This window comes from Eptesicus fuscus, chromosome 15 (assembly GCF_027574615.1).
Source record: "Eptesicus fuscus isolate TK198812 chromosome 15, DD_ASM_mEF_20220401, whole genome shotgun sequence".
NCBI classification, from domain to species: Eukaryota; Metazoa; Chordata; class Mammalia; order Chiroptera; family Vespertilionidae; genus Eptesicus; species Eptesicus fuscus.
This window is the reverse complement of record NC_072487.1, coordinates 44,046,261-44,190,439: the sequence shown is the minus strand read 5'-3', so window position 1 is coordinate 44,190,439 and position 144,179 is coordinate 44,046,261. Positions and strand designations below refer to the sequence as shown.

Genomic DNA, 144,179 nt, shown 5'->3' with positions numbered 1-144,179 from the left:
TCTGTGAAGAAAACAAAGGCCGCCTGTTTTAAGTGCTTCTCAGATAGCATGTGGGCTCTCTTCAATACATGGCTCTGCTTTCAGCAAAATTGTTAATTATAGATCATAATAAGCTGTTAGCAGCAAAACACACACATAATTTGAAAGTGAAATGAGGCACAGTACACAGATAAAGCAATTGTTTGTTTAAGAGGTGATTAGCAGCAGCAAAACAAGCAAACTGATCCTTGAACCTGCAAGAAATTTACACCCATTTGGAATTGTTACACTCTTTGGTTATTTGTGCACTGCAGCCTAATGTAAAGGTACAAGCCTGTCTCTGTCAGTTTTGTTTTTCTTCTGCGTGTGATGCAGGGAAAGGTGAGTCTATGCCATCTTAGAACTAAGATGATATTAAAAGAATAGCCTGTCAGAAGGAATAAAGAAAGGGAAGTGTCTCAGTTTCTCAAAGGAGCACAACTGAGATTTAAATTGTTCTGAGCTATGATAAATTATACGGCTTTAAAACCACTGTAATCACTGAATGAACAAAACAGTTTGCCTTGGGTAATTATGCCTTTTTGGTCTCCTTCACTTTCAAGTTATTTTCCCCTTGTAAATGTTACACTCTGGCACCATGTGCGGTGGCAGAGAGCGTTCATCTCAGCTGGGGTTGTCTTTAAAGGTAAGTGAGCCCAGAAATATTCACAGTTCAGACCAAGTTAGATGAAAATACCATATCACTTGAATGTGACATTTGGTGACAATGGTTCTAAATTCCAATTCCACCTGGAGTGGGCTGGGGTTGGGTAAGGTTGGGGCTTTATCCACCAATTTCCCACCCGAGTTTTACTTGAGTGAGCAATCTTGTGGGTCCAGCCCCGGAACTGGAAATTCCCAGGATGGTAACTTCATGTGGAATAGATGCCAGTTAATGAATAAGGGCGCACAGGCTGTGGATAAATAACCATGTTATTAGGGTCGATTGCAGTGCTCAAGATGGGAGGTTTAATAAGCAACTGAGGGTAACAGGAAATACTTAGCTTTTTGTTGCTTAAAATGCATCCAGATTTTGCAGCCTGCTGCTTGCTAACGCTGAGAAAGGGTGTAATTGGTACTTACCCCGGCACGAGGGTTTAGAGCCCAGGTTTCAGTCCCAGCACCATATCTGATTCCATGGTTGGCAGCACAGTGTCAGGCTGCTCTGTGTGCCTCATCTGGTATTGTTGTCTCTGGAAAGTTCCAACCAGAAAGCCTCTGCTGTCTTGAGTGAGGAAGTGGAGGTAACAGGCATTTGTGGTGCCACCATGTTTTTGGGTTGCCGGGGCTATCTGGCTAAATGTTCATTCCTTTTAGGGGCAGAGCCTGCAACTTCTAGTTCCTTTGGAGATAATAAAGTCAAGGTGATCAGGCGCTTAGAGAAGGCATATTAGTGATAAGAGCTAATGTTCTGAGCAATTACTTTGTGCCAGGCATCATTCTGTGCAGTTCACATAACCCTGACAAGTGTCCTATGAAGCAAGGACAAGTGTCTTATGAAGCAAGCAGTTTTATTCTCTCCATTTTACAAAGGAGAAAGAGGAGACAGGGAGTGGTTGGCAAATTTGCCCAAGGACACAGAGAATGGAGCTGAATTGGAACCAGGCAATCTGACTTAAGAGCTCTCAGAATGAACCTCTAAGTATATGGCTTCAAAGACACAAATTCTGTCTCTGTGCTTCCCAAACTCCTTGGGGCAGCCTTCAGGCCTGGTTCACCCACCTGCCCTACCTCTCATCCTAGCTTTCTCACCTTCCCAGGACTGGCAGCAGATAATCAGACAGTACTGCATAATGTCCCCTCTGCCCCCTGGAAAAGGTGCCCAAGTCCTGGTTTCAGAATGATCATCTTTATCAGACCTTGTGCCTTTCTAGAGTCTGGTTCATAAAATGCTGGGATTTGTGAAATTGTTCTGGAGTGGTGACTTCAGGGAGACCGTACATGGCCTGCATCGTAACTTCCCTAGATGATGTCATAATGCATCCCCTCCACAGGACCATGCATGAGCCTCCTGCTAGTTGTAAACAATATGGCAGACCAGGGTATTCTAAAATCCAAGCGAGATTGCAGCTGGGGCTGCAAACATATAACCCAAAAGGCAGGGTGATGAAATGAAGTCTGATAGAGCTGCATGAAGGTTTTAGAGATGCCAATAATCCTATAAATGTAAATTGAACTTTTGATTTAGTTGTGGCAATGGACTTACCAGCCTGCATATTTGATGCAGCCTAACTGAACAGATTCAGGACAACGTGTAAGATGGCTCCTTGCAAGATTGATAAGTCTGGGCTGTTAATTTTGAACCAAACCTTTCCAGGTTTGCTCCTTGACGTAGACGGCTGCTGAGAGAGCTTGTTCTTCTTGCTGTCCCACTGAAGGAACTAGTCTCATGCCTGAATGTGATACAGTCTGGTTTGCATGGAAGACCAGCTCCTGCCTCACATTCACCATCACAGGCTTTCAAAATATCCCCTCCTTTAAGCCTCCCACTGTAGCTTGTTTTGAATCTACATCTACTTCTTCCCACTTCCTCCCGTTACTAATGAGCCACTCTGGGTGAGAGACTGACACCTAAGTGCCTCCGGGAACAGCAGAAAAACTGTAGGTCTGTCCACAGAGGAGTCCCATGGCACTGACCATTTATCTGGTGGCCATGCGGGCCCGATAAACAAAGCAAATCTGTCCGTCTCTCCCTCCCTCTGTGGCTTTTGGGCCTGTATGTCTGCATTTCCCAGGACAGTTGCAGGAGACACCAAAACTTGTCTTCATTATGGCTCTGACTCATAACCCAATTAATGGTGTCAAGAAGTGAAATATGGTCCCCAGGCCCAGCTGCCTTTTGAAAGCAAGTCCCAGCCTGTTCAGAGCAGTAATGAATGGTGCTCTGGAGAGGGAAGCTCAGGATCTGTTCTACTCCCCTAAAGCAAAGGGGCGTTTCAGAAAGGTCATGGCGCTGTCAGTTCTCAGTTTTGGGGTATGAATGCATTTGGTCTCAACCCTGAGTGAGAGGGCAGGTGGGAGCATGAGAGGGGAATGAGAGTGTTCGATGCTTCCCTGGACTTCTAGCAGATGTTGCCTTTTCTTGTGTCCCTGGACTTCTCAAGTTTAAGCAGGCAGCCCTGCCCCCTACTGTCTGAGTTTCTTTATGGAGAATCTGCCCATTGACATTGACCAGATGCTCATCTTTCTCCACCCAGGCCTGTGTACAGGGTGTTTATCATGTGATTTTTCTTTCATCACTGCCACCGGTTTGTGGGTGAATGGCCAGCACCACATGACCATCTTCCTACTTCCACAGAGATAATTTTGTAAACTCAGACATGTTAATTTTTGTGCTTGGAAGTGCTCTCAGCCAGATCAGGGCATGCCGTTCCTTCAAAAACTGGACTGAATGTACCTAGTTTTTAAGACATACTCACTGACTGTCTAATAGTGCTCCTTTCTAGGAAGCCATTTAGTTCTTCCTAAAACAAATAAGTAAAGAAATAAATCAGGCCTTTTAAATGCAGAACACTAATGAGAGCTGTCATGTAGCACCACTGATTGTCAGACACAGTTGCAACAACGTCCTGTTTGTATTTCCCTTGGTCCTCACAACAACCCAGTGGGGAAACTGTTCCAGTTTCTCAAGTGAGCACCGTTTTTCATTTGGAAGGAAGGCAGGTGAGAGAAGAACATGGGTGTGCTTCACCTCCAAAGGGAGCCAGCAGGGAGCTCCTGCAAGTTGCCTCGGGATTTTTATTATCCCAAGTGGTCTGAACCTTACTTCATGTCTCTGTGAGAGAAGGCAGAATCTCTAGGAGGGCGAATCTCCCATGGAGAGGTTCAGAGAGAAGAGAGAGACCCCCTAGGCATCACCCCAAACACCTGCGGCAGTTGATGTCTCCCTGGGTGGTTCCCCCTGGCGGGGGACTGAACCCAGCTTTGCCTGCTTTATGAGCTCCTGACAAGATGACAGCCTGTGGTGATGAGGGAGTCAGTTGAATACACAGCCTCCGACTTTCCCCGGGGATCTCTTTCTTCTGTTTCAGCCAAATGCTGCTCAGTTGAGAGTTCAGGGAAACAAAACAGTCTTTGTTGCTTAAACTGAAATCATTCCCATGGCTGATTGTCCCAGTGGCCCTGTTGCTAACAATACTTCCTCCTCCTCCCCAACCCCTCCTCCTCCTTCTGTCTCCCCTCCCCCACCTCCTTTGCTGTCTCTGCCCCTCCCACTCCCTTGCCCTCTATGATTCTTAATCATTACGAGTCTGAAACAAGACAAACCTAACAGAATCTTGCCAAAGTGTGAGGCCCTAGGGAGTTAGACAAAAACTAAAACAAGAGCCAACCTCGTTTGGAAAAGTTAGGGTTTCATGGGAATGGTTTGGCATAGTGATCAGGGAAGGGGGAGGCTGCCTACCTAGCTCATTGTCTCTGGCATGTTTGCTCAGGGAATGGAGCCATAAACTGGTTGAGTGATTGTTCACCAATTTTAGATCATGGGTGTCTCTGAGAGTCTGAGGAACATGCACGTCAACATGAGGTTTGGGCTCAGGTGTAAAGATAATTTTGGGGAAATTCTGGTGTCAGAATTTCACTAGTCACCTTGCATATCTCGAAGAATCAGGAACCACAAATATTGAAGACAGTCCAATTTTCTGAGTGCTCAGACCAAGGGCTAATGCTCTGTACATTTCTGACTTCCTCCTGGTGGCTTTATCTATCTTAGTTAGAAACCCAGTGACACACATCCTTAGGAGATGTGACCATGGCATTTACTGTCTTCACTGCAACACTTCAGTGAGTGACAGAGGCACTGCTAGTAACCTTACAGGGATAGCATACATCATCCAAGATCATCCCAGGCAAATTGGGCAAAAGTGCCAACCTGCTCTTGTTATGAGGGGTGGTGGCAAGATCCATGACCAGGAAATGGGTTCTCCCATAAACTACTTAGAATCTCTGGGTAATTCTCAGCTTATGTGACTGTAAAAATCAAAGAATTGGACTAAGTCTTTATTGTCTTTTTGGGTGCTGGTGCTTTGAATCCTTCTGTCATTTACTTGAAGGGGAGAAAAAGAATTCTGGGTGACTCATTTTGCCTCCTACTAATTGGTTAAATCAATGTGTTCTCTTAAATATAGGCAGAAAAAAAATAGTTGGACATCTGAGAATAGTGCAGTGCAAAAGATCTGGGAACCACTGTATATGAGATTCTTTCCTTTTCTGAAAGAACAGGGCAATACTCTTATGAAACATTTCCTCCTAGCTCTAAGTAACTGACCAAGGTATCAAATACTAATTTATTCAGGGAGTACCCACACTTTATTCAGGGCATCAGCAGGAACATCTAATAAGGGTGGTATTCCCTGTCTCAAGGGCCTAGCCTCTCAATTATATGGAAAAACAAGTCTGCATTTAAAAATACACTAGCTGGCCCTGGCCAGTAGCTTAGTTGGTTAGAGTATCATCCGGGTACACCAAGGTTAAGGGTTCCATCTCTGGTCAGGGCACACACAAGAATCAACCAATTAATGAATAAATAAGTGGAATATCAAACTGATCTCTCTCTCTCCCTCTCTCTCTCTCTCTCTCTCTCTCTCTCTCTCTCTCTCTCTCCAATTAAAAAATACACCAGCTGGGAAGGTATTGAAATCGCAGAGCTCCTTAGGGCACAGGTATAGGTATAATTTGGGGGACATTCTAGTATCAGAATTTTCCTCGTCACCTTGTACATCTCAAAGAATCAGGAACCACAAATATTGAAGACAGTGCAGGGCTCACAAGCAGGTGAAAATGAGTTCAGGGCAAAGAATAGTGGATTCTGAGGCAAGCTTGTCTGTGTTTGTTCTGGGTCTGACATTGATTTCTGGGATGTCCACAGGCAGATCCTGTTTGCTTCTTTCAAAGGTTTCATTTTCTCCTGCTGTTCACACTCAGTGAGAATCGAGACCAGAACATTGTAAATGGCTTAGCCACCCTGCGTGTTGAAGTTAAAAGGGTACACTGTGAAGCAAGCAGCTGGGTGGAGAGAAAGCAGTGGGTGGGAAGTTAGGAGGACATGGATTCTAATCTCTGGCCCTCGCTCAGTATGTCTGAGCTTGCTGGGTCTTTTTGCACTAGAAGTCTGTATTTTCTCATCAGAGGTTTTAGTTCATCTGCTTGTTTTGCAGTAGAATTTCTCCTTAAAAAGAGAAAAACTTACGTAGGTTCATCCAAATATAAAATGCGTATTTTATCAATAAAATATGTTTATTTATATAGATATATATGTTGAAATAACTTTCCAGGCCCAGAATGGAGCCACTTTTGCTCTGGGTGTCACGTCAGCAAACCAAAACTTAGAAAACATTTGTGTCCCTGTACATGTTCCAATTGACCAGAAGTTTACAATATTCTGTCAGCCATTCCCCAAATGCCAAGCCAACTCTGAGCTCTATACTTACTTCCTTGTTCCTTATTCATTTTCTGTTTTTCTCTTCCTTCCTTTTATTATTTCTTTATCCTATAAAAGCTTCCTGTCCTCTGCCCCATTGTGCAGTTCTCTGGATCCTTGAGAGTGAAGACTGTCCGCTTCATGAAGTATTAGAAAGTTTGTATGCATCACCAACATCTTCTTTAATCATTTTAACACATATAAAAGGCCGTTTTGAGTGAAGTAATGGTGTCAGCTCAGATTCCCCCACCCCTCCAGGCAGCCTTTATACACCCTGAGGCACTTCCTCAGCTTGGCTTCCACCAGCCACCTTTAAAAGGTGCCCTGTTCCAGTCTGAAGCAGTTTCTGCACTAGACCCAAACCCAGGTTGAGGGGATCAAGGGCTTTGTAGAAGCCATTATTCTTCCTTTGGTCCATGCAAATTGCACAAGCTCTGCCCACAGACCCCTAGCACTGGAAAACCACTGAACACTTCTCCCACCAGCTCCTTCCAGAATTTGGCCTTCTGTTTAATAGATGCGGCCTTTCTGTATTGAAGACTGCAATTTAGGGAGTGATTAATTGCCAGGGCTGTACCACCATGTAGACAAGTAACCAGAAACCAAGCACTTGTCAATCAAGAAACCTGGCTAAGAGTGGGTGGTACCTCCAGAAACATCTACCCTGCCTTAAAGCCTCAGAGATGGCATCCCAGCTTGATGGCTGACAAACCTTCTGCTTCCTGGGCAATTCTGGGGCTCAATTTGATTGTTTACCCAAGTGGGTTATCCGGAACTGTGAAATACAATTCTTGAAGGCTAGAGTGAATCGAGTGGCCCTCGGGATCAGACACCTTGGTTTGTAAATCAATCTTCACCACACAAACACTCCAGTGGTTAGACATTACAAGGTGAAGAGTGGCCCTCTTGTGGGACACCCTGCAGTGACTGCCATGTTAGCCAAGAAGATTGTATTTCTGTAAATGCTCGGATGGAAGATACAGAATCCTCTCTTGGGACTATGTTTTGACACGTGGGAATATCTGTTAACAGGAAATGAGAATAGCTGGGTACTGGGAAGGTTTGGGGAGTAGCTGCTGGTGTGTCGTAGTCTTCTCTTTTTATATAAAAAAGCAACAGATGCTTGCATAAAATACATTTCTTATTAATTATGTTCAATAATTAAAAAACCAAACAACCTCAATCCCAGCCATTGAATCTCCTTAGAGCCTTGGCACAATGAATAATTATTTTGCCTAAAATTTCATTGTTTTAAATTATTTCTAAACAATCAGATCATTTTCTGTATGCTGGAGTTATACTTGGGGAGGGCCACTGAATGACTTGAGTTAATGAAGTGATGAAATAATGTCCCATGATAATATCTGAGATAATCCAGATTCCGAATGTGCAGATCAAATGTTGAAATTAAATATTTCAGTTTTGGAAAATTAACGAGTTCTGGAAATGCCTGGTGGTGAGAGTTGTACAACAATGTGAATGTATTTAATACCACTAAACTGTATAACTAAAAATGGTTTAAAAGGTAAATGTCATCTTCTGCATATTATAAAAATTTTTTAAAAATCAGGTCCTAATTTCTATTTTTAGGCTTTGCCGAATCCAAATCAAAGGTAGTTTGTTTTTAGATTTATGACCTGTGAGGATATGGCATATTTCATATCTCCCTGGACTCTTTAGCTCACTTGTGAGTCTCAGGCTCCCAAATATTCTCACTGTTTCTCATTTCTCTGCCACATGATTCTTGCTCAGCCATTTCAAATACCAGGGAGAAAATAAAGAGCAGGCAATGTTTCTGTTGCAGAAATCCTTATAAAAGCTAATGATGTGAGGGCCCTGCAAAGATTTTAGAATCTGTGTTTATTTTGGGCAAGCATTTAAAATTTAGAATAGTAGGAGCTCCTAAAAAATTATTTCTAGCCCAGCTGATGTGTCTCAGTGGTAGAGCATCAACCTATGAACTAGGAGGTCACAATTCAATTCCTGGTCAGGGCACATGCCCAGGTTGCAGGCTCCATCCCCACTGCATGTAGGAGGAAGCTGATCAATTATTCTCTCTCATCATTGATGATTCTTTCTCTCTCTCCCTCTCCATTCCTCTCTGAAATCAATAAAAATATATTAAAACTAATGGTCCAGTGCACGGATTTATGCACATTGAAAGGAAAATAATTACAATATTTTAATATTTAATATTGGATTTTGTATTCCACATGGTCCATGTATCATATTTGATTTTACAATTTGAAAAAGTCGAGGACACTGGTCTTCATTCGGAATTTCTGCCTTAACTATATAGTCAATGTCATGTTCCGTTCGTAATTTGGATTCACTAATATCAATAATATGTGAGCATGAGGCAGTCCACTTTTCTAAAATTCAATGACATGAATTTTAGCTGTAACTTCACCAAATAAATTGAATTTACATATATCATTTAAAAGAGCATTCAGCTTAATATTAAAAACCCTGACACTTTAGATATTGTGGGAATTCATAAACAGCAGTAATGTCTTCCAGGGAGGAGCCTCAGGGAACTCATCTTGATTGATCTATGGAAGAAATGGCATCACAAGAAGCTTGCTCCCGAAGGATATATAGCATTTGAAAGGCATTCCACAAAGTGAACAGAATAAGCAAAGCTTAAAAAGGAGGAAATAAAAGTATAAAGTACGTGTTTGCTAGACCACATGGGTCAGCAAACTTTTTCTGTAAAGGGACACATAGCAAATATTTGGGCTTTGCAAGACATCTGATCTATGTTGCAGTACTCATAGGCAATAACTAAATGAATGAATGTGGCTGTGTTGCCAATAAAACATTATTTACAGAAACAAGTGGAAGTTCATTTTGGCCCACTGACCATAGTTTGCTGACTCATAGGCTAGAAAGTAGGATGGATGAAGGGATGCAGGGGGGAAGTAGACCAGAGTCTCATGAGGGTGGTACTTACATGTCAGGCTAAAGACATTTTTCCAAAGCAGCAAGGAGAAGGCACCTGTCTTAGAGCAAAGAGAATGTCAGGAGTATCACCTTCCTTAAATTGCTTCTTTCTCAAAGGATGTCACATTGTTCTGTCTTTTTCAGATGCATTTCTGGGGACTTTTTCTTTCTAGTAGTATTCATTTGCTATTACACTCACAAATTCTTAGAGCTTTAGAAGTAGCTTGGTATCAAACCTTATAATCATCTCATATTACCCACTAAGTAAGGAAAGGACAGCCGGTTATAAGTTTCTTCCAACTTTTCTATCTTGGGAAGATGTAATATATAAGAGAAGGGTATAACAAGCAAGATCCTTGCCTTGATTGGACCATATATTCTACTAGAGGCCCGATGCATGAAAATTTGTGCAAGAGTAGGCATTCCTTCTCCTGGCTGCCGACACCAGCTTCCCTTCGGCACCTGGGATCCAGGCTTCACTCTGGCCCTGGCTTTGTCCAGAAGGACGTCCAGTCTAATTAGCATATTACCCTTTTATTATTATAGATTATCACTCCTCTGAGTGAGGCCAAGAATTGTTCAATACCTTCATAGCCTTGTAGCTTAGAAGATTACCTGGCTTTTCAATCCTTAGTCCCCTGCTCTCAGATTGCCATGTCCTGAATGTCCAGTTCCATTGTATTTTTCCAGGCCTCCTCTTGCTTAACCAACACAGTATTTGACACTGCAGCTGCCTTCCTTCTGTATTCTTCCCTGCTCTGGCTTTGGTGATACCACTTTAATTGTGACTGCCCTTTCTCAGCTTCTTTGTCTGACTCATGGGCCCCAGGGCCAATGGCAGGGTTGGTGTGTCCATCTATTTGTGAGCAGGCCAATTTGGATAACAAACCTAAAATCGCATCTTCCTTCTTGGCCGCTATTGGTAGAAAACGTGATATTTAAATCTCTCGGCTGGGTCCCGGGTCCGGGTGAGGCCATCCCCCTGGGTCCAGGAGAAGCCACGTGCCCCTGGATCCGGGTGAGGCCACGCCCCTGGGTCCGGGCGAGGCCACACGTCCCTGGGTCCAGGTGAGGCTGGGTCCCGGGCCCGGGTGAGGCCGCGCTCCCCTGGGTCCGGGAGAGGCCACGTGCCCCTGGATCCGGGTGAGGCTGCACGCCCCTGGGTCCGGGCGAGGCCACACGTCCCTGGGTCCGGGTGAGGCTGGGACCTGGGCCAGGGTGAGGCTGCACTCCCCTGGGTCTGGGTGAAGCTGGATCCCGGGTCCAGGTGAGGCCGCGCACCCCTGGGTTTGGGTGAGGCTGGGTCCCGGGTCTGGGTGAGGCCATGCCCCTGGGTCCAGGAGAGGCCACGCGCCCCTGAGTCCGGATGAGGCTGGGTCCTGGGTCCAGGAGAGGCCGCGCGCCCCTGGGTCCAGGAGAGGCCGCGCGCCCCTGCGTCCGGGTGAGGCTGGGTCCCGGGCCCAGGTGAGGCTGCACACCCCTGGGTCCGGGTGAGGCCGCGCGCCCCTGGGTTTGGGTGAGGCCACGCACCCCTGGGTCCGGGTGAGGCTGGATCCTGGGTCCGGATGAGGCTGTGCGCCCCTGGGTCCGGGTGAGGCTGGATCCCGGGTCCAGGTGAGGCTGCGCGCACCTGGGTCTGGGTGAGACCAAACCAGAGGGCGTCGGACCTGCATTACCACCATTTGTTCACCATCCAGAACTGAAAAGTCAGTGCTGACATGTACACATAAGGAACAGGTGGACATTGAAATTGGGTCTCAAAAGAACTGTTGATCCAGAAAGAAACTCACTACAGACTGATTCATTTGCCTGTCAGCATAACTATTATTGCTCGTCTCACATTCGGTTCTTATAAGTATATTTCTAGTAACACATGATCTCACTCATCTAGGGGAAATGATGAACAACATAGACTGAGGAACAAGAACAGACCCAGAAACAAGGAGGCATCGATCTGACTGTTGGGCCTCAGAGGGAGGGTAGGGGAGGATGGGGGTAGGGGGAGAGATCAACCAAAGGACTTGTGTGCATGCATACCAGCCTAACCAATGGTTAAGGACAACAAGGGGGTGAGGGCATCCGTGGGGAGGGGTGTGGGATGGGAATGGGGGGGATGAGGACAAATATGTGACACCTTAATCAATAAAGAAATTAAAAAAAAAAAATCTCTCATTAGTTTTGCACCACTACTTTATTTCTTCATTTGCTCAGGGAAGAAAGGGTGCTATTTTTTGGGTCTCTCAGAGACCCCAACATCATCCAACTTCTTGTCTAGTTATTCTTTGGATACTTAGAACTCAATATGTCTAAAATTATGTCTAAACCTGAATGTATCTGTTTTTTTCCAAAAAGATTTTCTCCTCAAATTTTTTATCTTTGAAATGGTGTGACTTTGTATCCCTTAACATAAGCTCTTCTTTAACCCAAACTAACAACATCTCATTGACACTCAAATCCTATTGCTTTTGTTTCTTTCATATGTCCCATCTTCTTCATCCCTCTGCTATTGACATCACCAGGTCACTGGAATCTCTTCTAGGTTATCAAAGTAGCTTCCCAAACACTCTGCTTGTTTCTGGTTTTATGCCTTCCGGATCAGTTTTCCACACTGAAGCCAGAATAAACTTTATAAAAATACTAGAAGCCCGTTGCACGAAGTTTCGTGCAATAGACCTTCCTTCACCTGGCTGCCGGCACAAGTTTTCCTCCAGCACCAGTTTTCCTCTGGCCACCCGCCGATCAGAGCGCCTCCTGCCAGCACGATCGGCCACCCCGAGTTCCTCCAGCACCAGTTTTCCTCTGGCCACCCGCCGATCGGAGTGCCTCCCACCGTGGCTGGCGGGAGGCACTCTGATTGGCGGGTGGCCAGAGGAAAACTGGTGCTGGCGGAAAACTGGTGCCGGCAGCCACGCAATCGGCCACCCCGAGTTCCGCCACCAGCGCCTTCTGCCGGCCCCATGGGTCCTCCCGCAGCGCCGGCCGTTGGGGCCTGCGGGAGGAGCGCAGGCCGTTGGGGCTTTACAAACTAATAGCATCTTTACACACAAATCATTAAGTATGCAAATAACCATCCTCCCGCCAGCCCAATCAGCCACCCGAGTCCTGCCCCCAGCCTCCCACCGGCCCAATCATGGGCGTAGCGGAATGATGGTTATTTGCATACTTCCCTTTTATTAGGTAGGATAATACTAATTATGTCACTCCCTCGTTAAAAAATCATTTTGTGTTTTCCCATTGCATACAAGATAAAATTAAAACTCTTAGGAGGACAACACCTGTGGTCAGGCCCCACCTATGCTTCCAGCTTTGTTTCCTGGCAGACCACCCCGCATATAGTCTTGGTTCTAGCGGTTTTATATGATTTTAAGTTATTTTCATCTATCTTACAAATTTATACCTCTGTCTCTTTGCACACAAATGTTTCCTTGCTTGAAAATTAGTTGGGTACTTTGTCTTTTAAAACTTGGCTCAAATAACACTTCCACTGTGCCCTTCCTTCATGCACTTCCCAATATCAATTCTTTTAATCCACCATAAATGGGAGATGAACAGAAATATTAGGTTTAGGTTAGAGTCACATAAAACCTGATACAAATGTGAAATGATGTCTATAATATCAATTCCTGATCATTGATCTCTCAACAGATCCCAGAAAAACCTGTGGATCAAGCAAAAACTAAGCTTATTAGGTCTTCTGAAATAAGGGAGAAGGCCAATATGATGACTTCTGGTAGTGTTACAAAATGAATGTATGAGGGGAGGATATACATGGTGTTTTAGGGCCTGAGCTGTGTGATTATAAGATGGGTGTTTCAAGGCACAGAATTGGTTGGGATTGGGCAGTGTCTCTGATGTTGGTTGTGGCAAGCCCTGATGAGTGGGTTAGTCTTGGTAAGTAGGCTATTTTAATTGCCTCATAGTCTTATCTTCCAGGAGCAAAAGTACTTCCTTTTACTTGGTCCTAGTATTTTTAGCACTATTGTGAGAATTATTTAGAACAGGGTCAGCAAAGTATCCCTATATCACAAAGATAATTATTGTAAGAATTGACTGATTTTAATGCATATGAGGTATTTACTAGAGTAATTATAGAGCAAGTTCTCAGTAAAAGAGGTTTATAATTGTTACTCGATATATTTTATTTATAAAAACATAATGCTTCATTTCAATGATTTGTTTTAATCTGTCTCTCTCCCTCTTCTATTGTATCATAAAAGTTCACAAGTACCAGCACTATGTTTTATTTATTTTGTATCTCCAGCTTCTAGCACAGAGTGTTGCCACTTAATGGGTTCTCAATAAGTGTTTGTAAAATGAATGAATGGATGCACTGTGTTAAATAAATTTTCTGAATATGGGGGTTGACACCGAGTAACTTGTGAGGTATGTTGGTGACTAGCATGAGAAGGGAAGTATCTTCTTAGAATGCAGGAGGTGACTGGAGATTCTCATATTCTCTCTCTCTCTCTCTCTCTCTCTTCTCTCTCTCTCTCTCTCTCTCTCGCCAAGGAGCAACTCTCTTGGACTGAAGTTTAATATATTTCACAGATAGCCATCCATCATTCCTCGTTTGCAGACAAGAGCAAGTGATAGCTCCATTAACTCTGCCCACATAACATGTGAAGCAAAACCTCCAGGGTTGGTTTGGATTGGGACCTGGTGCTAGCTGTTGTGGAACAGGGCAGAGAGGCTGAGAGGGACAAGCATGGCTGATGACCATTTCTCATGTTTAATGGGAAAATCTTGAACTATTGCCACCTTTTGCACTAAGAAGGTAGAGATGACTTGAGAGAAAGCCAGAACCATAAAACAACAAAAATGGGATTGATAGTTCTGTCTCTAAGTACAGTGAATGACAATGTTTCTGTGAAGTACTAACAACATTGAGTCTTTTGCATTCTGTCTTTACTTTTCTTTTGATAGGGAATCTACTGTATACTACACAGATAGTTGTCCTTGGAAATATATATATGCTCTAATCAGAACTTAACACCAACAAAAAAGAATTTGGGTAATGTAATAGTTGTCTGTTCTTAGTTTATACTTTTATTAGAGTGCTGAGTACAGATACCACACTTAGTTTTGTAAAGATCTGCTTTTCTACCAGAGTATGTTTCCCGAAGGTCAGGGTCAGCATCTTACTCAATATTGTATAATTGTCAGGTCCTTTTCCCCATGGATCCCAGTACTGACAGTGCTTGGCACATAATAAAAAATGTTTGTAAAATTGATGGTGATGAAATGAAAGTACCTAGATGGAGCAGCTGAGTGAATCAAACAAATTTCTTTTTAAAAATAATTTTAAGCTTTCTCTATTTTAAATTATAAAATGATGTTTCATTGGGAAATACATAAGTAAAAATAAATTTATAAAGAAGGAAAAAGTCCTTAAACTCAACACTGTTAGCACTCCAGTCACTCACACATACACACACATATAAACATATATTTATACATATATATAGACATGCATATGCATCTATAAAATACATTTATGTCTACTTGTATGTATATAAATATGTATATATAAATGAATTAGATTTAGACTACATAAATAATTTTGAAACGTATTTTGTTCCTTTTTATTATTATACAGTGAAGGATTTTCACATTTAAAACATTTTTGGAAACATTTTTTTTAGCTATACTAGAGGGCCAGGGCACGAAATTCATGAACTGGCGAGGGGGGTAGGGGGGTTGTCACTCAGCCTAGCCTGTACCCTCTCCAATCTGGGACCCCTGGGGGATGTCCGACTGCCGGTTCCCCCTGGCAGTTGGACATCCCTCTCACAATCCGGGACTACTGGCTCCTAACCGCTTGCCTGCCTGTCTGATGCCCCTAACCACTTCTGTCTGCCAGCCTGATCACCACCTAACTGCTCCCCTGCTAGCCCTATCACCCTCAACTGCCCTCCCCTGCTGGCCTGATCACCCCCAACTGCCCTCCCCTGATCTTGTGACAACATGAGTGCGACCATCTTGTGATGACGTGGGTGCGGCCATCTTGTGATGACGTGGGGGTGGCCATCTTGTGACGACATGGGGCGGCCATCTTGCTATGACATGAGGGTGAGATACCACCTAGGCTTTTATTAGTATAGATAATTTTTCATTTCATGGCTGTACACTATTTATTTAAATATTTTTCCAAATTTTCTAACCCTAACAGGAGCATCTTTACACACAAATCTTAATGTATGTGTCTGTCTTTATTTATTTTTATTTTTTAATCCTCATCTGAGGATATTTTTCCATTGATTTTTAGAGAGAATGGAAGAGAGAAGGAAAGACGGAGAGAAATATCGTTGTGGGAGAAACACATTGATTGGTTGCCTCCTGCACTCTCCCAACCAGGGTTCAGTCCTGGCCAGGAGGAGCCTGCAACCAAAGTATGTGCCTGGACCAGAATCGAATCCAGGACCCTTTAGTCTGCAGGCCAACACTCTATCCACTTAGCCAAACTGGGTAGGGCTGTATGTGTTTGTCTTTAAAAGAAATTTTAAATTTATAGTAAGGGATATTTTGACTCAAAAGTAAGAGTATTTTTAAGATTTTATTCATGATACTAAGTTGCTATTCTTAAAAAATTATACTGATACTTGATTCCCTCTGCAGAGTATGGGTCTTCTTTTTTCTGTGCAGTTCCAATAGTAAGTTTTAACATTAGAGAAAAAAAAAATTGGTGTCAATTTTAAAGGAAAAACAGAATTGTATTCTATTTTAATTTGCATGTTTCCTCATTTTGAGTGACTTATGCATATATTCTATTTTACTATTAATGTTCAACGCGTGGTTATTGACTAGCCAATAAAAGCTCCTTATATATTGAGGTTATTGTTGTCATTTTTCCCCCAGTTACCATTTATCTTTTATGTTAGAGTTGACAAACCTATTAAAATTTATGTGAAATCAAATATATCAAGTTTTCCCCAGTGTAGTTTTTTCCTTGTTGTTATTATTAGAAATATTAAAACAAATTCAGATAAATGTTAACCAAAAATTTCATGCTTCTTTGGTTTCATTTCTTCTACTTAACTGTAATTCACCTGGTGTTCTTTGGTATAACATTTGAGTTCAGGATGATACAACTTTTTAAACTCCAAATACTTTTCTAATTGTCCTACTTTAACATAATTTTTCTCTTCCTCGTTAATTTGATATTATACTAAAATATAATATAAGTTGAATTTTCCCATGCCTCATGAGCCTATGGATATTAATTGGGTAATTTTAACAGTAATTACTTACATAGCATGAAAATATAAGTCCCCATTTGAGCAGGAACTTCAGTTGCTCATCCCCACTCCTCCCAATACACAACTCTCTGTCCCAAGACTCCTCCCCTCTCAAACATTTTGGGAATTCTTAAGGGCTGACTCATTTGTACTCTTAGATAAGTCTGCTTGGAGATTTTGGGGACAGCACTCTTGCTGCCTCAGAATCAAGTATTTCTCCTGTCTTCCCAGTTTCTCCACATCAGTGGAATTGATGAAGTAGTCTTTTTCATATATGCACTAGAGGCCCGATACATGAAATTTGTGCAAGGGGCTCAGCCCTTGCAGTCCCGGCTTCATCCGGAAGGTCGTCTGGAAGGACATCTGGAAGGTTGTTTGGCTGTCTGGTATAATTAGCATATTATGCTTTTATTATTATAGATTATAGCTAATCAAAGAAGAAAAAAGAGACAATTAAAAGATGCCATTTTGTAACCCCTAAGGAACTAATAGATATGGGCAATAGTATCAATGGATGCTAAGACTATTAGGTAAAGAGCTTATAGGAAATGCTTTAAGGGTCACTATGACTAGGCCTTCACCACTCTATTGTTTGTGTCTATGGGTTATGCATATATGCATATGAGTTCTTTGGTTGATCTCTTCCCACTCACCCACCCATCCACTTCCACCTTCCCTCTGAGATTCGACTGTCTGTTCCACGCTTCTATGTTTCTAGACCCATTCCAGACATAAACAGTTCATACGTTTTAAATTGGACACTGTCCTGAGTAGTGCGATGAAATCTCACATAAGATGTGAATTGTCCCTTAGCATCTTCATGCCGTAGATGCCCTCCACCTGTTACTTTGGAACCATCTCATATATCAGGCTAACTATGGTGGTATTGCAGTGTTTGTGTTCAAGTAACCCATATTTTACTTAATAAGGCCACAAAGCACAAGAGTAGTATTATTGTCAATTAAGATATGCTAAAGTGAAGTTATTAAGTGCTTTCTTTATGTGAAAAGGTGAGTACCATACAGTGTTTTCAGAGACAGTGAGACCACATTCACACAACTCCTATTATAGTACTAGAGGCCCGGTGCATGAAATTCATGCACTTGGGGGGGGGGTGCCTCAGCCTGACCTGAATCCTCTCCCAGGGGAATGTCTGATTGACACCAGTTGGACATCCTTAGCACTGCTGTGGAGGCGGGAGAGGCTCCCGCCATTGCTGCTGCACTCACCAGCCATGAGCCCGGCTTCTGGCTGAGTAGCACTCCCCCTGTGGGAGTGCATTGACCACCAGGGAGCAGCTCCTGTGTTGAGTGTCTTCCCCCAGGTGGTCAGTGCACGTCATAGCGACTGGTCGTTCTGCCGTCCGGTCAATTTGCTTATTAGCCTTTTATTATACAGGATATTCTTATTCTTATCATATTTTATTATTAGTTATTGTTGTTAATCTCTTACAGTGCCTAATAAATTAAACTTTACTATCTGTGGTTTCAGGCATAGAGTTCTTGAAATGTATCTATTCTATTCCATGAAACTGATTTTTTTAGTTTTTAATTTTTTTTATAGATTAAGGTATTACATATGTGTCCTTATCCCCCTGTTGCCCCCCCCCCCCCTCACCCCACTCCTGTTCATGCCCTCACCGTCCTGGTGTCTGTGTCCATTGGTTAGGCTTATATGCATGCATACAAGTCCTTTGGTTGATCTATCCCCCTTACCCCCACCCTCCTCTGCCTTCCCTCTGAGGTTTGAGCATCTGATTGATGCTTCTCTGTCTCTGGATCTGTTTTTGTTCATCAGTTTATGTTGTTCATTATAATCCGCAAATGAGTGAGATCATGTGATTTTTTAAAGCATGTTATTATTCAAACATTAGGCTGTTATTTGATGTATCTCCAGTGATGATACATCTTCATCCTTTGATGGTATTCTGATTTGGAGGAACAATATTAAGTTGCTGTGACCAATCTGACAAATACATTGAGTAATGTAGGCAAAATCACTCCTGTTAAAAAAATTAAAGGAGATTCTAAAGTAATGAAGTTTTTTGTGTGCCACATAAACTTACTTGAGGCCATATAGCCTTTTAAGATAATCACTTAAAAGGGGAGAATGCTTTTCTTGAATATAGCTACTAAGATGATTTTTTTACAAACCAAATAAAACTATACACGATCTATTCATTACTTTAGTGTCACAGCCTATAACCTTTATTTACTTTTTTGGACATGTATATACTATCTGTGTAAAAATGCTAAAAGCATAAAAAAATTAAGGAGTAAAGGCAACAGGACTACAGAAATCAGTGAGGCAGAGTTGGAAGGACCTGTCTTCATTTACAAATGCAGCTGGAGAAGTTCTTTGTTCTGGGTCATACCTCCAGTAAGGAGTAACCATAGCTTTGATTAAAACTTGATCTTTTGACTTCTACATCACAGTATTATAAAGACGGGTCACCAGGAAAGGTTGTAAGCTCTTCTTTCTGAATATCCATCAGGATGTACTGACTTCCTTTCTGCAGAAGATAATTTACTGTAAATGTATTCTCACTTCAAAGGGACATTTAGTTTTTATAAGCCAGTAATTCTGTACATATCACCTGAATTTTCTGCAAAGCATGTTTTTACTCTAGACTGCATTTTTCATGTTAACACTTGGGAAGTGGGTTTTAAATGAAATTCAAAATCCCTTTATATGAAATATTTTACAAAGTTATTATATTCTAACTAGAGGCCCGATGCTCAAAATTTCGTGCCAGGGGCTCGGTCCTCGCAGCCGTGGTGGCTTGCCTCAGCCCTCGCAGCCCTGCCTTTGCCCGGAAGGTTGTCCAGAAGGACGTCTGGAAGGTCTTTCGGCTGTCCAATCTAATTAGCATATTACACTTTTATTATTATATATATAGACTCTAAGTGACATTTAGAAAAAAAGGAACTAATTTTGACTATTTTAATTCAGTTGACACAATTTCATTTGGTAATGGAAATACTAGACAACTCTGTGGGGGAATCGCTTACTCAAGTGGAAGCTCTGTGACGCAGGCTCACAGTACTCCCCCAGGAGATTTTGGTGCTAGATCTGTAATCATCACTATTTAGTCACCTGACTTAGAAACACATCTAACCTATTTGGATTGTTTAGTTTTAAAGGCCGGGTCTTTGGCAAAGTGGCCTTGAAGTTTCCTTTTAGGTGGAAAATTCCTTGAAATTTTCCAAACTCTTTTAAATCCAAAATTCCAAGAAAGAATGTTGGATTTAAAATAGTTAGCTTCAATATTGTGAGTTGACAGCCAAAGACTGGCTTTTTGGCTTATTTAATGCCATACCACGTTGGAAGCAGCATCTATGACTCTAAACTCCAAGGTACAGTTGTCTGAAAACCGAGAAGTTGAAAGGACATCCATTCTATATTAGTAACTTCATCAAATATGGTATCAGTGAAACCTTGACATTGAGGATTTATTCTAACATGTAATTAATTCTGATTTTATATATAATCGTATGGAGAGAGGGTGAGAGAAAGAAATTGGGTAGCTTTAAGGTTTAAATTTCTTAGTATCACTCAGAGCTAGAAAGAGGTTTTTTGTTGTTGTTACAAATCCAGCCTTTTCAAATGTGCTTCCTGGGACATTTCCATCAACTTTTTCTTTGTTTACCATTGGACAAAAGGAAACCAACTGTTCACAGTGTAGCGAGTTTTGAAGTGTAGCGATTATTCATTTATATCAGGGCAAGATGAGAAATGAACACTAGAGTTTCTCAAATGAGAAGTTTTAGATAATTTCATTTTTCTGAAATTGTTCAAAAGCCCCTAAATTTGACCCAGTAAATGACCATGCCAGTGACCTGTGGGACTGGTCATTCCTCAGATGAAACAGCATTAACGACCTGTGTTTAGGGATGGCTTTGGGCTGCTACTCAAAGGACCGATTAGGGCTATTGTCAGAATTATGCTCTCCCTGTTCTTTTCATTGAAAATGAATCACTGTCCTTACATGACACTTTTCTTGCCTTATCTTTTGTGATATGGTTTTATTTTAACTTGCAGTTTGCTTGAAATTCAGCGCTGATAGGATGTGATATGGAACCCAGCATGCGTGCAACATGTACAAGCTGAGTGGTGTCAGGGACCCTGAGAGACAGATTGGAACCTTCATTAGTCCAAAATCTTTAGCCACAATGAACTGGAAATTACTGATGGTTCATACACAGTAGCCAACCCGTCATGAGCAATTAAGGAGCAGTGGTGTAATTGACCTAATTTGAAGATGCAGGGCAGCTGAGTACTTCTCCCAGGGGCTAGCTCTCCCACCTGAGCAGAGCAGATGGCCATCTGAGGGATTACAATAATAAGGGCAGCTGAATAGTCAAGTGACCAGTCAGGGTAACCAAGGGGACAAGGCAGTCAGAGCACTTCTGGGTAGATGGGCAACCCATGTCTGACCGGGCTGTGCCATATGTTCCTGTCTATGGCACCCCTGCTCCTTCCAATGCAAAATGTGAGGGTGAGGGATGTGTCACTTCAACAAATTCCTGTATGTTGGTACTTTGATGAATGCTGGTAATACAGAGATGAATAAGGCACTATGAATGACCTCAAGGAAGTTATGATTGAAAGGGGGCAGATCAGACATGAATATAGGTGAGTACAAGTCCTACTTTCTGAGTGCTGCCACAGCACACACCATCTGATGATTGCAAAAGGAAGGAAAGATCATTTCTTACTAGAGAAGACATTGACCAGAGGTGACAATTCACACTGTATATTCACTAGAACATGGCTCTGTGGCAAAATAAATTTCAAAAACTCACATAAAGACTTACAAATACAGATTGCATATGATATATTCTAAATTTTATTTTCCAAATAGAGAATTCATAAATATGACTCAAAATTCAAAATATGCCCTCGTATTTCTCAGGTACTTAGCGTCCTTAATGACAGCAACCATTTTTGCACTACTAGTTCTAGTGCACCCTTCCAGGAGATGGCTATGCCTAAACATATATGAGCACATGTATATATATTTCTTTTTTCCTTACGTGGGAACTTGACATTTTTCACTTAAAATGGATCCTAAGAATCACTCCTTACCAGTCAGTTTTGAACTTAATGACTTTTAAAAATGATTGCATCCTTTTTCATTGTATGAGATTTTACATTATTTAGTTTGCTCCCTAATGAACATTTTCCTATTACAAACAATACTTCAGTAAATATTCTTATAAATGATTAATTTCAATATGAACAAGTGTGTTTTTTTTCTAGGAGTAATTCCTAGGAGCAGCATTGGTGGAAAAATGAGTGTCTTCATTTTTAATATTAAGAGAGACAGCCCAATTGTTTTATTGAAGTTATTCTCACCCCCTAAGCAGGGGCCTACCTGCTTCCAATTTTTCACTATTTCTGTGTGTTTTCAAAGTTTATTTTTATTTTTAAATCTTGGTAAATATAAGTAAAAATGGTTTTTTAAATTAATTTATTTTCTTGTGAGTTATGTAGGGGAAAAAGCGCTTTCCTCTATTCTCAGGTTCAGTAGCAGGGGCCTGCAAATTAACTGATAAATGATAGACTAACAGGACAAAAGACATACAATTTTTATAGATGTTAAATCTAGTATGAATTCCATTTCATGATTTTTAATTTTATTTCAATTTTTCTTGTTTTACTTTATTTCTTTGTGATGGTATTTATACTTGATATTTCCTGTTGATCATTGTAAGTGCATTTATTTTTATCTGTATCATATTTTCATTAAAATTAATTACATTTTAAGTGCATTCATGTTCTAATTTTTGCTTTCTGGCTTTCTTAACATTTCTTCACTTTTTTTGAAATTTGGTTAAAAGACTCGTTTTGAGTTGCTCTATTTTTGTTCTGTCTTCCATACCCCATTGTGTTTTTCACTTTCTTACTTGTTTATTTTCTATTTCTACCTACTGTAATGTGAGTTCCTTGAGGGCAAAGACCTATTTCTTGTTTAGTGCTATATCCTTAGTGCCAAGAATACATCTGAAACATGGTTAGAGATCAATAACAATTATTTACTGAATAATAATAAATGCAAAAAAAATGCTTTGCATAATAATGGTTATCTAGTCCATTAGCAAAATTTATCCCAAAAGGAGACTTGAAATAGCACCCTTTCATTCTTATTCTCCCAAATTTTTAGAATAATTTCTCAATGAATTTATTAAATGTGACATCAGTCACATTTTGTCACATCTTATACCCATTTTCATGAGGAAATGCACAAGTAATCTTTGGTGTAGAATGCCTCACAAAAAAGTATTATCTAGGATATATAGGCTTAAAGACAGTTGAAAACGGTGCTTTCAATAGTTGGTGGCCGACTTTTTTTTTTTTTACATCTTGAGAGGTCATATATTGAGTGTTTATGGCAATGCATGTTATACGTAAACTGGACTTAAACTTTTGTTACATTCTTCTTATATAAATATCTTCTATAATAATAAAAACATAATATGCTAATTAGACCGGAAAGCCGAACGACCTTCCGGATGTCCTTCCGGATGTCCTTCTGGATTCCAGACAAAGCCACTGTGGCGGGGGCTGAGGCAGAGGTGGTTAGGGGCTATCAGGCAGGCAGGTAAGCAGTTAGGGGCGATCAGACAGGCAGGCAAAGTAGTTAGGGATGATCAGGCAGGCAGGTGAGCGGTTAGGAGCCAGCGGTCCCAGATTGTAAGAGGGTGCAAGCCGGGCTGAAGGCCCCACCCCCCCATGCACAATTTCATGCAATGGGCCTCTACTTAATTATAAAAAGCATTATACATTGTTCTAAGGAGCTAATCTGAAAAATATGTGAATCCTTATTAAGGAATAGGTTAAATCATGTATGCTAAGCCACTGGTTTGTATTTCAAATGTGTTTGTGATATTTTGAAAAAGTCCCTAAATTTGACCCAGTAAGTGTTCATGCCAGGAAATAGAAGCCTTTGAAAACTAGGTTGCAAAGCCAACAGGTTAAATTTGTAAAACTCAGTTATTTATCTTAAAAATTATACTAATACTTAATCTCTTCTGACTTTAGATGATGACTGTGATAATAAAATTAAATAAATGTGTAAGTGCTTTGAACACAGCATGATAAAATGCACATTATTACTAGTAGCTGCAACAAAATGATCACAGTAATATTGAGTTAGCTTTAGGATATTAAATAAAGACTATAATTCTATGGGTGGCATTTCCTTTCTGCCTTTTGTGAGATTATGTCATTGTTTTGAAGAACAAGAGGAGCCAAAACCCTCAAGGTTCTCAGTGTATATTGGATACCACTCAGTGGGCTAACATTTGAGCATGATAACCATTTGATGACCATAGTAATATTTCTTATTACTTTCAATGGTAAAGTTTGTTTCCCTTTTGTAATTTAGCTTTAGGAATGCTGGTCACAGTTGTGAAAGTGCCTCAAATTTCCATCATTTTCTTTTCTCTGTCAGTATGTATTGAGTCTAAACTCATTACCAAGGCTTTTGAGCGAGAGTTCATATGCTTAGATTTGGTTTTGGAATTCAGATAATAATCAAAATTAAAAGGAGTTATTGATGAAAGTGTGAGTTAGAACGTATTATACTTGCAGGAAATTATCCAAACACAGACTGTGCCCTTGGCATTGTTCTTCTGTGATGTAGAATCATTTAGAGAAGGAAAATCTCTGAGCTCTGTGCCTAAGAATTGCATTTTGTTTTAAAAATCAGTGACATTTCCATACAACCCCAAAACAAACCCCAAAATTTATTTCACTAAATACCTGAAAAATGATGAAAATGTCAAGTTTTAGTGACACTATAAAAGTGAATTTCTCTCTCTGAAATTCATGACAGTATGCCCATGTACAGACACACACATGCTTACTGAGGCAATTAATAAGGGTAAGCTAAAGATGAAAATTAAAAAAAAAATGTTCCTGGCAGGTGTTGCTCAGTGGTTGAGCATTGACCTATGAGCCAGGAGGTCATGATTTGATTTCCAGTGAGGGCACATGCCCAGGTTGTGGGCTCGATCCCCAGTAGGGGCGTGCAGTAGGCAGCTGGTTGATGATTTTCTCTCATCATTGATGTTTCTATCTCTCTCTCCCTCTCCCTTCCTCTCTCTGAGAATAATAAAATATTTTTTAAAATTACAAATAAATAAAAATGTTCCCTGAAGAGATCTAGATAATATAAATGAAAGAAATTATAATTTAATAAGACAAACTTACTCAGCATCAGTAGTGTTGTATGTTAAAAAAGATGTTTGTTGTGATCATTTTAATAATGGAAATGTATATGGTTTTAAAAAACTAATTTTTATTACAATTATTCTGTATTTTACTGACAACAGCATATTGCTATCTTCCCATAATCTCTGAATAGAATTTGACATATGTTGTAGCATATGACAAGCTATGTAAGATTCTTTTTAAGTGTACAATTAACTGGTCTTTAATGTATTCACAGAGTCATGCAATACCACTGTCTCATTCCAGAACATTTTCATCAGCCACAAAAGAAACTCCATTAGTAGTAATTTCCCATTTTCTTCTTCTTCTTCTTCAAGATACTAGCAATTACTAATCTGTTTTCTCTCTCTATGGATTTGCCTACTCTGGACTTTTAGTAAAAATGGAATCATACATACATAGCCTTTTGTGACTCACTTCTTTAACTTCACATAATATGTCCAGTATTCATCATTGAAATACTGATAATATATATCAATATATCATTTCTTTTTATGGCTGAATAATATTACCTATATAAATATTCTTTATTTTATTTTTATTATGAATAATGTTACCATTAGCATTTGTGTACATTTTTGTGTGTGTGTGTGAACATGTTTTCAATTCACTTAGATATGTGTCTAGGAATAGAATTGCTGGGTCACATGGAAGCACTATGTTTGATTTCACTTTTTGAAGAACTACCAAACTCTTTTCCAAGGTGGTTGCATTATTTTACAGTTCCACAAACAACAAGATATGAAGGTTCTGGTTTCTCTACATCATTAACGACACTTGTCATTTTTTATTTTAGCAATGCTAGTGGATATAAAGAGGTATATTGTGGTTTTGATTTATATTTTCATGATAACTAATAATGTTGAGCATTCCTTGAAGGGATATCTTCCTTAGGGAGATGTCTATTCAGATCTTTTGCTTGGGTTGTCTTTTAATGGTTGATTTGTTGGAGTTCTTTATGTATTCTGCATACAAGACGTTTATCAGCTACAAGATTTGTGTATATTTTCTCTCTTTGGATTGTCTTTTCATTTTCTCGATAGTCTGCTTTAAAGCACAAACGGTTTTAATTTTGGTAAAGTACAATTTGTCTATTTTTCTTTTGTTGCTTGTGTTTTTGGTGTCATATCCAAAAAACCATTGCCAAATCCGAGATTAGAGAGATTTACTTTGAAGATTTTGTCTAAGAGTTTATAGCTTTAGCTCTTACATTTAGGTATATGATCCATTTTAAGTTAATATTTATATATTGTCTGAGGTAAAGGTCTAACTTCATTCCTTTGCAGGAGAATATCCAGTTATTTCAGCACTATTCCTCCCAACCGCACCATTGAATTGACCTGGGAGCCTTGCCAAAAATCAATTGACTATAATGCTATAATGTAAAGAATTATTTCTGGATTCTCAATTCTATTACACACACACACACACACACACACACACACACACACACACTAATATGCAAAGTGTCCCTGTGGGAGTTCAACCAGGAGACCAGGAGTTCTGTCGCTCATTATGATGTGTGCTGACCACCAGGGGGCGGCGTGGAATGAAGGAAGGCTCTGGCCAGCAGCCAGGGAAGGGAGGCCCTGGCCAGCAGCCAGAAGGCCCTGATTGGCCCTGATCACCTGCCAGGCTGAGGGACCCTACCTGTGCACGAATTTTGTGCACCAGGCCTCTAGTGTGTGTGTGTGTGTGTGTGTGTGTGTGTGTGTGTGTGTGTGTATCCTTATGTGAGTACCATGTTGTCTTGATTACTGTAGATACATAATAAAAGTTTCCCCAGCTTCATTGAGATATAATGAACATATAGGATTGTGTAAGTTTAAGGCATAAGAAGTAATAATTTGATAGGTGTCTATATCATGAAATGATTACCACAATAAAGTTAATTAAACATCCATAACCTAACATAATTATCATTGTCTTTTGTTGTGAGAACATTTAAGACCCACTGTCTTAGCAACTTTAAGTATATTATACACTATCACTAATTGTAACTACCATTCTTTACATTAGACTCCCCAGGACTTACTTATCTTATAACTGAAAGTCTATACACTTTGACCAATTTCTCCCCATTTTTCCCAACTCCCAGGCCCTAGTTATTTTCCCAACCACTCTCTATGTTATTCTCTGTTTTTATGAATTCAGCTTTTTAAGATTTATACAGTATTTGTCTTTCTTTAACTTATTTTACTTAGCATAATGCCAACATGGTCCATCTGTGTTGTTGCTAATGGCAATATTTCTTTCTATCTTATGACTGACTTTAAAATCCATTTATCCATTGATGGACACTTAGGTTGTTTCCATTCTTGTGAATAATGTTGCATGAAACATCATGAACTATGGGTATGATTACAGCAAATAATGCTGTAATGAATATGGGAATACAGATGTCTCTTTAAGATTGTGGTTTTTTTCTCTTAGGAAACATATTGGAAGTAGGATTGCCGGATCCTATGGTGATTCTATTTTTAATTTTTTGAGCAACTTCTACCCTGTTTTCCCTAGTGACTGTACCAACTCACATTCCCACCAACAGTGCATTAGGATTTTATTTTTTTTACATTATTTCCAGCATTTGTTATTTCTTGTCTTTTAAATAACATTCTAACATATGTGAGTCAATATCTCTTCGTTTTGATTTCCACTTTCCTGATGATTAGTGATGTTGAGCATCTTTTCATGTATTTGTTGGCTATATGTAAGTGTTAAGTCCTATGAATCCTGGAACAACATACATAGAGGCTGATACATAGAATTGCACACATGCCTTATACTCACAGTATTAGGGGCCCATAGACCCAAGTATTTATTACTGTTTTCATTGCCTCTGACATGGTATTGTTCAATTATAGTAGGAAGACATGATTTCATAGGAAGAGCGTTTCTAGGGAAAAATGCTATATGATCCGATGCATTTGATGGTGTGGAAATATTACACTATAAAGTAGATAGATATCTAAACAAATTAAGTGTTAGACAAGTAGTAACTCTAGGCAAAACAAAGAGTTGTATAAGAAAAGAAATGTAATAATAGTAAACTAGTTGGTTCAGCAATAAACTATATGCAACAGTAAAAATGTAAATAGTAAATATTAATTTCAGCAAAAATAAATCTAATAATGCCTTTTATACTTCTGTAGATAAGAGGGGAGTAAGTGGAAGTGATAGTATAACAAAATTAATGTCTATCATAATAAGAAATAAATAATGCCTAAAATTTGTACAGAACAAGATATGAGTTTAATCATGTTAATTGTCAATAAATGTATAAACATCAAAAGCAACAACTAAAGAATCTAAAAGGAGCATCTCTGAGGACAAGGATTGGGTTGGAAGGGATAGACAGGGGCCAGCTGCTTTTTAATGTGAGCTTTAAAAACTCTCTAACTTTCTAAACTTCCTATAGCTGTTTCTTATTGTAAGCCTTGTAGAACAATTTCATTTCATAAAATAAAAATAAAATTAAAAAAAAATCCACCATAAATAATGTATATTCATTTCTGCCATATTGCAATTTGAATTTTTGGTGGACTCGTTTTCATCATCATTATTAGCATTATCATCATCATCATAAATAATCCCTATATAACAACCTAAATACATAAAATTTTCCCACATTTATCCTTTCTGTTCATCTTCATTAATCTGTGAGTAAGGTGGAACATTACTCATTAACTCCAAGTTTTACCAATAAAGAAACTTCGATAATGTGACTTGCCCTGGGTTAAATAATTAGTAAATGTAAGTCAGTAAACAGCAAATGATAAGCCCCAAATTCAGAAATTCTGTTTCCCAGCCCTGAGTTCTTTTTTTCATAACGATGTCCAGAATCTTCCCCTGGTTACATAAAAATTAGTAGTTGTATTTTAATTCACCTAGGAAAAGTGTAAGAGGAACTTTTCATAGTTATTATGCTAGAACCTCAAAATATTATCCAGTTCTAATGGGTAAAAAAAAAAAGAATAGGAAAAAGCGTTTAAAATTTTTTCTTACATCTTTTTTCCTTAATTCTCTCCAAAAATAGAAGCACACTGGTGATGGATGTTACTGATGTTGTAAAAAAAAAATCACTTTTGAGAACTTCATTATTTCTACTAATACGACCACTATTAATAACAATAATAACACGTTGTGCCCTTCTCCAGTGCCTCTTGTCCAGGGATCTCAGGATGCTTTTCAAATATTAATTAAGAATCCTCTCATCATCCCTGTGACTTCCGAGGGCAAGGAGAGAGGAGGAAATCATACCTGCTCTGACATTAATTAAGCTCTCCCTTGGCTTGAAAACTAGGTAAATAGCATTTCTTCCCCCCATTAACAAACAAGCTGGCTCTCTATGATGATTATCACAGATGTTCACAAGTGAGAGGAGAGATTACTTCTGCTGGGCACTGAGGCGAAGGACTGCCGTACTTGCCAGACTTGGCTGTGCAGGCTTTCCTTTCCAACAGGATTTCCAAACCTGGACCATCAGCAGCACCTTAGGGGCTTTGCAAATACACCTGTGTCTGGGCCATTTATACTGCTTCTGAGAGTTCTGATTGAATGGATAAGGAGTATGGCCCAGAAATCTGTATTTTAAAGAAGTTTTCAATACAGTTTGAGAATAATCACCTTTAATTGGCATTTTTTGTTATTGGTTTCTTTATATATTGCAAAATTAGTAGACAGATACATGTTCGTTAGTTTACAAATACATGTTTCTAGGAATACAGATAAATGGAGCAAATATTAAAAGTGCCTTTTCCTGTCTTTTGCCTTCGTCCAGTTAATAGCTTGGTGTATGCATGCCTCGACCAGAGTTTTCAAAAATGTGGTCTTTAGATCTTTTTAAAAGTCTAAAATACCTAGGGAAACTGGTTAATAATATAGATGTGTTGTAATACATAGTTCCTACCTACATTTATATTTATTTCTGGGAGATAAAATTTTTTCCTGTTTCAAAGTAAAAATAGCAATGGTATGTTAAAGGCCATAAAAATAGTGATGAAGTCATGGACCCATAGGCCCTCAACACGGTGAATATAAGGCATGTGTAGATTCTGTGCATCAGCTTCTATGTATCTTATTCCAAGATTCATAAAACTTTAGAACTGGTAAGCATTTTGGGGACAATTTATTCCTACCATACTCATTACATAGAGGTAAGGAAACTGAGTCTCAGAGAGTTCACTCTCCTACAAATTGTCATGTAGCCCATTGTTGCGGAGGCAGACCTGAACACAGGTTGCACAGCTCAGCGTCCAGGGCTCCTTCTACATTGAGAGAAGGACACAGACTGCCTCAATGTACTAGGTGTACCAGTTAATAAGGTGGATTTTTTTTCAATAGATGGAGTTACACATATGTTGATATATATGTGATTTGATATGTATGCTATTTTGTTGTATTGACAGCAAGCTTCAAAACTTCATATGTCAAAGTTGCTGAAGGTGTTAACATCATAGATATTTTTACACTTAAAAATGTCCAATTTCATCCCCCAAAAAGAGCATTTGCGGGAAGTTTTAATTCATTACATTATTTTGAAGAAAAGTGCTGCTGAAAGTTATTGTATACTTCGGGAAGCTTATGGTAAACGTGCTACATCTCAAGATACTTGTGAATGCTGGTTTAAATGCTTTAAAAGTGAAAATTTCGATGTGAAAGGCAAAGAACGTCCAGGTCAACTGAAAAAGTTTGAAGACAAACAATTACAAGCATTATTGGATGAAGATGCATGTCAAACTCAAAAACAACTTGCAGAAAGATTAAATGTTGCTCAGCAAACAATTTCCAATCATTTACAAGCAAAGGGAAAGATTTTAAAGGAAGGAAAATGGGTGCCACATCAACTGAACAAAAGACAAATGGAAAACTGAAAGTCATCAGTAAAATGTTGCTTCAATGGCACGAAAGAAAGTCTTTTTTGCATTGAATTGTGACTGGCAATGAAAATTAGATTTATTTTGAGAATCCTAAACACACCAAATCATGGGTTGATTCAGGTCAACCATCAACATCAACTGCAAGGCCAAATCACTTCGGAAAGAAGACAATCCTCTGCTTTTGGTGGGATTAGGAAGGTGTGGTGTATTATGAGCTTCTAAAACCAGGTGAAACCATTAATACTGATTGCTTCCAACAACAAATAATCAATTTGAACCATGCTTTGATCGTGAAACCACCAGAATGTTCTAGAAGACATGGCAAAGTAATTTTGCTTCATGATGACGCACCACCACACACTTCGAAACCAGTTAAAGACACATTAAAAGATCTTGCCTGGGAAGTATTAACCCATCCGCTGTATTCACCAGACCTTGCTCCTTCAGATTACTACTTGTTCTGATCGATGGCACACACACTTTCTGAGCAGTACTTCAAGACATACGAAGAGGTAGAAAATTGGGTCTCTGAATGGTTTGCCTCCAAACAAGAAAAGTTCTATTGAGACGGTATCCACAAATTACCTGAAAGATGGGGAAATATGTAGCTAGTGATGGACATTACTTTGAATAAAGCACTTTTGATATTTCTCTTGAAATTATCGTGTTTTCTTTTATTACAAAACCCGCATTATTAACCGGTACACCTAGTAAACTTTTTTCTTGTTTGTTATCCTGCTTGTTTTTCACCATGTTCAGGAGAGGGGAACCTTTTTTCTACCAAGGGCCATTATAATCATTCACGGGCCATACAAAATTATCAACTTAAAAATGAGCTATGTTTGGTCAGACATTTAATTAACTCACCCCTAATGCCTTGGCAGGGCCAGACCAAATGATTTCGCAGGCCAGACGTTCCCCACCCCTGATAGGGAGAAGCCTTAGAGGGAAAATGTTACTCTCTCAATCTCATACGTAAGAGAAAGAAACAAACTGAGATATGAAATTTGCCTTACTGGTGAACTTCCTTCCTTATTTTGGATCTTTTTGTTCTTACCTCTGGCTTCTATAGGTGATCCTGCTTCTGTAGGTGACCCTGCTGGTGGAATGACATTGGCCAGCAGCTGGGCAAGTGGCAATTCAGAAGAGTAGATATATTTGTGTGTAATATAAAGGTAGTCTAGATTTCATATCTAATGCTTTAAAAGAGTTTCACAGATCCTTAATTGTGCTCAGAATATTCCCTGAGACAATTCAGTTAGCACCACTGTTATAGGTGGAGATACGGGGTCAGTTATTCATTCTTTTTGATACAGCATATCATTAGCAAGGCTGGAACTGGTGATCCCTTAACCTCCTGGACAATTGGCCACCTGCTTTAAGTAGCCTGTGGTCTTGCATTGATGATGGTGGTAAGCGGCAGGAGGCTTTGTGTAGATGGGTATATAATGTTTGGGTAGGGAGCACCCTATTTTGCTTTTCTTAAGGAGGATGATAAAGAGGGAAATGTGCTAATTAATTAGAGAACTGAATGGAAGTAACTTATCAATATCATCCTTGTAAGAATATTGCGGGAAAATCCTACCAGTTATGTTTTGCAGATGAAAAGACCTATGGCTCAGAGAATACGCATCTTGCAGAGCTATGAGTGGAATTGAATGTATATATCGTTATCACTTTTGTGCTTTCTTAATACCTGGAAAAATATTTGCTCACAAAAGAAGGACGATGCCTCTTACTTCAGAGCCCGAGCTCTCCTTGTTTTCCTTCCTGCCTGCCCACACACAGTTTTCTTAGGTTGTTTGTTGAAGTAAATAGAACGGACTTTCTTTCATCCAATTGCATTAGCACTGACAGCAGTGAATTGTTTAGAAAAAAATAATTCAATAATGAGTGTTTTCCATCTATTTTAGGATAAAAAACAAGCAAAGCAAAACACCAGTATCTCCAGCAGAGGCCTGTGGCATGATGTCCTGAGCTCAGGTCCACCCTTCAGTAGTTCGTGGATTTCTCTTCTCAGCCAGACCACTGTTTTTGGTGAACAGAGGGTGAGTCAATCTTTTCTGGGCCTTCCTTTCTCCCCCAGAAAAGCAGGGTAATTAGTGTTTGTCTCCATCTATGTCGAAGGGGTGTGGTGAGGGTAACCTCATAATTATGATGTTCTAGGTAAATATATAAACCTCAAATGACAGTTATCTCACCATTCATCCCAGGTTGGAGATTGGCTTGTTGGGTTGGAGAATTTGCAGCCCAGCAAATGCTTCCCACTTGGTGGTTTATAAGTCTGGAATGTGAGAGCTGGAAGAAATTCCTAGAGATTACCTAGTATGAACCCTGCAGTTTGCAGCTGGGGAAATAAACCTGGGCAATGCAAGGATTTTATTAAGTTACATAGTGAGTTTGAGGCCGACAGGGATTAGAACCCAGGTCTCCTGGCTCCTGCCTTAGGCCTCCCTTTCCCTCCTCTGTCTCTGACTGTTATTTTTGGGGAGGATTATGACTCCTGTCTGGAGAGAGTGGCTACAGATGAAAGTAGGCCTGGATGCAACAACTGCCAGAGGCTGCCTTTCAGGTCGGACACACACCATTCACTTTCAGCTGAAAAACCTCATTCAAATACAACTGGGTGAGCCAGTGAAACCAGATGGGTAATTGCCTGGAGTGTGTAGGGAGATGGTGGAGAGTGTGGTTCACTGAGTACCCAAGGAGGTTTGGCACATTATCATTTCCAGCCATCCAGAATGTGAATGGCCAAACCCCAGTGGTCTAATCCTGTCAGATTAGTTTTATTTAACAGAGCCATGCCTCTGAGCTAAGCCGTGCTCTGGACTTTGTTACACAGAGACTTGCAGATATGAAAATTCTTTGGGGAAGTTGGAAAGATAGATATTTAAGAAACTGTGCAAGTAGTTGTATCATCATCTTTATGAGAAAAATCACTGAACCTGGTTTAATTTCTCCCTCTCTCCCTCCCTTCTTTCCTTTTTTCCTTCATTTCTTCTGTTTTTTTTACACCTTCCTTCACTCCACACATAGTTACTTAGTGTCTGCTATGCTCTAGAGCAGCAATTTTCAGCTGGTATGCCACAATAATTTTTAAAATGTGCAATACCTGCCTATTTAGTCAAGGGCACTGACCTCTTTTTCTTTAGGTTGTAAAAAAAATCCCCAAAACAAACAAACAAAAACAGCCAACACAACAATAGCCATCTACTGTGAATGAATCAAAATTATACCTACTTTTTTTTGGTCAGATCAGCAAAAATACATTTTTTGGTGTGGGGCAGAATTTTAGTAATTAGTTTATGTGTGCCATGAGATGAAAAAGGTTGAAGATCGCTGCTCTAGATAGTCTAGACTCTAGATATAGTGGTGAAAAAAATCTACGAGGCCCTTGGCTTATAGAGAGCTGACAGGTGAAAGAAGCACGTAAACAACAACAATAACAACAACAACAACAAATGGCAAGAGAGTTTTGGAGAGCAATCAGCAGTGCAATGAAGAAACTAAAGCCGGGTGATATGTTATAGACTGAGGGAGCCTCTGTGAAGGTGGAGTTTGAGTTGTGAGAGGAAAGAACCAGCCACACAAAGATGTAGTAGCGTCTTCCCTGAAGAGGCAATAATAAGGGCACGCCCTAACTGGTTTGGCTCAGTAGATAGAGAGTTGGCCCGAGGACTGAAAGGTCCCAGATTCGATTCTAGTCAAGAGCATGTACCTTGGTTGTGGGCACATCCTCAGTAGGAGGTGTGCAGGAGGCAGCTGATTGATGTTTCTCTCTCATTGATATTTCTAACTCTCTTTCCCTCTCCCTTCCTCTCTGTAAAAAAATAAATAAAGTATATTTAAAAAAATAATAAGGGCAGAGGCTTTGAGGCAGAGAAAGTTTGGTGAGTTTGAGGAATAAAAGCAAAGTAATTGGGTCTGAGTAAAATGAGCTAGGGAGAGAGTGGTCAGTCCTAAGGCCGGAAGGTGGAATTGAGAACTGGGTCGTGTCATACTTCTTTTTGTAGGTGGTGTAAAGGAGTTTATTGTGTGTGTGTGTTTTGAAGGTGTGTTGGGTTCTATGAGAGGATTTATATTTTAAAAAGAGAGTTCAGATTTTTGTGTGAAAGCAAAACAACTAGGTAGGAGACCACAGCAATCATGTAGGCGACTATGATTGCAATTGGAAATGTCTGATGCAGGAGATATAAAAATTAGTGGGAGGATTTAAAATCTGTTTTGGAAGTGAATCTGATGTAATTTGTTAAGGAATTAAATGTAAGTGAGGAGGAATGAAAGGAGGTGATGAATCAATATGATGTTAAATATTGTACCTGATCACCACCAGGTGGTTGGTAGAGATATGGGAGTGGGGTGTGTTCAAAGGTGCATGTTGGGGATAAAGTTAAGGAAATCAAGGTTCTGTTTAGCCATGTTAAGAGTAATAAAATGATTATATATTGAAGTGTAAATGTCGAGTCATAAAATTGCAGTTCATTACAACTTAGAGTTTAGATCTTAATGAAGAGGTCAGTGATGGAAATATAAATTTGATAGTCTTCCCCAGATGGTATTTAAAATTATAGGAATATATAAAAGTTCATGAATTTGAGTAAGATGAAGAAAGGTAAGTACCAAATAAATATGAAAAATGGTAGACTTTGGTGAGGAGTCCTGATAAAATTGACAAGTAGAATCAATTGTGTGGAAAAGATAATGGGCTATGGAGAAATGGCAAGAAATGAAGACTGGGACTCTTGGATAGTTTAAAGAACATGGTTATTGATGTCTCCAAGAATGTCAACTGGAGTAAGGAATGAAGAAAAAAGTCAGGGACGGACATTTTTAATGAATGACATAGCAAGAGCAGAATATTGGTAGGGAAAAGTAACCAGACAACACCGAAACAATAACACTAACAAAAGAAAGTCAGTGGCCCTCGCTGGTTTGGCTCAGTGGATAGAGAGTCAGTCTGCGGACTGAAAGGTCCCGGGTTCAATTCCAATCAAGGGCACATGTCTGGGTTGCAGGCTCGGTCCCCAGTAGGGGGCATCCAGGAGTCAGCCGATCAATGATTCTCATCATTGATGTTTCTATCTCTCTCTCCCTCTTTCTTCCTCTCTGAAATCAATAAAAATTTATTAAAAAAAACCTTCTAAAAAAACAAAAGGAAGTTAGTGGTTAGTAAAGGCTGGGAGCACAAATATCAAAGGAGAACTGGCATGGAGATACAGGAAAAGGGATGCACATCATATCCACATATGATCGTGTTAAAGAATGACCAGCTTCTTTTTGGTGTATTCAAATGATTTTAAAAATTGGAATTATGTACATAAATACAGTCCCTGCCATTAAAAGTTTTAACAAATGTCATTTCTTTAAGATGTTCTTGAAGCATTATAATTTGACATCAAATGATAATGACATTCTAATTTCCTAAGCAGTAAATGCCTTTAATTCAATAAACTCCCAAATTAATGAGTTGGTTAAAATATTTAGTATAGTTATTTCATGTAATAACTTTCTGTTGACATCATGGAGTATTTTTCCTGATTAAAAAATACCCAATATGAGTCTGTATGCTATATACAATGTATTGTTTCTTGATAGCAATGCTGATCCACCTCTGATTAAGGTTGATACCTTAGAAATAGGTCAGTGATTGCATGTAACAGATACTGTCTCCTGTACTATCAATTCAATATATCTGCTTTTCACTAAAGTAAGAAAGTGAATTCTGTTTAATGCAGTCTTTTACTAGACTAGCAAGCTGCTTAGCATGTCAGTCTCATAAAAATCCAATCTCTTTGCAATAAGGAGCAGCTCTCCAATATTGTAACAGCTACAGGGGGACAATAAAGGATGGTACAATTATATTTTCTTACCGGGGGTGACCTCTAGTGTGAAATGATGGCATTTTAGCATTCCTTGGGGTTTGAATTAACAACACTTTACCAATTATGACAATTTTTCTTTTTTGTCCTCAAGATCACAGGTAATTTGTCTTGGTGATGTTTTCTTAAGCTATTTGATTTTTAAAGTCAAGAAATTTATCTGCATTGTGTTTTTTTTTTTCACTTGCCTTCAGGTCCCTACCTAGAGGTCTTTACAATTTTTTTAGTAGATGAGAGATCTGTCCCATATTGCTTATCTTGGCCTCTTTGATTTCATTCTCAAGCTCACAAGTGTCACACTTCAATAAATTTCTCTTTATATTTATCCTTCCTGTGCCATTTCTTAAGTTATTGCCTCTCACTTCCAACCCCTTCCTGGGACTCTGCAAAAGATAGTTGTTTAGCCAGATGCTTCTCTATCAAACTCTGCCAATAGGGGGCACTAGAGGGGTTGGAAGAAGAAGAGATTTGCTCCTTGTCTGCTTCCTGTTCCTATGAGCACCTCCCCAGCAAGTTTCTTTTCCCAAGCAGCAGCAGTTCCTTCCTGTAGATGCAGCTGAATTCATTTGCAATTTTTTTTTTCAACACCAGCTAAACAGGGCTTCCCTCTTCAGCATCTGAGTGTTAGCTCCATGAGGCCCTTCTTTTAAACTTCTAAGTTTTGATACTTTCAACCTGTTTCTTTTTACTCCCAGGCCCCAGGAATGGTAACTGCTTCTTTCAGTCACCACCTCTTTAATACCCTAGGATTCTCTTCTTACGTTTTTAGTTATCTAGTTACAACTTCACTCCTAATTAATATTCTTTATTAAATTCTCTCTGTTAAAATAACTGGTTTGGTTTCTAGTTCCTGGCCTGCCCCTGACCGCTACTCTGCCTCAGCTATCGATTTCTAATACACATGCAATAAAATCACACATTTACTAATAGTCTCAATAGTCCAGGTTAATAGTTATGTTCAATGTGAAAGGTAGTATGTTTTGGTAGAAAAAGATATAGGCTGTTGAATTAGACGAGGGTTGAATTCCTAGTCTTTATAACTGTTTGAAACTTGTCGAGCCTCAGTTTTATTATCTGTATAGGAGGAAGTACTATTAAAAGGGTTTCAGGAGATAAGCCTATAAACCCTTAGAACAGAGCCTGGTACAGGAGAAATAACAAATGATAGCTATTTTAAAAAGTTTTAATCCATTTTTTTGAGAATATTAAAAAGACTATATTCTTTAAGGCAATTAAAACAAGGCAAACAACCCCAAAGGAAAGATATAGACAAACAAAACAACAATTCTCCATGTCCATAGATTATAAGTTTGTGTTTTTTTATAAATGAATTTTAGGGTACTGATTAGAATTTAAATTAATTTTGGTATTGTGCCTTTCTTCCCTCCCCCACAATGACAAAAGAAGAGAAGGTGGCAAAAAGAAGAATGAATTAAAATTTACCAATGATCTAGAGTTTCTTTCTCTTTCCATACACACTACAGTCATGTAGTCTTTTTTTTTTTTTTTTGCATGCACATTACTAATCTTCCATTTCTTATTCAAGAATGTACTAAATCTCTAAAATGAAGAAGTTCAGAAGGTTTTTAACAGAATTCTTTGAGGAAAAGAAAGAAGATTCAAAGAATCTGTTTCTAACAGTGTATAAGGGGAGCCAGGGCAGGACTAAAGATAATACAAGGTAGAAAATTATAATAGCTGTAAGAGAGGGTTAATCTAACTTTTGTTAGGAGTTCTGAATATGAAAATATTGCTTCTAGCTGGAAGTTTAGGATGGCTTTGTGGAGAAGGCCCGTTTGAGCTGGAATTGTGTGATCATTGTTTGGGAAGGGCAGCGGAAAACCAAAGCATAGGAAAGTTAACAAGATAAGAAAGTGTTTTGGTGGCTAGGGAACTGCGCATAATAGTCCCTTTGGCTACTGTTAATGCTGTACAATATTAAACAGTTGGATCACTAGTGGAGGGCTGGCTCATAGAGGATCTTTGATGTCAGGTTAAAGAACCTGGACTTCAATGCCAAAGCATTAAGAGACTTCACAAGGTTTTGAGGAAGAGAAAAATCAGAGCCATTCTAAGGAAAGGCAATTTGATAGTATTGGAGAAATTTGGTTAGGAAAAGGAGATGCTGGTGTCTAGAGCCATTTGGATGATATTGCAATGGGCTGGGTGAGAGGTACAGAAGCTTTCTATATCTCTCAAGACATAAGTATGGTGTTAATGTCTTGGATCTACAGAACTTGTCAACTAGGTGAATATGAGTAGCTTTTGGAAGAGAGAAACCAAATTCTTGTGGAAGTTTTGAGCTGTGTTAGCCATAGGAATAATAGTTCCATTGGCAGAAATAGAAAACATTGAGGAACAGGAGATGCCTTTGAAGGGAAGCTGGGATTGAGGAATTATAAGTGTTTATAGGACATCCAGGAAGAGTTGTCTTGCATGTTTTTGGAATATAAGACTAGACTGGGAGAGAGGGCAGGGTTTTAGTTGCAGGTTTGGGTATCTACAAGTGGTAAGTTTGTCATATAATTGGATGAGATTGACAAGGGGGCAAACAGAGAGAGAAGAGACACAAGGACAGATCTAGGTACATCTGCATTTAGAGCAGGGATTGGCAAATTGCAGCTCATGGGCCAAATTGATTTACCAGCTATTTGTGTAAATAAAGTTTTACTGGAACACAGCCATGTTCATTCATTTACATATTGTCAATAGCTACATTTGCCCTACAAGGTCAGAGTCCAGTAGTTGTGACAAACACTGTGTGCCTCTTAAAGCCTAAAGTATTTCCTCTCCACCATTTGCAGAAAATGTTAACTAACCTCTGATTTAGACAATGGGGGAAGAGTGAGAATAGAAAGACTGGTCAGATATTAGAAATAAAAGAAAAGAGATGATATGTCAAGGAAGGCAAAGAAGTGTTTCAAAAAACAGGAGGAATTGACAATATCAAATCCAGTTATGTAATTTCCCAAGATACACAGAGAAAACAAGTTACAGGTATTTAGAGAGTTATTGATCTCCTTAGCTCATCCCAGGCTGGGTTGGGCCTGGGATGACCAGAGCATTTAGGACTTCAAGAAGGGTTGCCAGATTTAGCAAATAATTATACATGACACTCAGTTAAATTTGAACTTTAGTTAAAAAACAAATATGTATATTTAATATAAGTAAGTTCCAAACAATATTTGGGAACAAGTTTTCCTGAAAAAATTATTCTTTGTTTGAAATTCAAATTTAACTGGGTGCCCTATATTTTTTCTGGTAAACTTAGCCATGAGCAGCCTCATCCAGGGCTTGTAGGGGACTGCCAGATGCCTGAGTGAGATCTGATGACAAATCCAGTAGTCAACCCAGATAGCCAAAGTTATTGGCAAAACTGGGCATTTGCTCTTCTACTGGGGTACTCTGACCACTGCCAAGAAGGGGCTTTATCATTGAGCAACTACCTCAAGTGCCACATCCAGAATTTTGCTGAAGGGATTTGTTCATGTTCCATGAGCCTAAGGAGGGCACTGCAGGTCAGGGATGGGGTCTTCTGACTAGTATAGCTATCAAGGGCAGTCCTGACCTTGGATTTCATACCAGACAACTGTTATCTTTTGTGCAGTTGCTGTTTACTTTTAGAAGCATCCAATCAAACTTCACAATGACAACTCTAACAATATATGTGCAGTTGACAAGAGCTTCGTCATGTCATTGTTTTCAGTTAGGAAGAATTACTTGACTGGGTACAAACTATTTCACAAAATATTTCAACATTACTTACGACAATGAAGGAAAAGGAAAAGAAACATTAAAAAAAAATCCTTACCTGAGGATTATGCTTATTGATCTTAGAGTGAAGGGAAGGGAGAAAGAGAGAGACATCTATTGGTTGCCTTCCACACGTGGGTCTGGAACCCATAGCCCAGGTATGTGTCCTGACCATGAATCGAACTCACAATTTTTAGGTATATGGGATGACACTCGAACCAACTGAGCCACACTGGCCAGAGCAAAAAGATACTCTTAAGAAATATTTTTAACGATTGCACATTTTTGAATGGTTATAAAATGTTTAAAAAATTTATTTACATTTGTGAACAAAGTTTTCTTGAGTGGGGCAAACAAGTATTTAAAAGCTCATTATTACAGTCTAATAAAATTATAAGTAACCCTTTGAAGCAAGTATGATAGAAAAGGTGAAATAAGGAAATGAAACACAAGCATCTTAACGTTTTGAAAAGATTGTTTGGAAGTTTCATATAAATCAATTTTGAACACCATCACAGGTTTGCTTCCCCAGAAACAGATGCTGTGGGCAGGATTGGGCAGAGGAGACTGTATTGTGATTAGTTTAGTCTGTGCCAACACCCCGTTTACCCTCCAGCTCTAGGGTGGTCAAGGGCCCTCAAAGTTCCCTGTTGGGCCAGTATGATTGGCCCAGGGACAAGTGTAGCCTTGGGCAAGGTGAGGCCATCCCTGAAGGAGCTGTTAGCTGAAACTCTAATTCCAGCAAGGATAAGCCTGGTCCAAGAAGAAGGATTGGAATAGCACATTCCCTGCCCACCACAAATGCTACATTTGAAACTCTCTGTTTTATTTTTATTTTCAAATTGTTTTATATAAAGAAAATGTAATGAATATTTTTCATCATATCTACACAGAGGTTTCCAAATCCCCTGCAGTTTATTCAGTGTGCTGTACAAACACAATCATTTCTTACGTGTGCTAGCCATACTTACACAGCACTGTGCTCAATGGAGATTCAGGAGAAAAGGCCTGGCTCATCTTAATTTTTATTCTTCCCATGCTTGCAGGAGGCAGACATGGCTTGAAATGCATACATTTGATCCCTGAGAAAAATGAACGTTAAAGGACCCTTGCTGTTTATTTTGACGATATTTTGATATTTAAAATCCACCAGTGACACGTATATTCATGGCTTCCCCTTAAGATGGTGGTTCTTGGCAGTAGCAGAAAGCATTAAAATAGTTAATTTTCATGTGGAAGCAACAGATTTCTAGTGTCACTCTTACTTGGCTGCAACTTTTACTGGGTTTGTGTAACTCTGACCTGCTACTATTCAGAGCATTTTTCTTATCACCTGTGTTTAAAAATCTGACCCCTGGATATTGAAAAGTCTCAGTTGTCTCAAGATCATAAATCATTATGTACTAAACTTGGATAAATATCAAAATTACTTGGAGGTTGTAAGACTTGTTAAAAGAGTCGGAACTTGTTTGAAGAAACTCGTGACAACAATCACAGACATCTACTCTCCTCACCCCTCCTCTACCCAGATTTGCTCAATCAGAACCTCCAGGATGAAACCTATATTTTTAACAAATGCCCAGGTTTGGAAAACATAGACCTAGAGTGGCATTTAAAGCCTTTTTAGTCTTTCTTATCCTATATTCCTGGCTTCATTGCCTACTGTTTACCTTTATGCATTCCTGTGTAGTAGCAAGTCAAGCTGCTAGCTATGCAGAACCTTTGGGGGCTGAGCTGAGGCTTCGGCAGACGTGACAGGTGGGAGGAAGGGACATTTCTTCCTCCCATACACTCAGGCCCTGGGGAGTTCTGCACAGGGCAAGCTGATGTTACTATTCTATAGAGGAGTCCTCAACTTGTGTGTTTCCAGGTGGATGTTCTTTTTAGGGTGTTTATTTTTATTTACAAGAAATAATTTTATATTATAGTCCTGGGTTTGAGTATTGGTAACAGATTGATGTATGCTGTTTTAATTGCCTTTCATCTGCTTTTTAAAGCACATTTCAGGACTTTGCTAACTTTTCAAATTTCCTGCCTCTAATATCTTTCTATATTTTCTGAAAATTATACCTGTTATCTTCTCATTTTTACCCCTAATACTTTATCCTATTAACTCATATTAGTTTATCTTTTTTAAAATGTTGCCTGTTTAACCCTTTATCACTTGTATTAATAGCTCACTTTATAATTTAAAACCTTTTTTGTTCTTAATTTCTTACTTTAGGCTCTAGGCTTATTTTTAAGAATTTATATAATCCTTACTTTGAACTTACTTTTAATTTTATTATCTATGCTCTCTTAAACATTTAATTTTGTTAGTCATTTTTTATATTCATATTTTACATTTTAAAATATTTGTTGTTTTTACTGGTTTTCTTCCTTATTTTACATTTATATTTTACACTTTAAAATATTTGTTTCTAAAGGCTTTTTTTACTTGTTTTTGTTTATGCTAATTACTTTTAAATTCTTATTCTTTATTACATAATTTTTATTCTTGTCTATTGCATACTTTAAAAACAATACCCAATGTATATTTTTATAGTAATTTTCATTAGGTTGTTGTTTTTGGATTAGTCCTTGATCTTTGTAAGATGGCTGGTAAGAATGGATGCAGTGGGAGGAAGCTCATTACAAATGGGAGACTAGATGCTCTGTGATTGTCACTCATGGCATTCATCCAATGTGGTCCAACATTCTGAAGTTAGACACCCCTCCCCCTACCCACTAATTTAATCACAAACAGTGAGCAGATGTACAAGAGAATACTCCCAATATCAATAATGATTTCTTCTGGAGAAGTGGCATACTTGTTCTATGAGAATATTGCTTTCTGCCCTATTCACTCCTACAAGCCTGTTATAAAATCCACTAGAGACCCGGTGCACAAAATTCGTGCACAGGGGGCGGGGGTGTCCCTCAGCCCAGTCTGCATCCTCTCCAATCTGGGATCCCTCTCACAGTCCAGGACTGCTGGCTCCCAATTGCTCGCCTGCCTGTCTTCCTGATTGCCCCTAACCACTTCTGCCTGCCAGCCTGATCACCCCCTAACCACTCCCCTGCCAGCCTGATTGATGCCTAACTGCTCCCCTGCCAGCCTGTTTGCCCCTAACTGCCCTCCTCTGCTAGCTTGGTCACCCCTAACTGCCCTCCACTGCAGGCTTGATCACCTCCAACTGCCCTCCCTTGCAGGCCTGGTCCCTCCCAACTGCCCTTCCCCTGCTGGCCATCTTGTAGTGGCCATCTTGTGTCCACATGAGGGCAGGATCTTTGACCACATGGGGGCAGCCATCTTGTGTGTTGTAGTGATGGTCAATCTGCATATTACTCTTTTATTAGATAGGATAGAGGCCTGGTGCTTGGGTGGGGGCCAGCTGGTTTGCCCTGAAGGGTGTCCCGGATCAGGGTGGGGGTTCCCTTGGGGCCTGGGGCGGCCTGGGTGAGGGGCCTGTGGTGGTTTTCAGGCCAGCCACGCCCCCTGGCAACCCAAGCGGAGGCCCTGGTATCTGGGGTTTATTTATCTTCTACAATGGGACCTTGTAGCCTGGAGCGGAGCCAAGCCTTCTGCTTGCTCCATGGCGGCAGCCATTTCTCTTGGAACTTATATATCTTCTATAATTGAAACTTTGTAGCCTTAAGCGGAGGCCTGGGCCAGCCAGGGTGTGTGGAAAGCTTGGCTTCCTCCATTGCTGGGGCAACCCTAGCCTCCTGCTCTTTCCAGCTCCGTGGATGCCACCATTTCTGTTTGGATTTATGTATCTTCTATCATTGAAACTTGTAGCCTTGAGTGGAGGCCTAGGCTGGCAAAGGCAGGTGGAAAGCTTGGCTTCCTCCTTTGCCGGGGAAACCCAACCCTCCCTCCTGCTCTCTGTGGTGGTAGCCATCTTGGTTGGGTTTATTTATTACTCCTGATTGGCTGGTGGACGTGGCTTGTGGGTGTGGCTTGTGGGTGTAGCGGAGTGATGGTTAATTTGCATATTACTCTTTTATTAGATAGGATGCTATAGAAGTTAGGTTTGTACTGTTTACTTCACTCTCCTTTCGTAACACATAGTCCAGAGACTGCTCATTTGGCTGATTAAACCGTGAGTCTTACCCTATTGCATTTAAATTGAACCCCAAAGTCAATAGACACCTCACCTTTTGGGGAGTGGTGTAATATATGCTGTACAACTTGAATCTGAGTGAGCATGATTTATGAGGTAGGGGAAGAGGCATGTCAAACACCTCCAGTGGTTAAGGTTTTAGTTTAGCCAATGGTTGCATTCAGAGCTGGCCTTAAAATGTACCTAAGTGTCTTCTCTTGGAATGTTGCTAGGAGTGTGAAAGCGCAAGCTTTTATGATGGGTTTAATATCCATTCTGTAGAAGAAATACATTGTATTTTTTTTTTTTTTAAGGTTTGAGATATTTTCCTCTCAATTTTAAGCAACAAACCAAAACCTTTGAGGAGATTGTAGTGGGTTGGCTGCCTGGTTCTTTGGGTGGTGTGAAGAGAACTTTCTCCCAGTTCTGATTTAGTTCTGCTTTCATTAGCTTCAGGCTTGGTGTGATTGGCTTCAACATATTTATCCTTTCTGAGTCACATGCTTTCTGCTTAGATATCAGTTTTCATTTTGAAAATTTTCTGTAACTTTGATTTACTCGAAGCATTATTAAATCTTTCTAGGGACCTGTGCCCAAGATTGAAAATAAAATTGCTAGAGCTCTATGCAGAATGATTGAGAAGTGGCACCATTGCTTTCCTGTAGACCAGGAGTTAGCAAGCTTTTTTGGCAAAGGGTCTCATAGTACACATTTTAACTGTTGCAGCTATTTAACTCTGCCTTAAAGCATAAAAGCAGCCATAGCAAACAATATATAAATGACTGGGTATTTCTGTGCTCCAACATAACTTTATTTACAAAAACAGTCAGTGGGGTGGATTAGGACAGCTGGTTGTATTTTGTTCAGGTGTAGTTTGCTGAGCCCTAACATAGACCATTTCTTTAGGGAAAGATGTACCAACCTAATTAGAAACTTTTGCACAACTCTGGAGGATTAAGGATGGCTACAAATTCTTGTTACTCCTGTCATTGAGAGGTGGAGACTAATCAATCTGGGCTGGCCTTATGTCTACTTGTCCACTAAAATGAGGTGGAAGTGAAATATTGTGTCTTCTGAAGCAAGTTCTTAAGAATCTTCTACCTGGGCTTCTGGGAACATTGTGTGAGTCCCAGGCAGCAATGTAAGAAGCATAACCACCATTAATGCCATAACATAGTCAAGGTTCATTTTCTCACTTTGTAAGCTTCTTCAGAAAGGCATTCTTTGACCAGTTTATCTAAAATAGCCTGTCTCTCCCTACCCTAGGGTAGGGGAGGGAAAAAACATTTTTACTTTACTTTCCTCAGTTCTCTAGCTGGGCCGTGCAAATTAGATTGAGGAAAGAGATTCACAGGAGAAAAGCTATGCAAACTTTTATTTGATGTTAATTTTTTACTTGACATGAAGGCATTCTTAGAAAAGAAATGAAGACCCAAAGAAGCATCCGGGCTTGAGAACTTATATACCATTTTTAACAAAGAAATAAATTATAAAGATGTGACAAGACAAAGGAAAAGGGTTTTAGGCCCCCAAGGGTAGCAAACTTTGGAAAAGTAAATATATGGGGCAAACTAATGGAAGATAAGAGTCATTTTAATAAGGTTTGTTTATGCAGGTCCATCTCTGTGCTGGTGCCAACTTTCCATTTTCTTTATGGCCATAAAACTTTCCCGGGAGAGGGGATTTATGGCAGTCCTCATTTCTCAGAAGTTTCTGCTTTTAGTCAGATAAAGGGAGCTCCGGGAGGCTTCTGCATCTCTTGGTTCTCAATTGCCTTTAACTCAAAATGAACTTTATGCAAAAGTGGCATATTTTTGAGTGGCATATTCTGATCCCCATTCAGTAGTTACCCTCTTTCTCTTTTTTCCTGCTTTATATTTTTCAGAGCATTAGAGATTTATTTATGTATTTATTTTTCTGTCTGTGGTGAGTTTCTTACACTAGATTGTAAATTCTGAGTGCCGAAATTTCTTTTTCCTCATGGCATAGCACATGTGAGGTGCTCAACAAACTTTAAAAATAAATAAATGAATCTTATAATTTTTATATTATTAATTTCATGTGTATTTATTTAAATTTTCTCTAATATTTTAGAGAATGAGTTGATGGATGAATAATAAATAAAGTTACAATACTCTCTTTTGCAGGTGGTTTTTGTAAATTAGGAGTAATCCTTCTCTTCTTATCACCACTGTTTCTGGACATCCAATTACCTCCTCCTTATAATTATACTAGAGGCCCAGTGCATGGATTCGTGCACATTGAAAGAAATTAATTAGAAGGTGGCCGGTGGGGCGGGACTGGGCAAGATGTGCTGGACATCCCCTGGAGCCAACCTCCCGCGGTCCCTCCCAGGCTGGCTGCACTTGGGGCAGTGCCGGGGCTCGAACGGCATCTGCAGAGTGTGTGGGATCCCTCCGGCAGGTGGGGTCCCTAGGCCTGGCCTGTGGGGATTGGGCCGAAACTGGCAGTCCGACATCCCCCAAAGGGTCCCAGAGTGCAAGAGGGCACTCTGCAAAGTTGCTGTCACTCAGCAGCTCCTGCATTGAGTGTCTGCATCATACCTACTGGCCAGTTGGCCAGTTGGCCAGTCAGCCGGTCACTTACCCTTTTATATATATAGATTGGGCCCACGTAGATAATCCAGGATAATCTCCCCCTATCAATATCCTTAACTTTAATCACAGCTTCAAGTTCTCTTCAAAGTCCCTTTTACCAGATAAGATAACATACTCACAGGTTCTGGGGATTTGGACGTGGACCTCTTTGGAGGGGACATTATTGTGCCTATCACAACTAGGACGTATAACAAATATACATTTAATTTTATAAGAAACTGCCAAATGATGCTTTATGAAAAAGTATTATCATGTTATAAATTTTTGCTAATATTTCCCAATGTGTTAATAATACAGAGAGCTTATTAATCAGTGTATGTTTCTACATCAGTTTAAAAATTTGTTTGCTGTATTATCAGCAAAAACTCAAAATAAACTGGTTTAAGGAAAATAAAAATTATTGGCTTACTGGCTGCATTTTTACTTTTGGCATTTCTGAATTCAGGGCTTAAACATTGTCATCATTATTTGGTGTTTTTATCTGTATTGGATTTGTATCCTTCACAGGCTCCAAGTGGTGGCAAAATGGAGATGCCAGCAGCTCCAGATCTTACATTCTCTTTGGCTCAAGTCCCTGGAAACAAATGCCTAATTTTGTCTTAGTATTTTCAGCAAGGCTTCCGGATCGTTATCGTTGGCACTGGCTCACATGACAATCCTGTGAACCAGTTACTGTGGCTTGAGAATATGATGCACAGATTGGTTTTGGTCACATAATCTACTTTTGAGGTGAGTGAGGAGCTTAACCTGAGGACTGTAGACTGAAAATGAGGGAGGGATGGATTCCAAACAGAAAAAGGAAATTATTTCTAGAAGAAGAGGATGTGGACATTAGAGAAATAACTCTGCAAATGTCCTTTCTGATTTCTTAAACATTAACTAGAGCTTTAGAATTAACTTTCCTCTAAGGAAGTTACTCTTTTAAGTGTATTTACCCACTTTTACCAAATGAAGAATCTGAGACACTATGTTACATTCAGTTATATCACCAGGTATGGTTTACAGATTCCGTGGGGAGACAGGCAACTAGGGATGTGCTAAAACCAGCATGTGCTGGCTCACACACACTCCAGTTCTTGCGGTCTCTCCCCAAGTCTGCATTAGTAACTTCATTTCCGTAGCTTGAAATAGGCCATGCTGGAGTATTTACACCACAGAAATTGGCAAATGCTATATGTCAGGGCTTTGTGTCCCTAAGGAGCTGGTTGCTAACATTTTAAAAATATATATATTTTTATTGATTTCAGAGAAGAAAGGAGAGGGAGAGAGAGATTGGAATATCAATGATGAGAGAGAATCATTGATTGGCTGCCTCCTGCATACCCCCTACTGGGGATAGATCTGGCAACCAGGTATATGTCCTAACAGGGAATCAGACCGTGACCTCCTGGTTCATAGGTTGATGCTCAACCACTGAGCAACACCAGCCGGGCCTATTGCTAAACATTTACTAGTACATCTCTGCTGGCTGCCAGCAAATAACTGTGTATAATAAATATGATCACATTGTATGATAATATTAAATTAATTCAGACAATAACTGCCGAGGCTGACCAGCAGACCCTGAGCAACGGATGAATGATTAGAGGGTAAGGGACTGCCTGGCTAAAGGAACCAAACAGCCTCTATCACCTGCCTCATTAGGCTTTATTGTAGCAGCAGTTTGAGAGAAAGTTTATCTTTTAGATTCAATCAGTAGGGTAAGTAATCTTGGGAGGGCACATGTGTCTGCAGTGTCCTTTAACCAAGGACACCCAAAGATTAAGCATAAGGATTCCAGTAAACACCCGGGGGTCTGCTCCTGCACAGACTTGTTTGGAAAGGTCAGGGAATAATTAGGGGCGCCACCTTCAGCACTCCCCTAAGTCAGAATTCCGATAAACAGGACAGGCTGCCTTCAGCACACTTCCCTTTTCTTGGAATGTCCTTCTCTAGAGTTGAGCAATCATCTTCAGAGGAGAGAAATCATGGAATGGAAAATGGGCCTAATTTTTCAGACCATATAAATCAACCAAGTCTTGTGTGCTTCCCAACAAATAATTGCAATGAGAATTGAGAGAAGGGAGGGGTGTGTGTGTGTGTGTGTGTGTGTGTGTGTGTGTGTGTGTCAAAAAAAAAAAGACTTTAAGGAGAAGAGGAGAACTTATAATAGACAATGCACTGGAGAGGATACACATTATTTTGAATGTGGCTTCTGCTTTTATGGTTTTTCATTTTTGCTAATCTGTTCAAGAAAATTGTTCATTTTTCACAAAATATTCTACATTTTCTTCTAAAAACATCATAGTTTCTTAAATTAACTTTTGCGTATGGTGTGCAATAGAGGCCAGTGTTCATTTTCCACCCCAGAGCCTTAGGTGAGAATATCAAAAACTCTCCTCTGAATATCAAGACATTGTCACTGAATGCTGCGCATTCCCCATTCCTTTTTTCTCTGGTTCTCAGTTCCCAGCACTAGTTCTGTTAAATTCATGAGTCTTCAGCCAGCATAAGAACAGAGGTCTTATGTTCAAAATCACCTGTGCATCTGGTCTGAAGGTGTAGCTTATTCTGAAGTCTGTGCTATCTCTAGGTGCTCTGATGCTAGATCATAGATATAGGCACCATTTCCCCCATGAACATGTAGGAGCTCCTGAAACACGTGCTGTGCAAGAGGCATTCATTTTAACTTTGGCAGAATCTATGCAGATGTTTCATTTTTAAAATACATCTTGCTCTCACTCCCACTGCACCAAAACCCTACCTCAATTCCTCAGATTGTCATCTTCCAGGTTTTATTCCACCCCTTCTTTTCATGGGGTCAGGTGAAAATGAAAGATGATTTTTCCCCCAAGAAGAGCATCAGTGTCTTGAGCCTCATAACTTCTCATGTAATTTCACCTCAGTTCTCTCTGAGGGTACTGGCTCTGATAGCTGATTGGTGTGGGTGAGTTTTCTGCAGTTGAGATGATCACTAACAGTTCGCTGCCCTACTCACCATATTCTTCGCACTTTAGTTTTGGGGAGAAAAATTTTTTCTTTTAGATTATTTGCACTCCAATGATGCCTTTCTTACAAAGCTCATTGAAAAAAAATAATTTCATGGTTAGAATAAAGATGCAGATTTTTATTTAAAACACATCTTTGCTTGCTGGTTTATGAACAAACTTTTATGTGCTAGAGATCTAGATAGGTCTGAGGGGACATTTTGAACACAAGAGATTCCATAGTCATAGGACTTTGGCACTTAAGGAATGAAAAAGGAGTAAGTCTCTGACAAGATTCAGTTTTTATGTTATGTACTTTCAGGCCACATGCTGGAAGGTCAGTGAAAACAGTGTTGTCACTAAGGGTTTTAAGATGTTTTTCAAGAAAGGTTAAAAACATTATTGCTTAGAGTGCTTTAGTAGTAGGACAGCTAACAGTGCATGTGAAGTCATTTAAAAGCATTTGGTCTAGAGTTTAGCAAACATCTTCAGAGGAGAGAAATCATGGAATGGAAAATGGGCCTAATTTTTCAGACCATATAAATCTCAGACTGAATTTTGTCTTCGTAGTTGTGCTGTTTCTTTGTGCATATTTGACTTAAACTCTCTGAGTCTCAAACTTTTCATTTGTCAATGGACATACTGAAGCTATCTCAAATATTATTATGAATGAGATGAATGAATGTAATGAATGAAACAGAGGTATGTGGAGCTGTTAGCATATTGCCTGGTACTTAACAAATATTGCTCATTGTCTCTTCCTTATAAGGGAGACAAAACAATTTTGGGAGAAGTTTGGAAAAATTCCCAGTGGGGCTTTTCATACTCTAGTAAAACTATGTAAAACTTTTTATTTTTATTTTTATCGGTGAACTGATGGGACTAATAAACTGTGATGTGATGACTTTTCATCCGCCCAGTCATGGTGGGAATAACACAGACTATGAGGATCAGGAGTGCTCAGAGCACAGAAGAGTCCCACAGTGGATCAAAGTAGGACAGGCTAAATGTAGATATATTTGGTATTGAATTTTAGAGGATAAATACTATTTGAATTCTCTGTTTCATTGTGCCTAAAATTTTTCTCTACTTGTGTTCATTTCTCTGTCTCTTAGTGTCTAAAAATTGTATGTCATTGCAATTAAACAAATCAAAGAAAGATCTGCATTTTTCTTATCCATTCATCTGCAGGTGGACACTGGTTATTTCCATCTCTTGATTATTGCAAATAATGATGCAGTGAATGTGGGGGTGCAAATATCTTTTCAAGTTAGTGTTTTTGTTTTCTTTAGCAATTAAGTATATATATTTGAATTTTATGTCTGTTTGTTAAGCAAGAAATTCAGTGAGCATAAATTTTATGTGTTTATCACAAACAATTGCAAGTATGAATCAGAACTTTGGCAGAGAGTTGGCCTTCTTATTTGTATTAATTTATTGTAGTTGATTATTCTTAATTATTAATCTTTGCATGGGGCTTTGCAATCAGCTATAAATTTTATTCTTAGTGTTAATTGAGAGGAGAGGGCCTTGTTTCCCCCAGTTGCTAGTAGGAGTGGAATTCTTGTGATATCCCATGAGGAAAATAATTTTCTGAGACTGGCATGGGTGACGGAGTGATTTATATTACTGTGGAATCAAATGCCTGAGTTTTGAAAGTCCCATTTCCCTCAGTTCAGTTATAGAAGAAGTGTTAGCTGGCACTTCAGCAGAGCTAATATCAGAACCAGTGTCCAGAGTTTCCTTCCCATATTAGGAGCAATGTGCAATCCAGTATCAGACTGGCATAGTTTGTGTTCTCCATTGTAGTCCATCAGTCCATTGCATGTGGTCTGCAGGGGTATATGGCTGTTGGAGGAAACATGGGTGAATCCAAGGGCGAGTCAAGAGCATAAGAGCACAAGAGAGTGAACTCCTTTGTTTAGGAAATTATGTATTCCCAAATTTTCATGAACTTGCAGTGGTCATGCCCATTCTGGCCAATGATCTTTCTTCCCAGGTGTGTCTGACAAGCAGATACCTTCCCTATGTCACCCCAGCTTTACCGGGCATGCAGCTATCTTCCCCTTGTTGGATCCCTTCCCACAGTGTTTTTCAGGGCATAGGCCAGTTATTCTCTACGATGAGCAAAATTGCAGCTTCCTGGTGAAGCTGCCCAAATAACATGCCTATAATGTCAGCTTCCTCCTTTACTCCTTTCCTCTTATTAAAAACTAGCTAATTACAGTAGTATCATTAGTATCATTTACTTTTGTCTATATTAATATTTTGTCTATAAAGCTATAATAGAATGCATATGATATTCTCCTATACCTTTTAAGGTATAGTATTAAAGTAGAAAACTGAAGAAATTGAGTATGGTACTGCTGAGGGCTTCTTCCATCTAATTCACTGCCCTTTGTGGATGACAAGATTGAAATATAAGAAAAGGACATGGACTTTTCCAATGATGGGGAGGGCCACATTCTATTTACTAGGCAATTTTGTCAACTTTCATATATTTACTTAGCTTATCAAGTTGTGGGGATTTTTTTTTAAAGGCAAAAGAAAAATGTGTTTTGGGTAAAGGAGGACATCAGAAGAGATTGAGAAAGGGGCTTCAGATGGGAAGATGGTCAATTTTATGTGCTTAGAATCTCCAGTTCTTGGCACAGTGCAGAAAAACAGATTCCAAAGTGAGGTCCTAATATTTCCCCACATTTTGGAGGCTTTCCTGTTCTTGAAAGACTGATAAAATTACTGCAAGATAAGAGGTTTTCATTGTTTCCCCTGAATTTAAGCTTTCATACCTTTAATCTTGGCAGTGTTATAGATAGCAGTGTACCAGTTTAAATATTGCAAACACTACATGCCATTTAAAGCAAGCACTTAGGCTTGAAATGAGCTTCATTGCATTTAACGCATCTTTTTCTAGAGACATTTTATTGACCAGAAAGCCCAATTAGATTTTTAAAATAATGCCAAGATCTGCCTTATATGTCCTCTGTTAATAGCCCTTATGACTCCATTAAATTTACTCTCATACAGGAGTTCCTGGTTACATTGGGAAAACAGGAAATTTGTATATTGTACATATAGAATTTTTAAGCCTGTCTTCCAGAATATTTCAAGGCATAGTTCTTTAGTAAAAGCCATTTTTCTTTTATCAGTCCCTTCCTTGATATAACACCAGTAATTGAACAGGGTGCTATTGAGTCATCTCGGAAATCTGCCTGAATCATTTGGAAAGGAAACACGTTTCAGTATTTACATCAATAGAAACACAAAGTTTCTACATGAAAGGCTTTTGCTTTTATTTTGCACAGCCATCACAGCCATATGGAGACTGAGAAGGTGACTGATTGCTCTCAGAGCTGGTAAAGCATTCAAAGGCTCTCGGTCAACAAAGACCATGTGTTTGGATGTGTGATGTCTCCTGAGGTAGTTTTGTTCAGCATCCTAGAGATGATTGAGTCTCTTACCTCAGCCCTCTGCTGCTGGCTCCAGAGCCTGGCACATGAGGTGTTTGGCTCAACATCTTCAGCCTTTTCAACAAGCAACAAATGAATCGGAAGAGATACTGTAGGAAGTGTTTTAAGATTCTTTAATGGCAGGTTAAAAAGCAAAACCAAAAAAAAACTACTCAAACTAATTTGTGTTATGAGGTCAGATAAAACGTGATGATGTGTGTAACATAAAGTCTGAAATATCTGAGAAGTTTTAACACAAAAACATTTATTTCTTGAGCTTGTAAAGCTTACTTGGTGAAGATGGGGCAGCTACTATATGTACTCTTTCAGAAACATAAGCCTAAGGAGGCTCCGACATCTTCCACACGTGACTCTCACCATTGCCCTGGGTGTTTACACCTAGCTGGCCTATGAGCAAAGAGAGTTAGTGGAGGACGTTTTTATTGCCAAAACCAGAAGTATAAAATACTGCTTCCTCTCACATTCTATTGGCCAGGGCTCAGTCACATGTCCAAAACTAACTGCAGAGGAGGCTGGGAATGTAATTTGGCTGTGTGCCATTTGGTCCTGGGCTTTTGGTTGTTGGAAGTTTTTTGATTACTGCTTCAGTTTCATTGCTAGTAATTGGCCTATTCAGATCCTCTGTTACTTCCTAGTTTAGTTTGAAAGGGTTGTATGTTTCTAGAAATTTATCCATTTCTTCTAGATTGTCCAATTTGTTGGCATATAATTGTTCACAGTATTCTTAAATGAACCTTTGTATTTCTGTGGTGTCATTTGCAATATCTCCTCTTTTCTTCATTATTTTATTTGCTCTCTCTCTCTCTCTCTTTTCTTGATGTGCTAGGGGCTTGTCAATTTTATCCTTTCAAACAACCAGCTCTTAGTTTCATTGACCTTTTCTATTGTTTTTCTATTTTATTTCCTCTCTGATCTTTATGATTTCCTTCGTTATACTTATTTGACTTTTGTTTTGTCCTCTTTTTTCTAGTTCTTTTAGGTATAAATTTACACTTTTTTTTTTCATGAGGTAGGCCTGCATAGAGCTATAAACTTTCCTCTTATAACAGCTTTTGCTGAATCTTATAAATTTTGTAAGGTTGTGTTTTCATTTTCATTTGTCTCCAGGTAATGTTTGATTTCCTGTTTGATTCATTGGTTATTTAGAAATATGTTTAATCTCCATGTATTTGTGTGTTCTTCCAGTTTCCTTCCTAGAGTTGATTTATAGTTTCATGCTATTGTGTTTGAAAATATATGTGATATAATTTCAATTTTCTTGAATTTATTGAGGCTTGTTTTGTGGCCTAGTATGTGATCTAGTTTGGAAAATGTTCCTTGTGCACTTGAGAAAAACATGTACTCTTCAGTTTTTAGATGAAAATACTTTAAATGTTTACAGTGTCAAACGGGTCTAATGTGGCATTTAAGGACATTATTTCCTTAACATTGCTGTCATTTTCTAGTGAAGAGGAGGTTGTCAGGGGGATACAAGATAGGAATATAGTGCTTGTCTTAGAGGCCCCTGTCCTCATTCAGTCTTATTTGGAAATTCATAACCAATTGAGTTACATTAATCCTGTCTTTGATCATTGGCTTTGACTAATAGGCACACCCTTGGGAAATGTTTTCAGATAAAGATTCTGTGCACACAGTTCCTTCCAGAGTTCCTCTTCTACCCAGTCCTTAGAAGAAGACCTGGTAGAAAGGCAACACTGGGAAGACACCAGGTGCCACCAAAGGATATTTAATGGCAAAAACTGCTGCATCTAGAGCAGTGATGGGCAACCTTTTGAGCTTGGTGTATCAAACTTCGCCAAAAAACTGAGCATAACTCGGGTAGTGTGTCACTTTGAGGAAAAAACATTATTTCGCAAGTGTTTCATCTTCAGGAGCAGCAAATGTTTCATCCTTGGCATGCGGCCGCCTCAGCGGCAGCGTGTCATCAGAAATGGCTGCGCATGTCAGTGCTGACACGCGTGTCACAGGTTCGCCATCACTGATCTAGAACTTGTGTGGAAAGGCTAAGAACTGACTGTTCTTAGATCTGAAATCTCTTTGCCTCTGGGTATTAGACTATTGTGCTGCAGTGAGGAGGGGAGAGAAGAGATTCTACTCCCGAGATTCTGAGGGCTCAAGAAACTTCCAAAGCTATATCATCAAGCCCTTGAATAAGCCCTTAATGAGGCTGTCAGTCTGCAGACCACATACCTTGGCAGAAATTGGAACATGCTAAGTGGAAGGAATTAATCAAGATTTATGGATTGGACAGTGGGTCACTGGCTTCCTAATGTTTGAAAAGGAATGAGGGACGGAAAGTGAGTATCTTTTGAATTACTTTGGTGTCAATGTAAGTGGATATTAAAATATGTGACCCTCCCTGACAGCTTCAGGCTGCTTTTCAGAAAGCTAAACTTATGGGATGGCACAGTGGTAATTAATGTCAAGAAGCTGTTATAAGTTGATATAATTCTGAAAAGCACAGAGTCTGAAAGGAGTGAGTACATTTCTGGAAAAAATATTTCTCAGGAGGTTTTAGTGGGCTGAGGTGTTCTTTCCAGGTAATGCTTAATGATGTCACATTAATCAGGGAGGGTCATTGGGCATCCACAAGTGTGAAGACAGTAAATCGAAAGCTTGCTCTCTTCTCTCTGGTAGAGTCCTGGGGAAAAGGAACATGCTACCTCGGTGGTTTTTCGGCATGATGCTTGCAATAGAGATGACAGAAAGTGTATAATACTTCAATCTCTAGTGTTTACATGTTTTAATTCTAAAAGAAAAAAATCGAATCTAGTCAGTGACAGAATGAATTTCTATATTTACATTTTTAAATTTACTAAGAAATGAGTAATGACCTCTTTATAGAACTTTATAAACTTTAAAAAAAAACCTTCCCCCCTTTCCTGGCCTCTTTATGCCTTACTCTTAAGTGATCTCTTAAAACGGAGAAGCCTAGTTTAATCTCTGCCTCCTGCCTTCTGTGATCACATCCATAAATACCCCTATTTTGTTCCTCCTTTTTCTTCATCAAAGCTCTGGCAGTAGATGCTCTGGGCACAAGGTCCAGATCCCATTTTCAGTCAGTGTACATATACTTTCTGCTGGTTTGAGTATTGAGACTAATGATTAACACCACCAACCTTCTCTGGGGAACTTCCTGTTCCTCGCCTGGAGAATCTGGGGTTTAAGCCTCTGTACCTGATGCTGATGAATAACTGATACAGGGTGCAGAACCTCGCCTCCTTGCCTTAAGATGGGACAATGCTAGATCTGGCCATGACTTTACCTGAAACCACATCCTTTTTTGCTTATTATGTTTCCTCACTCCTTCGTAGGACTTTGCTGAGAAGCATCCCCTCGCTCAATCACATGTGCCTGGATCTCATACCTGTTTCTAGGAAACTTGACCTACACAACTCATGGTCTAGCTGGGTCTTATGAGAATATTTGTCTGAATAAAGTGATTTCACATAAATGTCTGAAAGTGCACAGGTCTCTAAAGTCATATCAACTTTATAAAAAGTCCCTTATCAGCAGCTATTCATCACTAATTGATGAAATTTCATTTAGTGTGATAGCAGGTTAAGTATTTTAAGACAGTGTGGGAGGCAGTTCTCATAGCAATTATTATTGATCCTACTTATATCTTGCTTTGTAGAGCAACCTGTTGTATGCTTTGTTATGGCCACAAAATGGTTGATGCCATAAATATAAAGCATCATAAAAATTAAAAAAATGAAATAATTATTAAAAGACACAAGAGAATGAAGTCATGAGGAATTATCCATTAAAACCTTAGGGTGGATTAATGCTTACATGCAGTAAAGGTATTGCTGCCAGGTGAGGGCTGGGTGGGTTTCCTATGGGTCTCTTGCAGTGAGAAAATAAATTTCTGTGTTTAAGCCACTCAGTTTGTGGTATTTTGTTATGGCAGCCTTAGAAAGCTAACATAAGGATGAATTAGATCTATCCATTAGCCCAGAGAAATTTGAATCATTGAAAATATGTAAGAATAACTTTTTAAGTTGCACATACCTTATAACAGTGATTCTCAAACTATTCACAGTGAAGGACTTCTTTTTTATTTTAATTACATTACAGACCAATACTTTGTAAAATATAAAAGCATATGCTTCAATGTTATAGCCATGTCAAATTTCTATAAAAGTACCCAAACATTCTCAGTCTTTACTTATTTTGTCACAGACTGGTAACAAACAGTACACAGACTTACTGGTCCATGGCCACACTTTGAATAAAATTCCCTTAAAGTTTATTTTGTCTAACCCCTTCAATTTACATCTAAGAAAACTGAAGTCCTGAGAATTTCAACAACCTGCTCAACATCACGAAGCTTGTTACATTTTCTTACAGCAATCATGTTTCATTCAACCTTAAATAATCACTAAAATTCTCAATCCATTTCCTTTCCAGCTATGCTAACATCAGCCTGATTTCTGTTTTTCCTCCTAGAGATATATGTCCACCCCCGTCATCACTAATGCTTAGGAAAACGGAGTCATTTAATTATTGTGCTCAGAAATTCTACCTTTCCTCAATAAATTACCTTTGTCACCTGTGAGAGACTCTTGCCTTCTTTACAGACATGATTTTTTCATGTACTTGAAACACATCTTATTATCAATCCTCTTGTGCAATCTCCCCATTGAATTGAATTGCCTGAGCTTTTGTGCACTATGTAAATTTATTCTGTACTCTTTTCCAGCCTCTTCTGTCCCGAATGTTTTATATCTTGCATATGACTCTTGCTCACCCTTGATTACTCTCAGCTCTACTCCTTCATTTACATGGTCTCTGTAAAGCCTACACTGTGTTTATCATTTGATGGTTTGCATAGCCCCTGGGCATATATTAATTTTTGTTCAAATGCTTGCCATTTCCCTTTGCATCCTTCACTTCCATAACATGTCTTATTTATTCTCAGTCATCACAGCCTGTATTTTTCAAAATGTTGACTTCATAGGCAGTGTTTTTTAAATATTATTCTTTTAAAGTTAAAAAATACTATTAATGAGTATTTTATTCATGACCCTAAAATAATCTCCATTTCCTTCTTGAGAATGACTATGGTACGTATCACTTTTAAAAAATATATATTTTATTGATTTTTATTGATTTTTTAGAGAGGAAGGGAGAGGGATAGAGAGCTAGAAACATGGATGAGAAGCATCTATCAGCTGCCTCCTGCACACTCCCTACTGGGGATGTACCTGCAACCAAGGTACATGCCCTTGACCGGAATCGAACCTGGGACCCTTGAGTCCGCAGGCCGACGCTCTATCCACTGAGCCAAACCGATTAGGGCTTTTTTTTCCTAATAGCTTTGCAGCTGGCCAATTTTATGATCTTGGGCTAGTCATTTATCTTCTATCAGCTTCTTTATCTGTAATATCAAATGGTTGAAGTAAATACTTTACAAGTTTCATCTGGCACTAACATTCTAAATTCTAAATGTTTATGATGTCATTCATCTATCTCTGTAAGAGATAGTTCAATGAATTATAACTTTTAGAATATTCTATTATTTCTTCAGCCACCCAATACCACCCATCTTTCAAGGTCAATATCAGATCTCTTTCCTCCATTAAGTCACCCATAATTATTCTAGCCAACACTTATCTCCCTATATTATAATTTCTCATAGAGTCATGTCTTGATTATTTAGCCTTTAACTGGCAATTGGAGAATGTGTCTAAGTTATTGTCTCTTCAATGAATACTCTTTTTAAAAAATATTTTTATTGATTTCGGAGAGGAAGGAAGAGGGAGAGAGAGAAACATCAATGATGAGAGAGAATCATCAGTTGACTGTCTCCTGCATGCCCCCTACTGGGGATGAAGCCCACAATCCGGGCATGTGCCCTTAACTGGAATCCAACCTGGGACCCTTCAGTCCGCAGGCCGATGCTCTATCCACTGAGCAAAACAGGCTAGGGCTCAATGAATAATCTTTTAAGAGAATGACTATGTAGTATTTATATAATACATGTAACCCTTAAGTTTTATATATGTGTGTGTATGTATGTAACATGTTCAGCTATATGTAATTGCTTTTTTCATAAGTCAAAAATGATTGAATATCAATAACTTCATGTATTCAACCTAACATGTAAATTTTAGTTAATTAAAATTCTGTTACACACTGACAATCTGATATTGTGCTAGCTAACATATATACAGTCTTTCATTTAATAGTGACAACAGCTGAAGGGGCACCATATTCTCCCTGGACCACATTTTATATTTTATCTTTTTTCAAGCACAGACTCCTTCACCCACCCACCCACCCCTGCCATTTCTGTGTTATAATTATATCCATATCTCATGGCACAGTAGCAGGCTGCCAGTTTCATTATGCCTTCCATAATTACGTTGGCCAGGAGAGATTAGCTTTACCTTTGTATATATTTTGGGTCATTCCTATCACATGAATGGCATGTCATTTGGCATGGCAATTCTTTGTGCATATATCTTAACTCTTCTGATACTTTATAACTTTCTTGTGAAAATGGATTTTTTCTGAATCTTTAAAAAAAAACAGTGCCTATTTTAGTAATTGCCCATAATAGATATTTAATATTTCCTAAACAAACTGATAAATAAGTAAATAATTAATTGATATGTTACTTGAATGGCAGAGTTCAATTATAGCCAAGCCAGTAATATATCTTTCACTATGTGTAAAAGTTATTTGGGACTACATTGAATTTTCACATCATTTCATCTAGTGTGGCCAGGAAAACCTTATCCATTAGCACCCTCGCTGTCCCAATGACTATATCAATTGCTTTTGTGATGTTCCTGTCATGTCCAACCTGAAAAACATTCTCTATCAAATTTCAGGCCTCAATACGACTACCTGCTTGACTGTCTGCTTGTTGCATAGCAACTGGCAGAAAGCAAAACTCTCTGTTCTTTGCCTTGACCAGGTTTTGTTATCTGAGAAATTTTATTTCAGAAGTTCCTGAATTACTCTTGTTGGGGATGGTATAAAGAAAGATTATCATATGATATAGAAAAGGCAGAATATGGAATAAAAATTTCTATATCTGGGCTCCATCCTTGCAATTTGCCATTTAAGAAAAGTCAAGTAACTCCAGCTCTCTTTTCATCTACAAAATAGGGATTTACAGATTCTAAGAACTAAATAGGAAATAAGTACTGGTAAGTGTACTGAATTTGTGAAGTCTATTCAAATGCAATTAATTATTATCACAGAGTGGTCTTAAGGGTGGGAAAAATGAAAGTCACTCTGAAATAAAAATCCTTTTTTCTAATTTAAATGTTAGGATTGTTTGCATGTACTTTTTGCTTTATCACAGTATGCAAAAACAAGGTAACTTCTTTAACTGGAAGATAAGTTAAAAAGTAAAAAGTGCTATCCCAATTCCCAATATAACCATTTCTAATTTATTTTTCAACTGTTTCAGCAAGAGCCTCTTTTGTCTATATAATTCTTCTGTTTCTTACACATCATTTCTCTAAAGTGAATTGATAACTTTATTATCCCTATATTCTTCTTTGTACACATAATGGTGTTGCCCAAAGCTGGAAAAATATCAAGATTCTTAGTTTTTCACTGTAGAACATCCTGAGCAAGTAATAATAATACATTTTTTCATTGCTTTGTTTGTTTATCAGGCTATGTTAAGAGATTTTTTAAGTTTATAAAGTCATGAGTTTTAGCATATAAACGAATACCTAGGTAAATGCATAATTATAAACTACCAAGAAAATTAATTTTCATTGTGTGGTATTTGAGGTCACTATGATATCTTCCCATTACTCCCGTAATATTCCTATTCCTTGAACTTTAGTCATGCGGTTACAACACATTTACTACATCAACATTTTTTCCCCCTCATGCTGTTCTCTAAGCCTGAAATATTTCCCCTTACTTTCCCACATACACAAAATAAGCTCATCTTTCAAGTCTCAATGGCAATGTTTATGGAATCTTTCTTACTATAATTGTTTAAGAACATAGGCAATGGAATCTGAATGTCTGAGTTCAAATTCTGAACTTGCCATTTATTTGTGATTTGGGGCAAGTTACCCTCTATGGGTCTCAATTTCATTATGAGTAAAATGGAGATATTAATAGAATCTATCTAATAGAATATATTTGAGGATTAAATGTGCTATTACATATGAGGCACTTCAAATGCCTAGACAAGAAAACATTCATTAAAAGTTAGCTAGCCCTGGATGGATAGCTCAGTTGGTTGGAGCATAGTCTTGTGCACCAAAGGATTGTGGTTTCAATTCCTGGTCAGGGCACAAACCCCGTTAGAGCACACATGGGAGGCAATCAATCAAGGTTTCTCGCTCTCTAAAAATTAATAAAAAAATATACTCTGGTGAGGATTAAAAAAAGAAGGTAGCTATTCACTCTCCAGTCAGAGTAATAATTGCTTTCTCTTTATACTCATATCAATTCCCTCTGTTTTTTTTTTTTTTTTTTGTCATGGGGCTTATTTTATTTTGCTTTATGTTAAAGTGATATTGTGCCATAAATTCCTTCTGGTTGAGATTATGTGTAATTTAACCCCTGTGTTCTCTCAGTAGCTAACATACTGCTTTGCACATAGGTGATACTTAAATGAATGCTTTTTTTAAAAAAGGAAATAAATAAAAGTTAGAGATGACACCTTGGATAACATGTTGATTTTAACTAAATTTCCACAACTAGCTTGGCATAATAATCTCAGCAAAAAGAAGCAAAGGAGCAGTTAGAGAACATTTCAATTCTTCCTTCTTTCAATGTCTCTTAGGCAACTTTGGCTTGAGATATGTCAATCCTGTGTATTTTATCAAATTATAAACTCAGCAGTATGAACATAATCTTGAGCTAATACTCTTGAGTTTTTATTAAGTGTACTGGAGTGAAGACATGGTTTTCCTATTAGGTATGGTCCATAGTTGCTGTTACAATTTTCCCTATGTTAAAAATAGACACATGGAGACTTCTGCTTCTGGCCTAGAAGAATTCTAGGGATAGTATTTACCATCCTAACTTAAATAACTAGAAAACGGGAAAAAATATATAAATAACAGTTTTTACATTTTGCAAAACAAGCAACATATCAGATACTGGAGGAAAAGAAAACAAATGAGGTGAGCCCTATGATTGTTTCAGTTTACTATTTAAAGAGAGTTTTCAGTCCATAGTGCTGGAAAACAGAACCCCAACAGAATCTAGCAGCTTGACTGAGTTGAAGAGTCAGAGTGTGGAGTTTGTAGAAGATAAAGTGGCTAAAATTTGTGGGCCAGGAAGTAGATGCAGAAAGGCTCTGCAAAAGGACTCCTTTGAGTCTTTGGCTGAATATTGATCTGTGCAGGCATGGGAGAAAAGTGCCCAAGTTTGGGAGAAAAATGGAAATAAGTTGGTGGGAAAAGGCCAGAGCTCACAAGGGGCTGGAATAATTTTTATTCTAAACAATGGTAATAGGAAGCCCTTGTAATACATAGTTCATCATGTATAGTCCTCACAGTATTTCATCAGTTAGTGGGGCCTAATTAGCTACAGATTAAAAGGTGCTTTGGATTCACTTTAAGAAAGCTTAAAAACGAGCCTAAAAGTGATGAAAAAGGTATCAAGTAGCTTAACTGAATCCCAGAAATAAGACCAACAATATTTAAGTAAACATAGCAAAATCTAGTACCAGTCAACATAAAATTCACAATGGCAACCATTCAGTAATGAATTACCAGATATGCAAAGAAGCAGGAAAATACTATGAATAATCAGGAGGGAAAAAAATCCAAGAATTGACACAGATGATAGAATTAATAGCTAAGAACTTAAAAACATTTGTCAAATAGGAGTTATATGTTTAAGACATAGAGGAAAACCTTATAATGATGAAGAAAGAAGAAGAAGATATATAAAAGATTCTAGAGATAAAAATATACTCCTATATAATAAAAGCCTAATATGCAAATTTAACGGCAGAATGACCAGTCGGTGGGGGGGCGGGTCCAGCGAGCAGGTGGTGCCAGGCCAGCCAAGGCAGGTGCCAGCAGGCAGAGGAAGGGGATGGCGATTGGGGGGAGGTGGCGACTGGCGGAGGAGGGTTGATGGGGGGGCGGGGCCAGCCACTCGCCGGCCAGCACTGTCCCCCAATCAGCCTGCTGGTCACCTCCCACAGAGAGAGGCCAGACTGTGGCTTAGGCCTGCTCCCTGAGGGCTCTCGGACTGCGAGAGGGCACAGACCGGGCTGAAGGACCACCCCCAAGTGCATGAATTTTTGTGCATCAGGCCTCTAGTATCCCAAATAAAACAAACACAAAACAAAAACTGAATGGTATTAATAGCATATTAGATATTATAGAATAAAGGAACAGTAAACTTGAAAACAGCAAAACCAAACAAGAACAACAAAGTGAACCATTGGGAGATAAAAGAGATTGAAAAAGAAAAGAATAAGAGCATCAGTAAGTTGTGCGACAATATAAATGGTTCTACTATGTTTAAATAGATTATCAGAAAGCATGGAGAGAGAATAGAGGACAGAAAAAACAATGGAAAAACCTTAATGGCCAAAATTTATACAAATGTGGTGAAAACTATATATTCACAGATCAAATAATATCACTGAGAACCAAATAGAAAAACATAAAGTGTAAACCATGCCAAAGTTCATCTTAATCTAATTTTTTAAAACAATAAATAAAGAAAAAAAATTTAAAGTGGTCAGAGAGAAAAGATACATTTCATATAACTTAGCATGATAAAAAATGATAGGAGATTTACTTTAAGTAACCATACATGCTAGAAGAAAAAATGTAGACCTAGAATTCTACATCCAGCAAAAAGAGCTTTGCAAAATAAAGACTTTGCCAGATGAACAGTAGCTGGGAGAATCCATTGCCAGCAGATACGCATAATAGAAAACAATGAAAGACTTTTTTAGATAGAAAAAATGATACTATATGGAAATTTGGATCTATACTAAAGAATGAATACCACTTGAAATAGTAAATATAAAAGTCTTTCCCTCATTGCTTTAAAGCTTATTAAGAAGTAGTTTAGTGTTTAAAGCAAAAATAATTACAGTGCGGAGATTATAACATGTAACTACAGTTTCAAAAAGGACATAAGTGTGATAATATAATTATACTGTTCCAGAATTCTTTTTTTTTCATTTTTTTATTAAGATATTATATGTGTACATATCTTATCATTGCCTCCCCCCACCCCTCTCCCATACATGCCCTCACACCCCAGTGTTTTGGGTCCATTGGTTATGCTTATATGCATGCATATAAGTCCTTCATTTGATCTCTTATCTCCCCCACCTCTCCCTAACCTTCCCGCTGTAATTTGACAGTCTGTTTGATGCTTTACTGACTCTGTATCTATCTTTTTGTTCATCGGCTTATAATGTTCTTTATTATCCATAAATTACTGAGATCATGTTGTATTTTTCTTTCATTGACTGGCTTATTTCACTTAGCATAATGTTCTCCAATTTCATCCAGTTTGCTGCAAATGGTAAGAATGCCTTCTTTTTTATGGCAGCATAGTATTCCATTGTGTAGATGTACCATAGTTTTCTGATCCAGTCATCTGCTGACAGGCACTTAGGCTGTTTCCAAATCTTAGCTATTGTAAATTGTGCTGCTATGAACATAGTGGTGCATATATCCTTTCTGATTGGTGTTTCTAGTTTCTTTGGATATATTCCTAGGAGTAGGATTACTGGGTCAAATGGGAGTTCCATTTTTAGTTTTTTGAGGAAACTCCATACTGTTCTCCACAGTGGCTGCACCAGTCTGCATTCCCACCAGCAGTGCACGAGGGTTCCTTTTTCTCCGCATCCTCGCCAACACTTGTCATTTGTTGATGATAGCCATTCTGACAGGTGTGAGATGGTACTGCATTGTTGTTTTGATTTGCATCTCTCGGATAATTAGTGAAGTTGAGCATGTTTTCATGTGTCTCTTGGCTTCCTTCTGTCTTCTTTTGAAAAGATTCTATTTAGGTCCGTTACCCATTTTTTTTATTGGATCATTTATCTTCCTTTTATTAAGTTGTAGAAGCTGCCTGTAGATGTTGGAGATTAAACCTTTATCAGTGATAACATTTGCAAATATGTTCTCCCATACAGTGGGTTTTCTTGTTTTGTTGATGGTTTCTTTTGCTGTAAAAAAGCTTTTTATTTTGATGTAGTCCCATTTGTTTATTATCTCTTTAGTTTCCATTGCCCTTGGAGCAGTATCAGTGAAGAAGTTCTTTTGGCATATGTCTGAGATTTTGCTACCTGTGGATTCCTCTAGTATTTTTATGGTTTCCCATCTTATGTTTAAGTCCTGTATCCATTTTGAGTTTATTTTTGTGTATGGTGTAAGTTGGCGATCTAATTTCATTTTTTTGCATGTATCTGTCCAATTTTCCCAACACCATTTATTGAAGAGACTGTCTTGACTCCATTGTATGTTCATGCCTCCTTTGTCAAATATTAATTGAGCATAGTGGTTTGGGTCGATATCTGGATTCTCTATTCTATTCCATTGGTGTATATGTCTGTTCTTGTGCCAGTACCAGGCTGTTTTGAGAACAGTGGCTTTGTAATACAGCTTGACATGTGGTATTGAGATCCCTCCTACTTTATTCTTCTTTCTCAGGGTTGCTGTGGCTATTTGGGGTCTTTTTTTTATTCCAGATGAATTTTTGGAGAGTTTTTTCTAGGTCTGTGAAATATGCTGTTGGTATTTTGATGGGGAGTGCATTGAATCTATATATTGCTTTGGGTAGTATGGACATTTTAATGATGTTGATTCTACCAATCCATGAACATAGTATGTTCTTCCATCTGCTTACATCTTCCTCTATCTCTTTTTTCAGTGTCCTGTAGTTTTCTGCGTATATGACTTTTACCTCCTTAGTTAAATTTATTCCTAGATATCTTATTTTTTTGGTGCGAGGGTAAATGGGATTGCTTTTTTAGTCTCTCTTTCTGTAAATTCACTATTGGTGTATAGAAAGGCCATGAATTTCTTTGTGTTAATTTTGTATCCTGCTACATTGCCGAGTTCACTTATTAAGTCTATTAGTTTTTTGATGGAGTCTTTCGGGTTTTTTATGTACAATATCATGTCATCTGAAAATAAGGACAGCTTTACTTCCTCTTTTCCAATTTGGATGCCTTTTATTTTTTCTTCTTGTCTAATTGCAATGGCTAATACTTCCAGTACTGTGTCAAACAGGAGTGGTGAGAGTGGGCATCCCTGTCTTGTTCCTGTTCTTAGGGGAAATGGTTTTAGTTTTTGCCCATTGAGTATGATATTTGCTGTGGGTTTATCATATATAGCTTTTATTATGTTGAGGTATGATCCTTCTATTCCCACTTTGTTGAGAGTTTTTATCAAGAAAGGGTGTTGGATTTTGTCAAATGCTTTTTCTGCATCTATTGATATGACTATGTGATTTTTTTCTCTCAATTTGTTTATGTGATGTATCACATTTATTGATTTGCGGATATTGTAGCATCCTTGCATTCCTGGGATAAATCCTACTTGGTCATGGTGTATGATCTTTCTGATGTACTGCTGGAGCCGATTTGCTAGAATTTTGTTGAGGATTTTGGCATCTATGTTCATGAGGGATATTGGCCTGTAATTCTCTTTCATTGTGTTGTCTTTATCAGGTTTTGGTATTAGGGTGATGCTGGCTTCATAGAAGGAGCTTGGAAGTATTCCTTCGTCTTGAATTTTTTGGAATAGTCTGAGGAGGATAGGTTTTAGTTCTTCCTTGAATGTTTGGTAAAACTCTCCTGTAAAGCCATCTGGCCCAGAATTCTTACACCATATATGATATAATAAAATATTTGAAAATGGACTTAATAATAAGTTAAAAACATATTTGTAAACTCTAACAAGTCATTTAAAATATCTAAACAAAGAAGTACAACTAATAAGGAAATAATGGAGATAGAATAGAATAATAAAAATATCCAGTCAATACCAAAGAAGGTAAAAAACGAAAGAACAAAGAACATATGGGACAAAGAAAAAATAGTAACAGCTACATGTTAGGTTTAAACTCATTCATATTGATAATCACATTACATATAAATGGTCTAAACCAACCAATGCAAAAGCAGAGATTTTCATATAAAAGTAAGATTCTAAAAAAAAAGTAAGATTCTACTGTATGCTGTCTAAAAGACACCCTATTTTAAATGTAAAGTCCCAGATAGGGTTGGAATTGGTAAAATATATACTATAAAGCCCTAATCAAATGAAAGACTTGCTACATTTAGATTTTGGATAATGAGAGAAATTGTATATATATTCAATCACAGAGTTTAAAGTCACATGAAACTGAAATTCACAGAACTGAAATGAGAAATGAACAAATATACAATTATTATTGAATATTTCAATATTTCCCTTTCAGTAATTGAATTAACAAGTACAAAGAAATTCTGTAAAGATGTAGAAAATTTGAACATCATTAAATAATTGATCTAATTAACATTCATATAATATTCTGATCAGAAACAACAGAATACATATTATTTTCAAGTGGATATGTAACGTTTATCTAGATGCAAAATATTATAGACCATAAAGCAAATGTCAATAAAGACATGACTTAAAAATCATCTAAAATATGTACTCTTATTAAAATAAATTAGAAATAAATTACAGTTATCTAGAAAATCCAAAATACTTTGAAATTAACACTGTTCTAAATAACCCATGGATCAAAGATGGACTTACCAGAGAAATTAGAATATATTTGAATTTAATTAAAACGACATAACATCAAAATATGTGTATTTGTAGCTAAAGTAGTGCTTAGAAAGGGAAATGTATAGCATTTATTAATTATGTTATAAAAGGAAAATGGTCTCGAATACATAACCTAGATGTTACTGAAATAATTGGATAGCTATATGCAAAAACAGCAACAAAACATAAAGAATATGGATCCTACTTCAAACTATGTACAATTTTGTATAAATAAAATTAATTGTAAAGTGATTAAGGACCTAAATGTAGAAGCTAAAAATATTAACCTTTTTCTTTGAATAGGAGCAAATATATGTGACCTTGTGTTAGGCAAATATTTCTTAAATGGAACATATTATAGAAATATAGTTTACATTATAAAAATAGATTAAGCTTCATCAAAATTATAAACTTTTGCTTTTCAAAAGACTATTACAAAAATAAAATGTCAGGGCACTGGCTGTGAGAAAAAGTTTGAAAAACATATATCAGATAAAAGCTTAATTTCAGAATAGAGAACTCTTATAATTTCTTAATAAAAGGTCAGCTTATTTAAAAAATGGGGCAACAACTTGTGCATTCATAGATGGCAAATAAACATATAAAAGGGTGTTCAGCATAACAAATTATTAAGAAAATGCAGATAAATACCACAATGAGATACTTCTGCTTACCTACCAGAATGGCACCCAAAGTAGCAAGTGTTGGTTGGGAGGTATAACAACCTCATACACTGCTGGTGGGAATAAAAAAGATACAACTTCTTTGGAAAATTGTGTAATGTGAAGTTAAAAATACCCTTACCATATGACCCAGAAAATTCTACTTCTAAATGTTTACCAAAAGAAATAAAAACATACATTCCTCCAAAAAACTGGTTAAAGAAACTTTCATAGCAACTTTATTCATAATAGTTTCAAAATGGGACTAAATCAAATTTCTGTCAATAGGCAAATGGATAAACAAATGTGGTATAACCGTAGAATCAATGATACTCATTGATAAAAAGAAATAAAATATATACAATGTGAATAAAGCTTAAAAACCTTTTGTCAAGTGAAAACAATCAGTCATAAAGAAATACATGCTATATAAATCTATTTATATGAACTTCTTTAAAGAGCAAAGCTATGGTGGTAGAAATCAGATTTATTTACTACAAAGTCATAAAGTGTTGATAGAATGAAAGACATGTTCTGCATCATGCTAGTGTGGTGGTGTAAATTTGGCAAAACTCACTGAAATGTGTATTTCAAATTGGTGAGTTTTGAGTATCATCTTTACACAGGGGCCATGCTAATCTTCTCTATATCATTCTTCAAACTGGTGTGTTTTACTGTATACAAATTATGCCTCAATATAACTGACAAAATGTCAGCTACCCATACTGGGGTAATTTGTGCAGGAAGCAAAAAATAATCTTTTAGTTATTTTGCCTTTCTTATTTTTCAATGACATTAACACTGGTGTTACCTCTTATTCATCATGTTTTATTGAAATCTATCATTCATTAAAAGTGAAGAGGAGAATATTAATAAACAGAAACACTCTTTGGGAGGATGATGTAAGTTCCTATTGGTAGAATTAAGTGACAGGAAAAGTAAATACTAATCAGTCATAATCTAATTAATTGCTAAGTGGTAGAACGCAACATGAAAAGCTCCGTGGAGATGAGGATAGCTCCTTTGGCTTATAAGTGCTTTAATGGCTCTTGCATCCCAGGTGTGGAAAGAAAGAAGGGAAAACAATCCAATAGCAAAGCTGTCAGACACTTTGGGTCTTTGGCTCTTGGGAAGAAAGGCCACTGCTGCCTTTTTCAAAATGCTAACAGTAATCTTAGGCAGTAGTAGTAGTTCTTTTATCAGCTGAGCAAGCCTGGTTATTGGTGATTGTCAAGGTTCCACCTCTGGATTTCTTCCATAACTGTGCTTAACAACATGGGGCTTGCAATCTCCTGCTCAATATGAGAGTTCAGCAGGGCTTCAGGAGGCAGAAACCCAGCACGGGCTCTGTGTAGCATGCACTCCGCACTGCTCACAGCTGTGGAATGTTCTGTTCTGCTTATTAGCAAGTCAGGCTGTTGAAGGCAGAGAGAATTTTGGAAGTCGGAATACTATGGCAGAGCTCAGACACTTCTCAGTGCTTATTTGTGGCAGGTTGCTAGAAGTCCAGTGTGAGCGGATGATGACACTTTCACTTGAAAGGAAATATGTGGAGATAGGTTGAAAGTCTGTTTTAATAGAAAAGAAGGAAATCACCCTGGTCCTGTCAGTTGCTAATGGGATGGGTCAAAGAATTTCACCTAGAAATCAAGAGCTCATGTTGTGTAGATCATGAACCAATTAATCAGGTCTACAGGTTTGTGGCTCAGAAGGGCCCATGTTTGGTTTAATGCTCTGCTGTTACCATCTTGAAATTATTGATAATTTAATCTTTGAACTTGTGTTTGATAAGTGAAACCCAATAGGACATTGACCCACTTGTGCTCTGTGCAGTGTGTGTGTGTCTGCCATTCCTTTGACACTCCATTCATGTATAAACTAGACAATGCACCATGAGGGTAGAAGTCCATGGCCCCTCAGTGAATGGGAGTTCAGAGAGACTTAAAGTGAGTACAAAGTAAGACTGAATAAATGGGTCCATGTCTCAAGAGCTCGAGAGGCCATGCTTTCTATTTGAACTAGTACTTGATTCAAATGTAGCTAGCACAAACGGAATGACATTCTAATAAACAGGAACCACCAAGAAATCTCATATGCTTTCTTGCTTATACTACTTCTTTGCACTAGCCAACCATTTATGGTGAAAATGATGACTTAGGAGGAAAAAGAAAAGGTGTAAGTCAATTTATAGTTATTTTTTTTCTTTTTAGTTCTTCATTATTCATCAATAAGCTCAAGATAGAGCATGTTGTTAGACTCTGTACATATCCAAAAGGTGACATGTAATAGCTGAGTTAGTTTTGTTCATTGTTTCCACTGTTTTGGTAAGAATGAAATTTCTATGCATGTATGAGTTACAAAATACAAATTCTGTAATTTCAGTGATTTTGTATATAAGTTAAATGTTCTTGTATTTGCTTTTAAAACTAGCAGTGCAACAATATAAAGATAAATGGTATAATTCTAATTAAGTTTAAAAATTTTTCTTTTTTTCCCCACTTTTTTTAATTTAGGTATTATATGTGTACATATCTTATCATTGTCCCCCCCACCCCACTCCCATACATGCCCTCATCTCCCAGAGTTTTGTGTCCATTGGTTATGCTTATATGCATGCATACAAGTCCTTCGGTTGATCTCTTATCTCCCCCACCTCTCCCTAACCTTCCTCCTGTAATTTGACATTCTGTTTCATGCTTTACTGTCTCTCTATCTATATTTTTGTTCATCACTTTATAATGTTCTTTATTATCCATAAATGAGTGAGATCATGTGGTATTTTTCTTTCATTGACTGGCTTGTTTCACTTAGCATAATGTTCTCCAATTCCATCCAGGTTGCTGCAAATGATGAGAATTCCTTCTTTTTATGGCAGAATAGTATTCCATTGTGTAGATGTACCACAGTTTTCTGATCCAGTCATCTGCTGAGGGGCACCTAGGTTTTTTCCAAATCTTAGCTATTGTAAATTGTGCTGCTATGAACATAGGGGTGCATATATCCTTTCTGATTGGTGTTTCTAGTTTCTTCGGATATATTCCCAGGAGTGGGATTACTGGGTCAAATGGGAGTTCCATTTTCAGTTTTTTGAGGAAACTCCATACTGTTCTCCACAGTGGCTGCACCAGTCTGCATTCCCACCAGCAGTGCACAAGGGTTCCTTTTTCTCTGCATCCTCGTCAACACTTGTCGTTTGTTGATTTGTTGATGATTGCCATTCTGACAGGTGTGAGATGGTACCGCATTGTTGTTTTGACTTGCATCTCTCGGATAATTAGTGACGTTGAGCATGTTTTCATGTATCTCTTGGCCTTCCTTCTGTCTTCTTTTGAAAAGATTCTATTTAGGTCCGTTGCCCATTTTTTTATTGGATCATTTATCTTCCTTTTATTAAGTTGCATAAGCTGCCTGTAGATGTTGGAGATTAAACCTTTATCAGTGATAGCATTTGCAAATATGTTCTCCCATAGAGTGGGCTTTCTTGTTGTTTTGTTGATAGTTTCTTTTGCTGTAAAAAAGCTTTTTATTTTGATGTAGTCCCATTTGTTAATTTTCTCTTTAGCTTCCATTGTCCTAGGGGCAGTGTCAGTGAAGAAGTTCTTTTGGCATATGTCTGAGATTTTGTTGCCTGTGGATTCCTCTAGTATTTTTATGGTTTCCCGTCTTATGTTTAAGTCCTGTATCCATTTTGAGTTGATTTTTGTGTATGGTGTAAGTTGGTGATCTAGTTTCATTTTTTTGCATGTATCTGTCCAATTTTCCCAACACCATTTATTGAAAAGACTGTCTTGACACCATTGTATGTTCATGCCTCCTTTGTCAAATATTAATTGAGCATAGTGGTTTGGGTCGATATCTGGATTCTCTATTCTGTTCCATTGATCTATATGTCTGTTCTTGTGCCAGTACCAGGCTGTTTTGAGAACTGTGGCTTTGTAATACATCTTGAAGTCTGGTATTGAGATCCCTCCTACTTTATTCTTCTTTCTCAGGGTTGCTGTGGCTATTCAGGGTCTTTTTTTATTCCAGATGAATTTTTGGAGAGTTTTTTCTAGGTCTGTGAAATATGGTGTTGGTATTTTGATGGGGAGTGCACTGAATATGTAGATTGCTTTGGATAGTATGGACATTTTAATGATGTTGATTCTACCAATCCATGAACATGGTATGTTTTTCCATCTGTTTACGCCTTCCTCTATCTCTTTTTTTAGTGTCCTGTAGTTTTCCGTGTATAGGTCTTTTAGCTCCTTAGTTAAGTTTATTCCTAGGTATCTTAGTTTTTTTGGTGTGATAGTAAATGGGATTGCTTTTTTAGTCTCTCTTTCTGTAAGTTCACTATTGGTGTACAGAAATGCCATAGATTTCTTTGTGTTAATTTTGTATCCTGCTACATTGCCGAGTTCACTTATTAAGTCTATTAGTTTTTTGATGGAGTCTTTCAGGTTTTTTATGTACAATATCATGTCATCTGCAAGTAAGGACAGCTTTACTTCTTCTTTTCCAATTTGGATGCCTCTTATTTCTTCTTCTAGTCTAATTGCAATGGCTAATACTTCCAGTAATGTGTCAAACAGGAGTGGTGATAGAGGGCATCCCTGTCTTGTTCCTAGTCTTAGGGGAAATGGTTTTAGTTTTTGCCCATTGAGTATGATATTTGCTGTGGGTTTATCATATATAGCTTTTATTATGTTGAGGTATGATCCTTCTATTCTCATTTTGTTGAGAGTTTTTATCAAGAAAGGGTGTTGGATTTTGTCAAATGCTTTTTCTGCATCTATTGATATGACTATGTGATTTTTTCTCTCTCAATTTGTTTATGTGATGTATCACGTTTATTGATTTGCGGATATTGTACCATCCTTGCATTCCTGGGATAAATCCTACTTGGTCATGGTGTATGATCTTTCTGATGTACTGCTGGAGCCGATTTGCTAGAATTTTGTTGAGGATTTTGGCATCTATGTTGATGAGGGATATTGGTCTGTAATTCTCTTTCATTGTGTTGTCTTTATCAGGTTTTGGTATTAGGGTGATGCTGGCTTCATAGAAGGAGCCTGGAAGTGTTCCTTCCTCTTGAATTTTTTGGAATACTTTGAGGAGGATAGGTTTTAGTTCTTCCTTGAATGTTTGGTAAAACTCTCCTGTGAAGCCGTCTGGCCCCAGGCTTTCGTTTGCCGGAAGCTTTTTGATGACTGCTTCAATTTCTTCCATAGTTACTGGCATGTTGAGCTGTTTAGATTCTTCCTGATTGAGTTTTGGAAGGTTATATTTGTCTAGGAATATGTCCATTTCCTCCAGGTTGTCCAGTTTGTTGGAATAGAGTTGTTCGTAGTATTTTTTAACAATCCTTTGTATTTCGGCGGGGTCTGTTGTTATTTCACCACTTTCATTTCTGATTTTGATTATTTGGGTCCTCTCTCTTTGCTTCTTGGTGAGCCTGGCTAGAGGTTCATCAATTTTGTTTATCTTTTCAAAGAACCAACTCTTGGTTTTGTTGATTTTTCGTATTGTTTCTTTGGTCTATATGTCATTTATCTCCACTCTGACCTTTATTATTTCCTTCCTTCTGCTTACACTGGGCTTTTCTTGTTGCTCTCTCTCTAAGTCTTTGAGTTGTTGGATTAGGTAATTTATTACCATTGTTTCTTGTTTTTTGCAGTAGGCTTGTAGAGCTATGAACTTCCCTCTCAGGACTGCTTTCGCTGTGTCCCATAGATTTTGGATTGTTGTGTTTTCATTGTCATTTGTTGCCATGATGTTTTTTATTTCTTCCTTTATGTCTTTGGTAACCCAGTCATTGTTTAATAGCATGCTGTTTAGTCTCCATGTGTTTGATTTCTTTGGATTGTTTTTATTGTAGTTGATTTCCAGTTTTATGCCGCTGTGATCTGAGAAGATACTTGATATGATTTCTATCTTCTTAAATTTGGAGAGACTTTGCCTATGTCCTAACATATGGTCTATCTTTGAAAATGACCCATGTGCACTTGAGAAGAATGTATATTCTGTGGCTTTGGGGTGAAATGTTCTGAAGATGTCGATTAATTCCATCTGTTCTAGTGAGTCATTTAGGATTGATGTTTCTTTGCTGATTTTTTGTTTAGAGGATTTGTCCATTGGTGATAGTGGGGTATTAAAGTCTCCTACTATGATTGCATTGCTGTCAATCTCTCCTTTGATATCTTCCAGGAGTTTTTTTATGTATTTGGGTGCTCCTGTATTGGGTGCGTATATGTTTACCAGAGTTATTTCTTCTTGTTGGATTGCTCCCTTTAGTATTATGAAGTGGCCTTCATTATCTCTTGTTATGTCCTTCACTTTGAGATCTAATTTGTCAGATATAATTATTGCTACCCCAGCTTTTTTTTTCATTTCCATTCGCCTGGAAAACCTTTTTCCATCCCTTCATTCTCAGTCTGTATGTGTCTTTTTTTCTGAGGTGGGTTTCCTGTAGACAGCAGATATATGGGTTTTGTTTTCTTATCCAATCAGTTACCCTGTGTCTTTTGATTGGGGCATTCAATCCATTTACATTTAAAGTTATTATTGATAGGTACTTATTTGTCGCCCTTTTTATTTTATACCCGTGTACCTTCTTTGCTTCCTATTTCTTTTTTCTTTTTTTTTTTTTTACAGCAGATCCTTTAGCATTTCTTGCATTGCTGGTTTGGTGGTGATAAACTCCCTTAGTCCTTTTTTGTCTGTGAAGCTCCTGATTTCACCTTCAATTTTGATTGATAGCCTTGCTGGGTACAGTATTCTTGGATTTAGACCCTTCCTTTGCATGACTTTGTATATTTCATTCCATTCCCTTCTGGCCTGATGAGTTTCTGTTGAGAAATCAGTTGCTAGTCTGATGGGGGTTCCAAAGTTGTATGTAACTTTCTGTCTCTTTCTGGCCGCTTTTAAGATTCTTATTTTGTCGTTGGTGTTTGCCAACTTAATTATAATGTCCCTTGGCATCGGTCTTTTGGGGTTCATTTTGCTTGGGACTCTGTGAGCTTCTTGGATTTGTGTGGGTTTTTTCTTCCCTATATCAGGGAAGTTTTCTGTTATTATTTCTTCAAACAGGTTTTCTATTCCTTGCTCAGTTTCCATTCCTTCTGGTACCCCTATTATTCGGATGTTGTTTTGTTTCGTGTTGTCCCGAAGTTACCTTAGGCTCTCCTCATGCTTTCTAATTTTTTTTTCTAGAAGCTGTTCTATTTGGGTATTTTTTTCCATCTTGTCTTCTTGCTCACTTATGCGGTCCTCTGCTTCTTCTAGTCTACTCTTGATGCTTTCTATTGAGTTCTTTATAGCAGCGATGTCATTTCTCATTTCTTCTTGGTTCTTCTTCATTTCCTCTTGGTTCTTACTCATATTGTCGAATTTGTCTTCCATTCTTTTCAGCCACCTTATGACCATTACTCTGAATTCTTTCTCTGATAGGTTGCTTGCCTCGAATTCGTTTACTTCCTTTTCTGGTGATGCCTGCTTTTCTTTCCTATGGGGGCTGTTTCTTTGTCTCCCCATGGTCTCTCTTCTCCGGATGTCTGGTTATATAGTTCTCTCTCTCCTGCATTGATTTAAAGGTACAAAATACAACACAACCAGGTACAACACACAAGGCACTGAATAGAATTGTATTCACGATATTAATAACCTCCAATAAAGGTGTCCCCCAGAGAAAGACAAATTAGGGGATAGGAAAGGAATAGGAAGAGTAAAAAAGAAAGGAGTGTGAAAATGAACTTGGGAAAAGAGAAGAAAAAAAGAAAAGAAAAAAAAAAAGTAAGAGAGACAAGAACGATACTAAGAGAGAAAAGGGGAACAAACTATAAATATGGTGAATAAACTCCAATAGAACAACCACTAATCCTAGCAAATGCCAGCTACACGAACCTGGAGATTAATACAAACTACAACACTAACTAATATCAAGTGAGGTAAGGGAAAACAGAAGTAAAAAACAAACAAAAACAAAGCAAGCAAAACAACCAAACAAACAAAAAAAGAATAAGCAAAACAATCTCATAAAAAAGCATACAAACTCAATCTAATCAACATTAAACAAACAACAACAAAAGGCCAGAGAGAAAAACAGGTTTTTTTTTGTTTTTTTTTAGTTAAGGTATCGTAGAGAGAGGTGTGTATGGACTTGGAGCAGGGTGTTGGAAATTAGATATATAAGTAGGGTGAAATTTTAGCAGAGGATAAACCGAAAGAGTAGGGAAAATCTAAAGCCAGAAAGGCTTAAGATAAACAGGAGACCAAAAGGGAAAAGGTTAGGAAGAGAGTGATGGCATAAAGTTAGCGTTGAGATAGGGTAAAACGATGCTAAAGGAAAGATGCGAATAGAATGTAGGACACTAATCCCAAAATAAAACAAAGAGAAAATTAAATGACACTTAAAAAAAAAAGTAAAATAATAGTGATATAATGCTAATTGAAAATAAAAATGTAATAATTAAAAAGGTGAAAATCGAGTGAGGAAAAAAATTTAGTTTCTTAAGTAAAAGATGCAAAAAATGAAAATAAAAAATAAAACATTAAAATTAAAATAAAAAAATTAAAATTAAATTAAAATAAAAAATAAGAAGAATAAAATGTGCAATAGTGGCGGTCATTCACTTCCTCTATTGTTCTGTTTGGTATGCCTTTTTCCTGGTCCGGGCTGTATTGGAGTTCCCTTAGTTCTACTGTTCCTCAGTGTGTAAGCCAGTCCTGATTTTTAAGCAGGCAGTGTCTTAATTTCTCGTAATTATTTTTTATTAAACCAGAGACAATTTGTGTTTCATCCCCTGGGTGGCAGTGTTTCTGGATTGACTTCCAGGCCTCTCTAGCTTTTTTTTTCCCTATGGCACTCACTACCGGTTTGTGGAAGTGTGCGCCTCAGAGCTGCCTCTCCGATGGTCACTCCCAGCTCCGCTCCCCAGGTTCCGGAGAAACAACTTCCCCCTGCAGTCTCTCAGGGTATTCCCCAACTGGGTTTTCCTATGTCTTGGGCTTAGTAATCAGTATCAGAAAAAGCCCAAGTGTGCGGACAGTGGATCTCCGCACAAGACTAAGCAGCCTGCACTCCTTCGAAAAACTCTCAGTCTGACCCTCCTCGTCAGACCAAAATGGGTTGCTTTTTAGAGAACCCATCTGTTAGCAGCTCAGAGGACCCCCTTCCACATTCCCGGATCTCGGCAGCTCCAACAGCCGTGGATTTTTTTAGGCACAGACTTCCCCAGTCCTGCAGCTCCCGCCTTTCGTGCGTTTCCCTCTCCCGCCGCTGGGACCAGAAACCTCACCTTATCCCCGCGAAATCTGACCTTTTCTTGGTGCAGTGAAGAGTTCCTTTGGATCCGTGTGTTTGGGCAGATTGGGGGCCGGTGTTCTGGTGCTCACAGCTGTTCAGTGTTCACCGTTGTCGTGGAAAGTCAGGCCTCCAATAAAACCCTCCTTTCCTTGCAAGATGGCGAGTTTTCCTCCTCTGAGCCTGCAGCTCCGGGAGGGGATCCAGCTGCTGTGGGTGCTGCACGGTCAGGGGAACCCTGCCTAGCACTCCTCCACCTTCTCCTGGAGTTTAGCTGTTCCTTAGCTTGCCAACAGACACTCCCCGTGCGAATCTCAGCTGTTCTTACTCTCTGCCCCAGGACCAGTCTTAGAACACGTCTCTATTCAGCCGCCATTTTTCCTACTCCTAAAAATTTTTCTTTACTTAGAATTATAAATAGCAAATACAAAACACATGATGAATAGAGAAAGAGGTTGCAAAACAAAACAAAAAGCCTTATATTTTAGTACCTTTAAAGGTACCTTTTTCATGCTGTTTGACCAAGGGGCCCCACATATTCATCTTGAACGGGGCTCTATAAATTATGTAGGCAGGCCCTGCCATCAATACAGGGTTCTTTTCCAGGTGAAATCCATTAATGCATGTTAAGTAGCAGCTATGGAAGGCAGCTACACACTTTATTAATTTTGTACCTCTACTCAGCCTTCTAACATAGGTTGAGCAATCAAGTAGACTTTTCTATTTTGACTAAGGCTATAACCTTTGCTCTACTGCATCTAGGAATTCATCAGTTATGAAATATCTACTATATGCCACTTACTCATAATAAGAACTTTAAAACTTAGTTGAGGGAATGGATATTTACATAGCAAAGTGATATGTACTATCTAAAATAGACATGAAAAAACACAGGTAAGAGTGATATAATTGCTGGACAGTCGTGGAAGACAGACTTGATTTTACTGAGCTGGTGCTGTTTAAGCACAGTTGAAAAGGGAAGATTTTAAAAATTAAAACGTGTTTGTGCCATTGTCTCACCCATCACAATTTTGAAAAAGTGGTTTTTACTTTGAAAAATAACCTGGAACATTTTGCCTTCTTTTTTATTGTTAGCAGTGAGGCAAGATGTTTAAAAGCTGGTAGTGAGAGAAAAAAATCACTCCCAAGTTCTAGAGAAATTCACCCAGGATATGGCTCCATGTGTAACACCAATGACTTAATATTTGGGACACTTTTCAAATTTGAGGTGATGATGACATTCGGGTATTAATTGGGAGCAGTATCCTATAGGAATCAAAGAACACATCTGAAATTACTTTAAACCTATCATAAAGATGTTTGTGGTAACTGCAAGTCTTTTCAACCCTGGAGGTTGGCTGGATTACTATTTTGATTAAAAGTGGAAGATAGTTACTGGTCATATAGATCAATATAATTCTGTAGTCTCTGCCACTTCTCTATTCCTCATTACAGCAGGGGAGTGGGGGAGTCAAAGCAGGAATTAAGGGAAATGTGGTGGAGAAATCAATCAGGAATGCGGTGTGGCTGGAGGGCAGTAGTACAGATAGCAATTCCAGGCTCTCATTTTCCACTGCTCCTTCTCCATTGATTCAAATGACTGAGCCCAGCCCTCCCTTCTCCCCTGGGAAGGAAGTACTGGCCACAGAGCAGAAATCAATGCTCACAAGTGAAGAATGGGAAATGAGAATCAGCCTGGAGCTGTGGTGGCTAAAGGTTATGGTTAAACCATGTTTACCTAGAAACTTATTCATGTAGGAGGCGAAGGTATGTGCTTTGAGAGATTGTTTTCCTCCAGAGATAAATGTGTTGTAGACGCTCCCTCCCATCCTGACACTTTCTAAAAGGGCTTTTATAAATGATGTTCCCTCACTTCCCTTTGTTTGGCTTTTAGCAGCAGGAAGCCAAGAAATGGCCCAACCTCAGTGCTGAGGGCTCTGGGAAAGAGTTGCAAAAAATACACCTGCAGGTGTGGAAGGCTGTTCAGTGACCCCCGGTGTGCAGAAGGCCATGAAGAAATTATGAGATTAGAGGATCGAGAGAGTGACAGCAGCTGCCTTTCAGCAGCTTTCTCCTGTTGCTTTGAGAATAATTCAACTCTAGCAGAATCATTTAGGGCCCAAGAAAATAGTGCAAAGTGAAGAAGGGGCTAGAAATGATAGTTGTTAACCTTAGGGAGAGAAGAGATATTTTGAGCTTGCCCCAGGATGTTGAGAAGTGGAATGGCTGAGCAAATCACGTTAGGAGAGTAGCAGAACACACTTTTATACTTTTGCATTTTCCTAGAAGAAATAAAGGATGTACCAAAACATCTTAGATTATTTACAGGGGGCAGTAGTAAAACCAGGAAAGCTTGCAATGCAAACTAAAACACTTCCAAGTTTTAAGAGTGAGAAGAAAATACAATTAAGAAATAGTGAATGAAGATTAATAGCTTATTTAAAAATAAAAAAGCTGTTTACAGCAGCTTTTAATTTAAAATTGCATCAGGCTAACAGACCCTGCATAGTCTCTTACTTTCTGCTGAAATGCCAATAAAGACAGAAAGCCCAAAACTCATAACACCACCAAAACTGAAAATTTCAACCTATTTCCATAATCTTGGCAATTGTAATTGTTGGATGTGTATTTAAAACTGTACTTAATACATTATCTTCTAGTTTTATTGAGATATAATTGACATAAAATATTGTGTAAGTTGAAGGTGGATAATCCAAGTGCAAAAGGTTAAAAGAAGAAAATTCATCAATATGATCAACATGAAGACTTAAGCTTATAAAGCTTATAAAGTTCAAGGGAAAAAATAATCCCTATGGTTATTGAGGCAGATGATAAAAAGTCATCTTTATGAGAGTAAAATAAGGATGGTTCAACATCCCTCAGTGTTAGAAGACAGTGAAGCAATATTTGGGGGTTTTAGGAGAGAAATGTGGAACCAAATAATATTATACACAGCCACAATATCATTCTAGCAAGGCATCAGAGAGAGAGATCCTCAAATGTACAAGAACTCAAGGACTATAGCATACATGAAATGTCTTTGAATCTATTATTAAGAAAATCAAGTCAACCAAGAGGGTAATCAAGACAAAGAACACAAGAATTTAGAAGGCCTTATATGAAAAGAACTATCATTATACTAGAGGCTCAGTGCATGAAATTCGTGCATGTGGTGGGGGGTGTCCCTCAGCCGAACCTGCACCCTCTCCAATCTGTGACATCCCTCTCACAATCCAGGACCGCTGGCTCCTAACCGCTCGCCTGCCTGCCTGCCTGATTGCCCCTAATCGCTTCTGCTTGCCAGCCTGATTGTCCCCTAATTGCTCCCCTGCCGGCCTGATTGACGCCTAACTGCTTCCCTGCTAGCCTGATCACCCCCCAACTGCCCTCCCCTGCCAGCCCGATCGCCCCCAACTTCCCTCTCGTGCTGAGACCTGCCTCTTCCACGTGAGGTGGCAAAGATGCCTGAACTGGCCTCCTCTGTGCTGCGCAGAGCCACAGGACCCCCAGGCCTCACCTCGCAGAGCGGCTGCTGGGCCCTGCCTCCGCTGTGCATGCGGCCATCTTGTGGTGGCCATCTTTGTGGAGGCCATCTTGTGGCAGCCATCTTTGTGGCAGCCATTTTTGTGGTGGCCATCTTGTGACGATGTTGCGCCTGAGGGCACAAGGACCACCTAGGCTTTTATTAGTATAGATGATAGTGATTATTGAAACCATTTAAATGTAGAACTGAAGCTAAACAAGTTTGGAATTATTGTTATGCAACAAAATTTAAATGTTAAAAACATTGCAAGAAATCTACATTACATAAAATACAGTATTTAAAAATATTTTTTATTGATTTCAGAGATGAAGGGGAAGTGAGAGAGATATAGAAACATCAGTGATGAGAGAAAATCATTGATTGGCTGCCTCCTGCATGCCCTACACTGGGGATCGATCCCACAACCTGGGCATATGCCCTGACTTCCTGGTTCCTAGGTCAATGCTCAACCACTGAGTCATACCAGTCAGGCTAAAATATACTCTATCTATCTATCAATCAATCTATCTATCTATCTATCTATCTATCTATCTATCTATCTATCTATCTATCTATCAGCCTAAGTGACCGGATGACCAGACGACTGGATGACCGGATGACTGGCTGGTTGCTATGACATGCACTGACCACCAGGGGGCAGATGCTCAATGTAGGAGATGCCCCCTATGGTCAGTGTGCTCCCACAGTGGGAGCGCCACTCAGCTGACCAACGGGCACCAGAAACTGGGCTCACAGCTGGTGAGCACAGCTGTGGCTGTGTGAGCCTCTCCTGCCTCCACAGCAGCGCTACCAGTGGTGGCGGCAGGTGCAGTGGGGCCAGGATGAGCGGGAGTGGTGCGGCGCCCAGCTCGGGTCGGGCTCCTCCCTGGCTGCCTGCCACTTCATGCACTACTACATCCCTTGGGGGATGTCAGACTGCTAGTTTCAGCCTGCAGGGATCAGGCCAAAACCAGCAGACCGACATCCCCCAAGGGGTCCCGGATTGTTAGAGGGTGCACGCCAGGCTGAGGGACCCCACTGGTGCATGAATCCCCACTGGGCCTCTAGTCTATATATATGCCTAAGTGACCGAACTACTGCTTGACCAGTCGCTATGATGCGCACTGACTGCCAGGGGGCAGACACTCAATGCAGGAGCTGCCCCTGGTGGTCAGTGTGCACTGACTGACAGGTGCCATAGGCAGGGCTCGCAGGAGAGGCCACATTGGCACGAGCCTCTCCCAATCAGGACTGGCTGGGCATAAGTCCATGGCAGGCACAGTGGGTCCAGGAAGTGAGAGCAGCAGGCAGGAGTGCAGGTGGTGTTGGACTGCCGTTTTTGGCCTGATTCCCACAGGCCACACCAAGGGACCCTACCAGTGCACGAATCCATGCACCGGGCCTCTCCTATTAACATAATTATAGTGTTCTCACACAAAAGTCCCATTGTGATAATTTTCTTATCTTTAAAAAAAGTGAGTCAATTGTGGTTTATTTTTAAAGTTATTAGAAAGAAATGGGGGTATGAAGGTAAAATCTAAAACCAGAATTTTGGGGAGAGAGAGTAAGAGGAAAGAAGATATATATCACAGATCAAATAATAAAATTATAGGAAACATAAAAAAATAGTAAAGATTAACAATAATAAGAAAAATATAAAAGGCCAAATTTAGCCAAGTATCCTATTTCAGTAATTAATGGGATAAGATTATTTTATCAGCCAAATGTTTTAGCATGAGAAAATATCAAATTAGAAAAATCATCATCCCATATCACTCATCATATAGCAACATATATAGAAATTATAAACTGAATAGTAACAAAAATATACTCACCACTTTCTCATTTATAAAGTCTCTTCTGTTTAATTACTTTTGGGTAACTAAAAAGTAAAGTATAAGAGTAAATTTAAGAAGAAATATCAAAGTAATAAGGAAATACTGATAATGACAATACAATTTTCAAGTCCTATGTCATATGGGCAAAGCTTTGATTAGAGAAAAATGCAGAGATTTTAATATTCATCTTACAGAGCAAAAGTAATGATAAAATAAGTGAATTACATTCTACATGAGAAACTAGAAAATGACCAACAAATTAAACCAAAGGAAAGAGGACGGAAGGAAATAATCACAATAAAAGCAGAAAATAATTAAAAACGAGATGAAAAACTCCATATCAAAATTGATAATCCATGAAAAGACTCTTTAGGGGAAAAGTCAATAAAATAGATAATCCATTAGCTAGCTCAATAAAGAAAATCACAGAGAGCACATTATACTAAATCAAAAGGAAATTGGAGAAATAATCAGGGATGCAGAAAAGAAATAAATTATATAACTCTATTAAGATACATTTGGGATCCTGGAATGGATGGTTTTCTGGGAAAATAGAAATTACCAAATTATAAAATGGGGAAGCCTAAACAAGTCAGTAACCATGAAAAAAATGGATAGAATTATGAAACATTTCTTCCCAAGCACCATCAAACCTGAAATATTTAACAAATGAATTCATTCAAACCTATTAAAATTAATATTTTTGAAGTGTCATTTAGGGACAATGACTGGATGAAGTCTCCACTCTTAGAATCTGGTTATTAACTACACAAATAATGATATAGATATTAATACATAAATATATGCATTTAGGGTACCCAGGGAAGCTCCACATCTGTTACTCTTTGGACACTGGTGAGGTTTTGGGATGGGGAACCCTCTTCAACTACAGGCATTCCTTGAAGAGAGACTCAGTTGAGAGCTGTCAGCTGCTGAGATTTTCAGTAACCGAGAAAAGGAATGCTTGAATCTCAAAGTGGGAGGATTATAGACAGCATTTCACAGAACCTATTGCAGTCCACCCCTTGCATTGGTTGGATCACTTTTTTTGGGGGGAGAGGCATAAGAATCATGGGAGAAGCTCTTCCAAAATTTTGGTGGACCTCTTTCCTCGATATAACATGAGGCCAGTTAGTATGATGAACTACAGCCCTTACCATTGTCACCAATATTGATTGTCTTTCTTTTCTATTATTTATTTTAGATAATGTGGTCTTGGCTGATCTAGTAGGGTGACTCAAACCCTCTTTCCTCAGTGGTCTGAGTCCCTGGTCACTACCTCCTTCTTGGGTGTGACTGCAGAACTTATCAATTTTCCATCAAAATTAGGGCACAGGATACCAAGAAACATGAAGGACACTCCTTCCCCCCAAACAAATTCTACCTTGTCCTTACCTCCTCCTTATCATCACTGTTAATCTGTTAATTACCTCTGACAGAATGATTCTTAGTCCTTTATTTGCCTTCTTTTCTTATGCACAAAAAACCTGAGGTAACTAGATGGCAGCCATAGCTTGAAATATAATGGGATTTTTGTTGTGTCCCCTGGTGGACATATTCTTCCTCTGGTAGCCAAAACTTGTAAACATGCAGATCCAGAGTTTCAGGCACTGGATGCACAAACTCCTTGAGTTAGTCACTAGGAGTAATGGTGTTTTACCATTAAGAGACATGCTACATCAGTGGTTCCCAACCTTTATTTGGCCATGCCTTACCTAAGCATCTCTAAAATCCTGATGCCCCCTATCCCCCTTGACATATAATTCTTATTATTCAAAAAGTGAACTCCTATTCATGTGGAGGAAGCCTTAAAGGCCATTAACTTGGTCTAAACAAGCTTCCAAAGAACATGGCATCCATGAAAGAGAAAAATAAAAGAACGAAAGGGCAGTTGAAGTGCTGAGGAAATTACTAAGAAATTGTTAAGAAAATTATAATGTGAAGTGTTATGAAAAAATAGCAAATAAAGTTTCAAAACATAAGAGAACTGAAATGCATAAGTATGTCACAATATATATTTATTTACTGTATATGAGGCCCCTAGAACCATAAGAAATTTAAAAAATTCACTGTTAATAACTCATTCTCAAATTGCCCCACTTAAAATTGTCCGCCTCTGGTGGGGCATGTGCCCCATGTTGGTAACCACAGATTTAAAGTATATACTGTCTTGGAGGGTGCTTACACATCCTTTCAGAGTATCATAAGCTGGCACTTCAGCTGAGCCTTCCACAGGTTGTGACATGCAGAAGTTTATGGGTATGAATGAACTTGGAGAATCTTATAATCTTGTACCATCTATAACATCCCTTTTCCTGTAAAATGGGTCCCTTGACACCATGTAAAATTATTCAGGATTCTTTGTGGTGGATCAAACACACGGCACAAAAAATATAATGGCGTGTTGACTGAGATCTTGTAAGAAGGAAAAGCGCCCTCATGTCAAGTTTGTGTTAGTTCTGGTCAAAGATAAATCATGTAAATGCCTGCGTTAAAGGGACCTAATGAAGTCAGTTTGCTGTCAAAGGGCTAATGGGACTCCTTGAGGGGCTCACTTTTGATCTTTGTAAGTGGCAGGTTAAGCTTTCAGCAAAGGAGGTAACTAGATCAGCTTTGCTGAACTGACATCATTGCACTAGGGTAGAAGAGAGCAAAGACTGGCTAATGTCTGTCTACTTGGTTATTTTTGCCTATTCTGTAGTAGATGCTCTCCAGAGGAAATTAATATGTTATACAAAAATTTTTGTTTCATTTCCTCTCATGTACGCCTGTTACTGAAGGATATTTCCATGTCCTTCCATGAGGTCATGGAAAAAGAATTTCAGGGACACCCACATAGGAGGAGTTTTAAGTGCTAGTGGCAGGATTTATTACGGTGAAAAGTGACAGTAAACACGCAGACAAGCAGAGAGGGGGCAGGCTACAGGGCAGAGGCTGAGTGGGCTTAGGAAAGGGAGTTACAGAGGCAAAAGGTGATCCTCTGCCTCTGCTCACTGCTCCCTTGGTTGCAAGACTCGGAGGAGAGTGCTCCACCCAAGAAAGATGGCATCTGCCTTGTGGGAGAGCAACTCAGCACAGCAGTCATGGTGGCCGTCCCCTCAGCTCTCTCTCCAGAGCCACAAATCCCAGTCTCTCTTCACACAACTCAGTCTGCTCTGCCCTCCTTCTGCCAGAGCCCAGGATGTGTGGTCGTGAGTGAGATTTGTGCATTGGCTCTTTAGGAGGGCACCGGTGTCTCTAGTAGGCCTCTGTCTCTTCCTGGCAGACAAAATCCCCACTGATTTTCACAGCCAGATGCTATGTGGTCATCTCTTCCCACAAATTTTTATATTGTTCCTATTGTCATTAAGTACTGTGTGTTTTATAATTCACAACATAGGTTATTCTTACATATTCATGAATGTTTTTATTTCAATGACAATCTTTTCATAATGGTTCTATCTCGTCTATTCTTTCCTTTATCATATTGTTTTAATCTTTCCTCATGTTTTCTTTTTTCCATTTACCTCTTTTATCTACTTATATATTTTTGCAAATACTTTTGTATTATTATTTTTTATTTTAAGTACTTGAAGGTACTTATTTTTATGTTTTCTGTTTTGGCTGATATTCCCTCATGGTGCTTATTTGGTGGTTTGTAATTTTTTATTGATTGCTACTCTGCAGGTGGAATAACAATTCTGAAATCCCATGAGCACTGAGATGTAAAAGTTTTCTCCAGAGGTTGGCTTTGCTTTTGTAAGGGCTATAGGCATTTCAAGGGCCCTAGGCAAAATGTTATGTTAATATTACAGCTTGTATTTTACAGAGCAAATGAGTATTGTGAATTCAAACTCCATAACCAAGCTTGGAATAGGCTTTGGATTTTGATTAATCCCTGATGACTTTCCCTCATTCCATTCCTAAATTAAATGGGCAGGATTTTTGTTGTTTTTGTTTGCTTGCTTGCTTTTTTGCAGCTGCTTTAGGCTAGTGGTCAGGGAGAATTTTTGTATCTCTCAGATGATATTTAAAGATAATTCTTATTTTGAGAAAGCAAGAAACTAAAGCAATAAATATTTTACCAAATTCTTGTTAGCCATCTTTACCTGCCTCTCGATCAGGAATTTCAGGGTCATATTTTTGAAAACCAGGCTTATTACATTTCCCCCTTCAAACCAATTCTTAAGATACAATCTTCTTATTCCTTGAATTATCAAGTTGAAAACATCAGTTTTCTTACTGTTCATCCTTTTACACAACTGCTAAGATATCCCATCAATTCTCCCTTTAAATGTCTCTTTTAATCCTATATTCATCTCTAATTCCATTATCATTGCCCTATTTTACATCCTCCTTATTTCTTAAATAGATTTTTACTAAATTTATTCAAGTGATACTGGTTAATAAAATTATATAGGTTTCAAGTGTACAATTCCATGATATATTATCTGTATATTGCACTGTGTGCCTACCAGTCAAAGTCAAATTTCCTTTTGTCATCATACACTTGACCCCCTCTATCCTTTACTATACATCCACATCCCTTTCCCTCTGGTAACCACCTTACTATTGTCTGTGTCTATGATATTTTTGGTTTGTCTTGTTTGTTCATTTGTTGCTTTCAGATTTATATCCCACAAATGAGTGAAATCAAATGGTTCTTGACTTTTTGTGTGACCAATTTTGTTTAGCATGATATTCTCAAGATCCACCCATGTTATAGCAAATGGCAATATTTCATCTTTTCTTGTGGCTGAGTAGTATTGCATCTTTATTCACGGTGGCCAAGATATGGAAACAACCCAAGCAAGTGTCCCTTGATAGGTGGTTGGATAAAAAAGATGTGGTACATATATACAATGAACTCATTATTTCTTACCCTCTCATTATTTCTTATCTTTCTAAGGAGCCACTCTGCATTCACATTTTCCCCTCAGATTATATTCTAATGTTATTTAAGACTGAGATACGATCATGCCTTAGGGTGTTTCAGAAAAACTTTGGCAAGTTGCCCATTGTCTGAAGATTAAAGTGAATACACATTTTACTTTTTTAACTTCTTCCTTTCCCATTTTCCACTGCATTTCTTATATTGCAGTCAAGCCAACCTATTGAATTTTCCCAGGACACCCATGTATAATCATAATTCTTTGTTTTTTTTTCTGTGTCAGGATTGGCTTCTCCAGTCTGTGGGTCATTTTTACTAATTATTTAAAGCCAAAGTCATGAACCATTGCCTCTGTGTACTTTCCCTGTAATATACTTAGAGCTAATAACTTTATTTATGTTTTTACTTACTTTTCCCATGCCTTCATTTCAGAAATAGCTTCTTATAGTGTAAAGTTTTACATGCCTATTTTGCCTTTTCTACTGTGAGCTCCTGCGGAGTAGAGGCCTTTTTCATTCATCTTTTTCATTTCTGTGCCTACCTAGGATGTTGCTTGGAACACTCAATACATGTTTTTAATAAATTAATGAAATAATGAAGCTATCTTATTAAATCAAAATAGCAATAGGAAAATGTTTTTAATTTTAGATAATATGTATTTTTCTCTTCTAATACCTGCTGCACAGACCAGTAATTCAGTGGGGGACCTAATTCTGAATGATACCTGCTATTATAGAAGCAAAATTAGATTCTTTGAACCTTGTTATCTCTTTCTTAAAATATAGCTAGAAAATCCTTGCTCTCAATTGCTATAGAACCAGATAAATAAACATAACCAGCAAATTATTTATTTTTAAATAATATTGGTAGTGATTTTAAAAATTGCTTTTCTTGCCCTGGCTAGTGTGGCTCAGTTTGGTTGGGTGTCACCTTGTGCACTAGCAGGAGGCTGCTGGTTCAATTCCCAGTCAAGGCCACATGCACAGTTGCGGCTCAATCTCTGATGGGGTTTATGAAGGAGGCAGCCAATTGATGTTTCTGTCTCTCATTGATGTTTCTCTCCCTCTCCCTTCCTCTTTCTCTAAAAATCAATAAACTATTAAAATTTGATTTTCTTATATTCTTATTTTAATTATAATACACTACAGGCCCAATGCACGAATTTGTGCATCGGTGGGGTCCCTAGGCCTGGCTGGCAGTTGAGGCCTATCAGGAGCTGGCCAGCTGTGGGGAGGGACCCCGAGAGGTTGGTTGGCCAGCCCCCCCGATTGGGGCCAATGAGGGGGCTGGCCGGCCTGGAGGAGGAGGGGCTGCAGGAGGTTGGCTGGCCCCCTGATTGGGGCCAATGGGGGGGGGGGTCAATCGGGTGGGGGGAGGGGCCACAGGAGGTTGGCTGTTGGAGTGCACTGACCACCAGGGGGCAGCTCCTGCGTTGAGTGTTTGCCTCCTGGTGGTCAGTGCGCATCATAGTAACTGGTCGACGGTCATTCTGGTCATTTGGTCATAACAGTCTCTTAGGCTTTTATATATATAGAAATTCATAATAGTAAATTTAGAATACATAGCCATATAAATAAAAAACCATGAATTATATCATGATTACTCTGCAAGATAAACAATATTTTGGACTATCTATACTAATAAAAGGGTAATATGCTAATTAGACTGGGAAACCTTCCGGGAGACCTTCCAGACGTCCTTCCAGACAAAGCCATGGAGGCGGGGCTGAGGCAGAGGTGGTTAGGGACGATCAGGCGTGGAGGACAGTTAGGGGTGATCAGGCCAATGGGGGGCAGTTGGGGGTGAGCAGGCCAGCATGCAGAGTGGTTAGGGACAATCAGGCATACAGGTAGGTGAGCGGTTAGGAGCCAGTGGTCCCGGATTGCGAGAGGGATGTCCGACTGCCGGCAGTCAGACATCCCCTGAGGGGTCCCAGATTGGAGAGGGTGCAGGCCAGGATGAGGGACAATCCCCCCCTTCTGTGCACAAATTTTGTGCACTGGGCCACTACTATTTATATAATGTCTGATAACAAACATGAAGCCAGAGGATATATATAATTTTATAGTCTTGCTTTTAAAAATAGTAAGTTAAAAATAATGTATTATTGAGGATGCATTCAGCTATGATTTGTAGTAGAGATAATATTTATAATATAATATAGGTATATAATCTACATAATAAAAGGCTAATATGCAAATCAACCGAACGGCAGAACTACCAGTCGCTATGACACACACTGACCACCAGGGGCAGATGCTCAATACAGGAGCTGCCACCTGGTGGTCAGTGTGCTCCCACAGGGGGACCGCTGCTCACAACTGGCGAGTGTAGTGGCGGTGGCGGGAGCCTCCCCTGCCTCCATGGCAGTGCTAAGAATGTCCGACTGCTGTCAGTCAGACATCCCCCCGAGGGCTCCCGGACTACCAGAGGGTGCAGGCCGGGCTGAGGGACCCCCTCCCCTGAGTGCATGAATTTCGTGCACTGGGCCTGTAGTATATTTATAATATTGTAAACATATAATGGTATCTTTAAAGCAGAAAGTTTCAAGCCAAACTGTCCTAAGCAGTAAAAAAGTCTGTTTCCTCTCATCATTGATAAAGGTCAAGAGGAGACTGATTGGCTTTCACTCCGTAAGACTGGGAAGAGGGTCACCTTTTCTGAAATAGATGGAGGTGGGGTGACTAAATTAACAAAATCAAGAACTTATCTCAAAGGAAAAAGAGTGTGAGATGATACTGACATTGGGCAATCTGCATTGTCAATCACAGTGACTTTGCATTTTCCTCCTCCTTAATTAAGGGTTGAAGCCTATTTCACTTAAAATCACTTAGTTCCCTGATTTTGGAATTTACATATTTTTCTTTCAATTTTTCAATATTATAAATAGCACAGCTGTGAACAATCTTATGGCTAAATCATTGTAAACATCTATGCTTAAATGTAAAATTTTAGGATCTAATTATGCAACATGTTAAAACTTTGATATATATTGAGGCATTGCCAATGGGAAAACCATACCATTCTCACCAGCAACACATGAGTATAACTTTCTTTTATCTTCAACAGCATCTATTTTAAAAAAGACTATCTTTGCTAGAGATGTTTAAACTACAGGGTATCCCCCAAAACGCATACACACACTTTGAATAATTATAAAGGCAGTGTTTATTAAAATACATTTCAGTTCCAAAATTGAGTGTGTATACATATTTGGGACACCCTGTATATTAAGAAAATCTGTGCTTCTGCAGAACCCTACTTAAGCTAGTGTGGGTTATTTCACAAGCTGGCTTAGGCTCCCAGTGCTTCTTTGATATTATTGATGTTAATTTTGTATTGGCCTATTGTTTTCCAAATCCAGTCCATTTTAATTCTCCTTTTTTACCCATGTTGTGCATGTGTCCTTAGGTGTGATTGAGAGCTGAATAGTCAACAAAGGAAATGAAAAAAACAAAACAAAGCAAAACAAATTACTCATGTGTAAACATATTTTGGAAAAGCCAAGGAACATCTGAGTGGATAAATCCTATCTAATAATAGACAAATATGCAAATTGACCATACCTCCGACACACCCACAAGCCACGCCCACAAACCACACCCACCATCCAATCAGAGTGAGCATGCAAATTAACCCAAACCAAGATGGCTACAGCCACAGAGAGCAAGGTTTCCTAGGTGACAGAGGAAGCCAAGCTTTCTGCCTGCCGTTGCCAGGCCTAAGCCTCCACTCAAGCTACAAAGTTTCAATTATAGAAGGTAAACAAATTCAAACAAATGGCGGCAGAATGAAGCTTGAGAGAGCAGGCCAGGGTTGCCGCCCGCAACAGGGGAAGCAAAGCTTTCCGCACACCCTGTCCGGGCCCACCCGCTTAAGGCAACAAAGTTTCAATTATAACCCCAACACAAATGGCTACTGGCCTCGGAGGGAGCCCCAGGCTTGGCTCCACTCCAGGCTACAAAGTTTCAATTGTAGAAGGAAAATAAATTCCAGATACCAGGGCCTCCGCTTGCGTTGCCAGGGGGCGTGGCCGGCCTGCAAACCACCACAGGCCCCTCGCTCAGGCCGCCCCACACCCTAAGGGAACCCCCACCTGATCCGGGACACCCTTCAGGGCAAACCAGCTGGCCCCCACCCATGCACCAGGCCTCTATCCTATCTAATAAAAGAGTACTATGCAGATTGACCATCACTGCAGCACACAATATAGCTGCCCCATGTGGTCAAAGATCCTGCCCCCATGTGGACACAAGATGGCCACCACAAGATGGCCAGCAGGAGAGGGCAGTTGGAAGGCACCCGGCCTGCAAGGGAGGGCAGTTGGAGGTGATCAACCCTGCAGGAGAGGGCAGTTACGGGGTAACCAGGCCGTCAGAGGAGGGAAGTTGGGGGCAAACAGGCTGGCAGCAGAGTGGTTAGGGGGTGATCAGGCAGGCAGGCAGAAGCGGTTAGGGGCAATCAGGAAGGCAGGCAGGCAAGCAGTTGGGAGCCAGCAGTCCTGGATTGTGAGAGGGATGTCCGACCTGCCCGTTTAGGCCCGATCCCAGGGATCGGGCCTAAACGGGCGGTCAGACATCCCTTGAGGGGTCCCAGATTGCAGAGGGTACAGGCTGGGCTGAGGGACAACCCCCCTCCGTGCACAAATTTCGTGCACCAGGCCTCTAATTTTATTATAATGACCCAACCTCTTTTTTTTTTTTTTTTAACTTTCAACATACCCTTCTCCTGTTAAGAGATAATTAGGCTTAAACCAGTATAGTATACTTTGCTGTGTGTGTGTGTGTGTGTGTGTGTGTGTGTGTGTGTGTGTGTGTATGTATATGTATATATTTATATATGTCATTAAATATTAACTATATGTGTGTGTATATATATATTTTAAAGGTTCCACTATTTCATAGGGTTATGGTCCCTAAGCTAGGTACTGAGTTCATGTAACAAGTGTTTTCTACCCTTTGTAAAAGTTAAGACATTTATTTAGGTGTTCCAGTAATGGTGATTTATCTTTATTTCTTTAAAGGTTACTTGTTTTACTAGGTGTACCGGTTAATAATAGCAGATTTTGTAATCAAAGAAAACATGATAATCTCAAGAGAAACATCAAAAGTGCTTTATTCAAAATAATGTACATTGCTAGCTACACATTTCCCCATTTTTCAGGTAATTTGTGGATACCGTCTCAATAGAACTTTTCTTGTTTGGAGGCAAACCATTCAGAGACCCAATTTTCTACCTCTTCGTATGTCTTGAAGTACTGCTCAGAAAGTGCGTGTGCCATTGATCTGAACAAGTGGTAATCTGAAGGAGCAAGGTCTGGTGAATACAGCGGTGGGTTAGTACTTCCCAGGCAAGATCTTTTAATGTGTCTTTAACTGGTTTTGAAGTGTGTGATGGTGCGTCATCATGAAGCAAAATTACTTTGCTGTGTCTTCTGGAACCTTCTGGTCGTTTCACTATCAAAGCATGGTTCAAATTGATTATTTGTTGTTGGTAGTGATCAGTATTAAATGTTTCACCTGGTTTTAGAAGCTCATAATACACCACACCTTCCTGATCCCACCAAACGCAGAGCATTTGTCCTTGCAGTCGATGTTGATGGTTGACCTGGGTCAACCCATGATTTTGTGCATTTGGGATTCTTAAAAGAAATCCACTTTTCATGGCCAGTCACAATTCTATGCAAAAAAGACTTTCTTTCGTGCCATTGAAGCAACATTTTACTGATGACTTTTTGGTTTTCCACTTGACTTTCGTTCAGTTGACGTGGTGCCCATTTTTCTTCCTTTAAAATCTTTCCCATTGCTTATAAATGATCAGAAATTGTTTGCTGAGCAATGTTTAATCTTTCTGCAGGTTGTTTTTGAGTTTGACACGCATCTTCATCCAATAATACTTGTAATTGTTGGTCTTCAAACTTTTTTGGTTGACCTGGACCTTCTTTGTCTTTCACATCAAAATCATCACTTTTAAAGTGTTTAAACCAGTGTTCACAAGTATCTGGAGATGGAGCATGTTCACCATAAGCTTCCCGAAGTATCAGCGGCACTTTTCTTCAAAATAAAGTAATGAATTAAAACTTCCTGCAAATGCTCTTTTTTTTGGTGTGAAATTTGACATTTTTAAGTGTATAAATATCTATGATGTTAACACCTTCAGCAGATTTGACATATGAAGTTTTGAAGCTTGTTGTCAATACAACAAAATAGCATACATAGCAAATTGCATATATATCAACATATGTGTAACTCCATCTATTGAAAAAAATCTGCATTATCAACCGGTACACCTAGTAGGAATGGAATGGATGACTATGGGAGTGGGGCATTCTATCTCTTCTCCAGCCAATTTTCCAGCTCTATGTAAATTTACAATGTTTGTGAGCTTTTCTGCCAAGTATATCATATCATTAAATGTAATAGGTCTATATATTTGCAAATGTTGTATTTTGGTTTTATTGTGTAAGACATTGTAATCCATAGCATAAAACATTCCCAGAAATCACACCTCTAATGGAAATGTGTTTAAAAGCACAGTGTTCTTTGCTTGTGTGGTTTCCACACACATTACTTCTTTTCAGGAAGGAACACAAATAGAATCTGCAACTTTAATTTGTTGAAATTTTACAGTCTTTTTTGATTCCTTTATCCTTTTCTTTCTTTGTTTCTTTCTTCATTTTTATTGTCTTCTCTCAACGCTCAATGAGACCTCAGGTATCCATTTAGCTCCTGCTTTATAAGACCAATTGGCTGATAGGCTGGGAGGCCCCTGAAAGCCTCAGGTAAATTAATAGCAGAGTCGGTGTCTGAGAATCATGCCTGGCTGCTCTTGAAATCCTTCTGAAGCCTGAATTATTTGTATTAAGATAGGCCAGCACTCAGGCCCTATGAGTCAATTCTTTGTAACAGTTGCCAATATTTTTATACCTGAGAGAGCAGCTTCATTCTTTATTATTGCGCAGGAATCAATACTCCCATTGCCCTCACAAAATGCTATACAAGCATTATTGGCATTTCACTTGGCAGTGAAGGGTATCAACATCAATCTCGCCAACTGCACACTTCGCTAACCCTGCTCCACTTCTCCTGCATCTATTTGTATTCCATCTGGGCTGTCCACGGCGGCTTGATTTGAATGGGAATCCTTAGCGCTACCCTGACACGTTCTGCGATAAGGGAATGGAGAGGCATCATTGAGTCACTCACAGAAACAGCTCTTCTCTCCCCACCCTGGTTCATTTTGTGCTTGGAGGTTTTGCAGCATTTAATAAAATACCATTTCCCACCAGCCTGTGGTTTTCTAAAATTGCTATTTCAGAGTTCTTCATTAATAACCAAATGACAGCTTCTAATCCCATCCACTGGAACTTACCACGAATTTTAAAGTAATTCTTAGAGTTTGAGAGTGGCCCTTAAAGTCATATATCTTAAAAAATGAAAACTCATACAAGGAGGTGTGATATGCACAAAAGGGTGGGGTGGGAACTGCAGCTGCATTTGCTATGAATACTAAACACTATGCTGCTCTGGTTGTTGAATAAACTTAGTGAAAATGCTCTTCATTCCACATTAAATTTCCCCTAAACATGCAATTCTTTGGCACTATCTAAATGCAAACCATAATAGGGGATTCTGTCATTTATCAGTCTCATGCTGGGCATTATCAATATGTAGCAGATGTTGTTTGATCAAAAGGAATATCTAGACTGTATAAAGAACTCTTATAACTCAACAATAAAAAGAAAAAATGACCCACTTAAAAATGGACAATGATCACAGTGGGATACCACTTCACAACCATTAGGATGACTATTATAAAAAAATAGAAAATAAGTATTTGAGAGGATGTGGAGAAATTGGAATCCTTTATGCATTACTGGTGGAAATGTAAAATGGTGCAGCTCCTGTAGAAGAGAGTTTGGCAGTTCTTCAAAAAGTTAAACATAGAATTACCATATGATCCAGCAATCCCTCTCCAGATATATAACCAAAAGAACTGAAAGCAGAGACTCAGATGCTTGTACAACATTCTTCATAGCAGCATTATTCACAATAGCCAAAAGGTAGAATCAACCCACTTGTTGGCAGAGTGACTTTGAGCTACTTGTATAATTGCTCTGAGCCTCAGTCTCTTTCTCTGTCAAATGGCAATGAAAATGGTGATGAAGACGTTAGTGATGATAATGGTGGGTGATAATGGTGATGCTAATGGTATGGTGATGATGTAGGTGATGATGACATGATGATGGTGGTGATGACACCTCACAGGATGGTTGTCAACATTAAGATACAGTTAAGAATAAAATGGCTGATGTTTGTGAGACTATGTAAAACTGCAGTACACCATAGTTCTTTATTTTAAATCAGAATATTTGTATGCTTCTTATCAAGGAGCTGTGTTAAAGAGGCTAATATTTGCCTCAAGAGAACAGATAAATATTTAAAAACTACGTATTTTGTGTTTGTAGTCGTGTATGTGTGAGCCTAAATGGTGAAATATTGACAACAATTTTTAAATTTAGAATTACAATAATTTAGCTAGAGGTAAAACAATAAAGCTGTTTATTCTTTCTGAGGAGAGAAAGTTGGTTTTTGTTTGCATCGTTTTCAACTTTTTGGAGGAGTTCTATTTTCTGAGTCTCTTCTTACACCAGGTAAAAATGAAAATAGCTTTGAAAAGATTAATTGTTCATTCAGTTTGTTATCAAAAGGCAAGGTTCTTCTGAATTTTTATATATCATATATAACAGGCAAGCTTCTTTTGAATTGTTGTATATTGTAGAAGTTATCTTCACTAGACCTAAGTTTTATAAATATTTCCAGGAAAAAAATAAATGAATCCCTCAGTTTTTTGTTTGTTTTTTTTTTTAAGTGGAAAAAGCCCTGTTATAGATATCAGAAATCTTTAACTCTAGTTTCTGTTTTTTCACGTGTTAAATATGTGACCCATTCAAATTAATTATCTATTGAGCAATAATTTTTCCCTCTGTTAAATGGTTATAAAAAAAGATTTATTCCTATTTCGTGTAGCTGTTAAGGTCAATTAAAATGATATTTATGGAAATGCTTTGTAACTTGTAAAGTTCTGTATTAATAGAAAGTGCCATATTTTATTAACTCTAAGATTATCAATCATAAGTTGTGTCATTAGTTGTATTTCACTAAGAACAAAATGCTACTAATTAACTATGATACATTGCCTTATTTTATGCATGAATGGGTCACTTCAGCCTCTTCTTTTTTAACATTCTTTTGTCTATTCCAAGAAATATGGCAGTACTTCTTGCTTTCATTTTATATTGTTTAGCAGGAGATAGGCAGTCTTTTAGCAGGTAAATTATTTCAAAAATGTAGCAAAATGACCTGTGTTTTCTTCAGTCTAATAAAGCATTTGATGGATTTATTGCAAGAGAACATAGAATTGCAGTCATTCCTCCCATGATTAATATTTTCTCTGCTAACTAATATTTGCTCCTCAAACATATGCATTTCTGCTCTGTTCCCATGTCTTTCTTCATATGCAATAGTTTCATTTCATTGTTAACATTTTAAAGACACTTTTTTTTTTCAATTTTTTTTATTAAGGTATTATATGTGTACATATCTTACCATTGCCACCCCCCACCCCACTCCCATATATGCCCTCACCCCCCAGAGTTTTGCATCCGTTGGTTATGCTTATATGCATGCATACAAGTCCTTTGATTGATCTCTTATCTCCCCCACCGCTCCCTAACTTTCCCCCTGTAATTTGACAGTCTGTTTGATGCTTTACTGTCTCTGTATCTGTCTTTTTGTTCAAGTTTATAATGTTCTTTATTATCCATAAAAGAGTGAGATCATGTGGTACTTTTCTTTCATTGACTGGCTTATTTCACTTAGCATAATGTTCTCCAATTCCATCCAGGTTGCTGCAAATGATGAGAATTCCTTCTTTTTTATGGCAGCATAGTATTCCATTGTGTAGATGTACCACAGTTTTCTGATCCATTCATCTGCTGACGGGCACCTAGGCTGTTTCCAAATCTTAGCTATGGTGAATTGTGCTGCTATGAACATAGGGGTGGATATATCCTTTCTGATTGGTGTTTCTAGTTTCTTCGGATATATTCCCAGGAGTGGGATTACTGGGTCAAATGGGAGTTATGGCAATTATATTCAACATCCCAGCAATACACATAACTCAATTGATTGACAAAAATGTGAGCAGCTATGTCCAAGCTTGTCCATGCACAGTTGGTGAAAGCTCCTGTATGACTGCCACCTGGCAGTCAGTGCTGATTTAAGGTATGTTAAAATATGGGGCAAATATTAATTCGGCATAGTGGTTTGGGTCGATTTCTGGGTTCTCTATTCTATTCCATTGGTCTATATGTCTGTTCTTGTGCCAGTACCAGGCAGTTTTGAGAACAGTGGCTTTGTAATACAGCTTGATATCTGGTAGTGAGATCCCACCTACTTTGTTCTTCTTTCTCAGGATTGCTGCTGCTATTTGGGGTCTTTTTCATTCCAGATGAATTTTTAGAAAGTTTGTTCTAGGTCTGTGAAATATGCCATTGGTATTTTAATGGGGAGTGCATTGAATCTATAGATGGCTTTGGGTAGTATGGACTTTTAAATGATGTTAATTCTACCAATCCATGAACACAATATGTTATTCCATCTGTTTATGTCTTCCTCTATCTTTTTTATGCTCAATTAATATTTGACAAAGGAGGCAAGAACATACAATGGAGTCAAGACAGTCTCTTCAATAAATGGTGTTGGAAAAATTGGACAGATACATGCAAAAAATGAAACTAGACCACCAAATTACACCAAACACAAAAATAAACTCAAAATGAATAAAGGACTTAAACATAAGATGGGAAACCATAAAAATATTAGACGAATCCACAGGCAGCAAAATCTCAGACATGTGCTAAAGCAATATCTTCACTGATACAGCTCCTAGGGCAATGGAAACGAAAGAGAAAATAAACAAATGGGACAACATCAAAATAAAAAGCTTCTGTACAGCAAAAGAAACAATCAACAAAATAACAAGAGAGCCCACTGCATGGGAGAATATATTTGCCAATGTTATCACCTATAAGGGTTTAATTTCCAACATTTACAGGGAACTCATACAACTTAACAAAAGGAAGATAAACAACCCAATACAAAAATGGGCAACGGACCTAAATAGATACTTTTCGAAAGAAGACACAAGGAAGGCTAAGAGACATATGAAAACATGCTCAAAGTCACTAATCATCTGAGAGATGCAAATCAAAATGACAATGCAGTACCATCTCACACCTGTCAGAATGTCTGTCATCAACAAATCAACAAACTACAAGTGCTGGTGAGGATGTGGAGAAAAAGGAACCCTCGTGCATTGCTGGTGGGAATGCAGACTGGGTGCAGCCAGTGTGCAGAACAGCATGGAGTTTCCTCAAAAGCTAAAAATGGAACTCCCATTTGACCCAATGATCCCACTTCTAGGAATATATCCCAAAAAACTAGAAACACCAATCAGAAAGGATATATGCACCCCTATGTTCATAGCTGCACAATTCACCATAGCTAAGATTTGGAAACAGCCTAGGTGCCCATCAGCAGATGAGTGGATTAAAAAACTGTGGTACATCTACACAATGGAATACTACACCACTATAAAAAAAAAAAAGGAACTTTTACCGTTTGCAACACCATGGATGGAACTGGAGAGCATTATGCTAAGCAAAATAAGCCAGTCAGAGAAAGATAAATATCACTCATTTGTGGAATATAATGAACAACATAAACTGATGAACAAAAACAGATCCAGAGACAGAGAAGCATTGATCAGACCGTCAAACCTCAGAGAGAAGGTAGGGGAGGGTGGGGATAAGGGGAAGAGATCAACCAAAGGACTTGTATACATACATATAAGTATAACCAGTGGACACAGACACCAGGGGGGTGAGGGCATGAGTGGGAAGGTAAGGGGGGCAATGTGGGGATAAGGACACATATGTAATACCTTAATCAATAAAGAAAAAATAATAATAAATGTGGGGCAAAAGGTGTCTCAGAATGAAATATTGCATTTACATTAACAGCCACAATGTGACACTTTTATCCTTAATAGAAACTGCAGATAGCACGTTCTTTGATGCACCTTAGTATTAGGAGTGTGAGATACTTTGAAACTAGTCCAGCCTGATGAGGTCATAGCGAAGCAGTCAGATGCTCCTTCAGTACTTGTAGACAATGTAGAGCCTACTTTGAGTCATTTCTTCTCCACACTAAACTCTGTCAATTTACTTCGTCACATTCTACAAATTTTAATATGGCCTGGTTTTGAGATCGTACCTTTTGATCATTTTGCTCTGAATGTGAACTAATTATTCAGACCTCTTTAATGCATTGTTTTTGAAATTAAACTTTCTGCCCCAGTTATGCTTATTTAAATGGTAAAATGGGCCCAGCCAGTATGGCTCAATGGCTGAGCATTGACCTATGAACCCCAAGGTCACTGTTCGATTCCCGGTCAGGACACATGCCTGGGTTGTGGACTCTATCCTCAGGTGCAGGAGGCAGCTGATCAATGATGCTCTCTCATCATTGATGTTCCTATCTCTTTCCTCTCCCTTCCTCTCTGAAATCAATAAAAACTATATTAAAAAATATATAAGTTAATAAAAAAAGAAGAACAATGACTTTCTTGAGTTTCTGGGTAACTAAAAATTTGAAAATATAAACAAATCTGCATGTACTTGTAGTGTAGTTTTATTTTTAAACGGTGGTAAAACTTTACATTAAATTAGTTATACATTATTATTTTAAATTAAGTGCATTTTTATTCTTATAATTTTTGTTCCTAGTCTTTTTAGCCTATCTATTCTGTCTTTAACTGTTGCTAGAATGTTGCATGGACAGAGTCAGAATCAGGCTGCTGATTCTGGCAGACACCTGTGATATTAGTTGCCTAGGTATCCTGTAATAATGTTCCACAAGCTGTGTGGTTTAAAAAGATACCCAGAAATTTATTCCTTCAGAGTTCTAGAGACTAGAAATCTGAAATTAAGGTGTTGATCGGGCCATATATGCTCTGAAACTGGTTAAGGATAATCCTTCTTTGCTTCTTCCTAGCTTCTAGTGGTTTCTTGACAATCCTTGGCTTGCAGCTGCAGTACTTCAGTTTCTGTCTCCGCTGTCTCATGGTGTTGTCCCTGTGTGAGTGTGTGTCTTCACACAGTGTTTTCCTCTTCTTATAAGGCAAACAGTCCTATTGTATTATGGCCCATCCTAATGAACTCATGTTAACTTAATTACATCTGCAAAGACCCTACTTCCAAATCAGGTCACATTTCTAGGTACTGGTGCATAAGACTTCAACATACCTGTTTTGGATGAGACAATTCAACCCATAATACCTTGTCAACATTATTTTATGGGTTGACACCAATTCATTACTACAGAAGTCACTGCTACTTGTGTACAGAAAATCTACCAGGGATAATCTGATCATCTTTCTTAGCATTCAACCCATTATAGAAAAGAGTAAAAAGGGAACTATCTTTTTGTTAATGGACTCACTGAAGTCTCTATAAGCTTTGTGTCCTTGATATTAGACAAGTCCTGTAATCCTATAAGAGCAAAATCTGAGCGGAATGTAGCAAGTCAGTCTTAGACATTTTCTGATGGTTGCCCTCTCTTTTAGGCATTCACCATCTGTTCCTTCAGTAATCCATTTTTGTATCCAGTGGGTTGCCAAACCTATCATCTTTCATTTGAAAGTGGGACTGACATTGGCTTCCTTCCAGTTTTCAGATTCTTTTGCCCTTCTCTGAGATTTCTCATAAAACAAGGATGGTTGTTGAATAATTTTATTTATAAGTTCTCTTAGAATTTTGGGATACAATCCATCGAAGCCAAATGATTTGAATTCATATAAAACAATTTTACTACCTTTGGATTTTGTATTCCCTTATGAATGCTTGTTTTATACTTGGCAGAGAAATCAGAAGCAAAACAGGAATTTAGATGTTATGTTTTCTTTCCATCAAACTTCAACATAATACCCTTTTCCCCATGCAGTTGGCCTAGCTCTCTTTTGTTCACCTTCTTATTTGTAAAATGACATTTTAAAAAGTTTTGTTGCCCTGGCCGATGTTACTCAGCGGTTAGAGTGTTGGCTCCTGCATAGAAGGGTCAAGGGTCCGATTCCTGGTAAAGTGCATGTACCTGGGTTGGAGTTCACTCTCCAGCTCCAGTCGGGTACGTGCATGAGGCAACCAGTTGATGTGCCTCTCTTACATCAGTTCGTTCTCTCTCTCTCTCTCTCTCTCTCTCTCTCTCTCTCTCTCTCTCTCTCTCTCTCTCTCTCTCTCTCTCTCTCTTTTCTCCTTTCTCCATCCCTCCCTCCATCCCATTTTCTCTGAAGAGCAATGGAAAAAATATCCTGAGGTGAGGATTAACAAAAAAATTAAATAAATAAATAAATTTGAAAAAATCAGTTGTCCTTAGCAGTTGGTAAATCTAAGTTGATTTATTTTGGACCTGATAGCATGATTTCATACACATTCACAGTTATTTGTGTGGTGTGTTTTTTTTCCCTCTCCATTCTTGTGGTATTTACTTTTTTCATGCATTTCCTCCTTGTTTCTTTCTTCTAAGATTATTTGCCTTTCCGTAATTGGAATTGCATCAATAAGAGATTCCCAATTCTCTTGAGTTCAACCATTCAAGAATAGACATACAATGAAACTATGAATTAAAATATTTTGAATATGCCTCTTTAAATGTCTCAGCAGGCTTGTCAACAGGCTTTTAACAGGCGTTGCTACCATAATCTAAGATGATAGGGATGCTTTCTTCCAAGACTTGCATCATTTTCCCATCAAATAATTTCCTCTCTGGTTAGAATTAGGTCCAGAGTAGTCTTTTTTAAAGTCATTTCTTCTACCATTGGAGAATTGAGATTATCAGAAAGACAAGAACTTCCCAGAACTGTTACTTTGAGACAAATAAAATTTGTTGCCTCTTTTTGGACAAATAAACATTCTCATTATTGCTATACTTTTCTTGCCTCTTTGCCAAGAAGGGATGAATTATTAACCTCCCAACAAAGTAAGGTGACCTCTATTATCAGCAATATACCTTTTATTTTTTCTCTTGTAAATTCTATACCATGTTTTTCAACATGCTTTCATCAATGCTTTAGGTATTTTTAAATAGAAAAAAAATGACAAAAAATGTTTAAATGTATCAACACTACCTCTTCTAGATTTGACAACATTACTAAGATTACAGGTTTCAAGTTCAAAAGTACAAAAAAGAGTACACTTTCATGACTAATCATAAATTTATGAGAAATTTTCAAGAGTCAATTCCATGCCCAGCCAGTGTGGCTCAGTGTGTAAGTGTTGACCTATGAACCAAGAGGTCACTGGTTTGATTCTCAGTCAAGGCACGTACCTTGGTTGTAGGCTTAATCCCAGGCCCTGGTCTGGGCATGTGCGGGAGGCAACCAATAGATGTGTCTCTCTCACATGGATGTTTCTCTCTATTTCTCCCCCTCCCTTCCACTTTCTCTAAAAAAAAAAAAAAAATCAATGGAAAAATATCCTCAGGTGAGGATTAAAAAGAATTCATAAAAACATTTTTAAAAAAGAATCAATTCATTGTCTCTTGTAGCACTCAGCCAAATCAAGAGTAGAAAAAGCTGTCATAGATTCTCCTTCCAATTAAGCTCTTACTGAAGGGTAGTCTAAATTTGGGTTGGGGGGAAGATAGCATGGGGTGAGATGCCATTTTTATTGCCTTCAGCCTAAGGGCACACTGTGATCACGTTTGCACAAGGTAGCTAAAACTCTGATAGGAAACTCAAGCTAGTTCTCTGGTCTGAGGATTCAGAGAATGTAGATTCAGGTAACTACAGCCACTGGAAGTAAAGAAAGATGTGGAAAAATGAAGCCTCCAGATATGCATGTAAACTTTGCCCAAATCTCTGGATAATTTCAGAACCACTATTGAGTGGGATGGAATTCAGATACAGAGAAAATAATTGACTGACTTTAGCTTCCAATTAGAAGACAGAGTTGGCAGTTCGAGTTCAATCAAGTAAATTGTCTGCTTTAAAAAAAAAATTAGCACTCTTTGAGGATTAAAATAAAATTCAATTAACATTCAAATGTCCAGGATACAATCCCAAATGACTTCAAATATGTAGAACTAGGAAAATGTGACTTATTATTAAATAAATAAAGCAATCAAAGAATAACAACTCCAAGCTGACCCAGAAGTTAGAATGACAAGAATTTTAAGACACCTATTATAGCTATGCTCAAAGAAGTAAAGGGAAATATACTCAGGGGAATGAAAAAAATCTTATCAGATAATTAGAAATGATAAAAAAGAACAAAATGTAAATTTAGACTTGTAGAATAAAACACCTGAAATAGAAACTTCACTTAACCAAAAAGTAGATGACAAAAGAAAAAAAGTCAATGACCTTGAAGATAATTTAAGAAAAATTATCCAATTTTTTGAATGAGAAAAGAATAGAAAAATAAATAAGTAGCTTCTCAGTGAGCTGTGGACATTACATTATCAGAAAGAGAAAAGGGAGAGAAAATGAGAAAAAATATTTGATGAAACAATGTCCAAAAGTTTCCCCAGTGATGAAAGGTATAATATTACAGATTCAAGCAGCTCGGTGAAACTCAAGCAGGATAAACACAAAGAACAATGATGCCTGGCCAATTATAGTCAAACTGCTGAAAATCCAAAGATAATAAAAAATCTTGAAAGCATCCAGCAAAAAAGGACATTTTACATACAGAGGAAAAATGATTTCGTTGCTGACTTCTTATCAAACACTATGGAGGCCAAAAGAAAGTGAAAGAAAATCTTAAAATGCTGAAAATAAACAAGCTATCAACCCAGAATTTTATATATATGGTGAATATAAGTATTTTGAACAGAGGTGTGTATGGTTCAGAGTGGAAAGATTTTGGGACATCTTGTCAAGAACACTGCAACAGTTCTAATAATTTTTAAACAGGTTTAAGGGGCAAGGAATATAAGCCATGCTTTACTCATTGCTCCATCATAAGAATGTTTGAATTCTTGCCTCTTGGTATATTTTTTTTTATTCTGTCTCCCCATTATCAGAAATGCCCCAAAGGCTAGAACAGAGTAGTTGTTAATAAAAGAATCTTTGCCATATTTTAAGGGAAGTGGCTTCTCAATATTCAAATGTAAAGGAAAAAGTTATAATTGGATATTTCTGTTAAACATCTTGTGTATGAAAGAGGGAGGAAAGTGAGAAAGGCACTGCATAAGAGCTTGTTTATAGATGAACATTCTTTGTTGCACTCCACCTAACTTGAGTTGTGTTTGTGTGTGTGTGTACATGCACGTGTGTGTGGTGTAGTCATTTCTGTTTTTTTAATTATTATTATTATTTAAAATGATCCAAGGAGGAAGGCTTTTCAGACACAATACTAAAAACCCAATGACGATAATTTCTGATTATTTTTTAATGTTATTGTAAGGAAGGAAAAATTCTTCTCTACCCTCTTTGGGTCTCCAACTGGGCTTAAGACTTAAACTGACAAAAGACAGGTTAACAAGAGAAAAGCATACACCTTTTATTAAAAGATTACATATAATACGGGGCCTTCAAAAGAGGATGACATAAAGAAGGTAACCAGAGCAGGAAGTTTTTGTACCTTTTAGACCAAGAAATAATAACTTTGTGAAGAAATGACAAGACACAGGTGTGTCTAGGGGGCAGCAAATTGTTGGGAAGTGACTAGAAGGTATATATGGAGGGAGTGGCAAAACTAGTGGAAGATCAGGGCTATTTTAGTAAGTCTGTTTGCATAGATCCATTTCTGCATTGGTTCCCAGTCTCTAGTGATAAGGATGTTCTTCTCTTCCTGGTATAGGGAGGGCACCTTTCTCATGGGAAATTTCATGACCTATTTTCATAAAAAAGGGGAGGACAGAGAGAGAGAACCCTTTCTGCATCTGCTATTTCTCAAGTGCCTTCAGCTCAAAATTATCAATATATCCAAGTGGCATATTTTGGAGTGGCATATCCTTAGCGTCTTCATTCTCTAGTCACTTGAAATACTTAGAACTATTTTGCCTCTATAAATTAATTCTAGCTTAAATAATATCTCTAAAATGTTGAGTCTTTCCATGAACTCTTCATTTTCAGGTCTTCTAGTAGGTCTTTAAAATTTCTTATCAGATTAAGTACTGGTTAATTTATAGCTCTTTTTGATATAGGAAGTGGCCTTTATTTTTGTTATTATGTTATATAATTGGTTTTTGTTGTTGAAAAGAAATATTATAGATATTTTAATACTGATAATGTATACTAGTACTTGCTATATTTCTTCTTTTGATCCTGACCATTTATTTGTGAGTTTCCTATGAAGCTAGCCATATCATCCTATATAATAATAGACAAATATGCAAATTGACCATACCTCCGACACACCCACAAGCCACACCCACAAGCCACACCCACCATCCAATCAGAGCGAGCATGCAAATTAACCCAAACCAAGATGGCTACAGCCACAGAGAGCAAGGTTTCCTAGGTAACAGAGGAAGCCAAGCTTTCTGCCAGCCGTTGCAGGCCTAAGCCTCCACTCAAGCTACAAAGTTTCAATTTTAGAAGGTAAACAAATTCAAACAAATGGCAGCAGAATGGAGCTTGAGAGAGCAGGCCAGGGTTGCCGCCGGCAACAGAGGAAGCAAAGCTTTCCGCACACCCTGGCCGGGCCCACCCACTTAAGGCAACAAAGTTTCAATTATAACCCTAACACAAATGGCTTCGGGCCTCGGAGGGAGCCCCAGGCTTGGCTCTGCTCCAGGCTACAAAGTTTCAATTGTAGAAGGAAAATAAATTCCAGATACCAGGGCCTCCGCTTGCGTTGCCAGGGGGCGTGGCCGGCCTGCAAACCACCACAGGCCCCTTGCTCAGGCCACCCCACGCCCCAAGGGTACCCCACCCTGATCAGGGACACCCTTCATGGCAAACCAGCTGGCCCCCACCCCTGTACCAGGCCTCTATCCTATCTAATAAAAGAGTAACTATGCAGATTGATCATCACTGCAACACACAATATAGCTGCCCCCATGTGGTCAAAGATCCTGCCCCCATGTGGACACAAGATGGCCACCACAAGATGGCCAGCAGGAGAGGGCAGTTGGGAGGCACCTGTCCTGCAAGGGAGGGCAGTTGAGAGGGACCAAGCCTGCAAGGGAGGGCAGTTGGAGGTGATCAACCCTGCGGGAGAGGGCAGTTAGGGGTGACCAGGCCGGCAGAGGAGGGAAGTTGAGGGCAAACAGGCTGGCAGCAGAGTGGTTAGGGTGTGATCAGGCTGGCAGGCAGAAGCAGTTAGGGGCAATCAGGAAGGCAGGCAAGCAAGCAGTTGGGAGCCAGCAGTCCTGGATTGTGAGAGGCAGGCAGAAGCAGTTAGGGGCAATCAGGAAGGCAGGCAGGCAAGCAGTTGGGAGCCAGCAGTCCTGGATTGTGAGAGGGATGTCCGACTGCCCGTTTAGGCCCGATCCCACCAGGTGGGATCGGGCCTAAACGGGCAGTCGGACATCCCTTGAGGGGTCCCAGATTGGAGAGGGTACAGGCTGGGCTGAGAGGGTACAGGCTGGGGTACAACCTCCCTCCGTGCACGAATTTCGTGCACCGGGCCTCTAGTTTACTCATAATTACAATTTTGTGCTTTTCATCCATAGCCTTATAATTTTTCTTTATCTTATTGCATTGTTTGGAATAAGTACTGTGTTCAGCAGAAGGTTTGAAAGAGGTCATTCCTGTATTGTTTCTGAATTTAATGAGATACTTTAAATATGTCATCTATAAGAAGGATGCTTGCTGTCAGTTTATGTGAATATGCTTTATAGCAAATTAAGTTCCCCTTTACTCATTTATTGAATTTTACTAATTTTCCAGGACTTCTTTTTAACTAATATGAATGATTATTGAATATTATAGAATCTTGTAGAGTCAGATAACATAGAATTTTCTCCATTAATATGTATTACTGCAATGAATTGCTTTGATGGAGCTATTAATTAATAATTATTTTATTACTAGAAATAAAACTAGTTTGTCCTGAGTAGGTAAATAAGTGCTCCGATAAATTTTTTATAATTTTATTTGATATATTATTTATTTTTCATCAAATAATTACCTCTTTGATCTGTTTAACTCTTTGTCTTATGTTTTTATATGCTTTATGTCTTCATTTAAAAAAATATATTTTATTGATTTTTTTTACAGAGAGGAAGGGAGAGGGATAGAGAGTTAGAAACATCAGTGAGAGAGAACCATGGATCAGCTGCCTCCTGCATACCCCCTACCGGGGATGAGCCCGCAACCAAGGTACATGCCCTTGACCTGAATCGAACCTGGGACCCTTCAGTCCGCAGGCCGACGCTCTATCCACTGAGCCAAACTGGTTAGGGCTATGTCTTCATTTTTCATTGCTATTTTCTCAGATATCTTTGATTCTTTTAAATAAATTATTTAGTTGGATGTATAATACTACTTTAGTCTCTGTTTTTCCTCATATAAATGGTTGAGGTGATGAGTTTGACTCTGAGAACTGTTAGGCTTGGTTATATAATTGTTAACTAACTTCCCAGTAAGAGTGGTCGGTTAGATTTATTCATTTATTTGTTCACTTGTGGCCATCATATATTGTGTTTCTTCTATCCTAGACTCTTCAAATATATTTTCTAATTTAACCCTCAAACAACTCTTATATATTATCCAAATGTCCTGAGTGAGAAAACAAACTTGAGAGGTTAAATGACTTGCCTAATGTCACTCAGCTTGTGACTGGTGGACTCTGGCTTATCTAGACCACACAGAATCTTACAAAATATAATTTAAATTTCCTGTTACCCTATGCTATTCCATATCTTTGGTAATTGATTCTTTGATCTTTGCTTTTTCAGTTGTAGCTACCTATATTTTCTTCGGGTAAACAAATTTGATAGGTATATGAATTTTTCATGGAGAAGGTTAACATTGAAGCCATGAGCTTTAAAAAAAATTCATAGGAAGATTTACTTCAGAATTTTAGTTGTCAGAGTGAGGAAAATTAAAATTTGCAATTTACTTTCTTTTACCTTATTTCAAAATGATACTTGTGGTAGCATCATCCCATATGAAGATTATAAATTAAAATGAATATTTTCTGAAGGGGACATTTTTCTAAATCAAAGTCCATCTTAGAGTAGTAGAATCTGGAGTATTAATGTTGGATTCATAATTTTACTCAGGATTAGGACCTAATATTTTTCTATAAAACTGAGAAAGGGATGAGCATACATTTGCTTTTATTGCTCTTAATGGAATAACCTAATTAAACATTTAGGAATATGATATAACCCCTTTTCCAATATACTAAACAAGCAAACAGTATTTTAGAAGGTGTGAGAGAAACAAAAATGAGACTTTTTTTCTTATTCCTTCAAAGGTTAACTTATCCACAAACATTTAAATTCCTGGGCTGTGTTTATGGTGATGAAAAAGATAAACACAGCCTCTGAGAGAATCTGATGATGTAATTCAGAGACACAAACAGAGTTTAGTGACCTCACAACTTTCATTAAAGAAAACACTCTCTAGAAACTTTACAATGTGATTATATCAATTAAGCTATAGCAACTGATTATAATTTTACTTTATTCTCTCAGGCAAGACACATCATATTTCTTATATCACTTTTGATGTTTTCATTAAGCTAGGTATGCATTAGAATCCTGACTTATTGCTTTCTTAAATGTCAGGGCCAGATATTTTCTGTCATTTTTAAAGTAAAAAAATATACTTAATATTTGAGTTGGGTGATGAGAAAATTTCTCTTTGCCCAGTAAATTTGTCAGGTATAGAACACATCCATTTCAGTTAGGTAAGTCATATTGTCTTTTATTTGCTTTGACTTTTTTTTTTATTTGCTTTTACTAACTTAATGTACAAGGAGCAATATTTATGTTATCCATCGTGTCCTGGTGAAGTTTATGAAATAACTAGAGGCCCGGTGCATGAAAATTCATGCATTGGAGGGGGTCTTGTCCCTCAGCCTAGCCTGCCCCCTCTCACAGTCCAGGAGCCCTCAGGAGCGGGAGGCGACCCGGTGATCAGGGGAAGACGATGCCCCCATCACACCTCTGCTGCTGCCACTGCTGGCAGCGCAAGCCTTGGCTGGCCCTGGTTACCTGAGCCTCGGGTGGCCCTGGGTGGCTGGGCAGCCGCCATCCGAGGTTCGCCTGTGCCTCGGGCCGGTCCTGAGCGGCTGGGGGGCTGAGGGGACTGGGGGACTCAGTGTGTGCAGAGGCAGGCGTGCAGAGTGGCCAGACCCGCCTGGGGGCGGGCCCGGCTATGCCGTGTGCCTGCCACTCCGGCGGGGCTAAGGGGACTGGGCATTGCCATCTTGTGGTTGTGGGTGCTGCCGTCTTTGAGAGCGTGGCATTCAATTAGCATACTCCCTCCTTATTGTCTGTGGGCACCACCACCTTTGTTAGGGTGTGATGGTCAATTAGCATATTCCCTCTTTATTAGATAGGATATTGTGAACTCAAAAACAAATGAGTTATTTCACTTTAGGCAATGGGGTCCACCCTAATTATGGCTAGATCTTGATTTTGAACAAGGAATACAGGTTATCAATATATGAACTAATTTATTTGTCTTTTCTTTTTTTCTCATGGGAGAGAATGTAATTAAGAGCTAAGACATTTGATGTCCTGTGTGAGTGAGTGGTTTAATTGGAGCCCTGCCTTGCTGGGAGGGAATCCTGTTTGGAAGCAGTCTGGAACTGTGGAGGTCACCCTTGATTTCCTCAGGGTTGTTATCCAGATACCATCCATTTTGTGCTTTTGCTTCACTTTAGTCAGCTGCACAAGGCTGCTTTCTTGATCCTTTGCATTCCACACCACTGAGTGTGATTGTTCTCTGGTCCATAGGTGCTCACTTGTAGCATTACTCACACTAATATTCTAGCCTTCAAATCCCAGCCAAAACCAATTCTTGAGATTCACAAGTGACAGATAATCAGAGGGCATGCAAAATACCCAGAGTATCAATGGCTCACTGAAGCTGTTTCTACCAGGTGTATTTCTAATAGAATAGGCTTGACCGCTGAATTTTGGAGTTAGAATGTCCAAATCCTCAATTCAGTCACCTGATCAACGAATTTATCAAAGATTGTAATGGAGAGAGAGGTTCACAGAATGCTTTTTCACATATTGGCTTTATTTGAGAAAGTAAGCTCATGTCCTGTTAATACTGACAAATTGACAAATTGACTTTTAATCTTTGCAATATTTTTTATTTCCCTTTTCTGATAGCCTAATTCTGTCATTTGTATAGGCTTCTAAGAAAGATTAGTACATAGACTTATTCTAGGTGTCCAAAATCGGTACAGCCTGCAATGCTTGTTGTTCAGCATTTACAAAACACTGAAAACATTAGAAATCTTCATCCATTCAGTCATTTATTGAAATGTCTTGGATACTAGACACTCTGTTATACACCAGACATACACAGTTGAACACAATGCTGCTTTCAAGGAACAATTACTTAGTTTATTGTATGTCCATAGGATGTATAGTTTCAACATCAGTGAAGCATTTACATTAAATATTTAATTGTATTTAATTATATATAACAATATTTAATATTAAATATTAATATTTAAGCACCAGTCTTGATCTAGCCACCATAAGGAAGTATATTGGAAACTAGAGGCCCAGTGCACGATTAAATCGTGCAGGTAGGGTCCCTAGGCCTAGTCTCCTTCGATCAGGGCCATCTTCTACCTGTTCGCCAGTCCCCAGGCCCAATGCTGCCTCCGCCGCCGCCACTGAGCTGCCAGGCTGTTGGGATCACCAGCTCATCCCCAGCCGCTGCCGCTGCTGCTGGGGCTTGAGGCGCTGACGAAGGGGAGCACGGCAGGGGATCCAGGTGCACGCACGTGCACCAGGCCAAAGCCTCTGGAGCCGGCGCAGACAACCGGCTCCCCGCCTCCGATGGCAGGGGAGCCGGGTGTCCGGGGTGTCCGAGGCAGCCCCCCCTCAGTGGCCGCCAATCCGGCCGTTGAGAGGCACGGGGGGCGGGAGTCCCACCCCCACACCTCTCAATGGTTGGATATGCCACCCCGAGTCCCGCCCCCCAGCCTCCCGCCGCCCAATTGTGAGCGTAGCGGAGTGATGGTTATTTGCATATTACCTTTTTATTAGGTAGGATGTCCTCAATGTGCATCCCAAATTTTCACACTACTTTATCTGCCCACCTCTCTCATGATTAGCCTTTGTTATTTAATATATTCACTTAAAAAAGTACCTACAATGTTCTCCTACAACACTGTAAGTTCCCCAAGAAAAGGCTAAAAGCTGATTAATGTTTATAATCCCTACACTTAATATTTCTTGAGTAAATTCTGGAGGTGGCAGCGTACAATATACAGCACTGACATAGGTAAGAAAGGGTCACTAATTAATTATTCAAGTAGTTTTTTAGTCTGAATGCTCTCACACACTCATTTGACTAATTTTAATCTCATAGCGGGAGTCAGAAGACTTTGGTTTTCAGTTCTGGCTCTTTCATTACTGTGTAAGCTTTAGAAAATCATATAACCTTCTCGCACCTCAGATTCCCCATCCATTTCTAAAAACAATGGCCAATTTAACCCAAATTCTATACATAAATGCATGTGTTATTTTTTAGTAAGTATAACCAAAATAGACGATTTACAGCCTGCTTATAGTGCATTTTTACAAAGAGATGCTATTATGCTTTCTCTATGTTTAATGCTGAGACTTTTTTTTTGTTTTTTTTAATCCTCTCCGAGGATATTTTTCCATTGATTTTTAGAGAGAGTGGAAGAAAGAAGGAAAGAGAGAAATATCAATGTGAGAGAAACACATCAATTGGTTGCCTCCTGCATGAGCCCCAACCAGGGCCCAGGCCAGGGAAGAGCCTGTAACCAATGTATATGCCCTTGACCGGAATGGAACCCAGGACCGTTTGGTCCACAGGTTGATGCTCTAGCCACTGAGCAAAACTGGCTAGGGCTAATGTTGAGACTTTAGGAATTCCTTCTCAGAATGTATTTTCAAAGCACAATATATAGTATCCATCGCTATGAACTTTAGGTTTTTAACTTATAACCCACATTGGAACACAAAAGTAAAAGAGAAAAGTGGGAAAATGATTTGTGAATTAGATGAAAATGCTGGTCGCATTTACCAGAGAGAAATCTTGCTGTGGAGTGAAGTTTTATCCAATCCTGGTGGTCCTGAACAACATCCCATTTTCCTGACAGAGCAGATCGTTTATATTTTCTGAGGTCAGAGTGACCTTGACTTTCTCTGTGATGAGGACAAATGCATTTTACTTTTCCCTAAGATGTGTCTTTAAAGATACATTTCCAAAATCCTATTTTTTTTCCCTTTTAGGAAAAAAAGTACAAGTTATTTTATAAACATATATTTTCATAGCTAAAAACCACTTTTAAAATTATATGTATGCACTAATGTGCATACATTCATTAAGCAAACATTTGTATATATGTTTATCAGCAACTTTTGATGATCAAATATTTTAAAACATTATTATAAAAAAATCTTTTCTTTTTCTTTTTGACACACAACATGAAACAAATATTCATGGAGTATGACCAGCTTAGTAGAATAGATACATTCAGGGTTTTTTTTTTTTTTAGATGATCTGACTTAGGTTATCATGTAAATGCTGTGAATTTCATTCATCACAATACATATTTTGTCAATATGAGATCATTTGAGATATATTTTCACTCTTCAGAATTTCTTTGCTCTGATTACTATCATTTAAATTATGAATTCATGGAGGAAAACAGATGTTTTTAAAGTTAATGCACCTAGAGACAAATATATTAAACATTTATTTTTAAGACTCTAAATTGCTATGTCTTATAATTTACCTTATATATCTTAACTACGGTACATTTGTTTTCATATCTAAGTTCCTTTAACTCCCAATTTTTAGAGAAAATCCACAGGAAGTAGGCAGAAGATCATTATTATTGGTTTGGCTGAGAGACTAAGTGATTAGTCTAGGGTTTCCCAAGCTATGTGTACCTTGTATATTTCAGTCCAATATCTTGAACTTATTAAAAAATTGATAAAGTTAACTTCCAGATAAATTAACTGATAGAGTGAATAAAATTTTCATTTGATTTTAAAGACATCATCCCAAGAGTTAAGATTTGACAAATTCATGTATTAGAAGTGAAAAGAGTAGCACAAATCTAAAAACAAATCTAAAAGCCCACCATAAACCAGTAAGGGTAATGTGAGTCCTAAGTAGGTACAGTGAAGGTGATACTTCAGAGTAGCAATAGGGACAACATAGGGTCAGAAAAGAGAGTATGCTAGGAGCTTCAAAGTCTATAGGAGAAGGCCTAACTGGTTTGGCTCAGTGGATAGAGTGTCAACCTGTGAACAAAAGGATCCCAGGTTCGATTCTAGTCAAGGGCACATGTCAGGGTTGTGGGCTCGATCCCCAGTGAGGGGCATGCAGGAGGCAGCTGATCAATGATTCTCTCTCATTAATATTTCTCTCTCTCTCTCTCTCTTCCTCTCTGAAATCAATAAAAATATATTAAAGAAAAAGTTTATAGAAGAAGAAGAAAATATGCCAAGTAAGGTGCTCAACACCATTAGACATCAGGAAAATGCAAATTAAATCACCAGGAACTTCTAATGCACTCATTAGAATGGCAGATATTAAAAGAACTGATAATAATAAGAGTTAACAAGGCTGTGGAGCAATTAGAACTCTTAGAGTCCACTTATGGAAATATAAAATGCTACAACCACTTTGGAAAACTGTTTGGAAGTTTCTTAAATATTTAACATATACTAACCACATCACTCAGCCATTTCACTTTTTGTATAGACCCAAGAAAAATGAAAGCATACATGGTCATACAAAAAACCTGCATGTTAACTTTCATGGCAGTGTTATTTACAATATACAAAAGCGATTCAAGTGTCCATTATACTAAGTGATTCTATTTATATAAAATTTTAGAACACTTTAGATTTACTAGTGATAAGACTCAGATTGGTATTTGCCTGGACCAAAAGCACAGGGATGTGTGTGTGAGATTACAACAGGCACAAAGAAACTTTTGATGGTAATGGATATGATCTATATTGAGTGTGGTTTCATGGGTGCATATAGGTGTCATTGATACATACATGTGTCAAAACTCATCAAACTCTACATTTTAAATGGCTGCTATTTCTTGTACATAAATTGAACTTCGATGAAATTGATATAAAGTGATCAATCAATGAAAGACCTTGGATAAACATATGAGCAAAGAAAATCGGGATACAAATCAGAACTCATTCTAGAGTGAAAAACTACACTTTAAATAATAATTGCATCTGCAGTTTATAGACTGCTTATGGGAGAGAATAGACTATTAGATGCTCTAAAACAAGGTCCTCAAACTACGGCCCGTGGGCCACATGCGGGTGTTTTTGCCGTTTTGTTTTTTTACTTCAAAATAAGATATGTGCAGTATGCATAGGAATTTGTTCATAGTTTTTTTTAGACTATAGTCCGGCCCTCCAACAGTCTGAGGGACAGTGAACTGGCCCCCTGTTTAAAAAGTTTGAGGACCCCTGCTCTAAAATGTATATGTCACATTTTTAGACTTAATTAAATTTGGGGAATCAAAGGGAAGCCTTTTATAATTTCTTGACTCTCTTTTTTTCTCCTCTCTCATTCCCCTCCTTTTGCCCTACTTTCTGCTCCTTAAGGGACAATTCTTTGTCTCTCTTTCACAGGGTGGTTTATACTTTCAGGCCTCTTGGAGTCTTATCAGTTAATCCAATCACCTTTTCAAGAAATTTCATTCAAAACAAAAACAATTGCTTCTCTGCTTTAAGGGACTTCTAGGAAATTCAATTTTCTTGATCTGGAGTAATATGCAAGCAGGCCAAGAATTAGGTTTTATTTTTAATATTTACTGTAGCCCTGTGGCATGGAGACAATAGTCCTAATTTTCTGATTAGACAAATTGAAATGGTAAAGATTAAGAGACCATGGCTGAGGACACACATATAGTAAGTGGTGAATCAAGGATTTGTTTCTAGACCTTTCTGGCTTCAAATAATGCACTATCTGACCCCTTAAACATGGTCATCAAATGGAATTTGGGGTTTTGCTCAGCTTGGGTCAGCAATGGCCCAAGGCAACTGAAGCCAGTCATTGACAGAGAGCATAATCGAATTAGTAATTTTCTGGGAAATGTAAGAATCATGGCTCAGAGAGTGGTGTGGTATGATATATCAAACAAAATATAAGGATGAGGTTGGCATTCATTGAAGATAAACTTTTCTATATTCTCACAGTGTTCAAAGCACCTTATCAGACCCTGAAGATTCAACATCAGCTATAACATAGCTCCTGCCTCCTGTGAGCTTCTAGTTGAGAATGGGGAGGCAGACCCTTGGGGCAATGTTTGTAATTCAGTAATTTGTGATATAGGTCTGCACATGATGCTGGATCACTAAAAGGAATAATTTATAAATTTGTCTTTATAAAAAAATTAAAAGAAATCTTTTGCATTTTAAGAGAAAGAAAATGGAAAGACCAGTAACAGACTGAGAGAAAATGTTTGCAAAATGCATATCTGATAAGGGACTTTATATAAAATAGAAAGAATATTTATCATTCAACAATGAGAAGACAAGCAACTTTAAAATGGGCAACATATTTGAATAGATACTTCATAAAGAAGATATTAAAAATTCTAATAAGCATATGAAAAGATGCTTAATATTAGAGAAATACAAATTAAAACCACAATGAGATAATCTCTACACACCCACTAGACTGGCGATAATCCAAAAGATTTATAATATAGTACTAAGTATTGGTGAGGATTTAGAGAAACTGAAATCCTCATACACTGATAGTGAGTATGGCATAGCTAGTTAATTATATTTATATCTGACAAAGCAATTCCACTCTTATGTATCTACCCAAGAGAAATTAAGACACATGTCCTCACAAGGACTTGTTAGTTAATGATAAGTTAGTTATGCAATCCAAATATCCCCAAACTGATGAATAGATAACATGTATAGCTATACAACAGAATGCTATTCAGCAATTTAAAAACTTCTCTACAGATACCTACAGCAAACTGAATGGTCTTCGAATAGATTATGCTAAATGAAAGAAGCTCACCAAAAAAGACTATGTTATAAGATTTCATTTTTATGAAATTTTCAGAAAAGTCAAATCTATAGAGACAGAAAGCAGATTTATGGTTGTCTGGGGCCAAGAGTGTGAGTGTGAATTGATTATAAATGGGCATAAGAAAACTTTTTGGGTGATAAAATGTTCTAAAATCAGATTGCAGTCATGATGACACAACTGTGTAGTTTTACAAAAAATAATTCAACTGTACTCTTATAAGGGGTGACTGTCATATGTTATTATCCTATCTAATAAAGAGGGAATATGCTAATTGACCATCACACCCTCACAAAGATTGTGGTGCCCACAGCCAATAAGGAGGGAATATGCTAACTGACTACCACACCCTCAAAAAAGGCAACGCCCACAGCCACAAGATGGTGGCGCCAAGTCCCCTCAGCCCCATCGGGGTGGCAGGTGCGTGGCATGGCCAGGCCCGCCCCCAGGCAGGCCTGGCTGCCCCAGGCACCTGCCTCTGGAGTCCCCCAGTCCCCTCAGCCCCCCAGGTACCCAGGGCCAGCCCGAAGCACAGGCAAGCCTCAGATGGTGGCTGCTCAGCTGCCCAAAGCAGGCCCAAGGTGCAGGCAAGCCTTGAATGGCGGCTGCCCAGCTACCCAGGGCCACCCGAGGCTCAGATAACCAGGACCGGCCAAGGCTTGCGCTACTGGCAGTGGCAGCAGCAGTGGTGTGATGGGGGCATTGCCTTCCCCAGATCGCTGGGTCGCCTCCCGCCCCTGAGGGCTCCTGGACTGTGAGAGGGGGCAGGCGGGGCTGAAGGCCCCCCCTCCAGTGCATGAATTTTCATGCACCGGGCCTCTAGTAACAAAATCAAGCTGTTAAAAGTTTAAGGACATGAGAATGGGCTGCTGCATAAAATCTTTGAGACAGCAAGCTCTACCTGCTGGCTGTGCCTATACCTGCAACAGAAACTTTTACCTCCCAGAGAAATATGCCTGGCTATATCCATCATGAATAGTGAAGAAAGGAATTAGAAACACATTTCTGTGATTATATTTATTTAAAATTCTTCATTGACCAAAGAACCCCATTTGTATGAACATATTTTGTTTTATGTTATGCTAATATAATCAATATTGTCTGGTCTAAGAAACATTCTGTTTATGAGATGATTTGGCATATTTCTGCTCTGCTTCATTTTTGCCCATTTTATGGTTTAACAGTAAGAGGCTACTCTTAATTCTAGAAGTTTGTAGCTTAAATTATATCAAAAAAGGCTGTTATTTCTAAGTTCCCTTATCTCCAAGTTACTGGAGAACATTTAAGTGTGTCCCATGTATGACCACATACACACACACATACAACACACCATACACACATTACCACTTTATTAATAACTTACAAAGTTCTTTTTTTTCCACAGAGAAGTATTATCTGACTTTCTCACAAACTTACAAATAAATCCTTACCGTAATTGAGTTTCATAGATATAGAAAATAGTATTTCAATGGAGAATATATGCCAAGGTAACCTTATGGATATGCATAAATCTCTCCAAGAAGAAGTAGAACACTTAGGTATATTTTATTCATTTTTGAAACCAGAAAGGGGGGAAAGAGGTGGAAATTAGGAATATATATGCAAAGTATTACATTCACTTTATAGAAATGTAAATAAAGTTTTTTTTTTGGGGGGGAGAAAGGATTTGAAGAATAAGAATTTGTAAGTGTTGGTAGGTTGTTTATAAATTTATTTTCCAAGTCAACAAGATGATTCAAGCCAACATGATGATTCTCTAAAGAATGAAACATTGTTTTCCAGTAAATAGATTCAGGATGTGATTGCAACAGCCCTTTCAAAACTGGCTTCTTTTACTGAAAAATGACAGTGGAGATAGTGAGTGGACTCTTTTCTGAGGCTCCATTTGTCTTTCTACTATTACTAACAGTGGAAATCATGAGTCAATACAACCAGAAAGATGACACTGACAAACAGATCAGGTTCAGACACACCATTAATATGACAAAATGCCTCACACAAAAGGCTAAAACAAAGTCCAGCCTGAAGAATCAGTGTATTATTCTAAGTACGATGCATATAGAGGATGTTCAAAGAGGTTGCTGATTGCTAATGCCCCAGAAAAACTTCTTTTTTCCACTAATGATGAGGCTAAAGTCAACATTATTCTTTTCAACTTCCCTTTTGCTCATGTGTGTGAGCCCATGGCACATTTAGAAGTTGTTTACTTATACAACTCAGGATTACTTCATTTAGTAATCTTTATCAGTTAATTTTTTTAAGTGGACTACCATAAGACTATTTACATAAGACTATATAAGTTGAAGTGTATATTACCTGGTAAAACATGGAGGGGCCATGTGGGGCAGATCACCTGGGATGGGGTGTGGAGGTAAAGAGGAAGAGGCTGAGCCTCAGTCCGAGTTTCCATGTCAGGGAGTTGTGTCTGGAGAAACCCATGGAGGTCCTACCTGAGAATTCATACATGTTTCTTGTGTGGAAGCCAGTATTTGATGAAGAGAGGAAATGAAGGCCAGCAGACCATGGTCCTTTGATGCAGAAGAGGGGCTGATTTACCATGAACAGTCACTTGTGGAATGTCTTCCTTCTGTAACTTCATCCTTGTTCCAGTCTCAAAAGAGAATTGGCAGCAAAGCAATGGGGAATGGCATGAGAGAGAAGACCCCATCAACTCCCTCCTTACTGCCTACTCCAAGCCACAGAGTCACTGGTTTAGCCTGTCATGGATTGTACAGGAAGAGAGCTATAAATTGAATATGAGATTGGAGTTTTTAAATGGAGAGCATCAAAATCAGTCTGAAAGCTTATGAAATTGGACTGAAATATCATTAAAGAGTCTAAAATCCAATAGGAATGGAGGCTTGACAAATAATTTTTTATTAAAATAATACAGCCTTTTTGTGGTTATACCTAAAGCTGATGTACCTTATGCAATCAGTTAAATTAGTTACTAATTATTTATTATAAATGTTTCTGTCCTTATAGGACTAAATGTCTTGAGAAGTCATTCTTCAGATGGATCTTGTGAGCTTTTTACTGTCTTGGCAGAGATGAAACTTGGCCTGTCTTCTGTATGGCTAATCTTAAATTGTTCATGCATTTGTTCCTTTACTCAATCTACATTTATTGAGCATTTAGTGTGCCAGATACTGAACTACTGAACCAGACTCTTGGGATAATTAAGCAGGCCAAATACTCAATTCACATGATTTCACATGGAATAAAGACTTTTTTTAAAAACTCTCGAGGCACTGGTAGACACTGCACAAAGTAAATTGTGGACTTTACAACTAAATAGCATTCTGAACTGTCTGGTAGAAATAATGGTGACCATGCCTTCTGGGTTTTCCAGGACATTCTTGGTTTCTTTTAATTTCATTGTTTTTTTTCCAATGAAGTAAATTTATTCAATATACAGCTAAATGAAATTTATTTTTTATGAGTTTGCAACATTTCTTATTTAAATTTATAATGTTGAAACATCCTTTGTTAGACCACATGCCCCAATAAAATTTGAAAAATGTAGACACCTAATGCTGTAGATTTTAAAAGTATCAAAACTAGATTATGATGACAAAAATATGAAAGTTATTGTTTCCTGGAAACCCAGTTTTCCTGGCAGTTGTATGCCTTGGCATCTGACGTTGTTTTTCAAGATATAACAAGCTGCAGCTAAGGCAAGTTTGCCTTATGCCCATTTTAACCCACAGTGATGTGATGTTCACTGATTTCCTGTGCTTTCGAAAGTAATGAATTGATTCATCTGAGTCTTCACTCAGGTCATACTTGCTGAACGATAAAAAGAAAGATTGTGAGGGCAGAGTTGAGAGAAACAAAGAGAGAGAGACTCAGGGAAGGATACAGCAGAGAGATCCAGGGTGAAGTAATTTGTAACCATCTCAGCTCTTGTCTCAATAATTTCTTGCACAGGCCATTCAAGAAGCATGATGAGGATAATAATCCGCTGTTGTTTTTAGATTCCTTTTAGTTTTATGGTGGAACAATTTAATTAAAATACATTTTATTACCATTTTACAGCCTCTGCCTGCTTTCTCTACTGCTGTAATTTCCTCAAGAGAAGTATGACATCCTGTGGGCATCCCCAATAGCTTTTCAATCATCAATTCATATCTTCAGAGTTAGTTTCATTTTGCCAAAGGAATCCTTTTCTTATTTAGCATTCTTGTCACTGAAAATAAGAGGTCTGATTATTTGATGTACTGCACAGTTATGGAAAAAAATTCTTTAATTGTTTTATCTTCTTGAACCTGATAGCCTTAGAAAACAGACATCTGGCAGCAATAAATTTTTTTTCAATACATGCCTTCCACTTTTCTAATGGGGTAGGCAGAATAATGTTCCCCTTAAGATGGCAACATTTTAATCCTGTGAATGTGAACCTTTGAATATGTTACCTTGCCTCTTTGTAGAACCTGTGAATATATTACCTTATATGGCAAAAGGGAATTTGCATATGTGATTAATTTAAGGAGCTTGAGATGTGGGATTAAGTTGAATAATCAGGATAATACAGGTGGGTCCACTGTAATCACAGGATCCTTAAAAGTGTAAAAATGAGTCAGACCTGAGGTCAGAAGAGTAGAGGTGATGATAAAATCAGTTGGAGAGATGCTACTAGTATACTGCTGGCTTTGAAGATGGATGGAGGGGCCATGAGCTAAGGTATGTGGGCCACCTCTAGCAGGTGGAAATGCGAGGAAACAAATTGTCCCCTCAGAGCCTCCAAAAGAAATAGAGTATTGTTGATATCTTCATTTTAGCCCAGTGAAATCTGTGTCGAACTTTTAAATTATATAACTGTCCTATCTAATAAAGAAGGAATATGCAAATTGACCATCACACCGTAACAAGATGGCTGTGCCCACAGTGGAGGCAGGGATCCCATAACACAAGATGGCTGCGCCCACGGCAGAGGCCGAGTTCCCGTAACAAGCCTTAACAAGCAATCAGCAGGGACCTGAGGCTGCGTGGTGCTGGGCCAGGGCAGGGGACCTGAGGCTGCACCCGCCCGCCTGGTGGGGCTTGACAGGGGACCTCAGGCCGCACCCCTCCCCTGGCAGGGCTTGATGGGGGACCTCAGGCCACACCCCCCACCCCAGCACTGGGCTGGGGGACTTTAGGCCACGCCCACACCCTGGCACCAGGCCAGGGGACCTGAAGCCATGCCCCACGCCCCGGCACTGGGCCATGGGACCTGAGGCTGTGCCCCCCACCCGGCAGGGCTTGACAGGGGACCTTGGGCCGTGCCCCCCTGCCCTGGTGCTGGGCTGGGGGACCTCAGGCCACGCCCCCCGCCTTGGCGCTGGGCCAGAGGACCTGAGGCCACACCCCCCTGCCCTGGCACCAGGCCAGGGGTCCTTAGGCTGCACACCCCGCCTGGCGGGGTTTGACCAGGGACCTCAGGCAGCACCTCCTGGCATGGGCCAGGGGACCTCAGGCCGTGCTCCCCACCCTGGTGCCAGGCCAGATGACCTGAGCCCACGCCCCCCACCTGGCAGGGCTTGAGGGGGTGGGGCAGGCTGGGTCTGGATCTAGCTCAATGGGGGTGGGGCTGGTGGGGTCTGGGTGTTGAGTGATTTCGAGGTGCATGTGGCTGGACAGGGATTTGATTCTGGTTCCCGTGGCGCACCCCAGACTCTGACAGGAGGAAGATTTTCATATACATTTTACTAATTTTCTTTCATCTCTGACACTTCTATTATAGAGAAAGGGCAAATAGCAATATTTAAATAATTCCTCTAATTAATTCCCTTTTAATGTGCACGAATTTTGTGCACCAGGTCACTAGTAAGATAATAAATTTGTAACTTAAGCCACTAAGTTACAGCAGCAACAGACAGTTAATACACAAATACCCTTTCTGCATAAAGGTTAAATCCTAAACTTACTAGCTTTTAGTTGCATTCCTTAATAAAAGTCTTCCTAACCTCACTAGCCTTTAATTGTGGTATCCTCTCTAATAATCTAATCTAATAATAGACAAATATGCAAATTGACCATACCTCCGACACACCCAGAAGTCACGCCCACAAGCCACGCCCACCATCCAATCAGAGCGAATATGCAAATTAACCCAAACCAAGATGGCTACAGCCACAGAGAGCAAGGTTCCCTAGGTAACAGAGGAAGCCAAGCTTTCTGCCAGCCATTGCAGGCCGAAGCCTCCACTCAAGCTACAAAGTTTCAATTATAGAAGGTAAACAAATTCAAACAAATGGCGGCAGAATGGAGCTTGAGAGAGCAGGCCAGGGTTGCCGCCAGCAACAGGGGTAGCAAAGCTTTCCGCACACCCTGGCCGGGCCCACCCGCTTAAGGCAACAAAGTTTCAATTATAACCCCAACACAAATGGATTCGGGCCTCGGAGGGAGCCCCAGGCTTGGCTCTGCTCCAGGCTACAAAGTTTCAGTTGTAGAAGGAAAATAAATTCCAGATACCAGGGTCTCCGCTTGCATCCCAGGGGGCGTGGCCGGCCTGCAAACCACCACAGGCCCCTCGCTCAGGCCGCCCCACACCCCAAGGGTACCCCACCCTGATCAGGGACACCCTTCAGGGCAAACCAGCTGGCCCCCACCCCTGTACCAGGCCTCTATCCTATCTAATAAAAGAGAACTATGCAGATTGATCATCACTGCAACACACAATATAGCTGCCCCCATGTGGTCAAAGATCCTGCCCCCATGTGGACACAAGATGGCCACCACAAGATGGCCAGCAGGAGAGGGCAGTTGGGAGGCACCCGGCCTGCAAGGGAGGGCAGTTGAGAGGGACCAGGCTTGCAAGGGAGGGCAGTTGAGAGGGATCAGGCCTGCAAGGAAGGGCAGTTGGAGGTGATCAACCCTGCAGGAGAGGGCAGTTAGGGGTGACCAGGCCAGCAGAGGAGGGAAGTTGGGGGCAAACAGGCTGGCATGGGAGTGATTAGGGGGTGATCAGGCTGCAGGCAGAAGCGGTTAGGGGCAATCAGGAAGGCAGGTAGGCAAGCAGTTGGGAGCCAGCAGTCCTGGATTATGAGAGGGATGTCCGACTGCCCGTTTAGGCCCGATCCCACTAAACGGGCAGTCGGACATCCCTCGAGGGGTCCCAGATTGGAGAGGGTACAGGCTGGGCTGAGGGACAATCCCCCTCCGTGCACGAATTTCGTGCACCGGGCCTCTAGTTTTATATAATTGAGGATGCAGTATTGGCAGCAGATTTCTCACCTTTCTGCACTTTCTTTCTAATCGATGCTCTTTTTAGAAACCAGTTTTCAGTGGCAACATCCTTATACTTGGACCATTCCACTAATTCTCAAGTCTAATTTTAATCAGATTCATCAGTAAATGGAAGACCCAAGCCAGACAGGGCTTCATGAATTTTATAACAGTTGATAAAATAGGAGGAGGGAACATTCTTTTTTCTATTATATTTGGAAATTTTCTCTTTAGTTTGAATTACAAGAGTGAAATCTGCCAAGAGCACTTACTGTCATGGTGAATATTCTATGGCCATAAATGTTATCTACAAAGGAAGCCACTTCTTTGGAGTGTAAATTAGTGCCTGAGACAATGAGAATCTTGGCAACTTTACTAATTGGAAGGTTCAAATCACTGTGAACCTGAGATTGAGTTCCCAGATTTTTCAAGTACTTTATTTTACCTGTCATGCATTTTTTTCTCATACAATCTCTATTACTCTGTAACACATTGAAGTTTAAACAACTCTTACTTAGGATTCTTGGACACTCACACCAGATATATGCAAGAGTATGACACAAAGTATCAGTGGCTGCCTTTTTTTTTTTTTCTTTGTAGTTTTAATAGAAGGTTTGTAAAGGCTTTGGATTAAGGCAGTGCCTCTGCTAGAAGTTCAGTTGTGATAAACAGAGGCAACAACACTCCAGTGGGGGGGTCTTTGTACAAATCCAGCAAATCTCAGACAGTGGTTTTTAGGTTCCTTTGTTAGTGGGGATTTCCACTGTGATTTTAACTGTAAAATTTATGGCAGCAGATTGAGTTTTTACAATGATATTCACATTGCCTTAAGTTTTCCAAAGAGTCAAACGGTATGATGGTGTGTGTGTGTGTGTATGTGTGTATGTGTGTGTGTATGTGTGAGAGAGAGAGAGAGAGAGACCTTAATGAGACATAAAATGATATTTCCAAAGGACCCTGATACTAATTTGAGGAAACACCTTTTAATATGAATCCAGGGTACTCCAAAGAAGATGTAAAATAATACAATAATTGAAAACCTGAGTTGCAAATAGCTTCTGCTTTCTACTTCCCTTCATTTTGTCACCCTTCTGTGGGAGCCCCTTTCACATCCTGCGTGGTTCAGGATTCCAGTTCAGGGTTCTGGTTCTGGAGAAGGGCCGCACACAAATGAAAAGGGTCTTAAAGAAATGTAATTTGGCGATATGGGGGGCCAGGTGGTAGTCCAACTCTAGTGGGAGAACTACTCCCTGCTCTGGCCCTGCTATCCCTTTTATTGAGGCTATGGGGAAAACACCCATAGCACTTAGGTAGGAAATAACAGAAATTTACATAGGACAAACAGAGGTGGAGGCTGCTTCAGCTAACAATGTCTCAACTAAAGGGTGAGTGGTTAGAGCAATTAATGTTGTTGACAGCCTTCCTCGCTTCCTGTCCACATCTCTCTATTAGTGAAACAGTAATTGGTTTCTGGCATCTCCCCCGTTTTCTTTCCCTAAAAAATCTTGCATCTGCAGAATAGAAATAAACATATAAGAACAAAAAATGAGACAAGCAACAATGGCTATGCTGAGAGTCAAATGAAATCAGTCTGCAGTAAGTTTCCTTCTGGGCCAACAGTTTTTGAGTTCCAGTTTCAATGTCCAACAGTTTTTTCAGTACATGTCAGCAATGGTATCTGGATGGTGGACAAATGGTGGCAATGCAGGTCCGACCTCTGGTTTGGTCCTGGGTAACCTGCAGCAATGCACAGCTGCTGACGGCTAGCATGGTAAGGCGTCGTCAGCATCTTCCATCTCTGGATTGTTTTTCCTCTTGTCTTCATGGCTGGAGCATTCCTGTCAATTCCTCTCTGTTGCAGGAATCCACATGGTCTTCCGAACATATTCTCAACCAAAAGTTAATAAAACAATCCTTTCTATAAATTTGACTTGGGATCTTTTTTATTTTTTTGCCCAAATTATTTTCCTTTGGCTTATTTTGATACCATGTGTGTTTTTCATGGGTGTCCTGCTGTTAGCATTACAAACGAAAATTAATTTTCAAAGAAAAAAATTTTCTGGATATTTTTCCTTACATAATATTTTTCCACTATATTCCCCCTTTTTTATTTAATTATTAGGAGGCTTTTAGAGAACTTTTATAATGCAGTCTTGATCACTTTAAATTTTAATTTTTTTGCACAAAAATATGACTGCTTTTAGGTTCATTACATGTTAAGCAATTTTACCATGAAATGAACTACCAATAGAAATTTTAGTTAATACTTTAGAAACAGCATTTTGTCCAGTATAATTAAATTTTCTTGAATATTCACTTATTTTAATTAGCCAATTTAAATTAATCTGAAAACTTGACTACAATTTTACTGGCAAATTTAATACTCTAACAACAATATTAGTTTACCCTGTAAATATTAGTGGAAAGGATTATTTATATCCTTGAGAAAGCCCTGAGCATTCCTGGTGTTAGGTTGGATTTAGATATAGGGCAGCTGATGTCAGCCAAGTCTCTGTTGCCTGGGTCCCGATCTGAGCTGGACAAGTCTCTGTCGGTCACCTGGGTCCCAATCTGGGCTGGGCATGGGAAGCACGAAGCAGCCATGGGGGCAAGAGACCTCCCTCAGAAGGGGCTAGGGTTCAGGCCCCTGCAATGTTGGGGGGTGAGGGTCTGTGCCCCACCTCTGTTGACCCCCAAGTTCTCTCCTGATGGCCCCTCTGTGACTGTGCCTGTCTTAGGTTGTTCCTTCCCTGAGGAATCTTACCCATCTCTGGCTAACCAGCCATCCTCCAGGGCCAAGCAGGGTGATGTGAGGTTCAGTTCAGTCTCCTTGGTAGCTTATGCCTCCGTGGCCTCCATGCCCAACACCTGCCTTTGGATCCCCTTGCCTGCTGGTGGGGCCCTGGCATTGATCACATATCTTGGGGAACCCAGGTTTCTTCTCCAGGGAGGGCCCAACTCACGCCATTGTGCAAGAGACAGATCCATGGTACCAGACACCACGAGGCTTCAACCTCAGCATGAACAGAAAGCTCAAGCAACAGCTGTGGGCAATTGGATTGTGAGAAGAGGGTCCCTCTTGGCAAAAAGGGCAAGAGAGGCCAATATAGAATGCTCAAGTGCCTTCCCAAGGGGCCTTCCACACAGTGGAAGGGATTAAATCCTTTCATGTCCTTTTTAAAATTGCTGCCAAACATTCAAAGAATTAGTTTGTAAGTTTGTTTGGGATATGCTGTTGTAAAATATCAAAAATTATAATGACATTGTAGAATAATATCAAGTAAGGGTATTCTTTGCTCTAGGCCCTGGCAATTCAATTTCAAACTGGAAGGAATATTTAGTTACTTCGTTTTGCCCTTCTTAGAGGTCAAACCTTCATAACATTTAAAATATATTTATTAATTTTTATTTGATAAGGCTTTCCATGCAATTTCAAGTATATTAAATCTGTTAAATTTAAAAAGATTTCCTTTAAGAAGAGAGAATAAATTTCTTGTATTACTCCAGGCCCTTGGAGCTTTCCAAGAATCATCTCTGTTAAAGCCTTGAAATTTTAACATGGAAAAAAAAAACCCATCAAATATATATATATCCATATATGATTTAAAGATTATAATATTTTTTATAATTATCTTAAGATATCAAATTTAAACTTTTAGAGCTGGACAGTCAAATATTTAGCATTTTGTCATTTCAAAATATCTAAACCTTAACTTTATTACTTATATAATTAAGCAAACTTCCAAAAAAATGTTTTGCTGCCAAATGAGTTTGGAGGAAGTTTGTAAGCCATTCAAATGCAAATTACCACATTCCTTAGCATACTGGGAGAGTGGGCTTCCATATTTGATCTCCATGTGTCTCCCTTCCTTCCCCACATCTTGCTTACTTTGGGGGAAGCATCAGCAACAGATCTGGCCACACATTTTTTCATGCTTAATTGATAAAGACAGATCTCAAATTTTTTCTTCCTTTTTCGCTTTCCTAAGTAATAACTAACACCCACTTTGGCCAAGATCTGTATTTCCCTGCGAATTCTTTTATAATTTTTAAATGAAACCTTTTATAATTTTTAAATGAAATCTCATTGCGGGAGAGCAGATAGCCTTGCCCTCTCCTGCCACCTTTGAATTTCTCCGCACCAGAGGCGATTTCAGCAGTGGAGTTTCACTTCTTATTACAGATTTTAAATTCCAAATACCAACCAAGATTTTAATTTGAACAAGAAACTACATTCTTTAAGCATGCAAACTAAAAGTCTATATTAAAGTTTACTTTATATTTATAACCTAATTCTTCCCCATTAGCCTGGCTGAAAAAGACGTTCCCACCCTACTTACAGATCGCGACTCTGCAGCTGGCCGTGGGCTTTTGCATGCGGTGAACTTCCCTCACCTTTTTCTGGTGAATTTTCCACACATTTTCTCGGTGTAATTTTTTTCCTTCCTTCGCTCTTAGGCGAAAAATATCTTCTCCTCCAGAAGTCCCTGTTCGGGCGCCAGATGTGGGAGCCCCTTTCACTTCCCATGTGATTCAGGGTTCCGGTTCAGGGTTCGGGTTCTGGAGAAGAGCCGCACACAAATGAAAAGGGACTGGAAGAAATGTAATTTGGCGATATGGGGGGCCAGGTGCTAGTCCAACTCTAGTGGGAGAACTACTCCCTGCTCTGGCCCTGCTATCCCTTTTATTGAGGCTATGGGGAAAACACCCATAGCACTTAGGCAGGAAATAACAGAAATTTACATAGGACAAACAGAGGTGGAGGCTGCTTCAGCTAACAATGTCTCAACTAAAGGGTGAGTGGTTAGAACAATTAATGTTGTTGACAGCCTTCCTGGCTTCCTGTCCACATCTCTCTATTAGTGAAACAGTAATTGGTTTCCGGCACCTTCTCATTGCCCAAGCTGTTCTTCTCTTTCCAGGGAGAGCACCTTGACTTTGCAGAGAAATTAAAAGCCTTCACAACATAACTCTGTTATCTCCCCAATAGCAACAAAGCTTCTCCCTAATAGCAAATAATCATAAATTCATATCTACTCTTTCTTCTTTCTCATTACAATGGAAATGTTCCTACTACCTAAAACTTACAATTGTACTCCCTGTGATTTGCCCCGGAACTTTACATGATTGGTTATTTCTTCTCGCTCTGGTATGGTAAACCTTTCCTTCTTAATTGGATACTTTCTATTAAGTTTTAAGTATGGTTATCACATTTTTTAAGCACAACAAAAGTCCCCTTTTCCCTTCAGATATTGCATTTCCTTTTCCTCCCATCTAAAGCCAAATTTCTTCCAGTTGCTTCTGAGTTCACTTCAATTTGTCCTTTGATCCCCTGACTCCACCGAAATTGCTCTCATTTATGTCATCAGTAATGTCCATTTCACTAAATTAAGGGACACATTTACTTCTCCTCTTCCTGACCTCTCAGAGTGTTGAACACATCCTCTTTCTCAAAACACTTTTTCTTTGAATTCTGTGACATCAGTTTCTTGACATTCCTCCTACCTGTTTATTCTTTTTTTCTTTTTCTTTTTTCTTTTTTTTAAATTTAATAAATCTTTATTGTTAAGATTATTACAATTGTTTCTCATTTCCCCCCCCCATAGCTCCCCTCCACCTGGTTCCCACCCCACCCTCTGCCCTTACCTCCCCCCATTGTCCTCATCCATAGGTGTACGATTTTAGTCCAGTCTCTTTCTGCACCCCCCACACTCCTTTCCCCCTGAGAATGATCAATCCACTCCCTTTCTTTGCCCCTGATTCTATTATATTCACCAGTTTATTCTGTTCCTCAGATTTTTAATTCACTTGATTTTTAGGTTCACTTGTTGATAGATATGTATTTGTTGTTCATAATTTTTATCTTTACCTTTTTCTTCTTCCTCCTCTTCTTAAAGAATACCTTTCAGTATTTCATATAATACTGGTTTGTTGGTGATGAACTCCTTTAGCTTTTTCTTATCTGTGAAGCTCTTTATCTGACCTTCCATTCTGAATGATAGCTTTGCTGGGTAGAGTAATCTTGGTTGTAGGTTCTTGCTGTTCACCACTTTGAATATTTCTTGCCACTCTCGTCTGGCCTGCATAGTTTCTGTTGAGAAATCAGCTAACAATCGTATGGGTGCTCCCTTGTAGGTAATTAACTCTTTTTCTCTTGCTGCTTTTAATATTCTCTCTTTGTCTTTTGCTCTTGGCATTTTAATTATGATGTGTCTTGGTGTGGTCCTCTTTGGATTCCTTTTGTTTGGGGTTCTCTGCGCTTCCTGTACTTGTAAGTCTATTTCTTTCACCAGGTGGGGGAAGTTTTCTGTCATTATTTCTTCAAATAGGTTTTCAGTATCTTGCTCTTTCTCTTCTTCTGGCACCCCCATAATTCTGATGTTGGTACACTTGAAGTTGTCCCAGAGGCTTCTTACACTATCTTCAACTTTTTGGATTCTTTTTTCTTTTTTCTTTTCCTGTTGAGTGTTTTTTGCTTCTTTGTATTTCAAATCTTTGATTTGATTCTTGCGTTCCTCTACCCTGTGTTGGGTCTCTGTATAATATTTTTTATTTTAGTCAGTGTATGTTTAACTTCTAGTTGGTCCTTTTACATATCCTCGAGGGTCTCGTTAAATTTATCGGCCTTTTCTAGGAAATTCTTGAAAAACCTTATAACCGTGGTTTTGAATTCTATCTCCAGTCGTTTGTTCTCCTCCATTTCTTTCATTTGTGGTCTGTTTCTTTGATTCCACATTTTCGCTGCTTCCCTGAGTTGGTAGGGTAGCATTGTGTGCTAGGTTTCCTATATGGCCCGGTGGGTCAGCCTCCCCAGTTACCTGAGGTGGACACTCTTGGTGCTCCCCTTTGTGGACTGTGTGTACAGCCTTGTTGTAGTTAAGTCTTGATTGCTGTTGGTATCACTGGGAGGAATTGACCTCCAGGCCAATTGGCTGTGAGTATCAGCTGTGTCTATGCCAGGAGACCTTCTGTATTGGAGACAGCCTTATAGGCCCAGACTTGCAAAATTGCAAAAGCCTCTGCGCTCAGCTTGGATGGGGTAGAGTCTCGGGGCTGAACAGACAGTCTTGGCTTCCTGTCAGCCCTGCCCTTGTGCACACACCTCCAGACCTCTACCTTCCACGGATCCCCTGAGTTTCCGCCTGACAGTCCAGATTTCCCCTGTAAGAGCTTGGGTCCCCCAGAGGCTTGCCTGGAACTGGGTTTCAGTGCAGTCGGAACTGGGATTCAGTGCAGTCAGGAGCTTCTGACTCCTTCTGCTATGGAAAGCCTGTGGCAACCTCCGCAGTCAGACCTTTCTGCACGCACTCATGTGTGCGCGCCTCCAGACCCCTGCCTGCTGTGGCTCCCCTGTGACTCCGAGTCTCCGAGTCTCCGTGTGCCTTTCTCTACAGTCCAGACTCCATCCGTATGAGTGTGGATCCACGGGGTTTTGGCCGGAGCTGGGCTTCAGTGCAGTCGGAACTGGGGTTCAGTGCAGTCGGGGGCTTCCTTTTCCCCTCCCGCCAGCCAGGCACTCGGCCGCCCTTCCTCTCTGCGTGCACATCTCCGTACCTCAGCGCTTTGCGGCTCCTCTGATTCGTGAGCTTTTCTCTTTCCTTCTAATTGTAGAATTTCCACTCAGCCAGCTTTCCTTTGGTTTTGGATAATGTCCGTTCTGTCTTTTAGTTGTTGTTTTGAAATTGTTGTGCAAGGCAGCAGTTTAGGTGCTTACCTAGGCCGCCATCTTGGTTTCTCACCTGTTTATTCTTTTCCTATTTCTGTTTTAGGCTCCACATTCTTCTTCTAGGCAATCTAACTCTTGCTTATACCTTCAATTACCATTTATAAGCTGAATGAATCCAAAATATCCTTTTCTAGCTCAGTCTATTCCTTTGTTTCATACCTAATTATCCATATGCCTACTTGGCACTTTCTCTTAAGTAGCTCAAAGTCACCAAACCAAATATGTCCAAGAATATACTCACAAGAACTCTGTATCTTTGGTCTTTTTTCAAGCAAATGCCATTGGTCATGCTGTTAATAAATGCTCCAACCTCCATTCAAATATGCAAGCCAGAAGGTAGGAATCATTTTTGATAAATCCGTGTAATACACAATGCCAGTCCCACTCAGCATTGTCTGTTATTTTACTTTTCTATAAACCACTCAAATATATCTACTACTCATCATATCTCTCAACTTCAACTGAGTCTAAGATACCACAGTAACTAGTTCCCTTCCAACGCATTTTCTATAACATAACTAGAGTGATCTTTTCATAGTGCAGATCTGAACATGTCACCTTTCAGATTAAAGCTTTTGATGGCTTTTTACTGCTCTATGGATAGAAACCATGTTACTTCACATGTCCTGTGGTTACTTGTATTCTAGTTCCTGACTATGTTTCCACTGTCAGCATGCATAATACTCCTATCCTCTTTAAAAGGCTCCAGGCACATTGTGCTTCATTCAACTTCTTGCATTAAATTTCAGCTTTATGTACTTGTCATACTCCTTCATTCACAGGGCATTTGCACATACTTAGTCATTCTTTCCTCATCTCTTTCCCTGTTGAACTCCTACATATCAAGGATGATCTCCTCATGGACTCCTTTTCTGATTCCCCTAACTAGACAAAATTCCCCTCATGAAATCATGTATTTCTCCTTCATAGCACTTAGATCAGCTACAATTTAATATACATTTGTCTAATTGTTTGATTAATAACTACAGTATTTGACTTCAGGAGATGCACAGGGACAACAATGCTAAGTAATTGTATTCTTTGTGTTCAGATAAAGTCAACTAGCAAAGGTACCTGGGAAAAATATTTATTGAACATGGAAAGAACTTGCCAATTATCCTAATCTGTTTTAGAGGTTAGTAGACCAAGTCTCAGGAGATTCACTGAAACTAAAACCAAGTTCCATAACTCTAACATTGGGACAAATTTGTTGTACAATATTGTATTTTAAAATGTGCTTTATGTTCTATTTACACATTAATACAAAATTAAATAGGATTGGTATCAATTACTTTAATAGTGGTGGCACTAGAAGAATTACAAGTTAAAAGGCTGTTTTCAACACTTACTATAAGTAGTTAAGTTTTACAATGACCCAAACCCAAATTTTCTTGTCTAAACTCCTGTAGATTATGAAGCTTTTTGTATGAAATAAAACTTTATACTCTAAATTGAACTAGTAATATGTGCATGACACAGAAAGAAACTCTACAGCAAATAGATACAAGGAATTCTAGGTGATTCTGAACTGGCCTGGTCAAAACTCCACATTGAATAATGGCAAATTCTTCCCATTACTTTTCTCTTTTGTGGCAGCTTGCCAGTCATTTGCTTATTTGTGTTCAGATTTACTGCATATTCACAATTATATTCTGTATTGCAAGAAAGTACTAAGTGGTAGGTAGGGTCAGCCAGCGAAACGAGAAAATGGAAGATAAGAGGAAGGGTGTTTAAGGTTATTTCTCCACTCATGTTGACTTAGGCAGTATCTCTGGCAGCAGCTGCATCTCCTCCTTAACTCTAGTTTCTGGCAGATAACTCCTTATTCAGTGGTCTCAACTCCCACAGGCAGCTCCTCTTATTGTTCTTGCCTCCATATTTCCAGCTTTGGGGCTTCAGTGAAATAACTTCTGCATTCTCCAACGCTGTGGTGTGATACCGGCTTTCCTGCTGTTGCAAATATGTGGGTTGTTTCATGATCTTCTATGAAGTTTCTGAGCTCCACCAAAAAATGTGCAACCAATTGCTTGTGTTAAATTTCCTTTATTTGAAATACTTAAATTGATTTATATTTTCCTGGTTAGACCTTGATTGATACTTAAAAAAAAAATCAGGATTAGTCCCAGGAAATGGGTCCTGAAGAACAAATTCGGAGCTTATATTGCTTGCTTTTTTTAGCTTGAACACAGTGCAAAACTTCTTCCAGGTGGAAAATGGGATATTATAATTAATCTGTCTCATCAAGTAGCATCACAGTTACTTAAATTATAACCTGATTTGTTTGGGATGATGTGCCAGTTGAAAACTAGGCTCTTGGAAAAGAAGCAGCTGTTGCATTTGACTACAAAAATGGGATGGCTGTTTCTAATTGTGCTGGACTGCTTAAAAAAGAAAAGGATAGCCCAGCCGGAGTGGCTCAGTGGTTGAGCACCGACCTGTGAATCAGGAGTTCATGGTTCGATTCCTGGTCAGGGCACATGCCTGGGTTGCAGGCTTGATCTGCAGTGTGGGGCGTGCAGGAGGCAGCTAGCTGATCAATGATTCTCTTTCATTATTGATATTTCTGTGTCTCCTCCTTTCCTCTCTAAAATCAATAAAAATATTTTTTAAAGAAAAGGATAATTATAAATCCTTGCTAATTTTATTATCAGGCCCTTGAAAAATGTGTGAGATGGAATTTACATTAGTAAGACTAAGAAGGGCAGAATATAATGTAGGATTGGTCAATACTTATCAATATAGGTATATTTACCTGAGGAACCAGATCAAATTTCCTAGCCCAAATAGCAGAAAATTGTTCTAAAATGTTGCCTGATTGTTTTACTGAAACATGGACTTTCAATTGGCCTATAAAAGAGGAGGATAAAATACCAGAACTTCCCTAGAGTAACCCTGAAGAATTCAAAAGCATAAAGAGGTGAAAAGGTTGGAATGATTTTTTTTTTTAATATTTAGTCTACTCACGCTCCTCTCGACTATTTCTTGTAAAAGAACCCAGAGGATGCTTCTTTTATTAAACCATTGTTAATTACATTAATTAGAGAAGCCCCAACTTCCTTAAATGTCTTTGGTGATTTTCATCTGCAGGCTCTAGATGACAGTCAGAGATGAACTGATATCAGTAGGAAGATGAAATTTTGGAATGTCAGGAATCAGGTATCAATAGCACTTTCTGGGTAGAAACAAGATGAACTCACTACTTTAATGACCAGGAAGTGCTGAGTGGCAACAAGATGTTTTTCCCTGGAGGTATGGTAAGTAATTGATCATAGTTTCTCTAGGAATTAAATTAAATGACAACCGAAAAAAGAATTACTTGACCTACATAACCAGAGAACACTAGGTATAGTAATCAGAAGACTTGCTTATCACAAGGAAAAAAATTGTGACTATGTGAGGTGATGGATGCTAACTAAACCTATTTAAGCAGTCATTTTGCAATATATACATATGTCATATCATTGTTGTACACCTAAAACTAAATAATATGTTGCTTATTATCGCAATAAAACAGGAAACAATAACATAAAATCAATAATAAAAATAAAATAAAACTGTAAGGATAAAGTAAGCCAGGAAATCCCCCCTCTTTCTGGGAAAAGAAAGTCAGGACTTCACCAAGGTATTGTTAGAACTGTCTTTGCTTTTCCTTATGTAAGGTAAGTCTAAGATAATAATATTTAAGGAAAACTTACTTTGACAGAAGGGGTTACCTAAGAGGAAGGCTATGAAGGAAATCATCAGTGACAAATAGAATTCTCAAAGTTGAGAGCATTTAAGGATTAATTCTCAAGAGGGTCTTGGTATCAACTCAAAGCTCAGAGTAGGATTGCGCCTAAGATTTATGTTTCAATAAATGATCAAAAATTTTAAAAAATTAAAAAACTAAGTGCAATAAGAAGTTACAACCTCTCTTTTTCTTCTGAGACATGAGCCTTTTTTCACAGATCCAGAGCCTAAGGAGGAGCCAGGTTCCCTTAAAGAAAGACTTAGGGAACACTGCCACAAAGATATACCTTTGATCCTTGATATCCCTGGGGAATTGGTTTTAGGATTCCCCGCCTGTCCCCCACCCAGGCTGATACCAAAATCTATGAATGCTCAATGCTCAAGACCTGGGTTGCAGGTTCTACCCCAGCCCCAGTCCAGGCGCATGAAGGAGGCACCAGTGGATGTTTCTCTCTAACATTGATGCTTCTCTCTCTCTCTCTCTCTCTCCCCCTTCCTCCCTCCTTTCCACTCTCTAAAAAAATCAATGGAAAACATATCCTCCAGGGAGGATTAACAACAAAAAAAGGGTATGGATTGTGTAGGTAATATGAGGCTTCTTTCATATTTATTCTCTGTACTTTTCCTGCACTGCTTTGTGTTGCAAGAAAAGTCATTTCCCATATTTTCTTGACTACTAATCTTTAAGTATGCTTCACCAATGGGAAGTACTAGGGGAGAAACCAGAGTAAAAGGAAGAAGCGAGTATATTTCTTTCTTCCTCACTATGGTGGCATCTTGAAGCAGGTGCATCTCCTCTGTAGTTCCAGCTCCTGCCAGTGAGCTCATCACTCTATCTTCTAGACCTGTGGGTGAGGGGAAGCTTCTGCCATGGTTTTAGTTTCAGCCACACATCCTTGGCTTCTGGGTTCCTGTACCATCACACAGTAATTTTCTGCTGTTGCTCATTTCTAGGTTGCCTCACTGACTCGATTTGACTTTTTAACTTTGCCATCACTTATATAAACAACTAGGGGCCCAATGCATGAATTCATGCACCTTGAAAGGAACTGTGGGCTGCGAGGCTGCGGTGGGCACAGGGGCGGGTCTTGGCCCATCCTCCGCGCCCCTGCCTGGCCCCTCCTGCATTGGCCCCTGATCCCCTGTCTGCGGGCAGCCCTGCTCTCTCCTGGCATCAGCCCTGCTGACGGCGCGGAATGATTAGGGCCGGCACCAGCAGTGGGTGCAAGCAGGGCTAGCACTGTCAGCAGGTACAAGTGGTGGCTGCTGCCCCAATCACCCCTCAGGAGCTGGGGGAGGTGGAGAAGCCCTGAGGTGCAATTGGGGCCAGTAGCTGCCGCTCACACCCACTGACGGTGCTGAGCGATAGGGGCCATCACTGGGCACTGGCAGCAGGTGCGAGCACAGGGCGGGACCACAGCATGTGGGAACAAAGAATTTTCAGTAACCACCAGAGGCTTGCCCCAATGACAGTGACCAGTGCCCCGCCTTGGTCTGGTGACCCTACTCACGTGCTCCACCATCTTGCTGTGGCCAACGCCCTCCATGTCCCATGCTCTGCCACCTGCTGCCGAAGCCTGCCATGTTCTGTGCGCGCCCCCTGGTGGTCGGTGCACATCATAGCAACTGGTTGTTTGGGTCTTTGATTGTTTGGTTGTTCTGCCATTTGGTCTATTTGCATTTTAGGGTTTTATATATATAGGTAGATGCCATGTATTAAAAATTCTCTTTGAAAAATAATTCCTTTTGTTTGAAATACCTGGACCTGATTGATATAAGAAGTGAAAATGCTGGGCAAACAAAAAAAACATATGTTATTTCAATTTCAGCTTAGGCTATTATCTCAGGTGGCACTGAGTAAACTTGTAAATTCTCCTTGAAGTGGCATAACGCTGAAACTCCTTTATTATCACACAAGGCCCTCCCAAATTTAGTTTTTGCCTATCTCTTCAGCCTGTCTTCTAACATTCCCTGCCTCACCCCACAATTCAACCATTCACCATCACTTCCCCAAGTGGATGGAGCTGTTGTTTCATGCCTCTCTGGAAAGCCACTACCTCTGCATTCTGACTTATTTTATCAAGACTTAGTTCAGCCTGGCTAACATGGTTCAGTGGTTGAGCATCAACCTGTGAACCAGGAGGTCACGATTCAATTCCCAGTTAGGGCACATGTCTGGGTTTTGGGCTCAATCTCCAGTGGGGGGCGTGCCAGAGGCAGATGCTCAATGATTCTCATCATTGATGTTTCTATCTCTCTCTCCCTTACTCTTCCTCTCTGAAATCAATAAAAATATATTTTAAATAAAGACTCAGTTCAAGTAACTCTTATAGTGTGTCACCTTTCCTGACACCTATATAGAATGGCTCACTCATCTCTTTGTGACCCTAATTCTATTCCACATATTTACATGCATGTTTACTCATGCAAAATATCATGAGCTCCTTGAGGATAAGGAATTAGTCATCTCTGTATCCTAGTGAAAGGAATTTTAGGGATAAAATAGGCAGATTTAGGGAGTCTTAGGAATAAAGATGGTCCATGGGGGAGGAATGAATAGGTGAGGGCTTGGAGCTGCCAGAAGGCATGTATTCACAGAGAACAGAAAAGTGCCACAGGATAAGGGAGAGGAAGACATACATTCATAGAGAATAAAGAAAAGTCAGAGTATGGGGGAAAAGGAAACATACTTTCACAGAGGATAGAAAAATGTCAACAGATGCTGGAAAGTGGGAAACATATGTTCACAGGAGATAGAGGAAAGTTGCAAGATAAGGGGGAGAGATAGAGGGAGGCAGCACGTGGGTTTTGGACTTTGAAGCTGATACTCTGCAAAAGACTGACCAATTAGAAAAGCACAGAGTCATAAAATGGGGAAGGGGTCTAATTAGAAGGGAACATGAAGAGACAAAAACTACAGCATTATAAACCTGGAAAAAAAGAGCTTAGTGGGTTACTCCCTGGGAACTCCTCCCTACATGGGAGTCTGCATTTGCTTCCAATAAATTTCCACCCTTTTACTAACAAGCCCTTTTAGTCTGAGAATTTTAGTCTTCAAACGTCGTGAGGCAAGAACCTGCAAGGGGGAGATCTGCTCCCCGCACCTCACGTTTCATTAACACATGGTAAATTCTCAAGTATTTGATTAGTGAATCATTGAAAAAAGGCATGATGATGAGTGGTGTTGTACTAGTTGTTTCTTAAAGATCCACTCATTGTCTTCAGAGAGCAAGGTGAATATTTTTATCAAATTACTTTTGATGACTGAAAACATTAATAGCCTATGGCCAGAGTATAAAGAAGTAGAGTTAATTTGGAAAACATCTGTACATCACTTGTGCTCTCCAACTAGATAAAGAAAAATGTAACTGTCTGCCAGAAGCTTGTTTCATAGTGGGCTTGTTTTCCAGCCCATAGGATATTGGCCATAATCCCAATGAACAAATGTTGATCAGACTGAAGGAAGGCAGGCAATGAAAGTGGAATAAACAACAGCCTTCTAACATGTTGGAATAAAGCATATTTTATATCTTTGGAACTCACATTAACAATCATTCTAGATTATTGAGCAGGCCTTTGCTTTCTATTTACTGGTACATTGCAGTTGCCTTTGGGGGACTGAAGCTACTGTCCTGGCAGAACAGTTCAATCACGCTGTCAGTGACAGTGACATAACCATAGTTGTGCTCTCCAGGAATCTTTCCCCCTTTCTCCAAAACTAATGCATCATGAGTGTTTCTTTTGGGTAAGAGGTAAAAATGATTTGTAGAAACCTGTGAAGGCTGGGGGCCCAGTTTCCACTGTTTGAGTCATGATTTGTACTTCTTTATGATCCTGAAATGCTGCTCTCTCAGAAGGTTTGCAGTTTTTGTGGTTTGCTGGTTTTAAGCCAACCAGCATTAAGCCTATTGCATTGCCAGAAGGATTTTCACCACCCTTTTCTCTAATCTCTGACAGACAGAGGCAGGGTTGGAGGTCAGAGAGACTTGGGCTCCCTCTCCTCTCCTGAGCCACTCCAAATAAGACAGGCGAAAAATGCTGCATGGAAGGCCTGCTTCAGAAGCAGCCTGTCAGGCTTCTGATACTCATAAGCATTTCTGAGATACAATTGAAAAGTATGTTTTGGCTTTGCCAGGGGGGAAGTGAGTGAATGTCCCTCATAAAGTTACTACTGTCTGGAAAGACCCAGTCTTGTGCCTGAGGCAAAGGGCATTAAGAAGAAGAGCTAGGCTGTCACCTGGTCAAATTGTTCTTGCCTGCAGCATATAAGAAAGGTGTCTGTGTTGAAGAGAGGAATAGGGGAGGAAGGGCTGCCTTTTCATTCCAGGCACAGAGAGGAACATTTAATGTTTGGAAGATGAAACCTTTGCAACTAAAATCAAGGGGCAATGAAGTGAGTCATTCTCACCAAGCAGCAGTTGTCAAATTCTGTTCTCACCTCTGTTTACTACTCATTTTTTTTCCACCCTGATCAAACATTCTATTCTCAACATCAGTAATCCATATCTCAGGGTAATTTTTGAGTGTTCCCCAAATTGTATTCTTTGAGGTAAGTATTTCAGGCAATAAAAGGTTCAGTTATAAATAAGTTTAAGAGCAAAGACTTATTACCCGTGTATATTTATTTTATATAGATACCGTAACAAATGGCCACAAATTTAGTGCCTTAACACAGCACACGATTTATTTTCTTATAATTTTGGAGGGGTCAGAAGTTCAAGATAGCGGTTAATGGACTCAAATCAAGGTATTGGCAGGACTGTGTTCCTTGTAGAGGCTCTAGAGTAGTATTCATCTCCTTGTCCTTTCCAGCTTCTAGATTCTGTGCACAGAATTCCTTGGATTGTGGCCTTGAACCACTCTGACCACTGACCTCTGCGCCCACCATCATAACATGGCATCTTCTCTGACATTCCTGTCTCTCTTTTTTTAAGGACGCCTGTGATTACATAGTCCCACTAGGATAACCTAGAATAATCTCTCATCTCAAAATGCTCAATTTAATCACATCTGCAAAGTTCCTGTTGCCTTGTAAGGTAATATATTCACAGGTTTTGGGATTATGACTTTGGAATTGTAGGGGGTCATTATTCTGCCTACCACACGAACTCATTGAAACTCAAAATGCTAAATAGTATATTAAAGGTTCTATAAAATCTTTTAAGGAATTATGTTTTCTTTTTCTTAATGCAGAGTCCCAAACCAATTTCCTTTTTCTCTTTAGTTCTAAGAACACCTGCTTTTATATGGAACACATCTTAAGAAATGGAAGAATAAAATAATCCCAGCTTTAATAATTTAATGTGTGTGATCTTATTGCCACATTTCAACCCATTCTTGGGTTAATGGGACAGAAGAGGGCTAAAAAAATGTGCTCTGGTAGTCTTTTCACTTGTGACTTTGGGCAAACCATACAAAATCACAGAGCCTCAGTTTCCTATTTGTGAAATAAAGATAAGAATGAGATGCTTTGCTGGATTATTATGTGGATTTTAGGCAATGGCATGTGAGAAATTTCCATGTAAATTATAGAAAGTTAAATAATATAAATTCTCAATATTCTATAATAAGTAAACTGCTATACAATTAAGTTGCAACCAGATTTTCACAATAATTTATTCCATTTGCCTTGCTTAGGTAGTTGATTAGTTATAATATCTTTTGAGATATTCAAAAGTCTTAGATATTCTTGATTGTTGGTTTTAATTATGGTACTGTTTTAATCTGGAAACTAGGAATCTATGATATATAAAATATTCATATATGGTTAACCACTAGTTATCCTTGTAACTAATTTGGGGATAATTTGAAGAGTGTATTTTCATTCCTGAGTTCCATGTTATTGTGAACCACACTTGCTCCTTGGCTTTTTCTTATTTCTATTGGTGTCTACCCAGAAACTACAAATGGGTTTTAAATGAATTATAACTGAATTATTAAATTATCTAGTATTTAGGATAAACTTCATTCATGCTTTTTTTTGTCTTGTGTATGCAGGAGTAATTTTGATTGTTTACAAATATTTAATCTCTTCTCCTTCCAGACACATGGTAGGTGAGTACTTCTGTTATGCCCAGAATTCGGGGTCCCCAAGAAAAACCACCAGGGAACCAGACGAGTCCGATGCAAAAGCAAAGAGTCTGTATTCAAGCTAGCTTGAGCTCAGTCACACACACACACACACACACACACACACACACACACACACACACACACCGGTGCAGCGGCGAGGTGGGGGGGGGGGAGGGGAGAGAGTGAGAGAGAGAGAGAGAGAGAGAGAGAGAGAGAGAGAGAGAGAACAAAGGCTTAAAAAAGGGGGGTCCAAAGCAGTGGGCAGGGGGAACGTTCGTGGCCCCATTGATTAGTCAGGGGGCAGGGACAGGGGTCTGGTTACATGGGGGGTACTGTGCAGCTTGCCTAATTTGGACTGAGTCTACTTCTCTACATTCCTATTGGCAGGTTTATGCAACTGTTACATTCTCGCGGTTTTCTAAGAAAAAGGAGTCATATACATAGTTACACAGGATGGAGAGGGTACAGTACATTTTGTGCTGTCCTGCTCTGCCCTTTCAACTTCCTTATCTCCTATTAATTTAGGCAGAGCTATGCAACTCACTTTGGCCAATTAAATGTGAGTGGAGGAGACTTGTATCACTTCCAGGTGGTAGCTTTAAGAGCCAATGTGCAGTTCAGCGTCTTCCTTTTGATTATCTTTGAGTCTGTGATGATATGTGCAATATGGCACCCTCTCAGCCTGAATCCCCAAAGGATTATAAAGAAGTCCTGTTTGTTGACTCCTTTTGGACTTGGATATGTGTGAGAAATAAACTTTCATTTGGTTCCCTTTGTTGCATTTTAACCTGGCTGAAACAATGTAGAATCGTTTAACTGATTCCCAATACCTCTAAGCACATGAAAGCATATATATGAAAGTTCTTGGTTAACCATAAAGATAACTGGAACAGTTTATTCTGTTACCATAGATATAATTGAGAGCTAAGGTAAATAGGAAAACCTTCAAAGAGAATAGAAAGGTCATGGGATTTGGGTCAGAGGACGTGGTCCTTGTATTACCTTCATTCTTATTCACATTTTATTTAAAGTTTTCTAAATTTAATGGCATAAAGCATTATTTTATTTTTAAAAATATCATTCCTACTAGAAAAGTGATTCATAGTGTTTGGATTCTTACAATTAATTTCCATAGCCTTGTAAAGACATACTAAAATTTTACTTGTTCTCAGAAACTGTTTACTGAGTAATGTGATGAAATTATTTGTTCCTCTTTTTTTTACCTCTCTTTAAATCCTTTGATTGAAATCCATTTTGATTAAAATAAAGTATCTCTTGGGATTGATTTATGACCAAATACTTAGTTTGGGGAATGCCAATGAAGAGAGAAGGAGAGAAGCTGAAAATACAAGTACTTCCTAACACGGAAGCCACACCGATAAACCCTAAACCTGAGTGTAAATGGCAGATATTGGAGTCATTCAGAGGAGCTACTTTGTATTCATGTAGCAAAAGTGACAGTGACATCTTGGTGCAGGAGAGAGGAGAGTGAGGCTGTGGCATCTAGATTTTCAAGAAGCTGTGATGACAATGGTTGGGTGGGTGGTGGCAGATAAGCTGTGGAACTCCAGAGACGGTAAAGGGAGAGAAAAATTGAAATCTGCACTTGATCTTAGCCAAAAGGCTGAGAAGCCATAATTTGAATTCTAGAAGATAAACTTCTTATTCTGAAAATTTGCCTACGGCCACTCTAAGTGCCCCTAAGCGATAGCCAGATCCAGGAGGCAGCTATTGATACTGTAGCTGC

General features: G+C 39.1%; 1 non-coding gene across 1 annotated transcript; it reads right to left on the bottom strand.

Annotated features, from left to right (window-relative positions):
* Positions 1 to 69,484: 69,484 nt before the first annotated feature.
* On the bottom strand, positions 69,485 to 69,590 carry LOC114229932 (U6 spliceosomal RNA). The gene has a single exon (XR_003615804.1). It is a non-coding gene; the product is annotated as a U6 spliceosomal RNA (small nuclear RNA).
* Between the last annotated feature and the right edge of the window lie 74,589 nt (positions 69,591 to 144,179).